This window comes from Neovison vison, chromosome 2, assembly GCF_020171115.1.
Source record: "Neovison vison isolate M4711 chromosome 2, ASM_NN_V1, whole genome shotgun sequence".
Lineage (NCBI taxonomy): Eukaryota > Metazoa > Chordata > Mammalia > Carnivora > Mustelidae > Neogale > Neogale vison.
The window spans coordinates 117,996,916-118,141,094 of NC_058092.1; positions in this window are offsets into that span (position 1 = coordinate 117,996,916).

A 144,179-nucleotide genomic window follows, 5' to 3' on the forward strand; every position below is an offset into this window, starting at 1 on the left:
CTGCAGAACGCGCGCTAGCCCTACCACAAAGCTTGAGATGCGCGTGCACGTCGCTCCAGCTCTCCTGGGTTTCTAAGGCCCTGGGGCGCTTCTAGACCCGGGCCATTGTTTCAAAGTCTAAGCCTCGCGCCCGCGAAACTCTTCCCCGGACAGAGGCGCGCAAAAGCCCAGCCTGCGGCTTACGGACCAGCGCCCCGTTCTCAGTGCCCCAGACGCGCGCCCGACCCACAGCCGCCTCTGAAAAGAGGTGCGCGCAAGCCGGGCACTCCCAGCCCCGGCCAGCGGCAAAATCTCAGTGTGCGATCGCTGCTTGGAACCTCTCTGGCGGTCAGGAGCTCCCAGACAGCCGCCACTGCCTTGGCTTTGGGGACGAGCAAAAGATCCTGCGCCCCCAGGGTCTGCAACTTGGAACCTGCACTGCCAGCATCCAAGGGGGAATTTATTCAGCTTCTGCACCCAGACTGAGGCTTCTGAGACGGAGATCAGGAAGTGTTCCAGGGTGCACCTTGACTGCACCAGAGTTGATACATCCAGCTACATCTGTTCAGTCTTCTCCCACCAAAATGACTAGGAGGAGGAATGCCCAACAGAAGAAAAATACAGAGGATGGACCTTCCGCAACAGAGCTAACGGCTGTCAACATAGACAATATGTCGGAAAGAGAATTCAGGCTAACAATTATCCAGGCAATAGCTAGGTTGGAGAAAGCCATGGATGACCAAACAGAATTGATTAGAGCCGAACTGAAAGCGACCAGACAGGATGTTCACAATGTTAGGGCGGAGCTTAAAGCTACCAGGGAGGAGGTCCACAATGCTCTCAATGAGTTCCAATCCAATCTAAACTCTCTCAAAGCTAGGGTAACTGAGACAGAAGATAGAATTAGTGATCTGGAAGACAAACAGATAGAGAGAAAGGATCAGGAGGAAGCCTGGAACAAACAGCTTAGATCCCACGAAAGCAGAATTAGGGAAATAAGTGATGCCATGAAGCGTTCCAACGTCAGAATTATTGGAATTCCTGAAGGGGAGGAGAAAGAAAGAAGTCTAGAAGATGTCGTGGAACAAGTCCTTCATGAAAACTTTCCGAATCTCGCGAATGAAACCAGCGTTCATGTACTAGAGGCTGAACGGTCTCCACCCAAGATTATACACTCCAAAAAAACATCACGACACCTGATAGTCAAATTGAGAAATTATAATTGTAGGTATAATCTCTTGAAAGCTGCCAGGGCAAAGAGGCTCCTTACTTACAGAGGGAAGCCCATCAGAATAACGTCAGACCTGTCCACAGAGACCTGGCAAGCCAGAAGAGGCTGGCAAGATATATTCAGGGCACTAAATGAGAAGAACATGCAGCCAAGAATACTTTATCCAGCAAGACTGACATTCAAAATGGATGGAGAGATAAAGAGTTTCCAAGACCGGCAAGACTTAAAAGACTATGCAACCACCAAGCCGATACTGCAGGAAATATTAAGGGGGGTTCTATAAAAGAGGAAAAATCCCAAGAATAGCATTGAACAGAAATATAGAGACAGTCTACAGAAAGAAAGACTTCAAAGGTAACTCGATGTCAATAAAAACGTATCTATCAATAATCACTCTCAATGTGAATGGCCTCAATGCACCCATAAAACGGCACAGGGTTGCAGATTGGATAAAACGACAGGACCCATCCATATGCTGTCTACAAGAGACCCATTTTGAACCTAAAGATACACGCAGACTGAAAGTGAAGGGGTGGAGAAGCATCTTTCATGCCAATGGGACTCAAAAGAAGGCTGGGGTAGCGATTCTCATATCAGATAAATTAGACTTCAAACTAAAGACTGTAGTCAGAGATACAGAAGGACACTACATAATCCTTAAAGGGACTATCCACCAAGATGATCTAACAATTGTAAATATCTATGCTCCCAATATGGGAGCAGCCAATTACTTAAGAAAACTGTTAATCAAGATAAAGAGTCATATTGATATGAATACACTAATCGTAGGTGATCTTAACACGCCTCTTTCAGAATTAGACAGATCATCGAAGCAGAAAATCAATAAAGAAACAAGAGCATTGAACGACACATTGGACCAGATGGACCTCATAGATATATACAGAACATTCCACCCTAAAACAGCAGAATACTCATTCTTCTCAAGTGCACACGGAACCTTCTCCAGAATAGACCACATACTGGGTCACAAATCAGGACTCAGCCGATACCAAAAGACTGAGATTATTCCCTGCATATTCTCAGATCACAATGCTTTGAAACTGGAGCTCAATCACAAGGAAAAGTTCCGAAGGAACTCAAACACCTGGAAGCTAAAGACCACCTTGCTTAAGAATGCTTGGATCAACCAGGAGATCAAAGAAGAACTGAAACAATTCATGGAAACCAATGAGAATGAAGACACTTCGGTCCAAAACCTATGGGATACAGCAAAGGCGGTCCTAAGGGGAAAATATATAGCCATCCAAGCCTTGCTCAAAAAAATTGAAAAATCCAGAAAACACCAGCTGTCTCTACACCTTAAAGAACTGGAGGATCAACAACAAATCAAACCAACTCCACACATAAGAAGGGAAATCATCAAGATTAGAGCTGAGATCAATGAGGGAGAAACCAGAGATACAGTAGAACGTATCAATGAAACTAGAAGCTGGTTTTTTGAAAGAATCAATAAGATCGATAAGCCACTGGCTACACTAATCCAAAAGAAAAGAGAGAAATCCCAAATTCATAAAATTATGAATGAAAGGGGAGAGATCACAACTAACACCAAGGAAGTAGAAGCAATCATCAGAAGTTACTACGAACAGTTATATGCCAATAAGCTTAGCAACCTTGATGAAATGGATGCATTCCTGGAAAAATATAAACTACCAAAATTGAACCAGGAAGAAATCAACAACCTGAATAGACCGATATCTAATAACGAGATTGAAGCAGTGATCAAAAATCTCCCAAAAAACAAGAGCCCAGGACCTGACGGATTCCCTGGGGAATTCTACCAAACCTTCCAAGAAGAAATAACACCTATTCTCCTGAAGCTGTTTCAAAAAATTGAAGCAGAAGGAAAACTTCCAGACTCTTTCTATGAAGCCAGCATTACCCTGATCCCCAAACCAGGCAAGGACCATACCAAAAAGGAGAATTTCAGACCAATATCACTGATGAATATGGATGCTAAGATTCTCAACAAGATCCTAGCCAACAGGATCCAACAACACATTAAAAAGATTATCCACCATGATCAGGTGGGATTCATCCCTGGGCTACAAGGATGGTTCAACATTCGTAAATCAATCAATGTGATACAACAAATTAATAGGAGAAGAGAGAAGAACCACATGGTCCTCTCAATTGATGCAGAAAAAGCATTTGACAAAATCCAACATCCGTTCCTGATTAAAACGCTTCAAAGTATAGGGATAGAGGGAACATTCCTGAACCTCATCAAATCTATCTATGAAAGACCCACAGCAAATATCATCCTCAATGGGAAAAAGCTTGCAGCCTTCCCGTTGAGATCAGGAACAAGACAAGGATGCCCACTTTCACCACTCTTGTTCAACATAGTATTAGAAGTCCTAGCAACAGCAATCAGACAACAGAGAGAAATAAAAGGTATCCAAATTGGTAATGAAGAAGTCAAACTCTCTCTCTTCGCAGATGACATGATTCTTTATATGGAAAACCCAAAAGACTCCACCCCCAAACTACTAGAACTCATACAGCAATTCAGCAGCGTGGCAGGATACAAAGTCAATGTGCAGAAATCAGTGGCTTTCTTATACACTAACAAGGAAAATACAGAAAGGGAAATTAGAGAATCGATTCCATTTACTATAGCACCAAGAACCATAAGATACCTGGGAATAAACCTAACTAAAGAGGTAAAGGATCTATACTTGAGGAACTATAGAACACTCATGAAAGAAATTGAAGAAGACACAAAAAGATGGAAGACCATTCCATGCTCTTGGATCGGAAGAATAAACATCGTTAAAATGTCTATACTGCCTAGAGCAATCTATACTTTTAATGCCATTCCGATCAAAATTCCACCGGCATTCTTCAAAGAGCTGGAGCAAATAATCCTAAAATTTGTATGGAATCAGAAGAGACCCCGAATCGCTAAGGAAACGTTGAAAAACAAAAATAAAGCTGGCGGCATCACCTTACCTGATTTCAAGCTTTATTACAAAGCTGTGATCACCAAGACAGCATGGTACTGGCATAAAAACAGACACATAGACCAGTGGAACAGAGTAGAGAGCCCTGATATGGACCCTCAACTCTATGGTCAATTAATCTTCGACAAAACAGGAAAAAATATACAGTGGAAAAAAGACAGTCTCTTCAATAAATGGTGCTGGGAAAACTGGACAGCTATATGTAGAAGAATGAAACTCGACCATTCTCTTACACCGTACACAAAGATCAACTCAAAATGGATAAAAGACCTCAACGTGAGACAGGAATCTATCAGAATCTTAGAGGAGAACATAGGCAGTAATCTCTTCGATATCAGCCACAGCAACTTCTTTCAAGATATGTCTCCAAAGGCAAAGGAAACAAAAGCGAAAATAGACTTCTGGGACTTCATCAAAATCAAAAGCTTCTGCACAGCAAAGGAAACAGTCAAAAAAACAAAGAGGCAACCCACGGAATGGGAGAAGATATTTGCAAATGACAGTACAGACAAAAGGTTGATATCCAGGATCTATAATGAACTCCTCAAACTCAACCCACACGAAACAGACAAACACATCAAAAAATGGGCAGAAGATATGAACAGACACTTCTCCAATCAAGAAATACAAATGGCTATCAGACACATGAAAAAATGCTCATCATCATTAGCCCTCAGGGAGATTCAAATTAAAACCACATTGAGATATCACCTTACACCAGTTAGAATGGCCAAAATTAACAAAACAGGAAACAACATGTGTTGGAGAGGATGTGGAGAAAGGGGAACCCTCTTACACTGTTGGTGGGAATGCAAGTTGGTGCAGCCTCTTTGGAGAACAGTGTGGAGATTCCTCAAGAAATTAAAAATAGAGCTTCCCTACGACCCTGCAATTGCACTCCTGGGTATTTACCCCAAAGATACAGATGTCGTGAAAAGAAGGGCCATCTGTACCCCAATGTTTATAGCAGCAATGGCCACAGTCGCCAAACTATGGAAAGAACCAAGATGCCCTTCAACGGATGAATGGATAAGGAAGATGTGGTCCATATACACTATGGAGTATTATGCCTCCATCAGAAAGGACGAATATCCAACTTTTGTAGCAACATGGACGGGACTGGAAGAGATTATGCTGAGTGAAATCAGTCAAGCAGAGAGAGTCAATTATCATATGGTTTCACTCATTTGTGGAGCATAACCAATAGCATGGAGGACAAGGGGCGTTAGAGAGTAGTAGGGAATTTGGGTAAATTGGAAGGGGAGGTGAACCATGAGAGACTATGGACTCTGAAAAACAGTCTGAGGGGTTTGAAGTGGCGGGGGGGTGGGAGGTTGGGGTACCAGGTGGTGGGTATTATAGAGGGCACAGCTTGCATGGAGCACTGGGTGTGGTGAAAAAATAATGAATACTGTTTTTCTGAAAATAAATAAATTGGGAAAAAAAAAAAGAGGGCTTACGGAACACTAGGGTGAGAATGGAATTGTAAACCCAAGCTACTTTTAAATTTAGTGCCAAGCAAAAGGCAATTCCAGTGTGTAGCGGCTGATTTGAATATCTAGCACTTGAGTAAGTGCAGATGTCAGTTGTTTGCTCACGCTGGAGTTTATGTCTATGATGACCAAAAAATGGAGGGGTGGCCTCATGAGACCATGGAGGATTACCCACGCCTGGGCTTGTCAGATACTCCATACAGCAAGGTTTCCTTTTACTATACAGGGGAGTCTGGTTTGTTTGCTCTAGTGTTCCCCTTGTGGAAAGTTGCTATCAAAGCACTCCCGCAGGATGCCTGGAAAGTACACCTACATTGGTCATAGAAGCTGAAACATGGCAGTTTTGTTCTGGAGGCTCTGGGGCGAAGTACCAAGGACTTGAGGTGTCATGGAGTCTCATGAAGATGGGTCACAATGCTGGTTTCTTGTCAGGGAGATCATAGAATATGCTGGTTACCAAGGGTCATGCAGGATTCATCTACCCTGAGGGTTTGACACAGGTCCAAGAGCTCGGCTTCTTCTGGGGACAGGAGATGTTCTGTTGTGTGACTCAGGGACCATGTTGTATCATAAGTTGATATTCCAGCACAAGCCTCTGAGTACAGATACCTGAAATCATAATCTAGTGTTCCAATGAAGTCCTAGGGGCATGTCAGTTTCAATCTTCTGTCTCAGGACCATTGACTTGGCTATCAGCCTGGATGTAGGTGATAGGGTGTGTCAGACTGAGCATTTGCGTCCAGAGCGGCCTCCAGTATTGGGGTGGGCTCAGGGGCCTTGCAGGTTTCTCCTAATCTAGAGGGTTTAAGCAACAGTGACAGGTAAAGTTTCCTTGGGGAAGATAGGCACACTTTCGTGGTGTGGCTCCAGATATTACAACCTGGAGGGCATGTGAGCCATGGTTTTGGAAGGGAAAACTGCAAACACAAACTCGGGTTAGGGTTAGTGGCATGTGATCACAGGCCCAATGCATAGGCATGGAGGGCAGCTCATCAGGAACTGTTAATTGGGTGACTCAAAGGCAGTAGCACAGGCTTTTGTATCCAGATTGTGTGTCCAGGATGGCCTCAGAATGGAGGTGTGGTCTCATGGGTACATGGGAGATTTTTCCCCTCTAAGCATCCTTGCGGCTCCCAATAGTTGCTGGCTTTATTGGGGAAGGAAAGAGTGCTGTTTTCCATCTTTGGGGTGCCCCAAAATAGGGATCCGAGAGATGGGCTCTGGGACTGGTCCCCTGGAAAATCCCACCAAGTGTTAAGATTTGGGCCTGGGGTTTAGGAAGATTGCATGCAGTATCCTGGAGGTGCAACTGAGAGTGCTTGCTTGAAAGCATGCTCAGGCTGCGGGTCACAATTCCTGCTTGTGCCCAGGGTGGCCCTAATGAGTGGGTGTGGTCTCATGGGCCAAGCAGCTGGCTCCCACTTTGAGGGTTGGACTCCCATCCCAACAGACAGGATTACTGCCATGGGGAAAGAGGAGTTCTCTATTGTGCTTCAGGTTCCCCCATTAACAGGGATTCCAGCAAAGCTCTGGGGACAGATGCCTGAACACCAAGGATGGGTAGATGACGGACATGTTTCATGGCCGGTCTCACATGGTGGATATGGGCCCCGATCGCTGGGTGGCTGACACTAGGTCTTGGCTCAGGCTCTGTCAGACACAGCACTAGTGCCCAGGGCAGCCTATAAATCAGGGTTTCCTTGAGGACTGAGCAGATTAATCCTCATGTGGGCTTTCTGGGAAGACTCACCAGGCCCTTCTTGTTTCTATGGGTAAGGCAGAATGCTGCGTTTGGCTCCAGAATACCCCATCAACAGGGCTTGAGGACCAGGAAGCTGAGGATGGAATTGTAAACCCAAGCTATGGTTAAATTCAGAGTCAAGCAAAAGGCACTTCCAGTGTGCAGTGGTTGAATCAAATATCCAGCACCTGAGTAAGGGTTGATATCATATGTTTGTTCATGCTGGAGTTTGTGTCTTTGATGACCGAGAAATGGAGGGGTGGCATCAAGAGGCCATGGAGGATTTCCCACCCTGAGACTTGTGAGATGCTCCAAACAGGTTTCCTTCTACCGGACAGGGGGAGCTGGTTTGTTTGCTCCAGGGTCCCACATGTGGAAAGATTGGATAGCATAGCTCTCCCACATGGATGCCTAGAAAGCACACCTCCACTGACCATTGCAGCTGAGGAACATGGCAGGTTCATTCTGGTGGCTCTGGGGCGAAGTATCAAGGCCTTGAGTTGATATGGAGTCTCATGAAGATGGGTCACAATGCTTGTTTGTTAACAGGGAGATCATAGAATATGCTAGTTGATAAGGGGTCATGCAGGATGCATCTACCCTGAGGGTTTGACACAGGTCCACGAGCACGGCTTCCTTCTAGGGCCTGGACATGTTCTGTTCTGTGGCTCAGGGACCACATGTTCTATCATAAGTTGGTATTCCAGAACAGGCCTCTGAGGACGGATACCTGAAAACCTAATTCAGTGTTCCAGTGAAGTCCTCTGGGCCTGTCAGGTTCAATCTTCTGACTCAGGACCATTGACTTGGGTGTCAGCCTGAATGGAGGTGATCAGGTTGTTTCAGACTGCACATTTGAGTCCAGAGCAGCCTCAATATTGGGATGCACTCGGGGGCCTTGTAGGTTTCTCCTAATCTAGAGGTTTTGGGCAACAGTGATGGGCACAGTTTCCTTGAGTATGGCAGTCACAGTCCTTTGTTGTGGCTCCAGATACCACAACCTTGAGGTCATGTGAAGCATGGTTTTGGGAGGGAAGTCTGCAAACACAAACTTGGGTTAGGGTTAGTGGCGAGGTGATTGCAGGCCCAATGCATAGACCTGGAAGGCGGCTCCTCAGGAACTGTAAATCAGATGACTGGAAGGTGGTAGCACAGGCTGTTGTTTCTGGATTGTGTGTCCAGGATGGCCTCGGAATGCAGGTGTGGTTTCATGGGTCCATGGCAGATTTTACCTCTCTAAGTTTCCTGGGGGCTCCCAATAGTTTGGTGGCTTTCTTGGGGAAGAGAAGAGTGCTGTTTTCCAAATTACGGATGCCCCAAAATAGGGATTCCAGAGAAGGGCTCTGGGTCTAGGCCACTGGAAAATCCCACCAAGTGTTAGGATTTGGGCATAGGGGCATACCAGGCCTGCAATGCAGGGTCCTGAAGGTTCAACTGAGAGTGTTTGTTTGAAAGCGTGCTCAGGCTGAGGGTCACCATGTCTGCTTGTGTCCAGGTGGTTCTCATGAGTGTGTGTGGTCTTCTTGTCCATGGAGCTGGCTCCCACTTTCAAGGTTGGAAACCCATACTAACAGCTAGGATCCCTGCCATGGAGAAGGAGGAGTTCTCTACTGTGCTTCAGGTTCCTTCATTGGCAGGGATTCCAGCAAAGGTCTGGGGACAGATGCCTGAATAGCAAGGATGGGTAGAGATTACAGACTTGGGCCATGGCCAGTCTCACATGCTGGATATGGGCCCTGATCTTTTGGTGGCTGACACTAGGTTTTGGCTAGGCTCTGGAAGACACAGCACTATGCCTAGGCAAGCCTATAAATTGGGGTTCCCTCGAGCGCCGAGCAGATTGATCCTCATGTGGAGTTTCTGGGCAGACTCACCAGGCCCTTTTTCTTTCTATTGGGAAGGCAGAATGTTGCGTTGTTGCTCTAGAGTTCCCTCTGTAGAGGGCTTGCGGACCAGGAGGGTGAGGATGGAATCGTAAACACAAGCTACAGTTCAATTCAAGGTTAAGCGGAAGGCAGTTCCAATGTGTAGTGCCTTATTCGAGATATCCAGCACCTGAGTAAGGGTGTATGTCAGATGTTTGCTCATGCTAGGGTTTGTGTCTATGTTGACTGACAAATGGAGCGGTGGTGTCAAGAGTCCATGGAGTATTTCCCTAACTGGGACTTGTGAGATGTTCCAAACAACAAGGTTTCCGTCTTCCTGACAGGGGAATTCTGGTTTGTTTGTTCCATGGTACCCCATGTGGAAAGTTTGGGTATCAGAGCACTATTCATGGATTCCTGGAAAGCACACCTCCATTGACCATTGCAGCTCAGGAACATGGAAGGTTCATTCTGCTGGCTCTGGGGCGAAGTACCAAGGCCATGAGTTGACATGGAGTCTCATGATGATGGGTCACAATGCTGGTTTGTTACCAGGGAGATCTTAGAATGTTTTAGTGGCTAAGGGGCTGTGGCTAAAGTGGCTAAGTGGCTGGTGACTAAGGTGGCTAAGGTGCTAAGGGGCTAAGGGGCAGGATTCATATACCCTGAGGGTTGGACACAGGTCCAAGAGCATGGCTTCTGGCTGGGGACAGAAGATTTTCTGTTGTGGGGCTCAGGGACCATATGATGTATCATAAGTTTGTATTCCAGAAGAGGCCTCTGAGGAAAGAAGCCTGAAAAGCTAATCTAGGCTTCCAGTGAGGTCCTAGGGTCATGTCTGGTTCAATCATCTGACTCAGGACCATTGACTAGGGTGTCTGCCTGAATGGAAGTGAACAAGGTGTTTCAGACTGCATTTGCATCCAGCGTGGCCTCCATAATTGAGTTGGGGTGAGGAGCCTTGCAGGTTTCTCCTAATCAGGAGAGTTTGGGCAACTGTGATGGGCCGAATTTCCTTGGGGACGGCATGCACAGTCCTGTGGTGTAACTCCAGGGGCCCCATCCTGGAGGGCATGTGAGCCATGGTTTTGGGAGAGAAATCTGCAAGCACAAACTCAGGATAGGGTTAGTGGCAAGGTATTCGCAGGCCCAATGCATAGACCTGGAAGGCAGCATGTCAGGAACTGTAAATCAGGTGACTCGAAGGCAGTAGCACAGGCTCTTGCATGTGGATTGTGTATCCACAATGGCCTCAGAATGTAGGTGTGGACTCATGAGTACATGGGAGATTTTTCCTCTCAAGGATCCTGAGGTTCCTGATAGTTTGGTGGCTTTCTCAGGGAAGAATAGAGTGCTGTTTTCCATCTTAGGGGTGCCCTGAAACAGGGATTCCAGTGTCGGGCTCTTGGTATGGGCACATGGAAAATACCACCAAAGGTTGGGATTTGGGCCTAGGGGCGTACCAGGCCTGCAATGTGGGATCCTGGAGGTGCAACTGAGAGCGTTTGTTTGAAAGCATGCAAAGGTGGAGGGTCATAATGCCTGCTTGTGCCAAGGGCGGCCCTCATGAGTAGGCGTGGTCTTCTTGGCCATGCAGCTGGCTCCCACTCTGAGGTTTGGACACCCACCCTAACATCCAGGTTTCCTGCCATGGGAAGGAGGAGTTCTCTATTGTGCTTCAGGTTCCCCCATTAGCTGGGATTTGAGCAAAGGTCTGGAGACAGATGCCTGAATACCAAGGATTGGTAGAGATGATGGCCCTGGGCCATGGCCAATCTCACATGCTGGATATGTGACCCACCCACTGGGTGGCTGACACAAGGTCGGGGACCAGGCTCGGGAGACATGGCACTAGTGGCTACGGCAGCCTATAAATTGGGGTTACCTCGAGGACCGAGTAGACTGATCCTATGTGGAGTTTCTGGGCAGAATCACAAGGCCCTTCTTCTTTCTATGGGGAAGGCAGAATGTTGCATTATGGCTCCAGAATGCACTATCAAGAGGACTTGCAGACCAGGAGGTTGAGGATGTAATTGTAAACACAAGCTATGGTTAAATTCAGTGCCAAGTGAAAGGCATTTCCAGTGTGCAGCGGCTGATTGGAATATCCAGCACCTGAGTAAGGGCGGAGGTCAGATGTTTGCTCACATTGGAGTTTATGTCTATGATGACCAACAAATGGAGGGGTGGTGTAAGAGGCCATGGAGGATTTCCCATGGTGGAGCTTGTGAGATGCTCCACACAGCAAAGTTACCTTCTATCAGACAGGGGGAGTCTGTTTGTTTGCTCCAGGGTTCCCCATGTGGATAGTTTGGGTATCAGAGCACTCACGCATGGATGCCTATAAAGGACACATCTATCGACCATTGTACTGAGAAACATAGCAGGTTCGTCTTGTTGCTCTGAGTAAAAGTACCAGTTCCTTGAGTTCACATGAATTTCATGATGATGGGTCACAATGCTGGTTTGTTACCAGGATGATCTTAGAATATGCTGATGGCTAAGGGCCTGTGCAGGATTCATATACCCTGAGGGTTTGACTCATGTTCAAGAGCACGGCTTCAGTCTGGGGCAGGAGTTGTTCAGTTGTGGGGCTCAGGGACCACATGGTTTAACATAAGTTGGTATTCAAGAACAGGCCTCTGAGAACAGAAGCCTGAAAACCTAATCTACAGTTCGAAATAGGTCTTAAGGGCATGTTCAATCTTCTGACTCAGGACAATTGACTTGGATGTCTGCCTGGATGAAGGTGATCAGGGTGCTTTGACTGCTCATCTGCATCCAGAGCAGCCTCCATATTTGGGTGGGCTCAGGGACTTACAGTTTTCTCCTAATCTGGAGGGTTTGGGCAACTCTGACAGGCACAGTTTCCTTGGGGATGGCAGTCACAGTCCTGTGGTGTGGTTCCAGAGGCCGCATCCTGGAGGGCATGTGAACCATGGTTTTGGGAGAGAAGTCTGCAAACACAAACTCGGGTTACGGTTAGAGGTGAGGTTATCGCAGGCCCAATGCATAGACCTGAGGGAAGCTCATCAGGAACTGTAAATCAGGTGACTCGAAGTCAGTAGCACAAACTAGAGTATCTGGATTTTGTTTCCATGATGGGCTTGGAATGCAGGTGTGGTCTCATGGCTTAATGGGACATTTTTCCTCTCAAAGTTGCTGACTGCTCCCAATAGTTTGGTGGCTTTCTCGGGGAAGGGAAGAGTGCTGTTTTCCAACTTAGGGGTGCCCCAAAACAGGGATTCCAGAGATGGGCTCTGGGTCTGGGCGCCTGAAAAACCCCACCAAGTGTTAGGATTTGGACCTAGGGGCATACCAGTGCTGTAATGCATTATCCTAAAGGTGCACCTGAGAGAGTTTATTTGAAAGCATGCTCAGGCTGAGGGTCACAATACCTGCTTGTACCCAGGGTGGCCCTCATAAGTGGGTGTAGTCTCATTGGCCTTGCATCTGGCTTCCACTCTGAGGTTTGGACTACCATCCCAACAGGTTTCCTGCCATTGGGAAGGAGGAATTCTCTACTGAGCTTCAGGTTCCCCCATTGGTAGGGATTCCAGCAAAGGTGTAGGAGACAGATACCTGAATACCAAGGATGGGTTGAAATGACAGCCCTGGGCCATGGCCAGTCTCACATGTTGGATATGGGCCCTGCCCACTGGGTGGTTACCATGAGGTCGGGGCCCAGGCTCTGAAAGACACAGCACTAGTGCCATGGCAGCCTATAAATCGGGGTTCCCTCGAGGTCTGAGCAGATTGATCCCCATGTGTTGTTTCTGGAAGTACTCACCAGGCCATTATTCTTTCTATAGGGAAGGCAGAATGTTGCATTGTGGCTCCAGAATTCCCTATCGGGAGGGCTTCCCGACCTAGAGGGTGAGGATGGAATTGTAAACCCAAGCTCCTTTTCAATTCAGTGAGAAACAAAAGGCAGTTCCAGTGTACAGCAGCTTATTTGAATATCCAGCATCTGAGTAAGGGCGGATGTCAGATGTTTGCTCACGCTGGAGTTTGTGTCTATGATGACTAACAAATCGAGTGGTGTCATCAAGAGGCCATGGAGGATTTCCCACGTTGGGACTTCTTAGATGCTCCAAATAGCAAGGTTTCCTTCTAACAGACAGGGGGAGTCTGGTTTGTTTACTCCAGGGTTCCCCATGTTGAAAGTTTGGGTATCAGAGCACTCCCACATGGATGCCTGGAAAGCACACCGCCATTGAACATTGCAGCTGAGGAACATGGCAGATTCGTTCTGGTGGCTCTTGGGCAAAGTACCAAGTCCTTGAGTTGACATGGAGTCTCATGGAGATGGAGAACAATGCTGGTTTGTTACCAGTGAGATCTTAGAATGTGCTGGTGGCTATGCGGCCCTGTAGGATTCATGTACCCTGAGCATTTAACACAGGTAGAAGAGCATGGGTTCCATCTGGGGACAGGAGATGTTCTGTTGTGTGGCTGATGGACCATATGGTGTATTATAAGTTTGTATTCTAGAACAGGCCTCTGACGACAGATGCCTGAAAACCTAATCTAGGGGTCCAGTGAAGTCCTAGGGGCATTTCAGGTTCAATCTTCTGACTCAGGACCATTGATTTGGTGTCTGCCTGGATTCGGGTAATCAGGGTGTTTCAGACTGTGTATTTTCATCCATAGCCATCTCCAGTATTGGGGTGGTCTCAGGGGCCTTGCAGGTTTCTCCTAATCTGGGGGGTTTGGGCAACTGTGACAGGCACAGTTTCCTTGGGGATGGTAAGCACAGACCTGTTTTGAGGCTCCAGTGACCCCATACTGGAAGGCATGTGAGCAATGGTTTTGGGAGAGAAGTCTGCAAACACAAACTCGGGTTAGGGTTAGAGGTAAGGTTATCGCCGGCCCAATGTGTAGACCTGGAGGGCCGCTCATCAGGAACTTTAAATCAGTTGACTTGAAGGTGGTAGCACAGGCTTTTGTATCTGGATTGTGTGTCCAGGATGGCCTCAGAATGGGATCTCATGAGTCCATGGGAAATTTTTCCTATCTAGGGATCCTGGCGGCTCCCCAGACTTTGGTGGCTTCTTCGGGGAAGGGAAGATTGCTGTTTTCTACCATAGGGGTTCCCCAAAACAGGGATTGCAGAGAGGGGCTGTAGATCTAGGCACCTGGAAAATCCCACCAAGTGTTAGGATTTGGGCCTAGGGGCATACCAGGTATGCAATACGGGATCATGGAGGTGCAACTGAGAAAGTTTGGTTGAAAGCATGCTCAGGGTGAGGGTCACAATGCCTTCTTGTGCCCAGGGTGGCCCTCATGAGTGGGCGTGGTCTCATTGGCCATGCAGCTGGCTCCCACTGTGAGAGTTGGACACCCATCCTAACAGAGTGGATTCCTGCCATGGGGAAGGAGGAGTTCTCTATTTTGCTTCAGGCTCCCCCATTGGCAGGGATTCCAGCATAGGTCTGGAGACAGATGCCTGAATACCAAGGATGGGTAGAGATGAGGGTCCTGGGTCCTGGCCGGTATCACATGCTGGATATGGGACCCGCCCTCTGGGTAGCTGAAACGAGGTCCAGGCTCAGGCTCTGTTAGACACAGCACTAGTGGCCAGGGCAGCCTATAAATCGGGGTTCCTTGGAGGGCTGAGTAGAATGACTTTCATGAGGAGTTTCTGGGCAGAATCAATATGCCCTTCTTTCTATGGAGAAGGCAGAATGCTGTGTTGTGTCTCCAGTATTCCTTATCAAGAGGGATTGCAGACTAGTAGGGTGAGGATGGAATTGTAAACCCAAGCTATGGTTAAATTCAGTGCCAAGCCAAAGGCAGTTCCAGTGTGCAGCGGCTGATTCGAATATCCACCCCCTGAGTAAAGACAGATGTCAGATGTTTGCTCACACTGGAGTTTGTGTCTGTGATGACCAACAAATGGAGGGGTGGCGTCAAAAGCCATGGAGCATTTCCCACACTGAGGCTTGTGAGATGCTCCAAACAGCAAGGTTTCCTATTATTGGACAGGCGGAGCCTGGTTTGTTTTTTCCAGGGTCCCCCAAGTGGAAAGTTTGTGTAGCAGAGCACTCCCACGTGGATGCCTAGATGCATACCTCCATTGACCATTGCCGCTGAGGAACATGACAGGTTCATTCTGGTGGCTCTGGTGTGAAGTAACAAGGCCTTGAGTTAACATGGAATCTATTGCAGATGGGTCACATGCTGGATTGTTACCAGGGAGATCTTAGCATGTGCTGGCAGCTAAGGTGCGCAGCAGGATTCTCCTAACCTGAGGGTTTGCCACAGGAAGAAGAGCACGATTTCCTTCTGGGGACACGAGATGTTCTGTTGTGTGGCTCAGGGACCACATGCTATATCATAAATTGTTATTCCAGAAGAGGATCCTGAGGACAGATGCCTTAAAACCTAATCTAGAGTTCCAGTGAGGTCCTAGGGGCATGTCAGGTTCAATATTCTGACCCAGGACAATAGACTTGGCTGTCTCCTGTATGTAGGTGATCAGAACGTTTCAGACTGTGCATTTGTGTGCAGAGGGGCCCTCAATATTGGGGTGGGCTCAGGGGCCTTGCAGGTTTCTCCTGATTTGAAAGGTTTGGGCAACTGTGACGGGCACAGTTTCCTTGGGGATGGCAGCCACAGTCCTGTGGTGTGGATCCAGAGACCACATCCTAGAGGGCCTGTGAGCCATGGTTTTGGTAGAGAAGTCTGCAACACAAATTCGGGTTAGGATTAGTGGCGAGGTTATAGCAGGCCCAATGCATAGACCTGGAGGGCAGCTCGTCATGAAATGTAATTAGGGTGACTGGAAGGCGGTAGCACAGGCTTTTCTCTCTGGATTGTCAGTCCAGGATGGCCTCAGAATGCAGGTGTGGTCTCATGGGTCCATGGGAGATTTTTCCTCTCTAAGGACTTTGGAGGCTCCCCATAGTTTTATGGCTTTTTCTGAGAAGGAAAGCATGCTGTTTTCCACCTTAGTGGTGCCTCAAAACAGGGATTCCAGAGACGGGATCTGGGTCTGGGCGCCTGGAAATTCCCTCCAAAATTTTGAATTTGAGCCTAGGGGCATACCAGTCCTGCAATGCGGGATCCTGGTGGTTCCACTGAGAGGGCTTGTTTGAAAGCATGCTCAGCCTGAGTTGCACAATGCCTGTTGTGCACAGTGCGGCCTTCAGGTGTGGGCGTTGTCTCATCGGCCATGCAGCTGCCTTCCACTTTAAGAGTTGGACACCCATCCCAACAGCCAGGTTTCCGGCCATGGGGAAGGAGGAATTCTCTATTGTGCTTTCGGTTCCCTCATTAGCAGGGATTCCAGCAAAGGTCTTGGTACAGATTCCTGAATACCAAGGATGGGTAGAGATGAGGACTTGGCCCATGGCCGGTCTCACATGCTCTAAATGGGGCCCACTCTGGGTGGCTGACAGTAGGTCTGGGCTCAGTCTCTGTCATACACAGCACAAGAGGCCAGGGCAACCAATAAATCGGGGTCCCCTCGAGACTGATTCTTATGTGGGGTTTCTGAGCAGACTCACCAGGCACTTCTTTCTATGGATAAAGCAGAATGCTGCGTTGTGGCTTCAGAAATCTTAATCAAGAAGGCTTAGTTCCCAGTAGGGTGAGGATGGAATTGTAAACACAAAATACAGTTCAATTAAGTGCTAGGCTGAAGGCATTTCCTATGTGCAGCAGCTGATTTGAGATATCCAGGATCTGAGTAAGGGCGGATTTCAGATGTTTTCTCACACTGGAGTTTGTGTCTGTGATGACTGCCAAATTGATGGGTGGCATCATGTGGCCATGGAGGATTTCCTATGCTGCTGCTTGTGAGATGCTCCAAACAGGAAGGTTTCTTTCTACTCGACAGGTGGAGCCTGGTTTGTTTGCTCCAGGAACCCCCATGACAGTTTGTGTAGCAGAGCTCTCCCACATGGATGCCTAGAAAGCACACCTCCATTGACCATTTCAGCTGAGGAACATCACAGATTTGTTCTGGTGGCCTTGGGGCTAAGTATCAAGGCATGGAGTAGACATGGAATCTATTGCAGATGGGTCACAATGCTGGATTATTACCAGGGAGTTCTTAGAATGTGCTGGAGTCTAAGGTGTTTGGCAGGATTCTCCTACCCTGAGGGTTTGGCACAGGTCGAAGAGTAGGTTTCCTTCTGGGGACAAGAGATGTTCTGTTGTGTGGCTCAGGGACCACCTGTTGTATCATAGGTTGGTATTCCAGAACAGGTCACTGAGGAATGATACCTGAAAACCCAATCTAGGGTTCCAATGAGATCCTAGGGGCATGTCAGGTTCAGTCTACTGACTCAGGACCACTGACTTGGCTGTCTCCTGGATGTAGATGATCAGGGAGTTTCGGATGGGGCATTTACATGCAGAAGGGCCACCAATATCGGGGTGGGCTCTGGGACCTTGTGGGTTTCTCCAAATTTGAAAAGTTTGCACAACTGTGACAGACACACTTTCCTTGGGGATGACAGGCACAGTCCTGTGGTGGACTCCAGAGACACCATCCTGGAAGGCATGTAAGCCATGGTTTTGGAGAGTAGTCTGCAAACACAAACTTGGGTTAGGGCTAGTGGCAAGGTGATAGCAGACCCAACGTGTAGACCTGGAGTGCAGCTCATCAGGAACTGTAATTAGGGTGACTGGAAGGCAGTAGCACAGGCTTTTCTCTCTGGATTGTGTGTCCAGGATGGCCTCGGAATGCAGGTGTGGTCTCATGGATCCAAGGGAGATTTTTCCTCTTTAAGGATCCTGGGGGATCCCCAGAGTTTGGTGGCTTTTGGGGGAAGGGAAGTGTGCTGTTTTCCATCTTATGGGTGCCCCAAAACAGGGATTCTAGGGACTGGCTCTGGTTCTGGGCCCCTGGAAAATCCCACGATTTGTTAGGATTTGGGCCTAGGTGCGTACCAGGCCTGCAATGCGGGATTCTGGTGGTGCCACTGAGAGGGTTTTTTAAAAGCATGTGCAGGCTGAGGGTCACAATGCCTGTTTGTGCCCAGGGCAGCCCTCAGTCCTGGGCATAGTCTCAATGTCCATGAAGCTTGCTCCCCCTTTGAGGGTTGGAAAACCATCAGAACAGCCAGGTTTCCTTCCATGTGGAAGGAGGAGTATTCTTTTATTTTTTTAAATATTTTTTATTTATTTATTTGACAGACAGAGATCACAAGTAGGCAGAGAGGCAGGCAGAGAGAGAGAGGAAAGCAGGCTCTCCGCTCAGCAGTGAGCCCAATGCGGGACTCAATCCCAGGACCCTGGGATCATGACCTGAGCCGAAGGCAGCGGTTTAACCCACTGAGCCCCCCAGGCGCCCCGAAGGAGGAGTATTCTATTCTGCTTTAGGTTCCCCAATTGATAGGAATTCCTGCAATGGTCTGGGGACAGGTGCCTGAATACCAAGCATGTGTAGAGCTGACAAACGTGGGTCATGGCCGGGCTCACATGCTGGATATGGGGCCCACTCTCTTTATGGCTCACACTAGTTCTGGGCTCAGGCGCTGTCAGACACAGCTTTAGTGTCCAGGGAAGCCTATAAATCAGGTACTTTCGAGGGCCGAACAGATAGATCCTCAAGTGGTGTACCTGGGTAGACTTACCAGGCACTTCATTTTACTATGGGGAAGGCAGAATGGTGGGTTGTGGCTCCAGAATTCCCTTTCAAAAGGGCTTGAGGGCCAGTATGGTGAGGATGAAATGGTAAACACAAGCTAGGGTTGAATTCAGTGCCAAGCAGAAGGAAGTTCCAATGTGCAGTGGCTTATTCGAGATATCCAGCACCTGAGTTAGGGTGGCTGTCAGATGTTTGCTCACACTGGAATTTATGTCTATGATGACCGACAAATGGAGGGGTGTCATCAAGAGTCCATGGAGGATTTCCCAAACTGACGCTTTTGAGATGCTCCTAACAGAGAGGTCTCCTTCTACTGGACAGGTGGAGCCTGGTTTGTTTGCTCCAGTGTCCCCCATGTGGAAAGTTTGGGTAGATGAGCTCTCCCGCATGGATGCCTGGAAAGCACACCTCCATTGACCATTGCAGCTATGGGACATGGCAGGTTCGTTCTGGTGGCTCTGGTGTGAAGTACCAAGGCCTTGAGTTGGCATGGTATATCTTGCAGATGGGTCACAATGCTTGTTTGTTACCAGGGAGATCTTAGATTGTGCTGGTGGCTAAAGTTCTGTGCAGGATTCTCCAAACCTGAAGGTTTGGCACACGTAAAAGAGCATGGTTTCCTTCTGGGTACAGGAGATGTTCTTTTGTGTGACTCAGGGACCACATGTTGTGTATCATAAATTGGTAATCCAGAACAGGCCCCTGAGGATAGATGCCTGAAAACCTAATCTAGGGCTCCAATGAGGTCCTAGGGGCATATAAGGCTCAGTCTTCTGACTCAGGACCATTGACTTCGCTGTCTGCTTAGACGTACATGATCAGCTTGCTTTAGATTGCCTATTTGCATCTAGAGCAGCCGCCAATATTGGGGTTGACTCAGCGTCTTTGCAAGTTTCTCCTAATCTGGTAGGTTTCGGCAACTGTGACGGGCACAGTTTCTTGGGGATGGCAGGCACAGTCCTGTGGTGTGGCTCCAGAAATCTCACCCTTTAGGGCATGAGAGCTAGTTTTGGGAGATAAGTCTGCAAACATGAATTCTGGTCAGGGTTAGTGGTGAGGTGATCACAGGCCCAATGCATAGACCTGGAGGGCAGCTCATAAGGAACTGTAATTAGGGTGACAGGATGGCAGTAGCACATGCTTTTCTATCTGGATTGTATATCCAGGATGGCCTCAGAATGCAGGTGTGGTCTCATGTGTCCATGGGAGAATTTTCCTGTCTAATGATCCTGGCAGTTCCCAATAGTTTGAATGCTATTGCAGGGAAGGGAAGAGTGCTTTCTTCCATCTTAGTGGTGCCCCAAAACAGGGATTCCAGATACAGGCACTGTGTCTGGGCTTATGCAAAATCCCACCAACGGTTAGGATTTGGGGCTAGGGGCATACCAGCCTGCAATGCGGGATCCTTGTGGTGAAAATGAGGGGACTGTTTGAGAGCATGCACAGGGTGAAGGACACAATGCCTGTTTGTGCCCAGAGCGGCCCTCAGGAGAGGGCATTGAATCATTGGCCATGCAGCTGGCTCCCTCTCTGAAAGTTAAATTCAGGGCCAAGCAGAAGAAAGTTCCAGTGTACAGCGGCTGAATCAAGCTATCCAGCAGCTTAGTAAAGGCGGATATCAGATGTTTGCTCACACTGCAGTTTGTGTCTATGATGACCAACAAATGGAGGGATGGCACAAGAGGCCATGGAGGATTTCCCACGCTGTGACTTTTAAGATGCTCCAAACAGCAAGGCTTCTTTCTACTGTACAGGGGGATTCTTGTTTGTTTGCTCCAGGGCCCCCCATATGGAAAGTTTGGGTAGCAGAGATCTCCCGCATGGATGCCCCCAAAGCACACCTCATTGGTCCCTTGCAGCTGAGGAACATGGCAGGTTCATTCTGGTGGCTCTGGGGCTAAGTTCTGAGTGGCCTGAGTTGACATGGAGCTTCATGCTTTTGGATCACAATGCTGGTTGGTATCCAATGGGACGTTGGGATGTTGTAGTGATCAGGGGGCCATTCAGGATTCTCCTACACTGAGTCTTGGACACAGCTATCAAGATCAATGTATCCTTTTAGGGGCAGGAGGGGTTCAGTTGTGTGGCTCAGGGACCACATGTTGGAATATATGTTGGTATTGGAGAACAGGCCTCTGGGGACACGCACCTGAAAAACTAAGCTAGGGTATCAATGAAGGCCTAGAGGCATGTCAGGTTCAATCTTCTGATTCAGGGCCTTTGATTTGGAGGTCTGCCTGGAGGCAAGTGCTCATCGCGTGTCAGAATGCGCATTTGGGTCCAGTGCGTTCTTCGAAATTGAGGTGGGCTCAGGGGCTTTGTACTTTGCTCCTAATCTTCAGGGTTTTGGCAGCAGTGAAGAGCAGAGTTTCCTTCCAGACGGGAGGCACAGTCATCCAGTGTGGCTCCAGAGGCCACATACTGGAGGGCATGTGAGCCAGCACTTTGGGGAGAGAAATATACAAAAGCAAACTAGGGTTAAGGTGAGGGCTGAGGTAATCACAGGACTGATGTGCAGGCCCCGAGTGCAGCTCATATTGTACTGAAATTAAGGTGTCTTGGAGGCGATAGCACAGGCTTTTCTGTCGGGATTGTGTGTCCAGGATGGTCGCAAATTGTAGGGGTGGCTTCATGAAGCCATGGGATTTTCTTCGTCTCTGGGGATACTGCCCAGTTCCCAGGTGATTGATGTCTCTGGGAGAAGGTACAAATGCTATTTTCAGTCTCAGGGGACCCCCAAAAGAGGGATTCCAGAGACAGGTTCTTGGTCTGAGCTCCAATAAAACACAAACGAGAGTGAGCATTTGGCCCTAGAGACCTAGCAGGCCTGATCTATGGGCTCCTGGTCCTGCTATTGAAGGGGTTTGTTTGAAAGCAGGCTCACGCTGAGTATCAAGATGCCTGTTTGTGCCCAGGGCGCTCCTATCAGTGTCTGTGATCTCAGGGGTCAGGTAGTTGGTTCCAACTCTGAGGGTTGGACACCCATCACAACAGTCAGGTATCCTGTCATCGGGAATGAGAGTACTCTTGTGCTTCAGGTTCCCCCATAGGCAGGGAGCTATGGTCTGGGGACAGATGCCAAATACCCTGGTTGAATAGACATGACGGCTTTCAGCCGCAGCAGTTCCCACCTGAAGGATATGGGACCCACTGTCTGTGTGGCAGTCTGGAGGTCGTGGCTCAGGCTGTGTCAGACAGAGCCTGAGTGCCCATGGCAGACTTTGATATTAGTGTGCCGCTGATGGCCATGCAGGTGGATCCTCATGTGGGGTTTCTGGGCAGACTCACCAGGCATGTCTTCTTTTTGTGGGGTAGGTAGAATGCTGTGTTTTGGTTCCAGAGTTCCCTATAAAGAGGGTTTTTGGACCAAGAGGGTGAGGTTGGAATTTAAAACACAAGCTACGTTAAATTCAGTGCCAAGAAGGAGGCAGTTGCAGTGTTTAGTGACTGATTCGAGATATCCAGCACCTGAGTTAGGGCAGAAGTCAGATGGTTGTTCACACTGGAGTTTGTGTCTACGAAGACAGGCAATTGGAGGGGTAACGTCATGAGGCCATGGAGGATTTCACATGCTGGGGCTTGTGAGATTCTCCAAACAGCAAGGTTTCTTTCTGCGGGATGGGGGAGTCTGGTTTGTTTGCTCCAGTGTCCCCCTTATGCAAAGTATGGGTAGCAGAGCTCTCCCAAATGGATGCCTGGAAAGCACACCTCCATGGTCCATTGCAGCTGAGGAACATGACTGTTACCATGTGGTGGCTCTGGTGCGAAGTTCTAAGTGGCCTGAGTTGACATGGTGTTTCATGCAGTTGAATCACAATGCTGTTTGTATCCAGTGAGACGTTAGAATGTTGGGGTGTTCAGGGGCCATGCAGGATTCTCCTACACTGATTCTTGGACACAGGTACCAAAAGCAGTGTATCCTTCTGGGGACAGGAGGGTTTCTGTTGTGTTGCTCAGGGACCACATGCTGGAATATAAGTTGTTATTGGAGAACAGGCCTCTGGGGACAGGTGCCTGACAATCTCAACAAGGGTATCGATGAAGTCTTAGTGGCATGCCAGGTTTAATCTTCTGACTCAGGGCCTTTCACTTGGATGTCAGCCTGAAGGCAGGTGCTCATTGTGTGTCAGAATGTGCATTTGGGTCCAGAGTGTTCTTCGAAATTGAGGTGAGCTCAGGGGCTTTGTACACTGCTCCTAATCTTCTGGGTTTGGGTAACAGTGAAGCCAGTTTCCTTTGGGAGGGTAGGCACACACATCCGGTATGGAAACTGAGGCCCCATCCTGGAGGGCATGTGGGCCAGGGCTTTGGGAAAAGAAATCTGCAAATGCGAACTAGGCTTAGGGTGAGGGCCAAGGTGATCACGGACCCAATATGGAGGCCCTGAGGGTAGCTAATAGAGTACTGAAATTAAGGTGTCATGGGGGCAGAAGCGGAGACTTTTTTTTTCCATTTATTTATTTTCAGAAAAACAGTATTCATTATTTTTTCACCACACCCAGTGCTCCATGCAAGCTGTGCCCTCTATAATACCCACCACCTGGTACCCCAACCTCCCATCCCCCCGCCACTTCAAACCCCTCAGATTGTTTTTTAGAGTCCATAGTCTCTCATGGTTCATATCCCCTTCCAATTTACCCAAAAGCACATATCCTCCCCAATGTCCATAACCCTACTTCCCTTCTCCCAACCCCCCTCCCCCGAGCAACCCACAGTTTGTTTCGTGAGATTAAGAGTCACTTATGGTTTGTCTCCCTCCCTATCCCATCTTGTTTCATGGATTCTTCTCCTACCCACTTAAGCCCCCATGTTGCATTACCACTCCCTCATATCAGGGAGATCATATGATAGTTATCTTTCTCCGCTTGACTTATTTCGCTAAGCATGATACGCTCTAGTTCCATCCATGTTGTCGCAAATGGCAAGATTTCGTTTCTTTTGATGGCTGCATAGTATTCCATTGCGTATATATACCACATCTTCTTGATCCATTCATCTGTTGATGGACATCTAGGTTCTTTCCATAGTTTGGCTATTGTGGACATTGCTGCTATAAACATTCGGGTGCAAGTGCCCCTTTGGATCACTACGTTTGTATCTTTAGGGTAAATTCCCAGTAGTGCAATTGCTGGGTCATAGGGCAGTTCTATTTTCAACATTTTGAGGAACCTCCATGCTGTTTTCCAGAGTGGTTGCACCAGCTTGCATTCCCACCAACAGTGTAGGAGGGTTCCCCTTTCTCCGCATCCTGGCCAGCATCTGTCATTTCCTGACTTGTTGATTTTAGCCATTCTGACTGGTGTGAGGTGATATCTCATTGTGGTTTTAATTTGTATTTCCCTGATGCCGAGTGATATGGAGCACTTTTTCATGTGTCTGTTGGCCATCTGGATGTCTTCTTTGCAGAAACGTCTGTTCATGTCCTCTGCCCATTTCTTGATTGGATTATTTGTTCTTTGGGTGTTGAGTTTGTTAAGTTCTTTATAGATTTTGGACACTAGTCCTTTATCTGATATGTCGTTTGCAAATATCTTCTCCCATTCTGTCAGTTGTCTTTTGGTTTTGTTAACTGTTTCCTTTGCTGTGCAAAAGCTTTTGATTTTGATGAAATCCCAAAAGTTCATTTTGCCCTTGCTTCCCTTGCCTTTGGTGATGTTCCTAGGAAGATGTTGCTACGGCTGAGGTCGAAGAGGTTGCTGCCTGTGTTCTCCTCAAGGATTTTGATGGATTCCTTTCTCACATTGAGGTCCTTCATCCATTTTGAAGCTATTTTTGTGTGTGGTGTAAGGAAATGGTCCGATTTCATTTTTCTGCACGTGGCTGTCCAATTTTCCCAACACCATTTATTGAAGAGGCTGTCTTTTTTCCATTGGACATTCTTTCCTGCTTTGTCGAAGATTAGTTGACCATAGAGTTGAGGGTCTATTTCTGGGCTCTCTATTCTGTTCCATTGGTCTATGTGTCTGTTTTTGTGCCAGTACCATGCTTTCTTGATGATGACAGCTTTGTAATAAAGCTTGAAGTCCGGAATTGTGATGCCACCAACTTTGGCTTTGTTATTCAATATCCCTTTGGCTATTCGAGGTCTTTTCTGGTTCCATATAAATTTTAAAATTATTTGTTCTGTTTCTTTGAAAAAGATGGATGGTACTTTGATAGGAATTGCATTAAATGTGTAGATTGCTTTAGGTAGCATAGACATTTTCACAATATTTATTCTTCCAATCCAGGAGCATGGAACATTTTTCCATTTCTTTGTGTCTTCCTCAATTTCTTTCATGAGTACTTTATAGTTTTCTGAGTATAGATTCTTAGCCTCTTTGGTTAGGTTTATTCCTAGGTATCTTATGGTTTGGGGTGCAATTGTAAATGGGATTGACTTCTTAATTTCTCTTTCTTCTGTCTTGTTGTTGGTGTAGAGAAATGCAACTGATTTCTGTGCATTGATCTTATATCCTGACACTTTACTGAATTGCTGTATAAGTTCTAGCAGTTTTGGAGTGGAGTCTTTGGGGTTTTCCACATAGAGTATCATATCATCTGCGAAGAGTGATAATTTGACTTCTTCTTTGCCGATTTGGATGCCTTTAATTTCCTTTTGTTGTCTGATTGCTGAGGCTAGGACTTCTAGTACTATGTTGAATAGCAGTGGTGATAATGGACATCCCTGCCGTGTTCCTGACCTTAGTGGAAAAGCTTTCAGTTTTTCTCCATTGAGAATGATATTTGCAGTGGGTTTTTCATACATGGCTTTGATGATATTGAGGTATGTGACCTCTATCCCTACACTTTGAAGGGTTTTGATCAGGAAGGGATGCTGTACTTTGTCAAATGCTTTTTCAGCATCTATTGAGAGTATCATATGGTTCTTGTTCTTTCTTTTATTGATGTGTTGTATCACATTGACTGATTTGCGGATGTTGAACCAACCTTGCAGCCCAGGGATAAATCCCACTTGGTCATGGTGTATAATCCTTTTAATGTACTGTGAATCCTATTGGCTAGTATTTTGGTGAGAATTTTTGCATCTGTGTTCATCAAGGATATTGGTCTATAGCTCTCTTTTTTGATGGGATCCTTGTCTGGTTTTGGGATCAAGGTGATGCTGGCCTCATAAAATGAGTTTGGGAGTTTTCCTTCCATTTCTATTTTTTGGAACAGTTTCAGGAGAATAGGAATTAGTTCTTCTTTAAATGTTTGGTAGAATTCCCCCGGGAAGCCATCTGGCCCTGGGCTTTAGTTTGTTTGGAGATTTTTAATGACTGTTTCAATCTCCTTACTGGTTATGGGTCTGTTCAGGCTTTCTATTTCTTCCTGGTTCAATTTTGGTAGTTTATATGTTTCTAGGAATGCATCCATTTCTTCCAGATTGTCAAATTTGTTGGCGTAGAGTTGCTCATAGTATGTTCTTAAAATAGTTTGTATTTCTTTGGTGTTAGTTGTGATCTCTCCTCTTTCATTCATGATTTTATTTATTTGGGTCCTTTCTCTTTTCTTTTTGATAAGTCTGGCCAAGGGTTTATCAATTTTATTAATTCTTTCAAAGAACCAGCTCCTAGTTGGTTGATTTGTTCTATTGTTTTTTTGGTTTCTATTTCATTGATTTCTGCTCTGATCTTTATGATTTCTCTTCTCCTGCTGGGCTTAGGGTTTCTTTCTTGTTCTTTCTCCAGCTCTTTTAGGTGTAGGGTTAGGTTGTGTACCTGAGACCTTTCTGTTTCTTGAGAAAAGCTTGTACTGCTATATATTTTCCTCTCAGGACTGCCTTTGTTGTGTCCCACAGATTTTGAACCGTTGTATTTTCATTATCATTTGTTTCCATGATTTTTTTCAATTCTTCTTTAATTTCCCGGTTTACCCATTCATTCTTTAGAAGGATGCTGTTTAGTCTCCATGTATTTGTGTTCTTTCCAAATTTCCTCTTGTGGTTGAGTTCTAGCTTCAGAGCATTGTGGTCTGAAAATATGCAGGGAATGATCCCAATCTTTTGATACCGGTTGAGTCCTGATTTAGGACCGAGGATGTGATCTATTCTGGAGAATGTTCCATGTGCACTAGAGAAGAATGTGTCTTCTGTTGCTTTGGGATGAAATGTTCTGAATATATCTGTGATGTCCATCTCATCCAGTGTATCATTTAAGGCCTTTATTTCCCTGTTGATCTTTTGCTTGGATGATCTGTCCTTTTCAGTGAGGGGAGTGTTAAAGTCTCCTACTATTATTGTATTATTTTTGATGTGTTTCTTTGATTTTGTTATTAATTGGTTTATATAGTTTGCTGCGCCCACGTTGGGGGCATAGATATTTAAAATTGTTAGATCTTCTTGTTGGACAGACCCTTTGAGTATGATATAGTGTCCTTCCTCATCTCTTATTATAATCTTTGGCTTAAAATCTAATTGATCTGATATAAGGATTGCCACTCCTGCTTTCTTATGATGTCCATTAGCATGGTAAATTCTTTTCCACCCCCTCACTTTAAGTCTGGAGGTGTCTTCGGGTTTAAAATGAGTTTCTTGGAGGCAACATATAGATGGGTTTTGTTTTTTTATCCATTCTGATACCCTGTGTCTTTTGATTGGGGCATTTAGCCCATTAACATTCAGGGTAACTATTGAGAGATATGATTTTTGTGCCATTGTATTGCCTGTAAGGTGACTGTTACTATATATTGTCTCTGTTCCTTTCTGATCTACCACTTGTAGGCTCTCTCTTTGCTTAGAGGACCCCTTTCAGTATTTCCTGTAGAGCTGGTTTGGTGTTTGCAAATTCTTTCAGTTTTTGTTTGTCCTGGAAGCTTTTAATCTCTCCTTCTATTTTCAACTATAGCCTAGCTGGATATAGTATTCTTGGCTGCATGTTTTTCTCGTTTAGTGCTCTGAAAATGTCATGCCAGCTCTTTCTGGCCTGCCAGGTCTCTGTGGATAAGTCAGCTGCCAATCGAATACTTTTACCATTGTATGTTACAGACTTCTTTTCCCGGGCTGCTTTCAGGATTTTCTCTTTGTCACTAAGGCTTGTAAATTTTACTATTAGGTGAGGGGTGTGGGCCTATTCTTATTGATTTTGAGGGGCGTTCTCTGAACCTCCTGAATTTTGATGCTCGTTCCCTTTGCCATATTGGGGAAATTCTCCCCAATAATTCTCTCCAGTATACCTTCTGCTCCCCTCTCTCTTTCTTCTTCTTCTGGAATCCCAATTATTCTAATGTTGTTTCGTCTTATGGTGTCACTTATCTCTCGAATTCTCCCCTCATGCTCCAGTAGCTGTTTGTCCCTCTTTTGCTCAGCTTCTTTATTCTCTGTCATTTGGTCTTCTATATCGCTAATTCTTTCTTCTGCCTCATTTATCCTAGCAGTGAGAGCCTCCATTTTTGATTGAACTTCATTAATAGCATTTTTGATTTCATCTTGGTTAGATTTTAGTTCTTTTATTTCTCAAGAAAGGGCTTTTATATCTCTGGAGAGGGTTTCTCTAATATCTTCCATGCCTTTTTCAAGCCCGGCTATAACCTTGAGAATTGTCATTTTGAACTCTAGATCTGACATATTAACAATGTCTGTATTGATTAGGTCCCTAGCCTTCGGTACTGCCTGTTGTTCTTTTTTTGTTGTGAATTTTTCCGCCTTGTCATTTTGTCCAGCTAAGAGTATATGAAGGAGCAAGTAAAATACTAAAAGGGTGGCAACAATCCCAGGAAAATATGCTTTAACCAAATCAGAAGAGATCCCAAATCGTGAGGGGGGATTTCTTCCCCCTCACGATTGGGTGAGGGATCTCATCTGATTGGGATCTCCTTTGATTGGGATCTCCCAATCTCTTCTGATTGGGATCTCTTCTGATTTGGGGATAAAAAGAGCTTCAAAAAGAAAGAAAGAAAAAAAAGAAAAAAAGAATTAAAAAAAGAGATTGAATTAAAAATTCAATCAAGAATTTAAAAAAGAATTAAAAAAAAGATTGAAGAGATTAGGATCTCTTCTGATTTGGGGATAAAAAGAGGTTCAAAAAGAAAGAAAGAAAAAAAAAGAAAAAAACAGAAAATGAATAAACAAAAGTATAAAAAAGAAAAATATATATATATTAGATAATCTAGTTAAAAAACGTTAAAAAAGAAAAGGTAAAAGTTATAAAAAATTTTAGCAGAAGAATAGTAAAAAAATGAAAAAGAAAAAAATTAAATGAACTGCAAGACTAAAAAATCACAGGCAGAAAGCCATGAGTTCCGTGGTTTGTTTTCTCCTCCTCTGGAATTCTGCTGCTCTCTCCTTGGTATTGAAACTGCACTCCTTGGTAGGTGAACTTGGTCTTGCCTGGATTTGTTGTTGATCTTCTGGGGGAGGGGCCTGGTGTAGTGATTCTCAAGTGTCTTTGCCCCAGGCGGAATTACACCGCCCTTACCAGGGGCCGGGCTGAGTGATCCGCTCGGCTTTGTTTCAGGAGCTTTTGTTCCCTGAGCGCTTTCCGTATAGTTCCGGAGGACGGGAATACAAATGGCGGCCTCCTGGTCTCCGGCCCAGAGGAGCCGAGAGCCCAGGGCCCTGCTCCCCTGTGCGCCCTCAGCGAACAGCTCCCAGTAACTCTCGTCTGCCTAACCTCTGGCCGCGCTCTGAGCTCACCGAGCTTGCGACCGGTTCAAGGCAACTCCGAGCTGTGAGCTTACTGTTGGCTCTGTCTCTGCAGCCGGCTTTCCCGTTCCAATATCCGCAAGCTCTGCAACACTCAGACACCCCCGATCCTTCTGTGACCCCACGGGACCTGAGGTCACGCCGACCCCGTGTGGGCTTCTCCCCGGTTTAGCCTCCGGAGCGATGTCCCTCAGCGGAACAGACTTTTAAAAGTCCTGATTTTGTGCTCCTTTGCTCCGCCGCTTGCCGGGAGCCGGCCCCTCCCCCCGGGGTCTATCTTCCCGTCGCTTTGGATTCACTTTTCTGCCAGTCCTACCTTTCAGTAAGGGGTTGTTTTTCTGTTTCTAGAATTGCTGTTCTTCTCTTCGATCTGCCGATGGATTTGCAGGTGTTTGCAATCTTGAGATAAGCTCTCTAGCTGATCTCCTGCTAGCTGAGGTAGTCTCAGCCTGCTACTTCTCCGCCATCTTGACTCCTCCTAGAAGCGGAGACTTTTCTGTTGGGATTGTGTGTCCAGCACAGTCACAAAAGGTAGGGGTGGCTTCATGAGGCCATGGGAGAATCTTCGTCTCTAGGGATTCTACCCAGATCCCAAATATTTCGTGTCTCTGGGAGAAGGGAAGACTGCTGTTTTCCCTCTCAGGGGACCCCCAAAGGAGTGATTAGAGATAGGTTCTTGTTCTGGGCTCCAGGAAAACATGAACGATGGTGAGCATTTGGCCCTAGTGACCTATAGGCCCGCTCTGCGGGCTCCTAGTCCAGATTCTGAGGGGGCTTGTTTGAAAGCAGGCTCACGCTGAGCATCAAAATGCCTGTTTGTGCCCAGGGCATCTCCCATGTGTGGCTGTGGTTTCATGCCCATGCAGCTGGTTCCCACTCTGAGGGTAAACACCTATCTCAACAGCCAGGTTTCCTGCCATGGGGAATGAGTACTCTTGTGCTTCAGGTTCACCCATAGGCAAGGATTTGAGCTACTGTCTGGGAAAGATGCCTGAATACCCATTTTTAGTAGAGATGATGGTTTCAAGTTATGGCATGTCTTACCTGCAGGATATGAGGCCCACTGTCTGCGTGTCTCTCTGGAGGTCGTGGCTCAGACTGTGTCAGACAGAGCCTGAGTGCCCATGGCGGCCTATGATATTAAGGTGCCGTCGAGGGCCAGGCAGGTGGATCCTCATGTGGGGTTTCTGTGTGACTCAATAGGCATGTCTTATTTCTGTGGGGTAGGCGGAATGCTGCGTTGTGGCTCCAAACTTCCCTATCATGAGGGTTTGGGGAGGAGGAGGGTGAGGATGGAATTGTAAACACAAGCTACATTCAATTCACTGTGAAGCAGCACTTCCAGTGTGCCGCGGCTGATGCGAGGTATCCAGCATCTGTGTAAGGGCGGATGTCAGATGCTTGCTCACACTGGAGTTTGTGTCTATGATGACCGACAAATGAAGGGGTGGCATCACGAGGCCATGGAGGATTTCCCATGCTGGGGCTTGTGAGATGCTCCGAATAGCAAGGTTTCCTTCTACTGGACAGGGGGATTCTCGTTTGTTTGCTCCAGTGTCCCCTATATGGGATGTTTCGGTGCAGAGCTCTCACACATGGATACCTGAAAAGCAAAACTCCATTGACCACTGCAGCCAAGGAACAGGGCAGTTTTGATCTGGTGGCTCTAGGGCAAAGTTCGATGCAGCCTGAGTTGATCTGGAGTTTCATGCTATTGGATCACAATGCTGGTTGGTATCCAAGGAGATGTTAGAATGTTGGGGTGTTCATGGGCCATGCAGGATTCTCCTACACTGAGTCTTGGACACAGATATCAAGAGCAAGGTATCCTTCTGGGGACAGGAGGGGTTCTGTTGTGTGGCTCAGGGACCACATGTTGGAATATAAGTTGGTATTGGAGAACAGGCCTCTGGGGACAGGCGCCTGAAAACCTAAGATAGGGTATCGATGAAGTCCTAGGGGCATGTCAGGTTCCGTCTTCTGACTTAGGGCCTTTGACTTGGATGTCTGCCTGGAGGAAGGTGCTCATTGTGTGTTGAAATGCACATTTGGGTCCAGAGTTTTCCTCGCAATTGAGGTGGGCTCAGGGGTTTTGTACATTGCTCCTTATCTTCAGGGTTTGGGCAACAGTGAAGGGCAGAGTTTCCTTCTGAAGCGTAGGCACAGACTTCTGGTTTGGCTCTAGAGGCCCCAAAGTGGAGGGTTTCTGGACCAGGGCTTTTGGGATTAATCAGCAAATGGGAACTAGAGTTAGGGTGAGGGCTGAGGTGATCACAGTCCCGATCCGTAGGCTTTTGGGCAGCTCATAGTGTACTGAAATTAAGGTGTCATGGAGGCGGTAACACAGGCTTTTCTGTCTGCATTGTTTGTTCCAGATGGTCGCAAAATACAGAGGTGGCTTAATGGGGCCATGGGAGATACTTCAGCTCTGGGGATTCTGCTCAGCTCCCAAGAGTTTGTTGTCTCTGGGAGAAGGGAAGACTGCTGTTTTCCATCTCAGGGGACCCCAAAAGAGGGATTCCAAAGGCATATTCTAGGTGTGGGCTCCTGGAAAACACCTACAAGGGTGAGTGTTTGGTCTTAGGGTGGCAGGCACACTCTGAGGGCTCCTGGTCCAGCTACCGAGGGGCTTTGTTTAAAGCAGCCTCACTCTGAGGGTAACAATGCCAGTTTGTTTCCAGAGTGGCTCCCATGAGTGGCCGTGGTCTCATGGGACATGCAGCTGATTCCCACTCTGAGGGTTGGACATGTATGTCAACAGCAAGGCTTCCTGTCATCTGGTAGGATTACTCTTGTGCTTCATGTACCTCTGTAGTCAGGGATTTGATCTACAATCTGGGAAGGATGTCTGAATATCCAGGTTGAGTAGAGATGACAGCTTTGGGCCATGACAAGTCCAACCTGCAGGATATGGGCCCACTATCTGCATGGCTGTCTTTAGGTGGTGGCTCAGGCTGTGTCAGACAGAGTCTTAGTGCCCATCTCAACAGCCAGGTTTCCTGCCACTGGGAATAAGGAGCACTCTTGTGCTTCAGGTTTCCCCATAGGCAGGGATTTGATCTACAGTTGGGGAAAGATGGCTGAATACCCTGATTGAGTAGAGATGACAGCTTCAGGCCACAGCAGACCCCACCTGCAGGATATGGGGGTCCCATTTTCTGTGTGGCTACGTGGAGGTCGTGGTTCCAGCTGTGTCAGACAGAGCCTGAGAGCCCATGGAGTCCTAAGATATTAAGGTGCCATTGAGGGCCATGTAGGTGGATCCTCATGTGGGGGTTCTGGGAAGACACAGCAGGCACTTCTTCTTTCTATGGGATAGGCAGAATGCTGTGTTGTGGCTCCAGAATTCCCTATCAAGGGTGCTTGTGGACCAGTAGGGTGAGGATGGAATTGTAAACACAAGCTATGGTTCAATTCAGTGCCAAGCGAAAGGCACTTCCAGTGTGCAGCAGCTGATTCGAGACATCTAGCACCTGAGTAAGGGCAGATGTCAGATATTTGCTCATACTGGTGTTTGTGTCTAGGATGACGGACAAATGGTAGGTTTGCGTCAAGAGGCCATGGAGCATTTCACACGCTGCAGCTTGTGAATTGCTCCAAACAGCAAGGTTTCTTTCTACTGGACAGGGGGCATCTGTTGCTCCAGTGTCCCCCATACGGAAAGGTTGGGTAGCAGAGCTCTCCCTTATGGAAGTCTGGAAACCACTACTCCATTGCCCACTGCAGCTCAGGAACATTGCAGGTTCGATCTGGTTGTTCTGGGGCGAGATTCCAAAGGGGCTGAGTTGACATAGAGTTTGATGCTGTTCAATCTCAATGCTGGTTTGTATCCAGGGAGACACTGAAATGTTGGGATGGTCAGGGACTATGCAGGAGTCTAATAGACTGATTCTTGGACACAGCTACTGAGAGCAAGGTATCCTTCTGGGGACAGGAGGAGTTCTGTTGTGTGTCTCAGAGACCACATGTTGGAATATAAGACAGAATGTGAGAACAGGCCTCTCGGGTCATGCGCCTGAAAACTTATGCTAGGGCATCGATGAAGTCCTAAGAGCATGTCATGTTAAATCTTCTGACTCAGGGCCTTTGTCTTGGATGTCTGCCTAGAGGCAGGTGCTCACTGCTTGTCACAATGCATGTCACAATGTACACTAGATGTCTCTGGGGGAAGGGAAGACTGCTGTTTTTCATCTCAATGGACCCCCAAAAGAGGGATTCCTGGGACAGTTTCTGGGTCTAGGCAACTGAAAAACACCAACGAGGGTGAGGATTTACCCCTAGGGACCTGGAAGGTCCGCTCTGTGGGCTCCTGATCCAGCTACCGTGGGGGTCTGTTTGGAAGCAGGTTAACGCTGAGGGTCCCAATGTCTGTTTGTGCCCAGGTTGGCTCCTATGTGTGGATGTGGTCTCATTTCCATACAGCTGGTTCCCACTCTGAAGGTTGAACTCCCATCTCTCCAGCCAGATTTCCTGTCATCGAGAAGGAGGGGTACCCATGTTCTTCAGTTTACTGCATAGGCAGGTATTTGAGCTATGGGCTGGGCACAGAGGCCTGAGTATCCAGGTTGAGTAGAGATGACTGCTTTGGACTACAACAAGTCCCAACTGCAGGACATGGGGTCCACTGTCTGGATGGCTGACTGGAGATTGTGGCTCAGGCTGTGTCAGTCAGAGCCTTAGTTCCCATGGTAGGCTAAGATATTAGGGTGTGGTTGAGGGACCTGCAGGTGGATCCTCATGGGGGTTTCTGGGCAGACTCACCAGGTAATTCTTCTTTCTATGGGGCAGGCAGAATGCTGTGTTGTAGCTCCAGAATTCCCTATCAAGAGGGTTTGTGGACCAGGAGGATGAGGATTGAATGGTAAACACACGCTATTCTTAAATTCAGTACCAAGCAGAAAGCAGTTCCAGGGTGCAGTGGCTGATTGGAGATATCCAACACCTGAATAAGGGTGGATGTCAGATGTTTGCTCATACAGGAGTTTGTGTTTAGCGTGGGAAATCCTCCATGGCCTCTTGGAGCCACCCCTCCATTTGTCAGTCATCATAGACACAAACTACAGCGTGAGCAAATATCTGACATCCGCCCTTACTTGGCTGCTGGATATCTCAATTAAGCCGCTCCACATTGGAACTGCTTTCCACTTGGGACTGAATTGAACCATAGCTTGTGTTTACAAATCCATCCTCAACCTGCTAGTCCGCAAGCCCTCATGATAGGGAATTCTGGAGCCACAACAGTGCATTCTGACTTCCCCATAGAAAGAAGAGGTGCCTGGTGAGTCTGCCCAGAAACCCCATATGAGGATAAATATGCTTGGCCCTCAAGGGAACCCGATTTATAGACTGCCCTGGCCACTAGTGCTGTGTCTGAGAGAGCATGATCCCCGACACGGACGTAGTGTCAGGCACCAAGAGAGTGGGCCTCATTACCTGCATGTGAGACCGGCCATGGCCCAAGTCCATCATCCCTACACATCCTTGGTATTCAGGCTCCTTTCCCCAGATCTTTGCTGGAAACCCTGCCAATGGGGATACCTGAAGCACAATAGAGAAATCCTCTTTTCATGGCAGGAATCCTGGCTGTTGCGATGGGTGTCCAGCCCTCAAAGTGGGAGCCAGCTATATGGCCAATGAGACCATGCTGAGTCCTGAGCGCCCCCCTGGGCACAAACAGGCATTGTGACACTCAGCCTGAGCATGATTTCAAACAAGCCCTCTCATTTGCACCACTAGGATCCTGAATTGCAGGCCTGGAATGCCCCAAATCCTAACACTTGGTGGGATTTTCCAGGTGCCCAGACCCAGAGCCCATCTCTGGAATCCATGTTTTGGGGTATGCCTAAGGGGGAAAACAGCACTCTTCCCTGTTTTGGGGCACCCCTAAGATGGAAAAGAGCACTCTTTTCTTCTCTGAAAAAGCCACCAATCTATGGAGAGCAACCAGGATCCTTAGAGAGGAAAAGTCTCCCATTGAACCATGAGACCACACCTACATTCCGAGCCCATCCTGGACACACAATCCAGATAGAAAAACCTGTGCTACCAGCTTCCAGTCACCCTAATTACAGTTCCTGACGTGCTGCCATCTAGGTCTATGCATTGGACCTGCAATCACCTCGCCACTAACCCTAACCCAAATTTGAGTTTGCAGACTTCCCTCCCAAAACCATGGCTCTCATGCCCTCCAGGATGGGGTCTTTGGAGACTCACCACAGTACTGTGCCTGCCATCCCCAAAGAAACTGTGCCCATCACTGTTGCCCAAAGCCTCCAGATGAGGAGAAACTTGCAAGTCCCCTGAGCCCACCCCAATACTGGAAGTGGCTCTGGATGAAAATGCACAGTCTAAAACACACTGATCACCTACATCCAGACAGAAACCCAAGTCAATGATCCTTAGGATATTGGACTTAGGACATCATTGGAACCCTAGATTAGTTTTCAAGTATCTCTCCTCAGAGGCTTGTTCTGGAATACAAGTTAGGATACAACATATGTACCCTGAGCCACAAAACAGAACATCTACTCTCCCAAGAAGGAAACTGTGCATATCGACCTGTGCCAAACCCTCAGGATAGGAGAATCCTTCATGGCCCCTTAGCCACCAGCACATTCTAAGACCTCCATGGTAACAAACCAGTGTTGGGACACCTCTGCAAGAGATTCCAAGTCAATTCAAGGCCTTGGTACTTGGCCCCAGAACCACCAAAACGAGCCTGTCATCTTCCTCAGCTGCAATGGTGATTGGACGTGTGCTTTCCAGTCATCCATGCGGGAGGGCTCTGCTACCCAAACTTTCCACACGGGGGACCCTGGAAGAAAGAACCAGACTCCTCCAGTCCATTAGAAGGAAACCTTGTTGTTTGGAGCATCTCACAATCCTAAGCATTGGTAATCCTCCATGGCCTCTTGAAGCCACCCTTCCATTTGTCGATAATCATAGACACAAACTCCAGTGTTAGCAAACATGTGACATTTACCCTTACTTAGGTGCTGGATATCTCGTATAAACCGCTGCACATTGGAACTGCCTTCCGCTTGGCACTCAATTTAAGTGTAACTGGTGTTTTCAATTGTATTCTCACCCTACTTGTCCCCAAGGCCTCTTGATAGGGAATTCTGGAGCCACAATGCAGCATTCTGCCTGCTGCATAAAAAAAGAAGTGCTTGGTGAGTCTGCACAGAAACCCCACATAAGGATCAATCTGCTCCACCCTCAAGAGAACCCCAATTTATAGGCTGCCCTGGCCACTAGTGTTGGGTCTGACAGAGCCTGATCCCAGACCTTGTGTCAGCCACCCAAAGAGCGGGGCCCATATCCAGTATGTGAGATGGGCCATGGACCAGGGACATCATCTCTATCCATCTTTATTATTCAGGCATCTGTCCCAATACCTTTGCTGGTATCCCTCCCAATGGGGGAACATGAAGCCCAAGAGAGAACTCCTTCTTCCCTATGGCTGGAAAACTGGCCATTGGAATGGATGGGTGTCTATCCCTCTGGGTGGGAGCCAGAACATGGGCAATGAGACCATGCCCACTACTGGGGGCCGCCCTGGGCAAAAACAGGCTTTGTGACCCTCAGCCTGAGCATGCGTTCAAACAAGCCCTCTCAGTTGCACCACGAGGATCCCGCATTGCAGGCCTGGAACGCCTTTAGGCACACATCCTAGCACTTGGTGGGATTTACAAGGCGCCCAGACCCAGAGCCCGTCTCTGGAATCCCTGTTTTGGGGCACCCCTAAGATGGAAAATAGCACTCTACCCATTCCAAAAAAGCCATCAAACTTGGGAGCTGCCAGTATCCTTAGAAAGGAAAAATAGGGGAGGAGTCAAGATGGCGGAGAAGTAGCAGGCTGAGACTACCTCAGCTAGCAGGAGATCAGCTAGAGAGCTTATCTAAAGATTGCAAACACCTGCAAATCCATCGGCAGATCGAAGAGAAGAACAGCAATTCTAGAAACAGAAAAACAACCACTTTATGAAAGATAGGACCTGCGGAGAAGTGAATCCAAAGCGATGGGAAGATAGACCCCGGGGGGAGGGGCCGGCTCCCGGCAAGCGGCGGAGCAACGGAGAAAAAAATCAGGACTTTTAAAAGTGTGTTCCGCTGAGGGACATCGCTCCGGAGGCTAAACCGGGGTGAAGCCCACACGGGGTCGGCGTGACCTCAGGTCCCGCGGGGTCACAGAAGGATCGGGGGTGTCTGAGTGTCGCAGGGCTTGCGGATATTGGAACGGGAAAGCCGGCTGCAGAGACAGAGCCAACAGTAAGCTCGCAGCTCGGAGTTGCCTTGAACCGGTCGCAAGCTCGGTGAGCTCGGAGCGCGGCCGGAGGTTAGGCAGACGCGAGTTACTAGGAGCTGTTTCCTGAGGGCGCACAGGGGAACAGGGCCCCGGGCTCTCGGCTCCTCCAGGCCGGAGACCAGGAGGCCGCCATTTGTATTCCCATCCTCCGGAACTCTACGGAAAGCGCTCAGGGAACAAAAGCTCCTGAAAGCAAAGGCGAGCAGATCACTCAGCCCGGCCCCTGGTAAGGGCGGTGTAATTCCGCCTGGGGCAAAGACACTTGAGAATCACTACACCAGGCCCCTCCCCCAGAAGATCAACAAGAAATCCAGGCAAGACCAAGTTCACCTACCAAGGAGTGCAGTTTCAGTACCAAGGAGAGAGCAGCAGAATTCCAGAGGAGGAGAAAACAAACCACGGAACTCATGGCTTTCTGCCTGTGATTTTTTAGTCTTGCAGTTCATTTAATTTTTTTCTTTTTCATTTTTTTTCTATTCTTCTGCTAAAATTTTTTATAACTTTTACCTTTTCTTTTTTAACGTTTTTTAACTAGATTATCTAATATATATTTCTTTTTTATACTTTTCTTTATTCATTTTCTTTTTTTAATTCTTTTTTTTCTTTCTTTCTTTTTGAACCTCTTTTTATCCCCAAATCAGAAGAGATCCTAATCTCTTCAATCTTTTTTATTCTTAATTCTTTTTTAAATTCTTGATTGAATTTTTAATTCAATATCTTTTTTTTAATTCTTTGTTTCTTTTATTTCTTTGTTTGTTTTTGAACCTCTTTTTATCCCCAAATCAGAAGAGATCCCAATCAGAAGAGATTGGGAGATCCCAATCAGAAGAGATTGGGAGATCCCAATCAAAGGAGATCCCAATCAGAGGAGATCCCTCACCCAATCGTGAGGGGGAAGAAATCCCCCCTCACGATTTGGGATCTCTTCTGATTTGGTTAAAGCATATTTTCCTGGGATTGTTGCCACCCTTTTAGTATTTTACTTGCTCCTTCATATACTCTTAGCTGGACAAAATGACAAGGCGGAAAAATTCACAACAAAAAAAAGAACAAGAGGCAGTACCGAAGGCTAGGGACCTAATCAATACAGACATTGTTAATATGTCAGATCTAGAGTTCAAAATGACAATTCTCAAGGTTATAGCCGGGCTTGAAAAAGGCATGGAAGATATTAGAGAAACCCTCTCCAGAGATATAAAAGCCCTTTCTTGAGAAATAAAAGAACTAAAATCTAACCAAGATGAAATCAAAAATGCTATTAATGAAGTTCAATCAAAAATGGAGGCTCTCACTGCTAGGATAAATGAGGCAGAAGAAAGAATTAGCGATATAGAAGACCAAATGACAGAGAATAAAGAAGCTGAGCAAAAGAGGGACAAACAGCTACTGGAGCATGAGGGGAGAATTCGAGAGATAAGTGACACCATAAGATGAAACAACATTAGAATAATTGGGATTCCAGAAGAAGAAGAAAGAGAGAGGGGAGCAGAAGGTATACTGGAGAGAATTATTGGGGAGAATTTCCCCAATATGGCAAAGGGAACGAGCATCAAAATTCAGGAGGTTCAGAGAACGCCCCTCAAAATCAATAAGAATAGGCCAACACCCCGTCACCTAATAGTAAGATTTACAAGCCTTAGTGACAAAGAGAAAATCCTGAAAGCAGCCCGGGAAAAGAAGTTTGTAACATACAATGGTAAAAGTATTCGATTGGCAGCTGACTTATCCACAGAGACCTGGCAGGCCAGAAAGAGCTGGCATGACATTTTCAGAGCACTAAACGAGAAAAACATGCAGCCAAGAATACTATATCCAGCTAGGCTATCGTTGAAAATAGAAGGAGAGATTAAAAGCTTCCAGGACAAATAAAAACTGAAAGAATTTGCAAACACCAAACCAGCTCTACAGGAAATACTGAAAGGGGTCCTCTAAGCAAAGAGAGAGCCTACTAGTGGTAGATCAGAAAGGAACAGAGACAATATATAGTAACAGTCACCTTACAGGCAATACAATGGCACAAAAATCATATCTCTCAATAGTTACCCTGAATGTTAATGGGCTAAATGCCCCAATCAAAAGACACAGGGTATCAGAATGGATAAAAAAACAAAACCCATCTATATGTTGCCTCCAAGAAACTCATTTTAAACCCGAAGACACCTCCAGACTTAAAGTGAGGGGGTGGAAAAGAATTTACCATGCTAATGGACATCAGAGAAAAACAGGAGTGGCAATCCTTATATCAGATCAATTAGATTTTAAGCCAAAGACTATAATAAGAGATGAGGAAGGACACTATATCATACTCAAAGGGTCTGTCCAACAAGAAGATCTAACAATTTTAAATATCTATGCCCCCAACGTGGGCGCAGCAAACTATATAAACCAATTAATAACAAAATCAAAGAAACACATCAAAAATAATACAATAATAGTAGGAGACTTTAACACTCCCCTCACTGAAATGGACAGATCATCCAAGCAAAAGATCAACAGGGAAATAAAGGCCTTAAATGATACACTGGATGAGATGGACATCACAGATATATTCAGAACATTTCATCCCAAAGCAACAGAAGACACATTCTTCTCTAGTGCACATGGAACATTCTCCAGAATAGATCACATCCTCGGTCCTAAATCAGGACTCAACCAGTATCAAAAGATTGGGATCATTCCCTGCATATTTTCAGACCACAATGCTCTGAAGCTAGAACTCAACTACAAGAGGAAATTTCGAAAGAACACAAATACATGGAGACTAAACAGCATCCTTCTAAAGAATGAATGGGTCAACCGGGATATTAAAGAAGAATTGAAAAAAATCATGGAAACAAATGATAATGAAAACACAACGGTTCAAAATCTGTGGGACACAGCAAAGGTAGTCCTGAGAGGAAAATATATAGCGGTAAAAGCTTTTCTCAAGAAACAAGAAAGGTCTCAGGTACACAACCTAACCCTACACCTAAAGGAGCTGGAGAAAGAACAAGAAAGAAACCCTAAGCCCAGCAGGAGAAGAGAAATCATAAAGATCAGAGCAGAAATCAATGAAATAGAAACCAAAAAAACAATAGAACAAATCAACCAAACTAGGAGCTGGTTCTTTGAAAGAATTAATAAAATTCATAAACCCCTGGCCAGACTTATCAAAAAGAAAAGAGAAAGGACCCAAATAAATAAAATCATGAATGAAAGAGGAGAGATCACAACTAACACCAAAGAAATACAAACTATTATAAGAACATACTATGAGCAACTCTACGCCAACAAATTTGACAATCTGGAAGAAATGGATGCATTCCTAGAAACATATAAACTACCAAAATTGAACCAGGAAGAAATAGAAAGCCTGAACAGACCCATAACCAGTAAGGAGATTGAAACAGTCATTAAAAATCTCCAAACAAACAAAAGCCCAGGGCCAGATGGCTTCCCGGGGGAATTCTACCAAACATTTAAAGAAGAACTAGTTCATATTCTCCTGAAACTGTTCCAAAAAATAGAAATGGAAGGAAAACTCCCAAACTCATTTTATGAGGCCAGCATCACCTTGATCCCAAAACCAGACAAGGATCCCATCAAAAAAGAGAGCTATAGACCAATATCCTTGATGAACACAGATGCAAAAATTCTCACCAAAATACTAGCCAATAGGATTCAACAGTACATTAAAAGGATTGTTCACCACGACCAAGTGGGATTTATCCCAGGGCTTCAAGGTTGGTTCAACATCCGCAAATCAGTCAATGTGATACAACACATCAATAAAAGAAAGAACAAGAACCATATGATACTCTCAATAGATGCTGAAAAAGCATTTGACAAAGTACAGCATCCCTTCCTGATCAAAACCCTTCAAAGTGTAGGGATAGAGGGCACATACCTCAATATCATCAAAGCCATCTATGAAAAACCCACTGCAAATATCATTCTCAATGGAGAAAAACTGAAAGCTTTTCCACTAAGGTCAGGAACACGGCAGGGATGTCCATTATCACCATTGCTATTCAACATAGTACTAGAAGTCCTAGCCTCAGCAATCAGACAACAAAAGGAAATTAAAGGCATCCAAATCGGCAAAGAAGAAGTCAAATTATCACTCTTCGCAGATGATATGATACTCTATGTGGAAAACCCCAAAGACTCCACTCCAAAACTGCTAGAACTTATACAGGAATTCAGTAAAGTGTCAGGATATAAGATCAATGCACAGAAATCAGTTGCATTTCTCTACACCAACAACAAGACAGAAGAAAGAGAAATTAAGGAGTCAATCCCATTTACAATTGCACCCCAAACCATAAGATACCTAGGAATAAACCTAACCAAAGAGGCTAAGAATCTATACTCAGAAAACTATAAAGTACTCATGAAAGAAATTGAGGAAGACACAAAGAAATGGAAAAATGTCCCATGCTCCTGGATTGGAAGAATAAATATTGTGAAAATGTCTATGCTACCTAAAGCAATCTACACATTTAATGCAATTCCTATCAAAGTACCATCCATCTTTTTCAAAGAAACAGAACAAATAATTTTAAAATTTATATGGAACCAGAAAAGACCTCGAATAGCCAAAGGGATATTGAAAAACAAAGCCAAAGTTGGTGGCATCACAATTCCGGACTTCAAGCTTTATTACAAAGCTGTCATCATCAAGACAGCATGGTACTGGCACAAAAACAGACACATAGACCAATGGAACAGAATAGAGAGCCCAGAAATAGACCCTCAACTCTATGGTCAACTAATCTTCGACAAAGCAGGAAAGAATGTCCAATGGAAAAAAGACAGCCTCTTCAATAAATGGTGTTGGGAAAATTGGACAGCCACGTGCAGAAAAATGAAATTGGACCATTTCCTTACACCACACACAAAAATAGATTCAAAATGGATTAAGGACCTCAATGTGAGAAACGAATCCATCAAAATCCTTGAGGAGAACACAGGCAGCAACCTCTTCGACCTCAGCCGCAGCAACATCTTCCTAGGAACGTCGCCAAAGGCAAGGGAAGCAAGGGCAAAATGAACTTTTGGGATTTCATCAAAATCAAAAGCTTTAGCACAGCAAAGGAAACAGTTAACAAAACCAAAAGACAACTGACAGAATGGGAGAAGATATTTGCAAACGACATATCAGATAAAGGACTAGTGTCCAAAATCTATAAAGAACTTAACAAACTCAACACCCAAAGAACAAATAATCCAATCAAGAAATGGGCAGAGGACATGAACAGACGTTTCTGCAAAGAAGACATCCAGATGGCCAACAGACACATGAAAAAGTGCTCCATATCACTCGGCATCAGGGAAATACAAATCAAAACCACAATGAGATATCACCTCACACCAGTCAGAATGGCTAAAATCAACAAGTCAGGAAATGACAGATGCTGGTGAGGATGCGGAGAAAAGGGAACCCTCCTACACTGTTGGTGGGAATGCAAGCTGGTGCAACCACTCTGGAAAACAGCATGGAGGTTCCTCAAAATGTTGAAAATAGAACTGCCCTATGACCCAGCAATTGCACTACTGGGAATTTACCCTAAAGATACAAACGTAGTGATCCAAAGGGGCACGTGCACCCGAATGTTTATAGCAGCAATGTCCACAATAGCCAAACTATGGAAAGAACCTAGATGTCCATCAACAGATGAATGGATCAAGAAGATGTGGTATATATACACAATGGAATACTATGCAGCCATCAAAAGAAACAAAATCTGGCTATTTGCGACAACATGGATGGAACTAGAGCGTATCATGCTTAGCGAAATAAGTCAAGCAGAAAAAGACAACTATCATATGATCTCCCTCATATTAGGGAGTGGTGATGCAACATGGGGGCTTAAGTGGGTAGGAGAAGAATCCATGAAACAAGATGGGATAGGGAGGGAGACAAACCATAAGTGACTCTTAATCTCACGAAACAAACTGTGGGTTGCTGGGGGGAGGGGGGTTGGGAGAAGGGGGGTAGGGTTATGGACATTGTGGAGGGTATGTGCTTTTGGGTAAATTGGAAGGGGAGATGAATCATGAGAGACTATGGACTCTAAAAAACAATCTGAGGGGTTTGAAGTGGCGGGGGGATGGGAGGTTGGGGTACCAGGTGGTGGGTATTATAGAGGGCACAGCTTGCATGGAGCACTGGGTGTGGTGAAAAAATAATGAATACTGTTTTTCTGAAAATAAATAAATTGGAAAAAAAAAGAAAGGAAAAATATCCCATGGACCCATGAGACCACACCTGCTTTTCGAGGCCATCCTGGGCATACAATCCAGATATAAAATCCTGTGCTTCTGCCTTCGAGTCACTCAAATTACTGTTCCTGAGGAGCAGCCTTCCAGATCTACAAATTGCCCTGTGACAACATCGCCACTAACCCTAACCTGAGTGTGTGTTTGCAGACTTCTCTCCCAAAACCATGACTCACATGCCCTCCAGAATGGGTTCTCTGAGGCCACACCACAGGACTGTGTCTACCATCCCCAAAGAAATTTTGCCCATCACAATTGCCAAAACCCTCCAGATTAGGAGAAATCCACAAAGCACCTGAGCCCACCAGAATATTGGAGGCTGCTCTGGATGCAAATGCACAGTCTGAAACACCCTGATCACCTACATCCAGGCAGAAACCCAAGTCAACTGTCCTGAGTGTGAAGATTGAAACTGTCATGCCCCTACGACCTCATTGGAACACTAGATTAGGTTGTCAGGCATCTGTCCTCAGAGGCCTGTTCTGGAATACAAACTTATGATACAACATGTGGTCCCTGAGCCACACAACACTACATCTCCTGTCCCCAGAAGGAAACCGTGTCCTTCGACATGTGTTAAACCCTCAGGGTAGGAGAATCCTTCATGGCACCTTAGCCACCAACACATTCTAAGATCTACCTGGTAACAAACCAGCATTGTTACCAATCTGAAAGAGATTCCAGGACAATTCAAGGTATTGGTACATCGCCCCAGAGCCACCCTAATGAACCTGCCATGTTCCTCAGCTGCAATGGTCAATGGAGGTGTGCTTTCCAGGCATCCATGCAGAAGAGCTCTGCTACCCATACTTTTCACATGGGCGACCCTGGAACAAAAAACCAGACTCCACCTGTCCAGTAGAAAAAAACAATCTTGCTGTTTGGAGCATCTCACAGACATCAGCGTGGGGAATCCTCCATGGCCTCTTGACGCCACCTCTCAATTTGTCTGTCATCATAGACACAAACTCCAGTGGGAGCAAACATCATTCTTCCGCCCTTATTCAGGTGCTGGATATCTCTTTCGTTGGCCATCATAGATACAAACTCCATCGTGAGAAGACATCTGACCTCACCCATACTCAGGTGCTGGAGATCTCGAAGAAACCACTGCACATTGGAACGGTCATGTGCTCGGCACTGAGCTTAAATGTAGCTTGAATATTCAGACTTCTGTCATCACACTCCTCGACTGCAAGCCCTCCATGTTGGGAAATTGGGAGCCACAATGCAGCCTTCTGCCTGCCCACCAGAAAGAAGAAGTGCCCTATGGGCCTGCGCAGAAAACCCACATGAGGATCCACCTGCACGGCCCTCTATGGTACCCCAATATCATAGGCCACCCTGTGCACTAATGCTCTGTCTGACACAGCCTGATCCCCGACCTCCTGGCAGCCACACAGGTAGCGGACCCCATATCCTACAGATATGACTTGCCTTGACCTGAGTCTTTCATCTCAAAGCAACCTGGGTATTCAGGTACCTGTTCCAAAACATAGCTCAAATTCCTGTTCATGGGGGAACCTGAATTACAAAAGAGTACTCTTCCTTCCCCATGGCAGGAGAACTAAATGTTGAGATGGTTGTCCAACCCTCAGATTGGGATCCAGGTGCATGGAACAAGAGACAGCGCCCACTCAGGATGGGCATCTGGGCACAAACAGGCATGTGACCCTCATCCTGAGAACCATTTCCAACAAGTCCCTGCGGGAGCTGCACCAAGACCCCCAGAGCGGGGCTGTCAGGCCCCTAGGCCCAAATCCTAAGCCTTGGTGGTGTTACCCAGGCACCAGGACACAGAACCTATCTCTGGAATCCATGTTTTGACAGGAACCCTGACACGGTAAAACGCAGTCTCCCCTTCCCCCAGTAAGACACCAAACTCTTGGGTGCCGGGAAGAATATCCAGATAAGAAGAAACTCCCATGGCCACATGAGGACACCCCTCCATTTTGTGGCCATCCTAGACACAATCCAGACAGAAAAGATTGTGCTCCTGCCTCCCAGCCACCCGAATTTCAAATCCCGAGGAGCTGCCCTCAGAGTCTGCAGATCGGGCCTGCCATCACCTTCCCCCTAACTTTTACCCGGTTTTGTGTCTGAAGATTCTGGTCCCAGATCCCTGAACTTCATGCCCTCCAGGATGGGGCCTCCCGAACCATAGCACATCACTGGGCCTGCTGTCCAAAGGAAACTGTTCCCATCTCAGTTGCCCAAACCCTCCAGAGTAGGAGAAACATGCAAAGACCCTGAGCCCACCCCAATTTCATAGGTTGCTCTTGAAAGAAATGTACAACTGACACAGCCTCAGCACCTAACCCCAGGAAAACACGCAGGTCAATGGCCCTGAATCTGAAGATTGAACACGCCAGAACCCTAGCTAAGATTTTCAGGCCTCTGTCCCCAGAGGCCTGTTCTGGAAAACAACATATGGTCCAACATGTGGTGCGAGAGTCATACAAGAGAACACCACCTGTCCCGAGAAGGAAATCTGGCTCCTGGGAATGGGGTCTAACCCTCAGGTAGGAGAATCCTGCCTGGCCCTGGGGCCACCACCTTATTTTAAGTTCTCCCTGGACACCAAGCAGCATTGGAAACCGTTAGACTGAGAACTTCCGTCAACGCAGATCACTTGGAACGTGGAATAAGAGCCAGCGAATCAAGCCTTGTTCCTCGGCTGCAAGGGTAACCTGAGGTGGGCTTCCCAGGCCTCCTTTCAGAGAGCTCTGCTATCAAATCTAAGTGGACTACACCTGTCGCGCAGTAGGACACCTTGCTGTTTGGATCATCTCACAAGCTCGGGAAACCCTCCAAGGCTTCTTGAGGCCACCCCACTATTCCTTGGCCATCATGGATACAAGCTACAGCGTGAGGAGACATCTGAACCTCATGCATACTCTGGTGCTGGAGATCTCGAAACAACCACTGCACATTGGAAGGGTCATGTGCTCGGCACTGAACTTAACCATATCTTGTGTTTTCAGACTTCTGTCCTCACACTTCTCACCGGCAAGCCCTCCATATTGGGAATTCTGGAGCCACAACGCAGCCTTCTGTCTGCCCACCAGAATAAAGAAGTGCCCTATGGGTCTGCACAGAAACCCCACATGAGGATCCAGCTGCACCGCTCTCAATGGCACCCAATTATCATAGGCCGCCCTCTGCATGGATGCTCTGTCTGACACAGCTTGAGCCCCGATTTCCTGTCAGCCACCCAGACAGCAGGCCCCATATGCTGCAGGTGGGTCCTGCCTTGGCCCAAGGCTGTCATCGCAAACCAACCTGGGTATTCAGGTACCTGTCCCATTACTTAACTCAAATTCCTGCCCATGGGGGACCCTGGAGCACAAATGAGTACTACTCCTTCCCCATGGCAAGAAAAGTGAATATTGAGATGACAGTCCAACCCCCAGAGTGGGAGCCAGGTGCATAGCCCATGAGACCATGCCCACTCATGATGGGCAGTTGGGCACAAACCGGCATTGTGACCCTCAGCCTAAGACCCCTTTCCAACAAGCCCCCTCGTGAGTTGGACCAGGAGCCAACAGAGTGGGCCTGTCATGCTCCTAGATGCAGATAACAGGCCCCATATCCTCCATGTGTGACCTGCATTGACCTCAGTCCTCCATCTCGAACCAACCTGGGTATTCAGGTACCTGTCCCAGACTTAGCTCAAATTCCTGCCCTGGGGGACTGTGAAGCACAAAAGAGTGAGTACTCCTCCTTCCCCATGGCAGGAAAACTAAATGTTGAGATTGTTGTCTAACCCTCATATTGGGATCCAGGTGCATGGAACAAGAGACAATGCCTACTCAGAATGGAAATCTTGGCACAAACAGGCATTGTGACCCTCAGCCTGTGTCCCCTTTCCAACAAGTCCCCTCGGAAGCTGGACCAGGAGCCTGCAGAGCAGGCCTGTCATGCCCCTAGGCCCAAACCTAAGCCTTGTTTGGGTTATCCATGTGTCTGGACCCAGAACCCATCTCTGGAATCCCTGTTTGGACAGGACCCCTGAGAAGGAAAACAGTGTTTCCTCTTCACCAGAAAGACATCAAACTCTTGGGTGCCAGGCAGAATCCCCAAATAGGAAGAATATCCCATGGACCCATGAGGCTACCTCTCCATTCCGTAGCCATCCTAGACAAACAATCCAGACAGAAAATCCTGTGCTCCTGACTCCTAGCCACCCGAATTTCCAATCCCCAGGAGCTGCCCTCAGGGTCTGCAGATCGGAATGCCATCACCTCGCCCCTAATTCTTACCCAAGTTAGTGACTGAAGACATTGGTCCCAAAGCCCTGACACACATGCACTCCATGATGGCTCCTCCAGAACCACACCACAACACTGGGCCTGCTCTCTGGGGAAAGTCAGGCCATCTGAGTTGCCTAAATCCTCCAGAATAGGAGAAACATGCAAGGCCCTAGAGCCCACCCCAATTTCATAGGCCACTCTGGAAAAAAGCACAGTCTGACACAGCCTCAGCACCATCCTCCAGGAAGACACGCAGGTCAATGGTCCTGAGTCCAAAGATTGAACCTGCCATGCCCCTAGGACCTCATTGGAACCCTAGCTTTGGTTTTCAGGCCTCTGTCCCCACAGGACTGTTCTGGAAAACCAACATATGGTCCAACCTGTTGGCCGTGAGCCATACAAGAGAAACCCACCTGTCCTGAGCAGGAAACATGGCTCCTGGGAACGAAGTCTAACCCCACATGGCCCCAAGGCCACCACCACTTTGTAAGGTCTCCCTGGACATGAAGCAGCATTGTGACGTGTTAAACTAAGACCTACCATCACGCAGATCTCCTGGTACTTGGAAGAAAGCCAGTGGATCAATCCTGCCCTGTTGCTCGGCTGCAATGGTATTGTGAGGAAAGCTTCCCAGGCCTCCATTCACAGAGCTCTGCTATCGAATCTTTCCATATGGGGGACCCAGGAGCCCTCGAAGTGGACTTACCCTGTCCCGCAGTAGGACACCTTGCTGTTTGAAGAAGCTTACAAGCTCCAGCTTGGGAAAACCTCCAAGGTACTTGAGGCCACCCCACCATTCATTGACCATCATGGATACAAACTCCAGCGTGACCAGACATCTGACCCTCACAGAAAGTCAGGTGCTGGAGATCTTGAAACAGCCACTGCACATTGAAACGGCCATGTGCTCAGCACCGGGCTTAACCGTAGTTTGTGTTTTCAGACTTCTGTCCTCACACTTTTCGCCTGCAAGCCCTCCATATTGGGAATTCTGGAGCCACAATGCAGCCTCCTGCCTGCCCACCAGAATAAAGAAGTGCCCTATGGGTCTGCAAAGAAACCCCACATGAGGATCCAACTGCACATTTCTCAACGACACCCCATTATCATAGGCCTCCCTCTGCAAGAATGCTCTGTCTGACACAACTTGAGCCCCGACCTCCTGTCAGCCACCCAGACAGTGAGCCCCATATTCTGCAGGTGGGTCCTGCCTTGGCCCGAGGACATCATCTCGAAGCAATCTAGGTATTCAAGTGCCTGTCCCAGAACTTAGCTCAAATTCCTGCCCATGGGGGACCCTGAAGCACAAAAGAGTACTCCTCATTCCCCATGATAGGAAAACAGAATGTTGAGATGGCTGTCCCACCCTCAGAGTTGGAGCCAGTTGCATGGCCCATGAGACCACGCCCAGTCAGGATGGGCAGCTGGGCACAAACAGGCATTGCGATCCTTAGCCTAAGAACCTCTTCAAACAAGCCCACTTGGATAATGGACCAGAAGCCCATGGAGCGGGCCTCTCTTGCCCCTAGGCCCAAATCATAAGCCTTGGTTGGGTTATCCAGTCACCAGGACCAAGAACACATCTCTGGAATCCCTGTATGGATGGAACCCCTGAGACAGAAAACAGTGTTTTCCTCTTCCCCAGAAAAACATCAAAATCTTGGGTGCCAGGGAAATCCCCAGTTAGGAAGAATAACCCATGGACCCATGAGGACACCCCTCAATTCCGTGGCCATCCTAGACACAATTCATATAGAAAAGCATATGTTCCTGCCTCCCAGCCGCCTGAATTTCCAATACCGAGGAGCTACCCTCAGGGTCTGCAGATAGGACCTGCCATCACATCTCCCCTAACTCTTACCCGAGTTTGTGTCTGAAGACTTTGGTCCCAAAGCCCTCACCAACATTCCCTCCAGGATGGGTCCGCCAAAACCACAGAACATCAGTGGGCCTGCTTCCTAAGGGAATTGTGCACGTCTCAGTTGCCCAAACCCTCCACATTAGGAGAAACCTACAAGGCCACTGAGCCCACCCCAATTTCATAGGCCACCCTGGAGAAAATGAACAGTCTGACACAGCCTCAGCACCTACCTCCAGGAAGACATGCAGGTCAATGGCCCTGAGTTCAAAGATTGAACCTGCTCTGCCCCTAGGACGTCATTGGAACCCTAGCTTAGGTTTTCAGGCCTCTGTCCCCAGAAGCCTGTTCTGGAAAACCAACATAGGGTCCTATCCCGAAAAGGAAAGCCGGCTCCTGGGAACCAGGTCTAACCCTCAGGTAGGAGAATCCTGCGTGGCCCCAGAGCCACTGTCACATTCTAAGGTCTCCCTGGAAACCAGGCAGCATTGGGAACCGTTAGACTGAGAACATCCATCAAGGCAGATCACTTGGAACTTGGAATCAGAGCCAGGGAATCAAGCCTGCCCTGTTCATCAGATAAAATAGTAATGCGAGGTGGGCTTCCCAGGCCTCCATTCAGAGAACTCTGCTATTGAATCTTTCCATATGGGGGACCCTGGAGCCCTCTAAGTGGACTAACACTGTCCCGCACAAGGACACCTTGTTGTTTGGAGGAGCTCACAAGCTCCGGCTTGGTAAAACCTCCAAGGCTTCTCGAGGCCACCCCACCATTCATTAACCATCATGGATACAAACTCCAGCGTGAGCAGACATCTGACCCTAGTGGATACTCAGGTGCTGGAGATCTCGAAACAACCGCTGGACATTAAAACGGCCATGTGCTCGGCACTGAGCTTAACCATAGCTTGTGTTTTCAGACTTCTGTCCTCACACTTCTTGCCTGAAAGCCCTCCATATTGGAAATTTTGGAGCCACAACGCAGCCTTCTGCCTGCCCACCAGAATAAATAAGTGCCCTATGGGTCTGCGCAAAAACCCCACATGAGGATCCACCAGCACGGCCCACCATGGCTCCCAATATCATAGGCCACCCTGTGCACTAATGCTCCATCTGATACAACCCGAGCCCCAACCTCCTGGCAGCCACCCAGAAAATGGGCCCCATATCCTGCAGGTGTGAACTGCCTTGAACTGAGTCCTTCATCTAGAACCAATCCCTAACACCTGCCCTCAGGGTCTGCAGATCGGGAATGCCATCACCTAGCCCCTAAATCTTACATGAGTTAGTGACTGAAGACTTTGGTCCCAAAGCCCTGACGCACATGCACTCCACAATGTTTCCTCCAGAAACACACCACACCACTGGGCCTGCTCTCTGTAGGAAAGTCTTCCCGTCTCAGTTGCCTAAACCCTCCAGATTAGGAGAAACCTACAAGGCCCCTGAGCCCACCCCAATTTCATAGGGCTCTCTGGAGAAAATGTACAGTCTGACTCAGCCTCAGCACCATTCTCCTCGGAAGACACACAGGTCAATGGTCCTGAGTCCAAAGATTGAACCTGCCATGCCCCTAGAACGTCATCGGAACCCTAGCTTAGATTTTCAGTCCTCTGTCCCCAGGGGCCTGTTCTGGAAAACCAACATATGGTCCAACCTGTTGGCCGTGAGCCATACAAGAGAACCCCACCTGTCCCCAGAAGGGAATCTGGCTCCTGGGAACTGAGTCTAACCCTGCATGGCCCCTGGGTCATGGCCACATCGTAAGGTCTCCCTGGACATGAAGCAGCATTGTGACGCGTTAGACTAAGAACTACCATCATGCAGATCTCCTGGTACTTGGAAGAAAGCCAGCGGATCAAGCCTGTCCTGTTGCTCGGCTGCAATGGTAATGCAAGGAAAGCTTCCCAGGCCTCCATTCACAGAGGTCTGCTATCGAATCTTTCCATATGGGGGACCCTGGAGCCCTCAATGTGGACTTACCCTGTCCCACAGTAGGACACCTTGCTGTTTGGAGCAGCTCACAAGCTCCAGCTTGGGAAAACCTCCAAGGCTACTTGAGGCCACCCAACCATTCATTGACCATCATGGATACAATCTCCAGCGTGAGCAGACATCTGACCCTTGCACATACTCAGGCGCTGTAGATCTCGTAACAACTGCTGCACATTTGAACGGCCATGGGTTCTACACTGAACTTAACTGATCCTTGTGTTTTCAGACTTATGACCTCACATTCCTCGCCTGAAAGCCCTCCATATTGGGAAATCTGGAGCAACAATGCAGCCTATTGCCTGCCCACCAGAATGAAGAAGTGCCCCATGTGTCTTCGCAGAAACCCCACATGAGGATCCACTTGCACGGCCCTCAACGTCACCCCAAAATCGTAGGCCACCCTGTGCACTAATGCTCTGTCTGACACAGATCGAGCCCTGACCTCCTGTCAGCCACCCAGATAGTGGGCCCCATATCCTGCAGGTATGTCCTCCCTTGGCCCGAGGACATCGTCTCGAAGCAACCTGGGTATTCAAGTGCCTGTCCCAGAACTTGGGTCAAATTCCTGCCCATGGGGGACCTTGAAGCACAAAAGAATACTCCTCATTCTCCATGGCAGGAAAACAGAATGTTGAGATGGCTGTCCCACCCTCAGAGTGGGAGGCAGGTACATGGCCCATGAGACCACGCCCAGTCAGGATAGGCGGCTGGGCACAAACAGGCATTGTGACCCTTAGCCTGAGAACCTCTTCAAACAAGCCCACTCGGGTACTGAACCAGGAGCCCACGGAGCGGGCCTCTCATGCCCCTAGACACAAATCATAAGCCTTGGTTGTGTTATCCAGTCACCTGGACCCAGAACACATCTCTGTAATCCCTTTTTGGACAGTACCCCTGAGCAAGAACACAGCGATTTCCTCTTCCCAAAAAAGATATCAAAATCTTGGATGCCGGGCAGAATCCCCAGAGTGGAACAATATCCCATGTACCCATGAGGCCACCCCTCCATTCCATAACATCCTAGACACACAATGCATACAGAAAAGCCTGTACTCCTGCCTCCCAGCCACGCAAATTTCAAATTCCGAGGAGCTGCCCTCAGGGTCTGCAGATAGGGCCTGCCATCACATCTCCCCTAACTCTTACCCGAGTTTGTGTCTGAAGACTTTCGTCCCAAAGCCCTCACCCACATGCCCTCCAGGATAGGTCTGCCAAAACCACAGAACATCAGTGGGCCTGCTCCCCGAGGAAATTGTGCCCATCTCAGTTGCCCAAACCTTCCACATTAGGAGAAACCTGCAAGGCCACTGAGCCCACCCCAATTTCATACGCCGCTCTGGAGAAAATGAACAGTCTGACACAACCTCAGCACCTACCTCCAGGAAGACACACAGGTCAGTTGCTCAGAGTAAGAAGATTGAACCTTCCATGTACCTAGGACCTCATTGGAACCCTAGCTTAAGTTTTCAGGCCTCTGTCCCCAGAGGCCTGTTCTGGAAAACCAACATATGGTTCAATATGTGGTGCGTGAGCCATACAAGAGAACCCCACCTGTTCCGAGAAGGAAACGCGGCACCTGGGAACTGGGTCTACCCTCAGGTAGGAGAATCCTGCATGGCCCCAGAGCCATCGCCACATTCTATGATCTCCCTGGACACCAGGAATCATTGTGAACCATGAGACTGAGAACTTCCATCAAGGCAGATCACTTGGAACTTGGAATCAGAGCCAGGGAATCATGCCTGCCCTGTTCTTCGGATAAAATGGTATTGCGAGGTGGGCTTCCCAGGCCTCCATTCAGAGAGTTCTGCTATCGAATCTTTCCATATGGGGGACCCTGGAGCCCTGTAAGCGGACTTTTCCTGTCCCACAGTAGGACACCTTGTAGTTTGGAGGAGCTCACAAGCTCCAGATTGGGAAAACCTCCAAGGCTTCTCGAGGCCACCCCACCATTCATTGACCATCATGGATACAAACTCCAGCATGAGCAGACATCTGACCCTCGTGGATACTCAGGTGCTGGAGATCTCGAAACAACCACTGCACATCTGAACAGTCCTTTTGTTTCTCGCTAATATTGTTTACTTTACATTCTTTTTTTTATAAGACATATTGCTAAAGCTTAGTGATTATATTGATCTTAGTAATTAGCATTTGGTGTCATTAATTTTACTGGTTGTCTTTCTGTTTTCAAGTTTATTGCATCTACGTTTGCTTATTACAACTTCCTTTTGTTTGACCTGAGTTTCAGTTGCTCTTCTCATTCTGGTTTTTTTATTTGTTTGTTTAGATTTTATTTATTTATTTGACAGAGTTCACAAGTAGTCTGAGAAGCAGGCAGAGAGAGAGTAAGGGAAGCAGACTCCCTGCTGAGCACAGAGACTGATGCAGGGCTTAATCCCAGGACTGTGGAATCACCTCAGCCGAAGGCAGAGACTTTAACCCACTGAACCACTCAGACGTCCCCACATTCTAGTTTCTTTTTTTTTTCTGTTTTATTTATTTATTTTTTTGAGTTGTAAAAGTTCTTGAATTCGGTCCAATCTCCAATCTCTGTTTTATTTATTTCTTTTTAATTTATTTTTTATTTTCAGCATAACAGTATTCATTATTTTTGCACCACACCCAGTGCTCCATGCAATCTGTGACCTCTATAATACCCACCACATGGTACCCTGACCTCCCACCACCCACACCTTCAAAACCCTGATTGTTCTTCAGAGTCCATAGTCTCTCATGGTTCACCTCCCCTTCCAATTTCCCCCAACTCTCGTTCTCCCCATGTCCTCCATGATATTTGTTATGCTCAACAAATAAGTGAAACCATACGATAATTGACTCTTTCTGCTTGACTGATTTCACTCAGCATAATCTCTTCCAGTCCCGTCCATGTTGCTACAAAAATTGGATATTCATCCTTTCTGATGGAAGCATAATATTCCATAGTGTGTATGGACTACATCTTCCTTATCCATTCGTCCGTTTAAGGGCATCTTGGTTCTTTCCACAGCTTGGCGACCGTGGCCATTGCTGCTATAAACATTGGGAAACAGATGGCCCTTCTTTTCACAACATCTGTATCTTTCTGGTAAATACCCAGTAGTGCAAAGGCAGGGTCATAGGGAAGTTCTATTTTTAATTTCTTGAGGAATCTCCACACTGTTCTCCAAAGAGGCTGCACCAACTTGCATTCCCACCAACAGTGTAAGAGGGTTCCCCTTTCTCCACATCCCCTCCAACACTTGTTGTTTCCTGTCTTGTTAATTTTGGCCATTCTAACTGGTGTAAGGTGATATCTCAATGTACTTTTAATTTGAAGCTCCCTGATGGCTAGTGATGATGAATATTTTTTCATGTGTCTGATAGCTATTTGTAGGTCTTCATTGGAGAAGTGTCTGTCCATATCTTCTGTCCATTTTTTGATATGATTGTCTGTTTTGTGTGTGTTGAGTTTGAGGGGTTTATTATAGATCCTGAATATCAACCTTTTGTCTGTACTGTCATTTGCAAATATCTTCTCCCATTTCGTGGGTTGCCTTTTTGTTTTCTTGACTGTTTCCTTGGCTGTGCAGAAGCTTTTGATTTTGATGAAGTCCCAAAAGTTCATCTTCACTTTTGTTTAAAAATAAAAGAGAGAGAGACAGGAAAGAAAGGGAAGATGAAAAAGAAGGTTCAGCCCAGATGGGACCCAATGTAAGATTTATGAAGTAGACAAACAAAAACAGACAAACAAAAAGACTGATATAAGTATATGACAAGAGAAAAAAAATATATATATATGCAAATAAAGGAAGAACCTCGTCAAAAAGAACCCCAAGTGTAAGATTTATATGCTATCAGGACAAACACAAAAACACAGAAACACTTGTGGAAGAAAAAGACGGGAGAGTGGTTATAAATTCTCAGTGTGTGTGAGGAAGGTTGTTTTGATTCTTCCTGGATGTATCTTGGTATCTTTCTTTAAGGACTCAACTTTCCTAAGATAAAGGGGGATTAAAAATTAGTTTACCCATAGGGGAAGTATTGATTGGGGAAAGGGGATTACTTTGACGTTTAACTCTATATGAATATTAGAAAATAAAAATAAAAAGGAATAAACTAGACCAAACTAAACTAAAATTTAAAAAATAGAAGGAATTCAAAAAATAGAAATGCAAAAGGAAAACATAGGTGTATGTATCAAAAAGTTCAGGTTAGAAGGTTATTACAGAATTTGATGTACTGGACAGCTCGCTGTGATGGTTATTAGGTTAAAAAATTACCTATATATAAAATGAACCAGAATAGTGGGAATGAGTGAAAAATAAAAGTTTTCCTATGAAGTAGTGGTTGTTCTCTTGTAGTCCTTTTTTTTTTCCTCTTTTTTTTTTCTTTCTTGGTTTGTTTTCTGGGGGAGGGGCCTGCCATGTGGATTTTCAGTCAATGATGTTCCCCGACTTAAGTCCTCCTGCCACCCTCAGGGGGGTGGGCTCTGAGGAAACTGTTTTTTTTTTTTTTTTCAGGCTTTTGTTCTCTGGCGGTTTTTATGTTTGTTCACTTTTTTTTCTCACTTTGACCGCTTTTGATGGTTTTTATAGTTTTAGAGGAAAACAAACCGCACCCTGATCTCCCTCTCTGAGAGAAGCCTCAGTCTGGCTGCATAGCCTAAATAAGTTCCCCCTTGACTGCTGGCAGAGCAGGTTCCAAGTCGCGGTCTCTGGGGATGCAGGATCTTTTGCTTATACCCAAACCCAAGGCAGTGGCGGCTGTGAGGGCGGCTCCAGACCACCAGAGAGGTTCCAAGCAGCGATCGCACCTTGAGATTTTCCTGCTGGCCCGGGCTGGGAGTGCCTGGTCTTTCTGGGTCTAAGAGCGCTGAGCTTGTGCGCACCAATTTCAGGGGAGGCTGAGGTTCCTGCGCGGGTCTCAGTCTCTGAGAACGGGGTGCAGGTCCAAGAGCACCAGGCTGGGCCTTTGCACACCTCTCTGGGGAAAGAGTTTGGTGCAGGCTCTGAAACAATGATGCGTATCAAAGGGCACCAGCTGGGCCTTTATACCTCTCTCAGAGGAGTATCTCAGGCTGTATAGCAGGGCTCGCAGGTTCTGTTACCTGGTGTGGCTCCCATCCCCTCACAGAAAATGGACCCCACGTGTTCTCAGGGGCACTGGCAGCTTAGGGACCAAGAGCTGGTTTCTCAGCTGCACTCTCTCTGCCTCAGTGCCAGGGGAGGCTGTCCTGGGACTGGGGACTTAAGCCCCTGTCCCTAGCCATCCCGATTCCCACAATTCTCCCCCCCAGATCCTTTGCTCTTTTGGAGTGCTTTCAACCAGTCTTCAAGTTAATGCTGGTCCCCAGAGGCAGGGCATCTAGCTCGTATTGGAGTATTACTTTCCAACTGGTCGCCTCTGGTGGCCTCCTCCCCCTTTTGTTTATCTTCCGATATCAGTCACCGTTCCCACTCCACTTTACCTGCCCACTGGAGTCTTCTACCCCTGTAGAAATCCAGACGTGTATAATTCTGATCTCAGGCTGATTTCATGGGTGATTGGAGTTCTTTGGTAGGTAATCAGCTCACTTTGGGGTGCAAATTGAAAAGGTGCCTCCTCCTACTTCCCCACAATCTAGTCCCCCTCTTACTTAGTTCCTTTTCAATGGCATATTGAGGTCTTATTAGGTACATTCAGAGTTTGGCACAGCCATTTACTTCTACAGCATTTCCATCTCGGAGACATCTGTGCTACTAACACTCATTCTTCATTCCCACATCACAGTCCCTGCAACCACTGCTCTTCTCTCTATCTCTGGTACTTTACTTCGTCTTGGATTTTCATGTGCCTGGAATCCTACAATGTGGTCTTCTGTGTCTGTCTGCAGAACATAAGAGTGATTCACATTTTTAATTGTTTTATACAAATAATGTTTTATTACAAAGTACAAAGATCATAGGAAGCACCAAAATGAACTATTTTTATTATCTGTGATAGGGTTTCCTTTTATAAGGATGCCTTAAAAAGCAGAAACCACAAGAGAAATGTCTGGTTCTATGAGACACCTTTAATTTTTCATTTTCCTGTGTCGTCTACATTTTAACTATTCTAATAGGCATACTATAAAATATTAAAATCATATCTTAAATATTCTCATTTTTTGCTAACAAGATAGGTAATAAAGTAAATATTTATTTAGGTTTTATCCAGACTATGTTTATGTAGTAAATAATGATTTAAATATGAAAAAAGAAGCAAATTTCTTCTACCAGTAATTAACCGCCCATAACACACGATGTCCTTCTCCCCTGCCTTTCCCTCTAAGTTTAGTGTGTGTATGTGTGTGTGTGTGTGTGTGTGTGTGTGTGAAAGAGAGAGAGAGTGTGTGTGACAGAGAGAGACAGAGTGGGGCCCTGAAGGTTCCAGGACTGCACTTTTATTCAACCTGATGTACCCACAGTGGACAGGCACTGTCTCTGCTGTCCCTTTGGACATTCTCAGTGACAGTACTCAGCAGCACCATCTGATAAACAACTAAGGCGTTTCCATTTATTTGATTCTAATAATGAAGTGATCATCATGTCTGTGCCATGAATCTCTTTCTCTACAGATGATTCCTATAAACACCAATACTAGAACACAATTTAACCACATTTTGGGGGAACCTGCTGCTGGTTCCTCTATGCTTTATTAAGGAGAAACATTGTTTGGAAAGGAGGGATCCTGGGCTCTATAGATGAGACCTGGAATCATGAGGAGGACAAGACAGCAGTGATGTCATCAGGGTCTTTGGAGTGACCATAGAGCATGGCAGAGCCTGCCCACAAACCCCCTCATATGTCCTCTCCCACAAGCTTCCCTGCCTTGTGTCCTGGAACAAACAAATGCCCTGTCTGGTGACACGCTCAAGCCACTTCAGCCCCTCATGCTCCTTAACTCAGATGTTAACTAGAGCAACCAGACCTCACTCCAGGCCAGCAGAGGGGTGAAGGCCTGGCCACTCCTCAAGCTTTCTCCCTTGAAGAGGAACCTCTAAGGACAGTGCAGGTCATTGGGTTACAGAAAAGTGTTCATCCAGATGTAGTTTTAGTGGCAACAGAAAGAACCACTTGAACTTGTGTGAGCAAGAGACTCTTTACAAAGCACAGTGGCTGCTCATGGAAGCTGCAGCATGGACAGAGCCTCAACCAGGGTCTTTGACACTGGACATAGCTCATCCACACATGCTCTAGCAGTGACCACCTGACACTGCCAACCCAAACCATGGTATTCCTCCAGTTAAGCTTGTCTGTGAGGGGGAGTTGGGCTTCCTGCTGAGATCCCTGTCCTCTCCCAAAGACGGGTAAGAGGGAGTCCACTTGATCTGATGTTTTCATAGAGGTCATTGTCAGTAATTCTGGTCTTCTCTGCCACAACATGGAGATAACCAGGCACAGGAGATATCCTCAGAGAGAGGTCATTTGGGACTCTCCCTGCAGGAAGTGAGAGAAGCACCAGTTATTGGGACTCAGTGAGGAAGGAGAGCTCTGAGCACTAAGGGAAGGGCTGCCATGGGCCAGGTGCTGCCATATTGGTCCATGGCACAGGCTTTGTGCTGGCTTATAGGGAGTGGTCAGGCTTTCTCCTACCAATTGGTCCACCAAAAAACAAAGTTTCATGCATAAAATACTTTTAACTCCAACCACAAAAGGCAGTGGGACCCAGACTTCCAATGAAGCCTAAGATTCTTTGTACCAAAGATTACACAGTGGGTAAAAAGTGGGACAGGCTAATGGAACTGTGGGCAGCTACGTTCCCTGCCTTGGGGAGAATGAGCCCATCAAGAGGCACCCCAATATTTGTTTCAAAAACAGGTGGAAGTTCAGGGGGCTCCAGATTGCCAGTCTCTAGAGTGAGGATTCTCCATGTCCAGGACAGAAGCTCTTGGTGACATTATGTCCCAGGACTGGCCTGGGTCTGATGGATGAGCCCCAGAGTTTTGGAATCCCATACTGGAGAAGGGGAAATGAAGGATTTCTGGAAAGAAAACTGAGTCAGGGAAGCCTGGATTGTCAGGCTGAAGGGACATAGTAAGGCAAAGGCCCAGATCCCATGAAAGCAATGTGCTTACTGTGGGCTAATTTTAGCAGGTAAAGCTAAAGATACTTTTTAGAGCATGAATTACGTCAGTCAATCCCCCTAACATTTCCATGTGGAAGGTAGAAATGCTGCTTCTGTTTGATGAAGAAAGAAACCATGAAACTGTGCTAATTTTAGCAGGGAAAGCTAAGGATACTTTTTAGGGCATGAATTACGTCAGTCAATCCCCCTAAAAATTCCATGTGGAAGGTAGAAATGCTGCTTCTGTTTTATGAAGAAGGAAACCAAGGCTTTAAGAAACTGCACCTTTCCGTGATCCACACTGAATCATAGGCAGGATTTGAACCCAGGGCTTGCCAGCTTTGGGGCCCAACCTCACAAGAAGGTTGCATCCAGATGTTTCAGAAGAGACTTCTCAACTAGGAGGATACATGAGCCTTTGTAACCAGGGATAAACCACCTTACCCAGACAAAGGCTGGCTGTTAGTTGCAGAGTCCTCAATGCCAAGGCAGAGCATCATCAGAAAGCAGACCCAGGACAAGCCCCAGTCAGAGGTGGCACCACTGCCCCTTGAATTCAGTGAGGTCTGCAGGCCTTAGGGCTGGATGTGGAGCTTTCTGCACCTCTGAGTTTCAAGAGTGAGCCATGTGGATTTAACACAGAGTCCAATGGCAGAGAGATAGCAGTTGTATCGTCCTCAGCCTCTTTGTGGCTGGGTGACCCCAAGCAGGGCTCTGAAGCTACAGACCCCATCCTTAAATTGGAGAACGTAATGGGTACTGCTAAGTGGGATGTAGAAAGAAATGACTTGTGCAGTTACTGCCTGGTGCCTGGGAGCACGTGTGGAGTCCAGAGGAAAGGCATTCATGTCAGTGCCCAATTTACCCATGTACCTGCTCTTCCACTTGTTGATTCTGGTGTCATCCTTAAGAAAGAGAAGCCAAAGCTAAGGTCAGGGAAGATTTCTTCTTTGGCTTTCTTCTCTGAGGTTTATAGTTTTGGCTCTTGAATTCAGAACTGTGACCCATTTGAGGTTCATTTTCTGTCTTTCTGAAGGGAGGGTCCACGGACATTCATTCAATCATTTATAATTTTATGTATTGGTAGTTGTAAGAATGAATAGGGAGTTGTCAATATATCCACAAGAATATGTAGAATAATATGTATACTTTCCTTGAAGAAATTCGCTGAGATTGTGAAGGAAGTCCAAAAGGAGGTTAACTTGTATCTTCTGAGGAGGTGGAGCAGTGTCCTTGTCCTTGTTAAGAGCACAAAGAGCCCTCTGGTGGCCACAGGAGACATTGCAGGAGTTCCCGTATCTGTCTGCAAAACCAGTCACAGTTAATGTTGGGCATCTTCAAGGATTCACAGAGAGATCAAAAGAGTTCCATAAAATTCAACTTTTTGGAGTGTGTCTTCTAGGAAATTTGTGGAAAATAGGCTTTTCCCCAAATGCACTATTTCTAGAAATACTTTCTGAGTAACTGAGCAGGCCCTGGGTTCCAGGATAGAATTCTCCAGGGAGACTGGTGGATGCTTCCCAGGAGGCACAGGATGTACAGTGGGATTGTGTGGGAATTAACTGGTCCACACCACAGCTCTGTATATCTGGTTGAAAGAGAGAAGTAAAAGAAAACAAGTCATATTTATGGATTCCTTTGCTTACACTAACCATAAAACATTTTAGACAATTTAAAAACTATCACTCAGTGTAACTGTATCTTCTTTTCCCAGTTAGAAGACATCAACTTATATTCCCAGATTATTTTTTACTTATTTGGAGAATATGGTGTCATATATTGATCCCTTAATGACCCTACAAAAATCCTTGTAGAACTAACACATGGATTATGTCCTAAACTTAAGGACACAGATTCTATATACAAAAATGAGTTTCATCTTTACACACGAATAACATGCTATCAAAGACAGAAATTAATAAACTAATTTTTAATTCATAATCACTCAAAAAGAATAAAATACATAGGAATTATTTTCACCTAGAGGTGAAAGACCTGCATACTGAAAACTTAAATCATTAATGAAAAAATTTGAAGAAGACAGAATTAAGTCTGGAGACACCCCATGCTAATGGAGCCCTAGAATATATGTAATGCAAAGGTCCACACCACATAAAGCAATCTAAATATTCAGTGCAAACCCCATCAAGATCTAATGGCATTTTTAGAAATAAAACCAAAGGAGGTTGTAATCCTACAAAGTGAATAATACCACAGAAGACTCTGAATAGCTAAAGCCATCTGGAGAAAAAACAAACCTGGATGCATCATGCTTTCTGAGTTCAAAATGTATTACAAAGTTGTAGAAATGGAAATCATATGGTATCGACCTACAGACAGACACAGAGATCAATGGAACAGAGCAGAAAACCAAGGGGGAAAAATCACACATATGTAGTCAATTGATTTACAACAAAAGCTCCAAGAATATAAATTAGGGAAGCAACAGTCTCCAGAGTAAGTGCTTTGGGAACCCTGGGCAACCTCAAGGAAAGCAATGGGACTGAATATCTCTCCCACCCGATCCACAAAAACGAAATCACAGTGTGGCAAGGACCACAACAAAACAGCTACAATAAAATACCTAGTTGGAAATTGGGCAGAATGTTATTAACACACCTGCCTTTTTATAATAAGCTCCATGACCAAAATTTGAACTCTAGATTCTGAGATCTAGAGTCAGATGCTGTGCTTACTGAGTCAGTCAAGAACCCATTAAAACTATGTGGCACAGAGATGTCAGAAGATATCTGTTCATTCATTCCCTTAACACATTTTTTGGAAGAATGTTTCTTGAGTTCCTTCCTGACACCGAGTTTTGGATTTGACATCAGAAGCAAAGGCTACAATGAAAATTAAACAACTGGGACTTCATCAAACTAAAAGCCTTCTGTATAGCAAAGGAAATCTCCAGTCAACAACATATTGAACAGACAACATACTGAAGAGGAGAAAATATTTGAAAACTACCTAACTGATAAATGTCTTATACCCAAAATATTGAATAACTCATACAACTCAATAGAACAAAAAGAGTTAGCAGTTACAAGAACAGCAGAGTTCAGACTAGATATTTTTTCAAAGAAAACAAACAGATGGCCAACAAATACGTGAAAAGATATTCACCACCACTTATCACCAGGGAAATGCAAATCAGAGCCCAAAATGATGTCACCTGTCAGAATGACTAGTATCGATAAGACCAAACAAGAATTTTGGCCAAAATGTGGAGGAAAGGGAACTGTGCCCTACTGGTGGTAATGTCAATGGGCTCTGTTGGTAGGACTGTAAATGGATGCAGCCACTATGGAAAACAGTGTCAAGTTTCCTCAAAAAATTCAACATAGGGGCACCCGGATAACACAATCAGAAGAGTGAGTGACTTTTGATCTTGGGGTCATGAGGTTGAGCCCCACATTGGGGATAAACAGTATTTAAAAAATGGATATAGAACAGGGGCGACTGGGTGGCTCAGTGGGTTAAGCCTCTGCCTTCATTTCAGGTCATGATCTCAGGGTCCTGGTTTCGAGCCTCGCATTGGGCTCTCTGCTCAGCGGGGAGCTTGCTTCCCCTTCTTTCTCTGCCTGCCTCTCTGCCTACCTGTGATCTCTCTCTCTCTCTCTCTCTCTGCCAAATAAATAAATAAAATCTTTAAAACAATTGGATATAGAACAAACATATCATCCAACAGTTCTCCTCTTATGTATTAGAATAAAGCCAAGTCTTCTCTCTTCTATAGTGAAGATGTATAGGGGTGCCTAGGTGGCTCAGTTATTACACATCTACCTTTGGCTCAGGTTATGATCTCAGGGTCCTGGGATTGAGCCCCACATTGCACACCCCACTCAATGGAGAGTCTGCTTCTTCCTCTCTCAGTTCCCTGCTTGTGCACTCTCTCTCTCTCTCTCTCTCTCTCTCTCTCTCTATATATATATATATATATATATATATATATATATCTGTGTGTGTGTGTCTGTGTGTTTGTGTGTGTGTCCGCTCTGCTAATAAATAAATACAATCTTAAAAAATAACTAAAATAAAATGAAGGTGTATAGTTTGATGTGCCCTGCTGTTTCATTCCAGCACTGAGAGTGTCTGCTTCTCTGAAGTAGACTGTGAAGGGTCCTGGCCAACAATCTAAGGTTTAGAGTCTCAGGTCAACTGCCCTGCAGAGCTCTACTCAAATCCTGAGAGGTTAGCTCTCAGTCTATTCCCCTTGTACCCACAGCTCTGTCTTCCCCAATCTGTCCCGACCCAGCCCGCCACCACCTAGGAACTTGACATAGCTTGTGGTTTGGCTGACCAAGGGATTGCTGACTCAGCACTGGGCCCAGAGCTATGTCCTGATATGTCCCCTAAACACTTGCCTGGGTCACAGGAACCTACTAACTACTTAACAGAATGCTCGCAGAAGCACAAGCACACAACCTGTATACTTGCACATCAGGGAGCATCTCCCAGTCATTGCAGTCCCACTGTACCCAACAAGCCATCAGGTGTTCTGTGAAAATTCCTTCCACTCTTGTCCCTCAAACAGTTGAGACTCTCAGCAGCAGGTGATAACAGGTTAAGTCACATGCACATGATCACCAAAATCTTTCTGGCTATAAGTCTTCTGCTACTCATACAGATATTTCCTTCACAGCTCAGCAGTAACTGGATGTAAGGATACCCTACTGAGTCTTCTGATCTTAAAACCTTAGACCTTTCTTCTATCCGATCATCTGATGTGCCTTGTGTCTTCCTTATTCCTTCAGAAATCTTGTCTTCCTAATGTCTAAACATCAGCTCTGAGTGCTGCATTCACCCATGGAATCCACCAGGTAACTCTCTTGATCCTTAGAGCATCCCTGTTGATGACGTGGGGACAATAATCTGGAGTTTATCGATTTCTAGGTGTTTCTAGAGTAAAAAAGTGACATATATCAGTCCAGCTGTCTCAGATTTTGTTTTGTGGAGGGAAACATTGACACTGACAAGGCAAACAAAATCCATTCAAATGCAACATATTTCATATATATACATGATCAAAAAGGAAACTTCAATCCATACTTTGTTTCATATTATATTTATATTTATCCAAAATAATGACTTAAGTTTGTTTCCTTTAAAAGGTCCACATAACACAGCAAGAGGCTATTTTAAGTGGTCACTTCGAACAGAACCCTAAGTGGTGCTTTTCTTCTCCCATCACTGAGCTTTCTTTTCTCCAACATGGAACACATAACCCATTCTTTATACCTCTTCGGAAGAATGACAGGTTCCCATCTTAATGCTCAATCCCTGAAGAACACCTTTTGTTTCTTTTTTTTCTTTTTAACTTTATTTCTTTGTTTTTTGTTTCTTTTTTTTGTTTTGATTTTTGTTTGTTTTTTTGGGTAGTGTCTTCTGGGAATCACACAGAAACCATGGCTGTCCCATGTGAAGACGACAGATTATCCTCAAGGGAACTGAATTTCAACATTTCATAACATTATCTGAGGTGAAATGTTAGATTCCAATAGGGGAAGTTTGGAGTGAATTTTCCCCAATTCCTTCCAGAGGTAGGTTTGGGATGTGACTGCCCCAGGGCTTGAATGCAACAGCAAGAAGCACTGCTCCAGAACTTCAGACTTTGAGGACTGTGGGAGAATTAACTCTGCAACTCCCTGTAATCAAAGGAGTTTGGGAATGAGGGAAGCAGAAACAGTGAAGCATCAGTGTGGGAAATACCTAGTGGATGCTAAAAGTACATAAATGCTGAGCAAAGAATGGGCCTGATGTCCTGCACCTGACATGTGTCCCCCAAAGGGGGTTAGAGCAAGGACTAAAGCCACAGTTGATGCCAAACTCAGAGTAGAAATTTACAGTCCCTTCCAGGCAGTAGATGTGGGAGAAAGTGTGCGGACATTGAAAGCAAGACACCATAACTGCAGTGCCCCGTTTCTCATATGCTGTCCATGTGCCTATGTAGTCTTAAAGTCTCTGTTCCCTCACATAGCACACAAAGACAAGGATGATGCCTTTTCTTTCCTTATGCTTCATCAAATGCCATGAGAGAAATCTAAAGCCTGCTCAGAGGTGACGTTTATTGTTAGATGAAGTTATTACTGACTCAGTAACAAAGATTCTGAAGTATGGTTTTTGTTCACTTACAACCCTGTGAACATGTTTTTCAGGGGTGATGACATTTCTTCCCATGTATATTCACGTACCACTTAGTGTACAACAAACACCTGAGTCCCAAGCAGCACAAGGCTTCCCTCAAGAGAAGGCACAGGGTCCACGTGGATGCTCATGACTAACAATCCTTGTCTTGACCTATGGGCATTGCCTATAGGACTGTCCTTCAGAGAAGTACAGTCATCGTGAGTTGAAAATTTGCCATACTAGCCTTTGTAGGAACTTTCACAGTGATGACACCTTGCCAATGCTTAAGGGGATCTTTAGATAAATAGAAAACAGAAGGAAAATAAGTAGAAAAAGAGATAAATAGAAAGAGAATAAAAACTTTCAGTCTCTTTCTATGAAGCCAGCATTACCTTGGTCGTCACACAGGGAAAGAGCCCACCAAAAAGGAAAATTTTAGGCGAATATCCCTGACGGATATGGACAACACAATCTCAACAAGATCCTAGATAATAGGATCTAACAGCACATTAAAAAGATTATCCTCCATGATCTGGTAGGATTGATCTCTGGGAGGCAAGGGTTCAATATTCACAATATTAAATTCAGTGGTTCAATATTCACAAGTCAATCTATGTGATAGAACAAATCAATAAGAGAAGAGAGAACCACGTGGTCCTCTCAACTGATGCAGAAAAAGTATTTATAGAAATATAGCATCTGTTCCTGTTTAAAACACTTCAAAGTAAAGGGATAGAGGGAACATTTCTCAACTCCGTAAAATCTATCTATGAAAAACCTACAGTGAATATGATTCTCAATGGTGAAAAGCCTTCCCCTTGAGATAAGGAACATGAGAAATATGCCCAGTATCAGCACTGTTCTTCAACATAGTACTAGAAGTCCTAGAAACAACAATCAGACAACAAAAATAAATAAAATTTACTCAATGTGGGAAAGAAAAAGTCAAACTCTCTTCACAGATGACACAAATAATACTTTATATGGAAAACCCAAAAGACTCCACCCCCAAACTGCTATAACTCATATAACAATTCAGTAATGTGGCAGGATATAAAATCAATGCCCAGAAACCATGAAAATATAGAAAGGGAAATTAAAGAATTTATTCCATTTACTATAGAACCAAGAACCACAAAATACCTTGGAATAAACCTAACAAAAGAGGTAAAGGGTTTATACTTAAGGAAATAACACTGAGGAAAGAAATTGAAAAAGAGGGAGGAGTCAAGATGGCGGAGAAGTAGCAGGCTGAGACTACCTCAGCTAGCAGGAGATCAGCTAGAGAGCTTATCTAAAGATTGCAAACACCTGCAAATCCATCGGCAGATCGAGGAGAAGAAGAACAGCAATTCTAGAAACAGAAATACAACCACATTCTGAAAGGTAGGACTGGCGGAGAAGTGAATCCAAAGCGACGGGAAGATAGACCCCGGGGGGAGGGGCCGGCTCCCGGCAAGCAGCGGAACAACGGAGCACAAAATCAGGACTTTTAAAAGTCTGTTCCGCTGAGGGACATCGCTCCGGAGGCTAAACCGGGGCGAAGCCCACACAGGGTCGGCGTGACCTCAGGTCCTGCGGGGTCACAGAAGGATCGGGGGTGTCCGAGTGTCGCAGAGCTTGCGGATATTGGAACGGGAAAGCCAGCTGCAGAGACAGAGCCAACAGTAAGCTCGCAGCTCGGAGTTGCCTTGAACCGGTCGCAAGCTCGGTGAGCTCGAAGCGCGGCCGGAGGTCGGGCAGACGCGAGTTGCTGGGAGCTGTTCGCTGAGGGCGCACAGGGTAGCGGGGCCCCGGGCTCTCGGCTCCTCCGGGCCGGAGACCAGGAGGCCGCCATTTGTATTCCCATCCTCCGGAACTCTACGGAAAGCGCTCAGGGAACAAAAGCTCCTGAAAGCAAAGCCGAGCAGATCACTCAGCCCGGCCCCTGGTAAGGGCGGTGTAATTCCGCCTGGGGCAAAGAAACTTGAGAATCACTACACCAGGCCCCTCCCCCAGAAGATCAACAAGAAATCCGGCCAAGACCAAGTTCACCTACCAAGGAGTGCAGTTTCAATACCAAGGAGAGAGCAGCAGAATTCCAGAGGAGGAGAAAACAAACCACGGAACTCATGGCTTTCTGCCTGTGATTTTTCAGTCTTCAATTAATTTAATTTTTTTCTTTTTCATTTTTTTTCTCTTCTTCTGCTAAAATTTTATATAACTTTTACCCTTTTCTCTTTTAAAGTTTTTTAACTAGATTATCTAATATATATATTTTTCTTTTTTATACTTTTGTTTATTCATTTTCTTTTTTTTCAATTCTTTTTTTTCTTTTTTTTCTTTCTTTCTTTTTGAACCTTTTTTTATCCCCAAATCAGAAGAGATCCTAATCTCTTCAATCATTTTTTTCTTAATTCTTTTTTAAATTCTTGATTGAATTTTTAACTCAATCTCTTTTTTTAATTCTTTTTTTCTTTTTTTTTCGTTCTTTCTTTTTGAACCTCTTTTTATCCCCAAACCAGAAGAGATCCCAATCAGAAGAGATTGGGAGATCCCAATCAAAGGAGATCCCAATCAGAGGAGATCCCTCAACCAATCGTGAGGGGGGAGCAATCCCCCCTCACGATTTGGGATCTCTTCTGATTTGGTTAAAGCATATTTTCCTGGGATTGTTGCCACCCATTTAGTATTTTACTTGCTCCTTCATATACTCTTAGCTGGACAAAATGACAAGGCGGAAAAATTCACAACAAAAAAAGAACAAGAGGCAGTACTGAAGGCTAGGGACCTAATCAATACAGACATTGGTAATATGTCAGATCTAGAGTTCAAAATGACAATTCTCAAGGTTATAGACGGGCTTGAAAAAGGCATGGAAGATATTAGAGAAACCCTCTCCAGAGATATAAAAGCCCTTTCTGGAGAAATAAAAGAACTAAAATCTAACCAAGTTGAAATCAAAAAAGCTATTAATGAAGTTCAATCAAAAATGGAGGCTCTCACTGCTAGGATAAATGAGGCAGAAGAAAGAATTAGCGATATAGAAGACCAAATGACAGAGAATAAAGAAGCTGAGCAAAAGAGGGACAAACAGCTACTGGAGCATGAGGGGAGAATTCGAGAGATAAGTGACACCATAAGACGGAACAACATTAGAATAATTGGGATTCCAGAAGAAGAAGAAAGAGAGAGGGGAGCAGAAGGTATACTGGAGAGAATTATTGGGGAGAATTTCCCCAATATGGCAAAGGGAACGAGTATCAAAATTCAGGAGGTTCAGAGAACGCCCCTCAAAATCAATAAGAATAGTCCCACACCCCGTCACCTAATAGTAAAATTTACAAGCCTTAGTGACAAAGAGAAAATCCTGAAAGCAGCCCGGGAAAAGAAGTCTGTAACATACAATGGTAAAAGTATTCGATTGGCAGCTGACTTATCCACAGAGACCTGGCAGGCCAGAAAGAGCTGGCATGACATTTTCAGAGCACTAAACGAGAAAAACATGCAGCCAAGAATACTATATCCAGCTAGGCTATCATTGAAATAGAAGGAGAGATTAAAAGCTTCCAGGACAAACAAAACCTGAAAGAATTTGCAAACACCAAACCAGCTCTACAGGAAATACTGAAAGGGGTCCTCTAAGCAAAGAGAGAGCCTACAAGTGGTAGATCAGAAAGGAACAGAGACAATATACAGTAACAGTCACCTTACAGGCAATACAATGGCACTAAAATCATATCTCTCAATAGTTACCCTGAATGTTAATGGGCTAAATGCCCCAATCAAAAGACACAGGGTATCAGAATGGATAAAAAAACAAAACCCATCTATATGTTGCCTCCAAGAAACTCATTTTAAACCCGAAGACACCTCCAGACTTAAAGTGAGGGGGTGGAAAAGAATTTACCATGCTAATGGACATCAGAAAAAAGCAGGAGTGGCAATCCTTATATCAGATCAATTAGATTTTAAGCCAAAGACTATAATAAGAGATGAGGAAGGACACTATATCATACTCAAAGGGTCTGTCCAACAAGAAGATCTAACAATTTTAAATATCTATGCCCCCAACGTGGGCGCAGCAAACTATATAAACCAATTAATAACAAAATCAAAGAAACACATCAATAATAATACAATAATAGTAGAGGACTTTAACACTCCCCTCACTGAAATGGACAGATCATCCAAGCAAAAGATCAACAGGGAAATAAAGGCCTTAAATGATACACTGGATGAGATGGACATCACAGATATATTCAGAACATTTCATCCCAAAGCAACAGAATACACATTCTTCTCTAGTGCACATGGAACATTCTCCAGAATAGATCACATCCTCGGTCCTAAATCAGGACTCAACCGGTATCAAAAGATTGGGATCATTCCCTGCATATTTTCAGACCACAATGCTCTGAAGCTAGAACTCAACCACAAGAGGAAGTTTGGAAAGAACACAAATACATGGAGACTAAACAGCATCCTTCTAAAGAATGAATGGGTCAACCGGGAAATTAAAGAAGAATTGAAAAAAATCATGGAAACAAATGATAATGAAAATACAACGGTTCAAAATCTGTGGGACACAACAAAGGCAGTCCTGAGAGGAAAATATATAGCGGTACAAGCTTTTCTCAAGAAACAAGAAAGGTCTCAGGTACACAACCTAACCCTACACCTAAAGGAGCTGGAGAAAGAACAAGAAAGAAACCCTAAGCCCAGCAGGAGAAGAGAAATCATAAAGATCAGAGCAGAAATCAATGAAATAGAAACCAAAAAAACAATAGAACAAATCAACCAAACTAGGAGCTGGTTCTTTGAAAGAATTAATAAAATTCATAAACCCTTGGCCAGACTAATCAAAAAGAAAAGAGAAAGGACCCAAATAAATAAAATCATGAATGAAAGAGGAGAGATCACAACTAACACCAAAGAAATACAAACTATTATAAGAACATACTATGAGCAACTCTACGCCAACAAATTTGACAATCTGGAAGAAATGGATGCATTCCTAGAAACATATAAACTACCAAAATTGAACCAGGAAGAAATAGAAAGCCTGAACAGACCCATAACCAGTAAGGAGATTGAAACAGTCATTAAAAATCTCCAAACAAATAAAAGCCCAGGGCCAGATGGCTTCCCGGGGGAATTCTACCAAACATTTAAAGAGGAACTAATTCCTATTCTCCTGAAACTGTTCCAAAAAATAGAAATGGAAGGAAAACTCCCAAACTCATTTTATGAGGCCAGCATCACCTTGATCCCAAAACCAGACAAGGATCCCATCCAAAAAGAGAGCTATAGACCAATATCCTTGATGAACACAGATGCAAAAATTCTCACCAAAATACTAGCCAATAGGATTCAACAGTACATTAAAAGGATTATTCACCACGACCAAGTGGGATTTATTCCAGGGCTGCAAGGTTGGTTCAACATCCGCAAATCAGTCAATGTGATACAACACATCAATAAAAGAAAGAACAAGAACCATATGATACTCTCAATAGATGCTGAAAAAGCATTTGACAAAGTACAGCATCCCTTCCTGATCAAAACCCTTCAAAGTGTAGGGATAGAGGGCACATACCTCAATATCATCAAAGCCATCTATGAAAAACCCACTGCAAATATCATTCTCAATGGAGAAAAACTGAAAGCTTTTCCACTAAGGTCAGGAACACGGCAGGGATGTCCATTATCACCACTGCTATTCAACATAGTACTGGAAGTCCTAGCCTCAGCAATCAGACAACAAAAGGAAATTAAAGGCATCCAAATCGGCAAAGAAGAAGTCAAATTATCACTCTTCGCAGATGATGTGATACTCTATGTGGAAAACCCAAAAGACTCCACTCCAAAACTGCTAGAACTTGTACAGGAATTCAGTAAAGTGTCAGGATATAAGATCAATGCACAGAAATCAGTTGCACTTCTCTACACCAACAACAAGACAGAAGAAAGAGAAATTAAGGAGTCAATCCCATTTACAATTGCACCCCAAACCATAAGATACCTAGGAATAAACCTAACCAAAGAGGCTAAGAATCTATACTCAGAAAACTATAAAGTACTCATGAAAGAAATTGAGGAAGACACAAAGAAATGGAAAAATGTTCCATGCTCCTGGATTGGAAGAATAAATATTGTGAAAATGTCTATGCTACCTAAAGCAATCTAAACATTTTGCAATTCCTATCAAAGTACCATCCATCTTTTTCAAAGAAATGGAACAAATAATTTTAAAATTTATATGGAACCAGAAAAGACCTCGAATAGCCAAAGGGATATTGAAAAACAAAGCCAAAGTTGGTGGCATCACAATTCCGGACTTCAAGCTTTATTACAAAGCTGTCATCATCAAGACAGCATGGTACTGGCACAAAAACAGACACATAGACCAATGGATCAGAATACAGAGCCCAGAAATAGACCCTCAACTCTATGGTCAACTAATCTTCGACAAAGCAGGAAAGAATGTCCAATGGAAAAAAGAAAGCCTCTTCAATAAATGGTGTTGGGAAAATTGGACAGCCACGTGCAGAAAAATGAAATAGGAACATTTCCTTACACCACACACAAAAATAGATTCAAAATGTATTAAGGACCTCAATGTGAGAAAGGAATCCATCAAAATCCTTGAGGAGAACACAGGCAGCAACCTCTTCGACCTCAGCCGCAGCAACATCTTCCTAGGAACATCGCCAAAGGCAAGGGAAGCAAGGGCAAAAATGAACTTTTGGGATTTCATCAAGATCAAAAGCTTTTGCACAGCAAAGGAAACAGTGAACAAAACCAAAAGACAACTGACAGAATGGGAGAAGATATTTGCAAACGACATATCAGATAAAGGACTAGTGTCCAAAATCTATAAAGAACTTAACAAACTCAAAACCCAAAGAACAAATAATCCAATCAAGAAATGGGCAGAGGACATGAACAGACGTTTCTGCAAAGAAGACATCCAGATGGCCAACAGACACATGAAAAAGTGCTCCATATCACTCGGCATCAGGGAAATACAAATCAAAACCACAATGAGATATCACCTCACACCAGTCAGAATGGCTAAAATCAACAAGTCAGGAAATGACAGATGCTGGCGAGGATGCGGAGAAAGGGGAACCCTCCTACACTGTTGGTGGGAATGCAAGCTGGTGCAACCACTCTGGAAAACAGCATGGAGGTTCCTCAAAATGTTGAAAATAGAACTGCCCTATGACCCAGCAATTGCACTACTGGAAATTTACCCTAAAGATACAAACGTAGTGATCCAAAGGGGCACGTGCACCCGAATGTTTATAGCAGCAATGTCCACAATAGCCAAACTATGGAAAGAACCTAGATGTCCATCAACAGATCAATGGATCAAGAAGATGTGGTATATATACACAATGGAATACTATGCAGCCATCAAAAGAAACGAAATCTTGCCATTTGCGACAACATGGATGGAACTAGAGCGTATCATGCTTAGCGAAATAAGTCAAGTGGAGAAAGACAACTATCATATGATCTCCCTGATATGAGGAAGTGGTGATGCAACATGGGGGCTTACGTGGGTAGGAGAAGAATCCATGAAACAAGATGGGATAGGGAGGGAGACAAACCATAACTGACTCTTAATCTCACGAAACAAACTGTGGGTTGCTGGGGGGAAGGGGGTTGGGAGAAGGGGGGAAGGTTATGGACATTGGGGAGGGTATGTGCTTTTGGGTAAATTGGAAGGGGAGATGAACCATGAGAGACTATGGACTCTGAAAAACAGTCTCAGGGGTTTGAAGTGGCGGGGGGGTGGGTGGTTGGGGTACCAGGTGGTGGGTATTCTAGAGGGCACAGCTTGCATGGAGCACTGGGTGTGGTGAAAAAATAATGAATACTGTTTTTCTGAAAATAAATAAAATGGAAAAAAAAAGAAATTGAAAAAGAAACAAAAAATGGAAAAACATTCCATGCTCATTGATCAGAAGAATAAACATTGTTAAAATGTCTGTACTGCCCAGAGCAATCTATACTTCAATTCCACCCTGTTCAAAATTCCACTAGCATTTTTCACAGTGCTGGAACAAACAATCCTAAAATTTGTAAGGAAGCAGAGAAGACCCCAAATTGCTAAGAAATTTTCAAAAGATAAACAAAACTGGGGGAATCATGTTGCCTGATTTCAAGCTTTACTACAAAGCTGTGGTCACCAATACAGCATATTATTGGCCAAAAATCAGACACATAGACAAATGGACGAGAGAGGAGAATCCAGATATGTACCCAAACCTCTATGGTCAAATAATCTTTGACAAAACAGGAAAAAATATCCAGTGGAAAAAAAACCAGTCTCTTCAAAATTTGGTGCTGGGAAAATTGGACAGTTATATATAGAAGAATGGAGCTTGACCATCCTCCTATACCATAAACAAAGCTAAACTCAAAATGAGGCATGATTCCATCAGAATCCTAGAGGAGAACATAGGCAGTAACCTCTTCAACATTGGCTACAGCAACTTCTTTCAAGATGTGTCTCCAAGGGCAAAGGAAACAAAAGTGAAAGTGAACTTTTGGGACTTTATCAAGATCAAAATCTTAGCAAAGGAACCAGTCAATAAATCAAAAATACAACATACAGCATGGGAGAAGTCATTCAGAAATGACATTAGAGACAAGGGGCTGTTGTCCAATAGATACCACCTTACACCAGCTAGAATGGCCAAATTTAACAGGAGAGAAAACAAAAACTGTTGTGTAGGATATGGAGAAAGGGGAAACCTTTTACACTTTTGGTGGGAATGCAAGCTGGTGCAGCCACTTTGGAAAACTGTGTGGAGATGTCTTAATAAAGTAAAAACAGAGCTTCCTTATGACCCTGCAATTGCACTACTGGGTATTTACCCAAAAGCTACAGATGTAGTGAACAGAAGGGCCATCTATAAACCAATGTTCACAGCAGCAATGGCCACAGTAACCAAACTGGAAAGAGCCAAGAAGCTCTTTAACAGACAATGGATAAAGATGATATGGTTCATATGTACAATGGAATATTATGCAGCCATCAGAAGAGATGAATACCAAACTTTTGTATCAACATGGAGGACTGGAGGAGATTGTGCTGAGAGAAATATGTCAAACAGAGAATGACAATTATTATATGGCTTCACATACTTGTGGTTCATAGAAAATTACATTGAGGACATTAGTAGAAGGAAAGGAAAAGTTAATTGGGTAAAATTGTAAGAGAAAATGAAGCATGAGAGAAAGACTGGCTTTGACAAACAAACTGAGGGTTTTGGAGGGGATGGGATGGGGCATAAGTGAGTCTAGTGGTGGGTATTAAGGAGGGCATGTATATCATGGAGCACTGGGTATGATGTATAAATAATTAATTTTGGAACTCAGAAAAAAATTAATTTAATTTAAAAAATCATTTATTTACTTATAGAAATCTTAATAAAATATGAAGAATGAATAATACATTTTATTTAAAACATAATAATGATGCTATTTTATATCTTTATGAGATTTAAAGCAAAGCATCAATGACCTACATTCTCCTACTGGTAAAAATTACCTCATTTATTACTTTTATAAAAATAAGCTTCCTAGATTTCTACTCTACTGAAAAATTACTTCAGATTTCATTCACCAGTATAGGGGTATATTTACAAGGAGAGTAGTAGATTGTTTATGAAAAGACTTTCCATTGTAGCTTTTTTCTATATTGTCCTTTTACCACAGGGATCTAGGAGACAAGACACTGAGAACCCAGAGTGATTCTAATCGGTTCTCAGATGTTAGTCAAAATGAAATCTTATATATCCTCTTTCAGAGCATAGGGAGGTCACTCACTTCATAAAACATACCTGAATAATATAACTTTAAAATATTTTTCAAGGAGGGGGGGAGGAGTCAAGATGGCGGAGAAGTAGCAGGCTGAGACTAACTCAGCTAGCAGGAGATCAGCTAGAGAGCTTATTTAAAGATTGCAAACACCTGCAAATCCAACGGCAGATTGAAGAGAAGAAGAACAGCAATTCTAGAAACAGGAAAAACAACCACTTTCTGAAAGGTAGGACTGGCGGAGAAGTGAATCCAAAGCGACGGGAAGATAGACCCCAGGGAGAGGGGCCGGCTCCCGGCAAGCGGCGGAGCAACGGAGCACAAAATCAGGACTTTTAAAAGTCTGTTCCACTGAGGGACATCGCTCCGGAGGCTAAACCGGGGTGAAGCCCAAACGGGGTCGGCGTGACCTCAGGTCCCGCGGGGTCACAGAAGGATCGGGGGTGTCTGAGTGTCACAGAGCTTGCAGATAATGGAACGGGAAAGCCGGCTGCAGAGACAGAGCCAACAGTAAGCTCGCAGCTCAGTGTTGCCTTGAACCGGTCGCAGGCTCGGTTAGCTCAGAGCGCGGCCGGAGGTTAGGCAGACGCGAGTTACTAGGAGCTGTTCGCTGAGGGCGCACAGGGGAGCGGGGCCCTGGGCTCTCGGCTCCTCCGGGCCGGAGACCAGGAGGCCGCCATTTGTATTCCCGTCCTCCAGAACTCTACGGAAAGTGCTCAGGGAACAAAAGCTCCTGAAAGCAAAGCCGAGCAGATCACTCAGCCCGGCCCCTGGTAAGGGCGGTGTAATTCCGCCTGGGGCAAAGACACTTGAGAATCACTACAACAGGCCCCTCCCCCAGAAGATCAACAACAAATCCAGGCAAGACCAAGTTCACCTACCAAGGAGTGCAGTTTCAATACCAAGGAGAGAGCAGAAGAATTCCAGAGGAGGAGAAAACAAACCATGGAACTCATGGCTTTCTGCCTGTGATTTTTTAGTCTTGCAGTTAATTTAATTTTTTTCTTTTTAATTTTTTTCTCTTCTTCTGCTAAAATTTATTATAACTTTTACCCTTTTCTTTTTTAACGTTTTTTAACTAGATTATCTTATATATATTTTTTTATTTTTTATACTTTTCTTTATTCATTTTCTTTTTTTAATTCTTTTTTTTTCTTTCTTTATTTTTGAAATTCTTTTTATCCCCAAATCAGAAGAGATCCTAATCTCTTCAATCTTTTTTTTTCTTAATTCTTTTTTAAATTCTTGATTGAATTTTTAATTCTTTTTTTCTTTTTTTTTCTTTCTTTCTTTTTGAACCTCTTTTTATCTCCAAAACAGAAGAGATCCCAATCAGAAGAGATTGGGAGATCCCAATCAAAGGAGATCCCTCACCCAATCGTGAGGGGGGAGAAATCCCCCCTCACGATTTGGGATCTCTTCTGATTTGGTTAAAGCATATTTTCCTGGGATTGTTGCCACCCTTTTAGTATTTTAATTGCTCCTTCATATACTCTTAGCTGGAAAAAATGACAAGGTGGAAAAATTCACAACAAAAAAAGAACAAGAGGCAGTACCGAAGGCTAGGGACCTAATCAATACAGACATTGTAATATGTCAGATCTAGAGTTCAAAATGACAATTCTCAAGGTTATAGCCGGGCTTGAAAAAGGCATGGGAGATATTAGAGAAACCCTCTCCAGAGATATAAAAGCCCTTTCTGGAGAAATAAAAGAACTAAAATCTAACCAAGTTGAAATCAAAAAAGCTATTAATGAAGTTCAATCAAAAATGGAGGCTCTCACTGCTAGGATAAATGAGGCAGAAGAAAGAATTAGTGATCTAGAAGACCAAATGACAGAGAATAAAGAAGCTGAGCAAAAGAGGGACAAACAGCTACTGGAGCATGAGGGGAGAATTCGAGAGATAAGTGACACCATAAGACGAAACAACATTAGAATAATTGGGATTCCAGAAGAAGAAGAAAGAGAGAGGGGAGCAGAAGGTATACTGGAGAGAATTATTGGGGAGAATTTCCCCAATATGGCAAAGGGAACGAGCATCAAAATTCAGGAGGTTCAGAGAACGCCCCTCAAAATCAATAAGAATAGGCCCACACCCCGTCACCTAATAGTAAAATTTACAAGCCTTAGTGACAAAGAGAAAATCCTGAAAGCAGCCCGGGAAAAGAAGTCTGTAACATACAATGGTAAAAGTATTCGATTGGCAGCTGACTTATCCACAGAGACCTGGCAGGCCAGAAAGAGCTGGCATGATATTTTCAGAGCACTAAACGAGAAAAACATGCAGCCAAGAATACTATATCCAGCTAGGCTATCATTGAAATAGAAGGAGAGATTAAAAGCTTCCAGGACAAACAAAACCTGAAAGAATTTGCAAACACCAAACCAGCTCTACAGGAAATACTGAAAGGGGTCCTCTAAGCAAAGAGAGAGCCTACAAGTGGTAGATCAGAAAGGAACAGAGACAATATACAGTAACAGTCACCTTACAGGCAATACAATGGCACAAAAATCATATCTCTCAATAGTCACCCTGAATGTTAATGGGCTAAATGCCCCAATCAAAAGACACAGGGTATCAGAATGGATAAAAAAACAAACCCATCTATATGTTGCCCCCAAGAAACTCATTTTAAACCCGAACACACCTCCAGACTTAAAGTGAGGGGGTGGAAAGAATTTACCATGCTAATGGACATCAGAAAAAAGCAGGAGTGGCAATCCTTTTATCAGATCAATTAGATTTTAAGCCAAAGACTATAATAAGAGATGAGGAAGGACACTATATCATACTCAAAGGGTCTGTCCAACAAGAAGATCTAACAATTTTAAATATCTATGCCCCCAACGTGGGTGCAGCAAACTATATAAACCAATTAATAACAAAATCAAAGAAACACATCAACAATAATACAATAATAGTAGGGGATTTTAACACTCCCCTCACTGAAATGGACAGATCATCCAAGCAAAAGATCAACAGGGAAATAAAGGCCTTAAATGATACACTGGATGAGATGGACATCACAGATATATTCAGAACATTTCATCCCAAAGCAACAGAATACACATTCTTCTCTAGTGCACATGGAACATTCTCCAGAATAGATCACATCCTCGGTCCTAAATCAGGACTCAACCGGTATCAAAAGATTGGGATCATTCCCTGCATATTTTCAGACCACAATGCTCTGAAGCTAGAACTCAACCACAAGAGGAAGTTTGGAAAGAACACAAATACATGGAGACTAAACAGCATCCTTCTAAAGAATGAATGGGTCAACCGGGAAATTAAAGAAGAATTGAAAAAAATCATGGAAACAAATGATAACGAAAATACAACGGTTCAAAATCTGTGGGACACAACAAAGGCAGTCCTGAGAGGAAAATATATAGCAGTACAAGCTTTTCTCAAGAAACAGAAAGGTCTCAGGTACACAACCTAACCCTACACCTAAAAGAGCTGGAGAAAGAACAAGAAAGAAGCCCTAAGCCCAGCAGGAGAAGAGAAATCATAAAGATCAGAGCAGAAATCAATGAAATAGAAACCAAAAAAACAATAGAACAAATCAACCAAACTAGGAGCTGGTTCTTTGAAAGAATTAATAAAATTGATAACCCCCTGGCCAGACTTATCAAAAAGAAAAGAGAAAGGACCCAAATAAATGAAATCATGAATGAAAGAGGAGAGATCACAACTAACACCAAAGAAATACAAACTATATAAGAACATACTATGAGCAACTCTACGCCAACAAATTTGACAATCTGGAAGAAATGGATGCATTCCTAGAAACATATAAACTACCAAAATTGAACCAGGAAGAAATAGAAAGCCTGAACAGACCCATAACCAGTAAGGAGATTGAAACAGTCATTAACAATCTCCAAACAAACAAAAGCCCAGGGCCAGATGGCTTCCCGGGGGAATTCTACCAAACATTTAAAGAAGAACTAATTCCTATTCTTCTGAAACTGTTCCAAAAAATAGAAATGGAAGGAAAACTCCCAAACTCATTTTATGAGGCCAGCATCACCTTGATCCCAAAACCAGACAAGGATCCCATCAAAAAAGAGAGCTATAGACCAATATCCTTGATAAACACAGATGCAAAAATTCTCACCAAAATACTAGCCAATAGGATTCAACAGTACATTAAAAGGATTATTCACCACGACCAAGTGGGATTTATCCCAGGGCTGCAAGGTTGGTTCAACATCCGCAAATCAGTCAATGTGATACAACACATCAATAAAAGAAAGAACAAGAACCATATGATACTCTCAATAGATGCTGAAAAAGCATTTGACAAAGTACAGCATCCCTTCCTGATCAAAACCCTTCAAAGTGTAGGGATAGAGGGCACATACCTCAATATCATCAAAGCCATCTATGAAAAACCCACTGCAAATATCATTCTCAATGGAGAAAAACTGAAAGCTTTTCCACTAAGGTCAGGAACACGGCAGGGATGTCCATTATCACCACTGCTATTCAACATAGTACTAGAAGTCCTAGCCTCAGCAATCAGACAACAAAAGGAAATTAAAGGCATCCAAATCGGCAAAGAAGAAGTCAAATTATCACTCTTCACAGATGATATGATACTCTATGTGGAAAACCCCAAAGACTCCACTCCAAAACTGCTATAACTTATACAGGAATTCAGTAAAGTGTCAGGATATAAGATCAATGCACAGAAATCAGTTGCATTTCTCTACACCAACAACAAGACAGAAGAAAGAGAAATTAAGGAGTCAATCCCATATACAATTGCACCCCAAACCATAAGATACCTAGGAATAAACCTAACCAAAGAGGCTAAGAATCTATACTCAGAAAACTATAAAGTACTCATGAAAGAAATTGAGGAAGACACAAAGAAATGGAAAAATGTTCCATGCTCCTGGATTGGAAGAATAAATATTGTGAAAATGTCTATGCTACCTAAAGCAATCTACGCATTTAATGCAATTCCTATCAAAGTACCATCCATCTTTTTCAAAGAAATGGAACGAATAATTTTAAAATTTATATGGAACCAGAAAAGACCTCGAATAGCCAAAGGGATATTGAAAAACAAAGCCAAAGTTGGTGGCATCACAATTCCGGACTTCAAGCTTTATTACAAAGCTGTCATCATCAAGACAGCATGGTACTGGCACAAAAACAGACACATAGACCAATGGATCAGAATACAGAGCCCAGAAATAGACCCTCAACTCTATGGTCAACTAATCTTCGACAAAGCAGGAAAGAATGTCCAATGGAAAAAAGAAAGCCTCTTCAATAAATGGTGTTGGGAAAATTGGACAGCCACGTGCAGAAAAATGAAATAGGAACATTTCCTTACACCACACACAAAAATAGATTCAAAATGTATTAAGGACCTCAATGTGAGAAAGGAATCCATCAAAATCCTTGAGGAGAACACAGGCAGCAACCTCTTCGACCTCAGCCGCAGCAACATCTTCCTAGGAACATCGCCAAAGGCAAGGGAAGCAAGGGCAAAAATGAACTTTTGGGATTTCATCAAGATCAAAAGCTTTTGCACAGCAAAGGAAACAGTGAACAAAACCAAAAGACAACTGACAGAATGGGAGAAGATATTTGCAAACGACATATCAGATAAAGGACTAGTGTCCAAAATCTATAAAGAACTTAACAAACTCAAAACCCAAAGAACAAATAATCCAATCAAGAAATGGGCAGAGGACATGAACAGACGTTTCTGCAAAGAAGACATCCAGATGGCCAACAGACACATGAAAAAGTGCTCCATATCACTCGGCATCAGGGAAATACAAATCAAAACCACAATGAGATATCACCTCACACCAGTCAGAATGGCTAAAATCAACAAGTCAGGAAATGACAGATGCTGGCGAGGATGCGGAGAAAGGGGAACCCTCCTACACTGTTGGTGGGAATGCAAGCTGGTGCAACCACTCTGGAAAACAGCATGGAGGTTCCTCAAAATGTTGAAAATAGAACTGCCCTATGACCCAGCAATTGCACTACTGGAAATTTACCCTAAAGATACAAACGTAGTGATCCAAAGGGGCACGTGCACCCGAATGTTTATAGCAGCAATGTCCACAATAGCCAAACTATGGAAAGAACCTAGATGTCCATCAACAGATCAATGGATCAAGAAGATGTGGTATATATACACAATGGAATACTATGCAGCCATCAAAAGAAACGAAATCTTGCCATTTGCGACAACATGGATGGAACTAGAGCGTATCATGCTTAGCGAAATAAGTCAAGTGGAGAAAGACAACTATCATATGATCTCCCTGTTATGAGGGAGTGGTGATGCAACATGGGGGCTTACGTGGGTAGGAGAAGAATCCATGAAACAAGATGGGATGGGGAGGGAGACAAACCATAAGTGACTCTTAATCTCACGAAACAAACTGTGGTTTGCTGGGGGGAGGGGGGTTGGGAGAAGGGGGGTAGGGTTATGGACATTGGGGAGGGTATGTGCTTTTGGGTAAATTGGAAGGGGAGATGAACCATGAGAGACTATGGACTCTGAAAAACAATCTGAGGGTTTTGAAGTGGCGGGGGGTGGGAGGTTGGGGTACCAGGTGGTGGGTATTATAGAGGGCACAGCTTGCATGGAGCACTGGGTGTGGTGAAAAAATAATGAATACTGTTTTTCTGAAAATAAATAAATTGGAAAAAAAATATTTTTCAAGGACACCTGAGTGGCTCAGTCATTAAGTGTCTGCCTTTGGCTCAGGTCGTGATCCCAAGGTCCTGGGATCAAGCCCCACATCGGGCTCCCTGTTCAGTGGGAAAGCTTGCTTCTCCCTCTCCCACTCCTGCTTATATTCTCTCTATTGTTTTCTCCCTCTCCCAAGTAAATAAATTATGCATATATCTATATAGATATTACATAAATATACATTTTAATTTTGCAAAGTGACACTGTTCCAAAAAAATTTCAGGGATCAGTCAAATTTAAAACAATGTCAAATAGAGCTTCCATATGACCCTGCAATTGCACTATCGGGTATTTATGCCAAATATATAGATGTAGTGAAAAGAAGGGCCGTCTATACCCCAATGTTCATAGCAAAAATGGCCGTAGTCACCAAAATGTGGAAAGAGCCAAGATGCCCTTCAATGGTTGAATGGATGAGGAATATGTGGTCCATATACACTATGGAGTATTATGTCTCCATCAGAAAGGGTGAATACCCAACCAACATGGACAGGACTGGAAGAGATTATGCTGACTGAAATAAATCAAGCAGAGAGAGTCAATTATCATATGGTTTCACTTATTTGTGGAACATAAGGGATAACATGGAGGACATGGAGAGATGGAGAGGAGAAGGGAGTTGGGGGAGATTGGAGAGGGAGATGAACGATGAGAGACTGTGGACACTGAAAATCAATCTGAGGGTTTGGAGGAGTGGGGATGGGACATTGGGTGAGACTGATGGTGGGTATTATGGAAGGCATCTATTGCATGGAGTATGGGTTTTATGCATATACAATAAATTATGGAACACTGAAAAGTAATTTTAAAAAGTTTTTAAAGATATGAGACTCTATCTGAGGACTGTGCCTGGGCAAAACCAGAGGAAGGATCCCTGGAGGTGAACAGGGGCTCCAGGCCCACTCAGATATCTGTAATGGACTGGGTTGGACCCTTTCATTCAGGAAGCATTCAGGAAGTCCCAGTCATCACAGGCAATCCTGTAGGAGCTGACTGTGGACCCTGAAGAGAGTAGGCGACACCCCAGGGCTCCAGACTAGCTAGGAGACAAACAGTAACACTGGAAACGATGAGAGGTATCATCCACAAAACATTTTATGTGATGACCCCTGGCTTCCACTAGGTATGGATGTATTTTCTCCAGCTATGATACGATCAGCAGAGCCCAGTAGCAGTGAAATATGTGAGTGAGCTTTGGCTGATACATGAGGCCTTCTCTCACCACCAGGGAAGTCAGGGAACTGTGAGTTGAACGGACACGTGGACCCTTATCCCACACATCTGTGATTCCTCCTTAAGGGTGAAGGTCTGAGAGTTCCTTCTGTAGAAAGTAAGGGGCCCTGTGGAACTCTGGAAGTGGGAACATTTGCAGAGCAGAGGGGGCTGGAGGACAGAATTAGCCCTTAAGGGCGTCATCCACCCCCCAGCCCTGTCCCAGCCCTGACTCTACACCAATCCAGGGTTGCAGAAGAGAGGCTGTAGGAACCATCATACTTAGCAATCTGTTGGAACCTGGACACTGGGTGTTCAGAAGACCCAGTAAGAGGTCAGGGACAAGACATTCTACACCCTGTGGGAGAAGAGTGTCAGTGAAAGGAGACACACTCATGAAAACTAGTGAAAGAAGCAGCACAAGGACAGAGGAGGTAACATTTGAGGTATGGGAAGGGTCCTGGAAAGGCCTAGCTAGAGATAGCCCCTTACTTCGCCCCTTGGTTGGATCTTCACAGTACAGTGGCATGTGCAGCGAGGGTAATTAAGAGGCCAGACACAACCCCTTCCTAGGCATATGCAGTTGAATTATGTGGCAAGTGGACAAGGAGAAAGATTGAAGAGTGTGTACAGCTCTCCAGGAAGGACTGTGACTAGACCTGTCTCAGGCAGGACTGCCAGATCACAGGTGGACAATGATGAGGACTGGTCTCTGGCAGGAGCTGGAAGCCCAGGGACCCAGGTTCCCACTGGGCTTCCCTGGTGTATTGGTTTGGGAGGGAGCTCTGTCTTCTGACTCCTCTGCCTAACTGTCTCTTCCCAGAGCCATATCTTAGATCTTGAACACATGGCTAGAACAATAGCCTGAGGGTTTTGTCCAGCCCCCAGAATTTCCTAGCCTGAATATGCTGCTGTCATGCCTGGGACTTAATACGTCAGGCTCAGATTTGGAGGACCATGCCCAGCTTCTGCTCTCACACTGGCAACAGCTTGTGCCCACAGAGACAGAGTCTGTGAGTGAGAAGAGCTGGGTTGACTGATGTGGGCATGTGGAGGGGGATGAGAGGGCCATACTAACCAAGCCTAGAGTACACTTGAGCTGAGGGGACTGAGTAGTCTCAGATCCCTTTCCCCATTGTCTTTAGTCAGGGAGATCTCCCAGGTATTGGTTCTTGGACACAGTAGACATTGAGTGCTGGGAAAAGTTTCCTTTATTTTGAAGGGACATGGGAAGTCAATCATGCTGGCATTTTCTCTTCAAGGACCTACAGCACTAGGCCCAGAAAAAGATCCTGTACCACCTCAGGAACTTGCCCAACTCCTACTGTGGTTCCCACTGTATCTTCGGACACAAAGCTGGCCCACCCCATCCCTGGTGCTGGAGCTCACCCCTCAGCAAGGGCAGTGGTGCCAATTGCCCTGTTGGGGCCAGTGCAGGTGGTAGTCAGGGTTCTAATTCAGTCTCCTGAGATGGAGGAACTCTCAGGCCATTCACCTGACCTGATGGTACAGCAGGATTCTGCCCATGCTACTTTTTGGTTCCTGAGGGGCTCTAGTCAGCACTTGTCTCAGTGGAATAACCAGGCTCAGCCACCAAGCAGAAGTTCACGCTGCCTGTAAACCCAAAGATAGGGTTCCTTGCCCTCTTTGTAATTTCTGTGTTTTGTATACACTTGTAAAATGGCTTAATAGATTTTTTTTCATTAAATAAAGTATTATTAGATTTTACTTAAAGTTTACTCTGATCCTCTTCAATGGTATATTGAGGTGCCTTTAAGTGCATTAGGAGTGTTGCACAACTAAATACTTGTAGAACATTTCCATCACAGAGAAACCTGGGCTATTTATCACACACTATTCATTACTGTGCCCCAGTCCCTGCAACCACTGCTCTTCACTCTGTCTCTGGTACTATACCTCGTCTGGGATTTTTCATGTGTCTTGAGTCCTACAATATGACCTTCTTTGTCTGGCTACAGAATATAATAAAAATACATAATTTTTCATTGTTTTATAAAGTAACATTTTATTACAAACGAATGTTCTTGAAAGAACTGACATCATGGGAAACCCCAAAATAAGCTACTCTCATTATCTGGGGTTGTGTTCCCTTTCATAAGCATATCCTGAATAGCAGAAATGGGGGCGAAATCTGGGTCCATAATACACCTTTAAATTCTTTCATTATCCTGCATAGACTATGTTTAAATTATTCCAGTGGGTAATTTATTAAAAAAATCAAAATCACATATTGAATATTTCCATTTATTACTAACAAGTCAGGTAAGAGAGTAAACAGTTCTTTAGTTTTAAGCCAGAAGGTGTTTAAGAAATAAAATAATGACTTAAATATGACAAGAAGAAGACAAGTTCCTTCTCCAAGAAATAATCCCTCTTAATGGATTTTGTCCCAATTCCAATGATTTTGCTTTGGGTTGTGTGTGAATGTGTGTGTGTGTGTGTGTGTGTGTGTGTTACACTTTTGGGGGAAGGTAGTGAGTTTTTGGGCTGGGCTTTTCTTCTACCTGAAGTCCCCACAGTGGACAGGCACTGTCGCTGCTGTCCTCTTGGGCATTCTCAGTGACAGCACTCAAAGACCCATCATTGAACAACTGAGCCATTTCCAACTATTTGACTCTCATCATTCAAGTGCTAAATACATCTGTGCCACAAATCTGTTTTTTTCCTGTCTGATTCCTACAAAATTCACTACTTGAATACTTTAATTCAGGGACATTTCCCTTGTACTGATGGTGTCAGAAGTGCTTGACAATCAAAGGAGTGATGAGACCCTTGGTGGAGGGAATCCGGGCTTCTGAAAAACCACATAAAGAAGCCCAGTCTCCAATTTGAAGATCCACTCAGCACTGTCATGTGACGAAATCTATGGCAAAATGCCACCATAATTAGGGGAGTTATTTGGTAATTCAGCATAAAGGAATATAACTAGAACATGTTGAAATCAGCAATCTAATGTCCATAGTTATTTCAGCCTAGAACCTAGAGAAAATGGCCAAAGAAGCACCTGGCTTCCTCAGTCAGTAGTGCACAAGGTACTTGATCTCAGAGTCATGAGTTTGAGCCCCACATGGAACACAGTGTTGATGTAGGAAGAAAAAAAAAAAAACAGGACTTGACCTAATTCAACTGGGCTTGGACAATAGAGCTGGTCAAGGGTGGGCTGGATCCTCTCTCCTGTTCATTCGGCCACTGGGACCTGAGAACTCAGGTGGTGCCAGTCCTTATCAGGCAAACAGTTCCTCCCTCTAAGAGCTCAGGGTTTATAGGGGTAGATATATAAACATAAACTGAAATGTTGAATGAAAGGAGCCTTTGCTCCATGAGACAAGTGTAAGTGAGTCAACTGGGTCCTAAACTCCACCAGGGAAGGGATCTGACAAGGCTATACTGAGATGACATTGAGAATTCCTGTAGCAGGAAAAGAAGACAGCCCTGAACGTATCTTACTGTATTTATCGCGGCAGAGGATACCATGGTGCAGAGGATTGCATGCAGAATATGTTCCTGGAGTGGGGGTTAGAAAGGAGGCCAGGGTGCTAGAGAGGAGGATGCTGAAGAGGGGAGCAGAGGAAAGGGGGGAGGACCATGGTCTGGGGCAACTGGACACTATCAGTACCCTGCTCCTAGTGCTGTGTGACCACATTACCCAACACTCATTGCCTTACCAACAAACACTATCTCACATTCTCTGAGGAGTCATTAAGTACAGAAATCTAGGGGTGCTTACCTAGGGGCTCCTGACAGAGCACCACAGTACTTTGGGGCTGTTGAAAACATCATTGTAGGACCTGCTTCATTGAGAATCTGAGTTCACGTAGGGATGTTAGCAAGATTCAGTCCATCTCAAAAGGCCTGAGTTATTCTGTCTCTTGTTGGTCCTCCTTGCTAGGTCCTGGGCCCATTTGTGTGAGTTAAGGTTCAGCATAGGGACTTGTACTCCAGGGTGAGGATATGAGAAAGAACAAGGGCCATAGGCAGTACATAAGTGGGCAATGAGTTTTTAGGGCAAATACAAACTCATGTTAGGGTTAGGGGCGAGTTGAGGGCAGACACGATCTTCACACCCAGAGGGCAGCCCCTCGGGATTTGAAATTATGCTGACTGGGAGGCGGTACTGCAGGCTTTTCTGTCTGGATTGTGTGTCTCAGACGGCCAAGGAATGTAGGGGTGCCTCATGGGGCCATGGGAGATTCTGGTTCTGTGGGTATTCTGCCACCTCCCAAGAGTTTGGTATCTTTCTGAGGTAAGGGAACAGTGCTGTTTTCTGTCTCAGAGGTCCCACCCAAACAGGGATTGCAGAGATGGGTTCTGGGTATGGGTGACTGGAGAAAGGGAACGAGGCTTAGGATTTGACCCTAGTGGCATTGCAGGCCTGATATTCAGGCTCCTGGGCCACCTACTGTGAGGGCTTTCTTGAAAGTGGGCCCAAGTTGAGGGTCAAAATGCCTGTTTGTGGCCAGGGCAGCCCACATGGGTGAGCATGGTCCCATGGTCCCTGTAGCTGGCCCCTAATATGAGGGTTGGCCTCCATCCACACAGCAAGGTTTCCTACCATGGGGAAGGAGGAGGATCCTTTTGTGCTTCAGCTTCCCCAATAGGCCGGGGTTTGAGCTAAGGTTTGTGGACAGATGCCTGAGGATCCAGGTTGGATAGAGATGATGGGCTCGGTCCATGGCAGGTCCCACGTGTAGGATATGGGGCCCGCTATGTGGGTCGCTGAAAGGAGGTCGGGACTCAGGTTGTGTCTGAGGAGCATTAGTGCCTAAGGCGGCCTCTGATATTGGGATGCCCTCGAGGGCCATGCAGGCTGATCTTCAGGAGGGGTCTCTGGGCAGACCCATTGGGCACTTCTTCTTTCTGGTGGGCAGGCAGAAGCCTGCTTTGGGTCTCCAGAATTGCCAGTCTGGATCGCTTGCCGGCCATGACTGTGAGGACTGAAGTCTGAAAACATAAGCTTCAGTTAAGTTCTGTGCTGAGTGCATGGCAGTTCCAATCTGCAGCGGCTGATCTGAGATCTCAGCATCTGAGGAAGGGCGAGTGTCAGACATTCACTCATGCTGAAGTTTGTGTCCATAATGCTTGAGTAATGGAAATGTGGTCTTATTAAGCCATAGAGGTTTTCCCATGCTGGGTATCTTGAGTTCCTCCAAACAGCTAGGTTTTCATGGCAGGACAGGAGGAGCCCTGTTTGATGGCTCCATGTTAACACACATGGAATGATTGAATATCAAAACTCAAGGCATGGATGCTTGGAAATCCCATCTCAGGCTATCATTGCAGCCAAGGACCAGGGAGGTTCGATCTGGTGGCTCAGGGGCGAAGTAACAAGGGGGATAAATTGACATGGAGTCTCGTGCTGACGGGTCACAATGCTGGTTTATGTCCACAGAGACCATGCAATGTGTTGGTAGCTCAGGGGCCATGCAGGATTATCCTTCCCTGAGAGTTGGACTCAGCTCCCAAGAGCAAGGCTCCCTTCTGGGTACAGGAGGGGTTCTGTTGTGTGTTTCAGGGACCATATGTTGGACCATATGTTGGTATTCCCGAACAGGCTTCTAGGCCAGATACTTGAAAACCTAAGCTAGGGTTCCCATTAGGTCCTAGGCCATGTCAAGTTCAATCTTCTGTCTTTAGAGACATTGACCTGTGTGTCTGCCTGGAGGTAGGTGCTCAGGGTTTGTCTGGATTGTTGTCCAGAATGACCTACGAAATTGGGGTGGGCAGAGGGCCTCTAGGTTTCTCCTAATCAGGAGGGGTTGGGCAACTGTGACAGGCAGGGTTTCCCTTGGGAGGGCTGGTACAGACCTGGCGTGTGACTCCATGGCCCCACCCTAGAGGGAGTGTGGGCCAGCACTTTGGGTAATGAAGTCTGTAATCTCTAAGTTGATTTGGGGTTAAGGCCAAGTTGATGGAAGGACTGATTTGCAGCCCCTGAGGGGAACTCCTAGGATCTGAAAATCGGGCAGCTTGGAGGCAGTAGATCAGGCTTTTGTCTCTGGACTGTGTATCTAGGATGGCCCCTGAATGTACTGGTGGCGTCGTGGGTCCATGGAAGATTCTCCCACTCTGGTGAATCAGCCTGGCTCCCAATCGTTTGGTGTCATTCTGGGGCAAGGAAGAGTCCTGCTTTCCATTTCAGGGGTATCCCAGAACAGGGAATCCAGAGATGTGCACTGGGTCATGGCGGCTGGAAAACAACATGGAGGTTATGTTTTGGGCATTGGGGTGTGGCAGGCTCAATATGCGGGCTCACGGGCCAGGTACGGAGCAGCCTTGTTTGAAAGCCGGTTCAGGCTGAGGGTCTCATTGTGTGCTTGTGCCCAGGGAGGCCCCTGTGAGTGGGCATGGTCTCATGGGCCATGCAGCAGGCTCCCATTCTGAAGGCTTGACACCCATCCCAAACGCAAGGTTTCCTTCAATGTGGGAGAGTAGTACTTTTTTGGGCTTCAGGTGGGCCCATAGGCAGGGATTTGAGCTAAGGCCTGCAGATAGATGCCGGAATACCCATGTTGGGAAGAGATGATGACCTCGGGCCATGGCAGGTCCCACCTGCAGGATATGGGGCCTGCTATCTGGGTGGCTGACAGGAGGTCGGGGCTCAGCCTGTATCAGACAGAGCATTAGTGCACAGGGCGGACTCTCATATTGGGATGCCCTTGAGGGCCATGCAAGTTGATCCTCATGTGCTGTTTCTGGGCAAACCCATAGGGCACTTCTCTGTGGTGGGCAGGTAGAAGGTTGCCTTGTGGCTTCAGAATTGCCAGTCTGGAGGGCTTGTGGACCAGGAGTGCGAGGACTGAAGTCTGGAAACACAAGCTAGGGTTTGGTGCAGAGTCTAGGGAATGGCAGTTCCAATGTGATAATCTCCATTGGAAGATTCAAGATCTTCAGCACCTGAGTAAGGGCAAGTGTCAGATAGCCGCTCATGCTGGAGTTTGTTTCCATGATGGCCAAATAATGCAGGGGTGGCCTCATGAGGCCATTGGGGTTATCATATGCTGGGGCTTGTGAGCTGCTCCAAACAGCCATGTTTCCTTCTGCAGAACAGCAAGGGTCCAGTTTGATGACTGCAGGGTCCCCTGCATAGAAAGGTTTGATAGCAGAGTTCTCCACATGGATGTCTGGAAAGTTAACCTCGCATTAACGTTGCAGGCGAGGAACACGGCAGGTCTGATCTGCTGGCTCTGGGGCGAAGTGCCCAGGGCCTGAGTTGACAGGGAGTCTCAGGCTGATGGGCCACAATGCTGGTTTGTTTCCGGGGAGACCTTAGAATGTAGCGGGGACTCAGGGCCATGCAGGATTCTCCTATTCTGGGTGTTGGACACAGCTCCCAAGAGCCATGTTTCTTTCTGGGGACAGGAGGGTTTCTGATCTGTGACTCAGGGGCCGCATGTTGGACCCTATGTTGGTATTCCAGAATAGGTCTCTGAGGACTGAAATCCCCAGCTAGAGTGCCGTTGAGGTTCAAGGGCCACGTCAGGTTCATTCTCTTGGATCAGGGCCGTTGACCTGGGTGTCTGCCTGGAATTAGATACCCATGGTGTGTCGGACTGCTCGATTTTGTAAAGAGTGGCCTATGAAATTGGGGTTGGCTCAGGGGCATTGAAGGTCTCTCCTAATCTGAAGAGTATGAGCATATGTGATGGGCAGAGTTGTTTTGTTGTTGTTGTTGTTGTTGTTGTTTGTTTGTTTGTTTGTTTGTTTTTGTTAGGGCAGGCACAGTCCTGTGGTGTGGCTCCAGAGGCCCCATCCTGGAATGCATGTGGGCCAGGGATTTGGACACAAAACTCTGCAAATACAAAGTCACGTTAGGGTTAGGGGCGAGATGATGGCAGGTCTGATCTGCACACCCAGATGGCAGCCCCTCGGGATTTGAAATTAGGGCGACTGGAGGTGGTAGTGCAGGCTTTTCTGTCTGGACTGTGTGTCTCAGTCGGCCAAGGAAAGTAGGGGTGGCCTCATAGGGCCATGGGAGATTCTGGTTCTGTGGGTATTCTGCCCGTCTCCCAAGAGTTTGGTGTCTTTCTAAGGTAAGAGAAGAGTGCTGTTTTTCGTCTCAAGGGTCCTGCCCAAACAGGGATTCCAGAGATGGGTTCTGGGTATGGGCCACTGGAGAACGGGACCAAGGCTTAGGATTTGGGCCTAGGGGCATTGCAGGCTCGATGTGTGGGATCCTGTTCCAGCTACTGTGAGGGCTTACTTGAAAGCGGGCTCAAGTTGAGGGTCACAATACCTGTTTGTGTCCAGGGCAGCCCTCATGGATGGGCGTGGTCTCATCATCCCTGTCCTGGCCCCTACTCTGAGCATTGGACCCCCATTTGCACAACGTTTCCTGCCATGGGGAAGGAGGGGGACTCTTTTGTTCTTCAGCTTCCCTGATAGGCTGGGGTTTGAGCTTAGGTCTGCGGACAGATGCTTGAAGATCCAGGTTGGATAAAGATTATGGTCTCGGGCCATGGCAGGTCCCACCTGCAGGATATGGGGCCCGCTATGTGGGTTGCTGAAAGGAGGTTGGTGCTCAGGTTGTGTCTGACAGGGCATTAGTGCCTAGGGCGGCACTGATATTGGGATGACCTCGAGGGCCATGCAGACTGATCCTCAGGAGGGGTCTCTGGGCAGACCCATTGGGCACTTATTCTTTCTGGTGGGCAGGCAGAAACCTGCTTTTGGTCTCCCAAATTCCCAATCTAGAGGGCTTTCAGGCCATGCGTGTGAGGACTGAAGTCTGAAAACACAAGCTATGTTTAAGTTCAGTGCTGAGTGCATGGCAGTTCCAATGTGCAGCGGCTGATTCGTGTTTTCCAGCACCTGAGGAAGGGTGAATGTCAGACATTCCTCATGCTGAAGTTTGTGTCCATGATGCCCGAGTAATGGAAGTGTGGTCTCATTAGGCCCTAGAGGTTTTCCCATGCTGGGGCTCGTGAGCTCCTCCAAACAGTTAGGTTTCCATGGGAAGGACAGGAAGAGTCCTGTTTGATGGCTCCATGTTAACCCACATGGAATGATTGAATATCTGAGCTCAAGGCATGGATGCCTGGAAATCTCATCTCAGGATATCATTGCAGCCAAGGACCAGGGAGGTTCGATCTGGTGGCTCAGGGGCGAAGTACCAAGGGGGCTGAATTGACATGAAGTTTCATGCTGATGGGTCACAATGCTGATTTGTTTCCAGGGAGACCATGCAATGTGCCACTAGCTCAGGGGCCATGCAGGATTCTCCTTTCCTGAGAGTTGGACTCAGCTCCCAAGAGCAAGGATTCCTTCTGGGGACAAGAGGGGTTCTGTTGTGTGTCTCAGGGACCCCATGTTGGATCATATGTTGGTATTCCCAAACAGGCTTCTGGGCCAGAAGCCTGAAAACCTACGCTAGGGTTCCTTTTAGGTCCTAGGCCATGTCAGGTTAAACCTTCTGTCTCTAGAGACATTGACCTGTGTGTCTTCATGGAGGTAGTTGCTCAGGGTATGTCTGTATTATTGTCCAGAGCGACCTACGAAATTGTTGTGGGCTTAGCGCCTGCAGGTTTCTCCTAATCAGGAGGGGTTGGGCAACTGTGACAGGCAGGGTTTCCCTTGGGAGGGCTGGTACAGACTTGGCCTGTGACTCCACGGCCCCACCCTAGAGGGCGTGTGGGCAAAGCTTTGGGTAATGACTTCTGCAATCTCTAAGTTGTTTTGGGGTTAAGGCCGAGTTGATGGCAGGACTGATTTTTTTGTCAAGGATAGCCTTGGATTGTAATTTTGGCCTCATGGGCCATGGACGATTCTTCTTTCTGGGGATTTGGTCTGGCTCCCAATGGTTTGGGGTCGTACTGTGGGAAGGGTGGAGTCTTGTTTTCTGTCTCAGGTGTCCCTCCAAAAATAGGAATTCCAGTGTAGAGCCCTGAGTATGGGTTCTTGGAAAATCTTACCTTGGGTAAAGATTGGGCCCTCGGGGCATGGCAAGACCAATATGTGAGCTCTTGGTCCACCCTCTGAGAGGACTTCTTGGAAAATGGGGCTAATGCTGAGGTTCCCAATGCATATTTGTGCCCATGGCAGTCTTCAAGCGTGTGCCTAGTCTCATGGGCCACAGAGGTTTCTCCTACTCTGGAGTTTTGGGGCAACTGTGATGGACAGATTTTACTTCAATATGTCACGCACAGTCCTGGAGTGTGGCGTCAGAGGCCCCATCCTAGAGGGCATGTGGGACAGGATTTGGGGACAGAAGACTGCATAACCTAGCTTTGGTGTGCAGGCATCTCTCCTCAGAGGCCTGGTTTTGAATACTAGCATATGGGGGTTTCCCGAGGCACAAAACAGAACACCTCCAATTTCCACATTGGAAGCATGCTATTTGGAGCTGTGTTAAAGAATTGGGGTAGGAGAATTTTGCAGGGATCCTGGGCCACCGCTACATTTCAAGGTCTCCATGGACACAAACCTGCGTGATGACCCATCCTCATGAGAGTCCTTTTCAACTCACCCGCCCTGGGTAGCTTGCCCTAGAACCAAAATATCAAACCTGCCACTTCCCTAGGAGCCATTGGGAATGTGAGGTGGGATACCAGGCATCCATCTTTAGATCCCTGCTCTCCATTCTTTCCTTGTGGGACATCCCTGAGCCATCCAACAGGACTACCCTGTCCCGTAGAAGGAAATCTTATGGTTTGGGGTAGCTCACAATTTCCAGAGTGAGAAAACCTCCATGGCCTCTTGAGGACCCCACTTCGTGAAGGGGCCATCATGGACACAAACTCCAGCCTGAGCCAACGTCTGATACTTGCCCTGACTTCAGATTTAGAAGATCTCGATTCAGCCTCTGCAGTGTGGGCCTCCCATGACCCTGGAAAAACCTAACCCTAGTTTGTGTATTCAGACTTCTGTCCTAACTCTCCTGGCCCAGAAAACCTCCAGATTGGGACTTCTGGAAGCACAACGAAGTACTCTGCCTGCCCACTGGAAGAGAAAAGTGCTATATGGTGCTTCCCAAAAACCCCTAATGAGGATAAACATGCACGGTCCTCAACCACACCCCAATTTCATAGGATGCCCTGTGCACTAATGCTCTGTCTGACACAGCCTGAGCCTAGACCTCCCATCAGACCCCGAGACAGCTGGCTGCATATCCAGCACATCAGACCTGCCATGGCCTTAGGCCACCATCTCTTCCCAACTTGGATTTTCAGACCTCTTAAACTAGAACTTATCTCAAATCTCGGCACCAGGGGGAACCTGATGCACAAAGGAGAACTCCTTTTTCTTGTTGGGATGGTTTCAGACCTTCAGAGTAGAATACATCTGCATGGCCTATGATACCACGCCCATTCTTGAGGGTCGATTTTGGCACAAAAGTGCGTTGTGACCCTCAGTGTGAGCCCCATTTTCAAATAAGCTCCCTCAGTGGCTAGACCAAGAGACCTCATATCAGACTTGCCATACCCCTAGGGCCCAATCTTAACCAAAGGTCAGGTTTACCAGTCGCCCATCCCCAGGGCTCTGCTCTGGTATCCCTCTTCTGGAGGCACAACTGACAGAAAACTGGACTCCTCCCTTCCCACAATATGATCCCATGCTCCTGGGAGCCGGGCCAAACCCCCAGAGAGGGAGAATCGTCCATGGCCCATGAAGCCACCCCTACATTCCACAGCCATCCTTGACACAAAATCCAGAGACAGAAGCTGCAGCTACCATCTCACACTCACCTTTATTTAATATCCAAAGGAGCTCCTCTCCCGTTCTGTAGATCAGGCCTACCATACCCTTGGGCCCACACTTAAAGCGAGTTTGTATTTTCAGGCTTTATGTCCACAGTCCTGGCTCACACATTTTTCAGGCAGGGGTCCCTGGAGCCACACTGCAGGACTGTGCCTGCCCTCTTGTAGGAAACTGTCCACTCCATGGGCCACAAACCTACAGATGAGGAGAAACCTACATGGCCCCCGAGGCCATACCAATAGTGTAGTCAACCCTGGAAAAAGAGGCACATTCTGACACCACCTGAGCAGCTACCTCCACTCAGACATGCAGACAGATGTCCCCAGAGACAGAAGATTGAACCGGACATGTGCTGAGGCCCTATCTGAACCCAAGTTTGGTTTCCAGGCATCACTCCTCAGAGGCCTGATTTTGAATACCAGCATATGGGGGTTTCCTGAGGCACAAAACATAACACCTCTTGCCTCCACATAGAAATCATGCTATTTGGAGCTCTCTCAAGCCCTCGGGGTAGGAGAAATTTGCAGGGAACCTGAGCCACCGCCTCATTACAAGGTCTCCATGGATACAATCCCACATTAAGACCCATACTCATGTGAGTCCTTTTCAACTCAGCCCCCTGGGTAGCTCATTCCAAAGCCAAAATTTTGAACCTGCTTTGTGCCTAGGAGCCAATGGGCATGCAAAGTGGGGTTTCCAGACATCAATCTTTAGAGACCTGCTCTTGAATCTTTCTGTATGGGGCATCCTTGAGCCATCCAACAGGACTTGCCTGTCCCACAGAAGGAAACCATGCAGTTTGGAGCAGCTCCCAACCCCCAGAGTAGGAAAGTCTCCATGACCTCATGAGATACCCCTTCAGGAAGCAGCCATTTGGACGCAAGCTCCAGGCTGAGCCAACGTCTGATACTCACCTTACTTAAAATGAAGGAGATCTCAATTTATCCTGTGCAGATTGGGCCTGCCGTGTCCTTGGTCCAAAACCTAACCCAGGTTTCTGTTTTCAGACATCAGTCCTCACACTCCTGACCCACAAGCACTCCAGATTGGGAACTCTGGAGCTACAACGGAGCACTCTGCCTGCCCACTCAAAGGAAAAAAGTGACCTATGGGCTTCCCAGAAGCCCCAAATGAGGATCAACCTGTACAGCCCTTGACTGCACCCCAATTTCATAGACTGAGCTGTGCACTAATGCTCTGTCTGACAGAGACTGAGCTGAGAACTCTCATCAGACACTCAGACAGCTGGCCCCATATCCATCACATCAGACCTGCCCTATCCTTAGGCCATCATCTCTTCCCAACCTGAGGTTTTAGTCCTCTGAACCTAGACCTTTCTCAAATCCCTGTACTGGGGGAAATCTGATGCACAAAGCAGAACTCCTCCTTCCCCATGGCAGGAAACTTTGCAGTTAGGTTGTCAAGCCTTCAAAGTAGGAGAAACATGCATGGCCCATGAGGCCACGCCCATGCTTGAGGGCAGCCTTGGGCACACACATGCATCGTGATCCTCAGTTTGAGCCCCGTTTTCAAATAAGTCCTTTCAGTGGCCAGACAAAGAGCCCACATATTGGGCTTGCCACGCCCCTAGGCCTCAATGCTAACCAAAGGTCGAGTTTCCCAGTCGCCCATACCCAGGTCTCTGCTCTGGAATCCCTCTTATGCAGGCACACCTGAGCCAGAAAACTGGACTCCTCCCTTGCCACAATATGATCCAATGCTCCTGGGAGCCAGGCCAAATCCCCAAAGAGGGAGAATCGTCCATGGCCCATGAGGCCACCCCTACATTCCACAGCAATCCTTGACACAAAATCCAAAGATAAAAGAATTAGTGGGGCATAATGGCCTACTTAATCAAAGGAAGCCATTTTGTGGTTGATGCAGTAAAGTTAGATTGACCCTATACAGTAAACTTAGATTGACCCTGCCCTCCCAGAGGATCTTACTTGTGAAACCTAGATACAAGGGTGGGTCAGGCCAAGGTAAGACATCCAATCAGAGGGGTGTGCATATATCTACTAGGGTAAATTGAAATTTAATTGGCTGCCCATTTGTAACCTAGCAGATTTTTGTGTGTGTGGCAGACCTAGCATGACTGTGCAGTTTTCTCTGTGTATTGCAAACTCATTGGCCACCTGTGTATAGCCCGGCTAAACTACCTCTATAAAATTAAGTCTGTGAGGCTGGGAGGGGTTGCCTCTTTGCAAGAGATGGCCCTGACGGGTCAGTTTGATTCTCGATGCTTGGCGCGAAATAAAGCTTTGCTTGACCTTCACTTTGTATCTGTCTCGCTCCTTTGATTACGGACCCTAACACTGGAGGCTCGCCCACGATCAAACGATGAGAAAGGATCCAGCATCAGAATTTCTGAGAAAAGCCTCCAGAGATAAGATCACGGGATCCTGTCTGTCTGGTTGCAGAGATCCAGGATATGCCCACTGGGGAGAAGGTGGACACAGCCATGATCCACAGGGCTGGAGTGGAGGCAGGGGATGCCCCATCCTTCTTTTGGGACCTGCCAGGGGGTTCGAGTCTCCCTAGCAGGTCAGGGGGCCTTCCAGGAGATTCAAGTCCCCATGGGCATTCAGGGGATTGCCAGGGGGTTCAAGTCTCCCTGGGTGGTCAGGAGGCTGAGAAAACCCCTACTAGCAGATAGTTGCAGGAGACCGAGAAAATATCCACCAGCCACTGGGTCTGGTTGTCTTTGTCGTGTCTTTTGTCGCCTGTTGTGATGCTCATCCCTAGGGAACCAAGAAAATTCCCACAGGCAATCATCTCTAGGGGGCTGAGAAAACCCCCTACCAGTGTCAGGCTTTGCATGAGGGCTGCTGGGTCTGCTGTTCTTTTGTCCTGTTTTGTTGTTGTAGTTGTTGTTGTTGCTGTTATTGTCTGTTGTGTTTGAAGGAATGGGGCAAGCAGAGAGTAAGGGGACTCTGACTTTCATCTCTCTGTTCCTCATAATAGATGTGGGGTTTCTCCCTCACTCATTTTGTTTGTTAAAGGCTATGCCTGGAGCCAACTGGGGTTATTCTAACTTGAGACAGAGACTTTAAGGAATATTCCCAAGCAGCTGCCAAAACTCCCTTTGTCTCGGGGTATTCCTTGCCTTTTCTACCTGACGTGGACTGCCTAGCCATCCCTCTTGCTGGCGGGAGAGCATAGAGTCTGAAGTGGAGATGGTTATTTGTCTGTCTCAAGGTTTTAATGGGTAATTGTTAAAGTGGCTTTCAAAGTATTTGGTAACCTGAAACTGTGAAGGGTTGCTTGACTGACAAATGGAATGAAATTTCTTGGACATCTAGGTATTAAGCAAATGGGATAAAATTCTAAACCATTGGTAGCTGGAACTGGGTTTTTGCTTTAATCTGCTGGTGAACATGTTTTGTGATTAACTGATTCATAAATTTGCCTTCGAAGAATTCTCTTGTAAAATGAATTCGACTTAAAGGAAATTCATATGGAAAGACTTTCAGGACAAATACATATCATTGATATGTTGAAATCCTGAAACTAAAATGGGTAAGAATTTCCAGAAGTAAAAGCTGCATTCGGACTAAACCAGAATTAGTAACATGGGACTAGGTGAACTGAAAGATTGTAATGTCATATCTCTTGAAGTTTTGTTTTGTTTTAAACATTAATGGTTCTATAATGTTTGCTCTTCCAGAGAAGGGAAACTTTTTCTTAAGTTATCTGTAACTGGAAGAGATGGAAAAGTAGTCATTTGTAAACAAATCAAGGTAATCAACTCTTTCTCTCTATCTGAACCCTCTAAAACCAAAAGGTCTCAGCAAATATTCCTTCTTCCATGGCAATCAGTCATTTGAGTAAGTGCAATAAGAATCTGTTCTCCTTGTAACAGGACACCATTGGAAACACTGTTTATTTTATCAAAGCTTTGACTGTAAAGTCATATCTGAAAAGACTCAGATATGACTAGACAGCTTTAAGTAACTAACTTTGACTTTATAAAACCTGGAACCATAAAGTCCCTTAAAACTGTTGGCCTCATACCTTCCTTACGGAGTTGTCAGCAGCCTCACCAGGTGAGTAAAAGATGCTATTTCCTGGCAGGTGCAGGAACCTCCGGATACTTTGGGGACCTTAGGAAGAGGAATTCGCCCAAATCGACAGATATTGCAGGCATGACTGATGGCAAGTACATAGCTTGGCTTTTGGCCTGGAGAGCCTACTCTAAGTTCAACCTAGAGATTCCTTATGAGAAGTTCCAGCAAAGCCGATTCTAAAACATTTATATGATCACTCACTCTTCTTGCTGAGCTTATGTACATAATTAGGCCAAGTTTTTTTTTTTTTTAAACTGGACTTGTTTTTCAAATAAATTAGTTCTGATTTGGCTACCTCTGGAAACAAGGGTTATTTTAGACAGAACAATCATGTTTATTAACACTCCTTTATGGATGTTAAATTTTAGATTTTATGGTCTTTAAAAGTTTGTTTACCTAAGCTAGACAACTTGAGGTAAACTTAAGGGATATTTTACAATAGCTTGTTTAGATCATCTTTCTTTGCCAGTCAGTCAGCCCCAGATATAGGAAACTTCAGAAAATTGAAGGATTTGAAGGGAAGAATCTGACTGAGTAAGTGGGAATAGCAGGAAAGGTGTTTAACAACAGGGATGCACAGGAAAAAACGTTTTTGCATTACATGAGGCAGGTAGGGGATGGTAAAAGGAAGGAAAAGCCTAAACACAGAGAATGCAGGTGGGAAGACTTAGATTCAGATCAGGGCACTTACTGTAAAAAAAAAAAAAAAAAGGACATTGGGCCAGGGAGTGCCCTGAAAGAGGATGGCCATGCTGGCCTCCAGAGACAGAAGGGACCATGGTTTGGAGCCCCTCCCTGAACCTCGGGTAAAATTGATGTGGAGGGATATCAATTGAAACCTATAGGAAAACTACCTGGAGAGGAAGTCTGGCTATGAGGGGCAAATGGTATAGAAAAACATAAATGGACAGCAGTGCATATGTTTGTGGCAGAAGTAGGTGAATATCTTCTTTATGAGCCAGTCTCAGAACCAGAGGAGACAAGAGAAGGGAGCCCTCTCCAAACCCTAAAGTTCGAGTTTCCTGAAGTTTTGGCAGAAGGGAAGCCCCCTGGCTTGGCCAAGGGACAGCCTTCAGTGGTGGTACAACTAAAAGTTATGGCTATGGCTGTTCACATCCGTCAGTACTCCCTCTCTCGGGAAGCAAAGGAAAGGATCAGAAAGCACATTAACCGCCTCTGAGGCGACGAGATCCTAGTTCCTTGCAAATCTCCATGGGACGCACCTTTGCTGCCTGTCAAAAAGGCAGAGACTGGGGAATACTGACCCATTCAGGACTTGCAGGAAGTTAATAAATGGGCTGAAGATGCCCACCTAATGGGGCCTAAACCCTATGCTCTCCTCTCTTTCCTGGGCCCCAGTACCGTGTATACCACCTTAGATATCATGGATGCATTTTTCTGCATATCTTTAGGAAGGGAGTCTCAGCCCCTTTATGCTTTTGAGTGGTCCAACCCACAGGAAGGATTCCAAGACTAGCTCTCCTGGACAAGACATCCCCAAGGGTTTAAGAATTCACCCACTATCTTTAACAAGGCTCTATATGATTATTTGCATGAGTACACAACCTCCAACCCAGGATTCACTCTGTCACAGTATGTTCATGACTTGCTAATAGCCGCTGACAACTATCAGTCATGTTCGTTGGGACGAGAGCTCTCTTACAGACTCTGCAGGGAAAAAAAGGGTATCGGGTGTCATCAAAGAGAGAAAAGCTCTGCCAGAGCCATGCAATCTAGGCTTTGATCTCCACTAGGGAGTTTCTTGGGACAATGGGATACTATAGGCTGTGGATACCATGGTTTGCAGAGATTTCCTGACCTCTCTATGAACTGGCAAAAGGGGAGCTCACTATGATAAAGTGGACAGTTGAGGCAGAAGGAGCATTTGGGGAATTACAAACAGCCTTACTGAGTGCCCCAGCATTGGTCATCCCAGATGTTACCAAGTCTTTCCACTTGTATGTAGAAGAAAAAGTTGGAGTGGTGAAAGGAGTTTTGAATCAGACTCTGGGGCCTTGGCAAAGGCCAGTAGAATATCTTAGCAAGAACCTAGATCCAGTAGTGACTGGGTTCCCTCTGTGACTCTGCATAATTTCTGCCACAGCCCTCCTAGTCAAGGATGCACGTAAATTGAATTTTTGTCAAAATCTCATCTTGACCATCACCCACGCTATTGAGGGCCTTCTCTTGACTCCACCAGACTGGTGGATGATGAACGCCTGAGTGACAGGGAATCAGGCCCTCTTCCTCAACAAACCAAGAGTGACCTTCTGGTCTGTGGTGGTGCTAAATCCAACCATGCTGCTGCCAGAGGAGCAGCTGACCACTCACATGACTGTGGGACGGTCTTAACCCAAGTCACAGGAGTAAGGCCAGACCTCACAGACATTCCCCATCCAGGTGTGGTGATGACTCTGTTCACAGATGGGAGTAGCTACATGGTCAATGGAAAGAGGTATGCAGGGACTGTGGTGGTTTCCCCTGAGCAGAAACTCTGTACAGCAGCCGTGCCACAAGGAACATCGACACTAAAAGAGGAGCTGATTGCACTCACCAAGGTACTCCAGATGGCCAAAGGTAAAACCCCCAACATCTATACAGACAGCAGGTACGATTTTGCTACTCTCCATATATATGGGGCTATTTATAAAGAAAGGGACCTATTAGCAGCAGAAGGAAAAGAAATTAAAAGCAGAGGAGAAATATTGGCTCTCCTTCAGGCTATTTGGGACCCAGAAAGGGTGGCTGTTATGCATTGCCCAGGACACCAAAAGGGGACTGATCTGATTTTAAAAGGAAACCAATTGATAGCTCACGCAACAAAGCAAGCATCCCGAAAAACAGTACAAGAGCTTGTTACACTCCCGCCTTCAGCCCTACCAGAAAAAACAAAAAACAAAAAACAAAAAACAAAAAACAAAACAACGGACTATTCAGAGGAATATTTAGTGTTTACAAAAATGGGCTAAATTAGACCATGAAGGGGATTGGGCTAAGACTAAAACAGGAACGTCAATTCTTCCTCAGAGATTAGGTAAGAAGTTAGTATACCAGATACATCAGGGTATTCATTTTGGGACACAAAAACTCAAGGAACTTATAGGCAAGCAGTTCCAAGTTTTAAATTAGGGTACATGGTTCAGGATATAGTTGATAGATGTACTCTATGACAGGCAGTTAATGTGGGAGGAACTAGAGTGGGAAGAGGGAAAAGAGAATGAGGTAAGGAACCAGGAATTTATTGGGAAATAGAATTTACAGAAATGAAACCCGGAAAATATGGGCACAAGTATATGTTAGTTTTTGTAGATACCTTTTCAGGCTGGGTAGAGGCTTTTTACACCAAATATGAGATGGTAGGAGTGGTAGCCAAAAAGCTGTTAGAAGAGATAATTCCAAGGTTTGGAATCTGACCCCGATCGGGTCAGACAACGGCCCTGCATTTGTGAGTTCAGTCTCACAGACATTGGCCAAGGCCATGGACACTAATTGGAAACTACCTTGTACCTAACAGCCCCAGAGTTCCGGACAAGTAGAGAGAATGAACCGGACTCTTAAAGAGCCCTTGACAAAGCTAATTCTGGAGACTGGTGGTGGATGGGTGGATCTCCTTCCTTTCTTTCTCCTCAGGGCATGATGTGCACCCTACATAAACAACGTAACATCATTTGAAATAATGTTCAGGAGACCCCCTCCTCCTTGCTCTGCCCTTGCCTACAAGAGGTTGCCCTGGCAGAAATGACTGATCAGTCTGTACTCCAGTCACTTCAGGCATTACAGACTGTCTTAAAAAGAACCCACACAGGGATCCGAACTCCCCACACTGAGACAGAGATGGAGGTAGAACCTCATCCTTACCAACCCGAGGTCTTGGTTTGGATACAACACCATCAAGTGGGAAACTTGGAGCCTGGCTGGAAGGGACCATTTACTGTCATCCTGACCACCCCCATGGCAATAAAAGTAGAAAGCATCAGAGCCTGCATTCACGCGGGTCACGTCAAACAAGCCAAGGATGAGGACAAGGAAGTCCCCCAGAGATGGAAGCCACAGCCAATGGACCCTGCTGACCATGGACTAAAGCTAAGACTCAAAAGACTATGAGTTCATTGTTGCTCCTATTGTTACCTGTTTATGTAAAGTATAAGTGGGAAATTAGACGAACAGAATTAAGAAAAATGGAAAAGATTACACAAAGTCGTAAATGGCTAACTCATCAGCCGACTGCGCATTAAAGTCATTTGAATAAAAGAACATTAGAGCAATAAAACGTTAGTATTACATGCTCAATATAACATAGAACTGGCTGAAAAGTCAAGGATTTGACTAATCTCCAAAGAAAAGGGGGGAATGTAAGGGCCTACTTAATCAGAGGGAGCTGTTTTTTTGTTTATGCAGTAAACTTAGATTGACCCTATGCAGTAAACTTAGATTGGCCCTGCCCCTCCCCGAGGAACTTACATGCAAAGCCTAGATACAAAGGCAGGTCAGGCCAGGTGAAGATATCCAATCAATGGGGTGCGCATATATCTACTAGGGTAAATTGAAATTCAGTTGGGTGACCATGTGTAACCTAGCAGATTTTGTGTGTGTGGCAGACCTAGCATGACTGTGCAATTTTCTTTAAGTATTGAAAGCTCATTGGCCACCTGTGTATAGCCCAGCTAAACGACTTCTATAAAAGTAAGTCTGTGAGGCTGTGAGGGGTCATCTCTTTGAAAGAGACAGCCCTGACCAGTCAGTTTGATTCTCGATGCTCAGGGAGAAATAAAGCTTTGCTTGACCTTTGCTTTGTATCAGTCTCTCTCCTTTGATTATGGACTCTAACAGCGACCACCTCACACTCGCCCTTATTTGACATTCAAAGGAGCTTTCCTCCCGTCTGTAGTTCGGGCCTACCATACCCTTGGTCCCAAACATATGGCGAGTTTTTGTTTTCAGACTTCTGTCCCCACAGACCTGGCCCACAAACCCTCTGGGCTGGGGCCTCTGTGGACACACCACTGGACTGTGCCCACCCACTCAAAGGAAACTGTGCCCATTCCATTGGCCACAAACCTACAGATGAGGAGAAGCCTACATGGCCCCCGAGGCCATCCCAATAGTGTAGTCTGCCCTGGACAAAAAGATGCATTCTGACACAACCTAAGTAACTACGTCCACTCAGACATGCAGACAGATATCCCCAGACACAGAAGATTGAACTGGACATGCTGTGAGGCCCTAATCTGAACCCAACTTTGGTTTCCAGGCTTCGTTCCTCAGAGGACTGATTTAGAGTACCAGCATATGGGGGTTTCCTGAGGCACAAAACAGAATAATTCTCATCTCCACATGGGAAGCTTGCTCTTTGGATCTGTGTTAAACCCTCCAAGTAGAAGAATCCTGCAGGGCCCCTGAGCCACTGCCACATTCCAAGTTCTCCATGGACACAAACCCACATGATGACCCATCCTCAGGAGAGTCCATGTCAACTCAGCCGCTTGGGTAGCTAGCCCCAGAGCCAGCAGATCAAATCGGCCTTTTCCCTAGGAGCCAATGGGAATGTGAGATAGGGTTTCCAGGCATCCGTCCTTAGAACCCTGCTCTCAAATCTTTCTTTGCGAGGCATCCTTGAGCCATCCACCAGGACTCGCCTGACTCGCAGAAGGAAACCTTGCATTTTGAAGCAGCTCACAATCCCCAGAGTGGGAAAGCCTCTATGGTCTCATGAGGCCCCACTTTCATGAAGGGGCCATCATGGACACAAACTCCAGCCTGTGCCAATATCTTATACTCTCCCTTACTTCAGATGCAGGAGATCTCGACTCAGCCTCTGCAGAGTGGGCCTGCTGCCCCCTAAGCCCAAATCCTAACCCTAGCTAGTGTTTTCAGACTTATGTCCTCACACTCCTGGCCCACAAGCCCTCCACATTGGGAATTCTGGAGCCACAATGCAGCACTCTGCCTGCCCACCAGAAGGAAAAAAATGCCCTATGGGGTTGCCCAGAAAACCCAAATAATGTTCAAACTGCACAGCCCTCAACTACTCCCCAATGTCAGAGGCTGCCTTGTGCACTAATGTTCTGTCTGACAAAACCTGAGGCCAAACCTCCCATGAGACTCCAATACAGCTGGCCACACATGCAGAACAACAGATTGACCATGGCCTTAGGCCGTTATCTTCCCAACCAGGGTTTACAAGTACGAAGTGAAATGAGTTGACATGGAGTCTCATGCTGATGGATCACAATGTGGTTTGTGTTCAAGGAGAACTTAGAATGTGGTGGTGCCCAGGTCCCCTGCAGGATTCTCCTACCCTGAGTGTTGGCACAGCTCCCAAGTGCAAGGTTTCCTTCTGGGGACAGGGTGTGTTCTGTAATGTGGCTCAGGGACCACATGTTGGACCAAATGTTGGTATTCCATTACAGGCCTCAAGCGACATATGTCTGAAGACCTACACTAGGGTTTGATGAGGTCCTAGGGACATGTCAGGTTCAAACTTCTGTCTCTAGGGACACTGACCTGGATGTCAGCCTGGAGGCAGGAGCTCAGGGTGTGTCTGGATTTTTGTCCAGAGTGGCCTACAAAATTGGGGTGGCCCCAGGGGCCTTGCAGGTTTCTCCTAATCATGAAGGTTTGGGCAGCTGTGATAAGCAGAGTTTCCATTAGAAGGGCAGGCCGAGTCCTGTGGTGTGGCTGTGAAGGCCCCATTATGGAGGGCATGTGAGCCATGGGACAGAAGTGTGCAAACAGAAATTCAGTTTAGGGTTAGGGCTGAGGTTATGGTACGTCCGATCTGCAGGCCCTGAGGGAAGCTCCTCAGGAACTAAATTAGGGTTAGTGGGAGGCGGTAGCTCAGGCTTTTTTCTCTGGAGTGTGTGACTAGGATGGCCGCAGATTGGAGGAGTGGCCTCGTGGGGCTATGGAACATTTTCCCTCTATGGGGATTCTGCTCCACTCTCAATGGTTTGGTGTCATTTTGGGGGAAGGGAAGAGTCCTGTTTTCTGCCTCAGGGTTCCCTGGAAACAGGGATCCAGAGAAAAGCTCTTGGTCTGGGCACCTGGGACACCCCACTGAGGGTTAGAATTTGGGTTGAGGGGCATGGCACCATGGCCCGGTATGCAGGCTCCTGGTCCAGGTACCAGGAGGCTTGTTTGAAAACAGGATCAGACTGATGGTCACAAGTCGTGTTTGCGCCAGGGACTCCCTCATGAGTAGGCGTGGTCTCGTGGGCCATGCAGGTGGCTCCCACTCTGAGGGTTGGACAACCATACCAACAGCAGGGTTTCTGGTCATGGGGAAGGAGTAGTACTCTTCTTTGTGCATCAGGTTCTCCCATAGGCATGAATTTGAGCTAAGGCCTGGGGACAGATGCTCAAATACCCAGGTTGGGTAGAGATGATGACTATGGGCCTGGCAGGTCCCATCTTCTGGATATGCATCCAGGTATCTGAGTGGCTGAGAGGAGGTCAGGGCTCAGGCTGTGTCAGAGGGAACATTAGGGCACAACACAGACTAGGATATTGGAGTGCCCTCCTGGGCCGTGAAGGTTGATCCTCACATTGGGCTTCTGAGCAGACCCAGGGGGCATATCTTCTCTCTTGTTGGAAGACAGAATGCTGCCTTGTGGTTCCCAAATTGCAGATATGGAGGGCTTTGGGGCCCAGAGTGTGAGGACTGAAGTCTGAAAACACAGACTAGGGTTAGATTCAGGGCCATGGGCATGGCCGTTCCAAATCCCAGTGTCTGATTCGAGATCTCCAGCACCTGAGTAAGGGCGAGTGTCAAACGTCCGCTCATGCTGGAGTTTCTGTTCATGATGCCCGACTCATGGAGGTGTAGCCAAGGAGGCCATAGAGGTTTTCTTATGCAGGGGCTTGAGAGCTGCTCCAAACAGCAAGGTTTCCATGTACGGGACAGAGGGAGTCCTCTTTGATGGCTCCATGTTAACCCATATGGAAAGATTGGATAGCAGAGCTCTACGAATTGATGCTGGAAAGCTCACATCAGGTTCTCTTTGCAGTTGAGGAACATGGCAGGTTTGATCTGGTGTGTCTGGGGAGAAGTTCCATGGGGGCTGAGTTGATATGGAATTTCATGCTGATGGGTCACAATGCTGGCATGTGTCCAGGGAGACCTTGGAATGTGGGCATGGCTCAGGGGCCATGCATGGTTCTCCTACTCTGAGGGTTAGACACAGCTCCCAAGAGCAAGGTTTCCTCTTGGGTACTGGAGTTGTGTTATTTTGCGGCTCAGGGACGACACGTTGGACCATCTGTTCTTATTCAAGAACAGGCCTCTGGCGAAAGATGCTTGAAACCCTACTCTAGGGTACCGATTAGGTCCTAGGCGATGCCTGGTTCAATCTTCTGTGTCTACGGACATTGATCTGCATGTCTGTCTGGAGTAGGTGCTCAGGGTGTGTCTGGATTTTTCTCTGGAGTGGTCTTCGAAATTGGGGTGGACTCAGGGGCCTTGCAGGTTTCTCCTAATAAGGATCATTTGGGCAGCTGTGACATGCAGAGTTTCCTTCTGGAGGGCAGGCACAGTCCTGTGGTGTGGCTCTGGAGGCCCTATCCGAGAGCACATGTGGGCCAGGACTTTGGGGACAGAAGTCTGCCAACACAAAGTCAGGTTATGGTTAGGGCCGAGGTGATGGCAGGCCAGATCTGCAGCCTCTAGTGGAGCTCCTCGGAATCTGAAATTAGGGTGAATGGGAGGCGATAGCTCAGGCTTTGTCTCTGGATGGTGTGTCTAGGATGGTCGCGGAATGGAGGGGTGGCCCAGTGGGGCCATGGGAGATTCTCCCTCTCTGGGGATTCTCCCTGGCTCCCAATGTTTGCTGTCATTCTCGGGGGAGGGAAGAGTCCTTTTTTCTGTCTCAAGAGTCCCCCAAGACAGGGATTCCAGAGATGGGCTCTGGGTCTGGGCGCATGGAAAGCCCCACTTAGGGTTAGGATTTGGGACTAGGGGCATGGCACCAGGGCCCAGTTTGCAGGCTCCTGGTCCAGCTCTAGATGGGGCTTGTTTGAAAACAGGCTCAGGCTGAGGGTTACAATGTGTGTTTGTGCCCTAGGCAGTCCTCATGAGTGGGCGTGGTTTCATGGGCCATGCAGCTGACTCCCATTCTGAGGTTTGGACACCCATACCAATAGCAAGTTTTCTGGCCATGGGGAAGAAAGAATACTCTTTAGTGCATCAGGTTCCCCCACAGGCAGGGATTTGAACTAAGGCCTGGGGACAGATGCCCAAATACCCAGGTTGGGTAGAGATGAGGGCCATGGGCCAGATCATGTCCCATCTGCTGGATATTCATTCAGCTATCTAAGAGGCTGACAGGGGGTTGTGGCTCAGGCTGTGTCATACAGTGCATTAGTGCACAGAGCGTCCTAGGATCTTTGGGTGCTCTAGCGGGCCATGCAAGTTGATCCTCACATGGGATTTCTGGAAAGACCCATAGGGCACTTCTCTCTGGTGTGCAGGCAGAATGCTCCTTTGTGGATCTCTGCTTCCCGATATGGAGGGCTTTGGGCCAGGAGTGTGAGGATGGAAGTCAGAAAACACAATCTATGGTTAGGTTTCAGGCCAAGGGCATGGCAGGCCCACTCTGCAGAGGCGGAATGGAGAACTCTTGCATCTGAAGTAAGGGCTAGTATCAGACTTTGGCTCATGCTGGAATTTTTGTCCATGCTGGACCATTAATGAAGGGGGAGTCTCATGAGGCAATAGAGGTTTTACAAAGCTTGGGCTTATGAGCTGTTCCCAACCGCAAGATTTTCTTCTGTGCAACAGGTGTGTCCTGTTCGTTGGCTCAAGGATGCCCCACACAGAAAGATCCGAGGGCAGGGCTCTAAGGACACATGCCTGGAAACCCCAGCTTGCATTCCCATGGGCACCTAGGTACAAGGCAGTTTCAATCTCCTTGCTATGGGGCAAGTTTCCCAGAGGCCTGATTTGAAATGGACTGTCATGAGGATGGGTCATAATGTGGGTTTGTGTCCATGGTGATCATGGAATATGGCAGTGACTCAGGGACCCTGAAATATTCTCCAACCTGGATGGTTTTACACAGCTCCAAATAGCAAGGTTCCCATGTGAAGAGGAGAGGTGTTTTGTTTTGTACCTCAGGAAACCCCCATATGCTAGTATTCGAAACCAGGCCTCTGAGGAGACATGACTGGAAACCTAAGCTAGGGTTCATAATAAGGTTAGGGGCATGTCCGGTTCAATCTTCTGTCTCTCGGGACATCTGTCTGCATGCCTGAGTGGAGTTAGTTGCCCAGGTAGTGTCAGAATGGGCCTTTTTGTCCAGGGCGAACTCTGCTAATGGGATTGCCTCAGAGGCCTTGGAGGTCTTTTATTTTTTTTTTCCAATTTATTTATTTTCAGAAAAACAGTTCATTATTTTTTCACCACACCCAGTGCTCCAGCAGCCTTGCCCTCTATAATACCCACTACCTGGTCCCCAACCTCCCACACCCCTGTGACTTCAAACCCCTCAGATAGTTTTTCAGAGTCCATAGTCTCTCATGGTTCACCTCCCCTTCCAATTTACGCAAAAGTACATACCCTCCCCAATGTCCATAACCCTACTCCCCTTCTCCCAACCCCCCTCCCCCCAGCAAACCACAGTTTGTTTCGTGAGATTAAGAGTCACTTATGGTTTGTCTCCCTCCCCATCCCATCTTGTTTCATGGATTCTTCTCCTACCCACTTAAGCCCCATGTTGCATCACCACTCCCTCATAACAGGGAGATCATATGACAGTTGTCTTTCTCCACTTGACTTATTTCGCTAAGCATGATACGCTCCAGTTCCATCCATGTTGTCGCAAAAGGCAAGATTTCATTTCTTTTGATGGCTGCATAGTATTCCATTGTGTATATATACCACATCTTCTTTATCCATTATCTGTTCATGGACACCTAGGTTCTTTCCATAGTTTGGCTATTGTGGACATTGCTGCTATAAACATTCGGGTGCACGTGCCCCTTTGGATCACTACGTTTGTATCTTTAGGGTAAATTCCCAGTAATGCAATTGCTGGGTCATAGGGCAGTTCTATTTTCAACATTTTGAGGAACCTCCATGCTTTTTTCCAGAGGGGTTGCACAGGCTTGCATTCCCACCAACAGTGTAGGAGGAGGGTTCCCCTTTCCCCACATCCTCGCCAGCATCTGTCATTTCCTGACTTGTTGATTTTAACCATTCTGACTGGTGTGAGGTGATATCTCATTGTGGTTTTGATTTGTATTTCCCTGATGCCGAGTGATATGGAGCAATTTTTCATGTGTCTGTTGGCCATCTGGATGTCTTCTTTGCAGAAACGTCTGTTCATGTCCTCTGTCCATATCTTGATTGGATTAATTGTTCTTTGGGTGTTGAGTTTGTTAAGTTCTTTATAGATTTTGGACACTAGTCCTTTATCTGATATGTCGTTTGCAAATATCTTCTCCCATTCTGTCAGTTGTCTTTTGATTTTGTTAACTGTTTCCTTTGCTGTGCAAAAGCTTTTGATTTTGATGAAATCCCAAAAGTTCATTTTTGCCCTTGCTTCCCTTGCCTTTGGCGATGTTCCTAGGAAGATGTTGCTGCAGCTGAGGTCGAAGAGGTTGCTGCCTGTGTTCTCCTCAAGGATTTTGATGGATTCCTTTCTCACATTGAGGTCCTTAATCCATTTTGAGTCTATTTTTGTGTGTGGTGTAAGGAAATGGTCCAATTTCATTATTCTGCACGTGGCTGTCCAATTTTCCCAACACCATTTATTGAAGAGGCTGTCTTTTTTCCATTGGACATTCTTCCCTGCTTTGTCAAAGATTAGTTGACCATAGAGTTGAGGGTCTATTTCTGGGCTCTCTATTCTGTTCCATTGATCTATGTGTCTGTTTTTGTGCCAGTACCATGCTGTCTTGATGATGACAGCTTTGTAATAGAGCTTGAAGTCCGGAATTGTGATGCCACCAACTTTGGCTTTGTTTTTCAATATCCCTTTGGCTATTCGAGGTCTTTTCTGGTTCCATATAAATTTTAAAATTATTTGTCCCATTTCTTTGAAAAAGATGGATGGTACTTTGATAGGAATTGCATTAAACGTATAGATTGCTTAAGGTAGCATAGATATTTTCACAATATTTATTCTTCCAATCCAGAAGCATGGAACATTTTTCCATTTCTTTGTGTCTTCCTCAATTTCTTTCATGAGTACTTTATAGTTTTCTGAGTATAGATTCTTAGCCTCTTTGGTTAGGTTTATTCCTAGGTATCTTATGGTTTGGGGTGCAATTGTATATGGGATTGACTCCTTAATTTCTCTTTCTTCTGTCTTGTTGTTGGTGTAGAGAAATGCAACTGATTTCTGTGCATTGATCTTATATCCTGACACTTTACTGAATTCCTGTACAAGTTCTAGCAGTTTTGGAGTGGAGTCTTTTGGGTTTTCCACATAGAGTATCATATCATCTGCGAAGAGTGATAATTTGACTTCTTCTTTGCCGATTTGGATGCCTTTAATTTCCTTTTGTTGTCTGATTTCTGAGGCTAGGACTTCCAGTACTATGTTGAATAGCAGTGGTGATAATGGACATCCCTGCCGTGTTCCTGACCTTAGTGGAAAAGCTTTCAGTTTTTCTCCATTGAGAATGATATTTGCAGTGGGTTTTTCATAGATAGCTTTGATGATATTGAGGTATGTGCTCTCTATCCCTACACTCTGAAGAGTTTTGATCAGGAAGGAATGCTGTACTTTGTCAAATGCTTTTTCAGCATTTATTGAAAGTATCATATGGGTCTTGTTCTCTCTTTTATTAATGTGTTGAATCACATTGACTGATTTGCGGATGTTGAACCAAACTTGCAGCCCTGGGATAAATCCCACTTGGTCGTGGTGAATAATCCTTTTAATGTACTGTTGAATCTTATTGGCTAGTATTTTGGTGAGAATTTTTGCATCTGTGTTCATCAAGGATATTGGTCTATAGCTCTCCTTTTTGATGGGATCCTTGTCTGGTTTTGGGATCAAGGTGATGCTGGCCTCATAAAATGAGTTTTGAGTTTTCCTTCCATTTCTATTTTTTGGAACAGTTTCAGGAGAATAGGAATTAGTTCTTCTATAAATGTTTGGTAGAATTCCCCCTGGGAAGCCATCTGGCCCTGGGCTTTTGTTTGTTTGGAGATTTTTAATGACTGTTTCAATCTCCTTACTGGTTATGGGTCTGTTCAGGCTTTCTATTTCTTTCTGGTTCAATTTTGGTAGTTTATATGTTTCTAGGAATGCATCCATTTCTTCCAGATTGTCAAGTTTGTTGGCGTAGAGTTGCTCATAGTATGTTCTTATAATAGTTTGTATTTCTTTGGTGTTAGTTGTGATCTCTCCTCTTTCATTCATGATTTTATTTTTTTGGGTCCTTTCTCTTTTCGTTTTGATAAGTCTGGCCAGAGGGTTATTAATTTTATTAATTTTTTCATAGAACCAGCTCCTAGTTTCGTTGACTTGTTCTATTGTTTTTTTGGTTTCTATTTCATTGATTTCTGCTCTGATCTTTATGATTTCTCTTCTCCTGCTGGGCTTAGGGTTTCTTTCTTGTTCTTTCTCCAGCTCCTTTAGGTGTAGGGTTAGGTTGTGTACCTGAGACCTTTCTTGTTTCTTGATAAAAGCTTGTACTGCTATATATTTTCCTCTCAGGACTGCCTTTGTTGTGTCCCACAGATTTTGAACCGTTGTATTATCATTATCTTTTGTTTCCATGATTTTTTTTCAATTCTTCTTTAATTTCCCAGTTGACCCATTCATTCTTTAGAAGGATGCTGTTTAGTCTCCATGTATTTGGATTCTTTCCAAACTTCCTCTTGTGGTTGAGTTCTAGTTTCAGAGCATTGTGGTCTGAAAATATGCAGGGAATGATCCCAATCTTTTGATACCGGTTGAGTCCTGATTTAAGACTGAGGATGTGATCTATTCTGGAGAATGTTCCATGTGCACTAGAGAAGAATGTGTATTCTGTTCCTTTGGGATGAAATGTTCTGAATATATCTGTGATGTCCATCTCATCCAGTATATCATTTAAGGCCTTTATTTCCCTGTTGATCTTTTGCTTGGATGACCTGTCCATTTCAGTGAAGGGAGCGTTAAAGTCCCCTACTATTATTGTATTATTGTTGATGTGTTTCTTTGATTTTGTTATTAATTGGTTTATATAATTGGCTGCTCCCACGTTGGGGCATAGATATTTAAAATTGTTAGATCTTCTAGTTGGAGAGACCCTTTGAGTATGATATAGTGTCCTTCCTCATCTCTTATTATAGTCTTTGGCTTAAAATCTAATTGATCTGATATAAGGATTGCCACTCCTGCTTTCTTATGATGTCCATTAGCATGGTAAATTCTTTTCCACCCCCTCACTTTAAATCTGGAGGTGTCTTTGGGCTTAAAATGAGTTGCTTGGAGGCAACATATAGATGGGTTTTGTTTTTTTATTCATTCTGATACCCTGTGCGTTTTGATTGGGGCATTTAGCCCATTAACATTAAGGGTAACTATTGAGAGATATGATTTAGTGCCATTGTATTGCCTGTAAGGTGACTGTTACTGTATATTGTCTCTGTTCCTTTCTAATCTACCACTTGTAGGCTCTCTCTTTGCTTAGAGGACCCCTTTCAGTATTTCCTGTAGAGCTGGTTTAAAGTTTGCAAATTCTTTCAGGTTTTGTTTGTCCTGGATGCCTTTAATCTCTCCTTCTATTTTCAATGATAGCCTAGGTGGATATAGTATTATTGGCTCCATGTTTTTCTCGTTTAGTGCTCTGAAAATATCATGCCAGCTCTTTCTGGCCTGCCAGGTCTCTGTGGATAAGTCAGCTGCCAATCGAATACTTTTACCATTGTATGTTACAGACTTCTTTTCCCGGGCTGCTTTCAGGATTTTCTCTTTGTCACTAAGGCTTGTAAATTTTACTATTAGGTGACGGGGTGTGGGCCTATTCTTATTGATTTTGAGGGGCGTTCTCTGAACCTCCTGAATTTTGATGCTCGTTCCCTTTGCCATATTGGGGAAATTCTCCCCAATAATTCTCTCCAGTATACCTTCTGCTCCCCTCTCTCTTTCTTCTTCTTCTGGAATCCCAATTATTCTAATGTTGTTTCGTCTTATGGTGTCACTTATCTCTCGAATTCTCCCCTCATGCTCCAGTAGCTGTTTGTCCCTCTTTTGCTCAGCTTCTTTATTCTCTGTCATTTGGTCTTCTATATCGCTAATTCTTTCTTCTGCCTCATTTATCCTAGCAGTGAGAGCCTCCATTTTTTATTAAACCTCATTAATAGCTTTTTTGATTTCAACTTGGTTAGATTTTAGTTATTTTATTTCTACAGAAAGGGCTTTTATATCTCTGGAGAGGGTTTCTCTAATATCTTCCATGCCTTTTTCAAGCCGGGCTAGAACCTTGAGAATTGTCATTTTGAACTCTAGATCTGACATATTACCAATGTCTGTACTGATTAGGTCCCTAGCCTTCGGTACTGCCTCTTGTTCTTTTTTTGTTGTGAATTTTTCCACCTTGTCATTTTGTCCAGCTAAGAGTATATGAAGGAGCAATTAAAATACTAAAAGGGTGACAACAATCCCAGGAAAATATGCTTTAACCAAATCAGAAGAGATCCCAAATCGTGAGGGGGGATTTCTCCCCCTTCACGATTGGGTGAGGGATCTCTTCTTATTGGGAGCTCTTCTGATTGGGTCTCCCAATCTCTTCTGATTGGGATCTCTTCTGATTTGGGGATAAAAAGAGGTTCAAAAAGAAAAAAAGAAAAAAAAAGAATTAAAAAAAGAGATTGAATTAAAAATTCAATCAAGATTTAAAAAAAGGATTAAAGAAAGAGATTTAAGTGATTGGGATCTCTTCTGATTTGGGGATAAAAAGAGGTTCAAAAATAAAGAAAGAAAAAAAGAAAAAAAAGAATTAAAAAAAAAGAAAACGAATAAAGAAAAGTATAAAAATGCAAATATATATATATATTAGATAAACTAGTTAAAAAACGTTAAAAAAGAAAAGGGTAAAAGTTAAAAAAATTTTAGCTGAAGAAGAGAAAAAAATGAAAAAGAAAAAAATTAAATTAACTGCCAGACTAAAAAATCACAGGCAGAAAGCCATGAGTTCCGTGGGTTTTTTATCATCCTCTGGAATTCTGCTGTTCTCTTTGATATTGAAACTGTACTCCTTGGTAGGTGAACTTGTTCTTGCCTGGATTTCTTGTTGATCTTCTGGGGGAGAGGCCTGTTGTAGTGATTCTCAAGTGTCTTTGCCCCAGGCGGAATTGCACCGCCCTTACCAGGGGCCTGGCTGAGTGATCCGTTCGGCTTTGCTTTCAGCAGCTTTTGTTCCCTGAGCGCTTTCCGTAGATTTCTGGAGGACGGGAATACAAATGGCGGCCTCCTGGTCTCCGGCCCGGAGGAGCCGAGAGCTCTGGGCCCCTCTTCCCAGTGCGCCCTCAGCGAACAGCTCCTAGTAACTCCCGTCTGCCTAACCTCTGGCCGCGCTCTGAGCTCACCGAGCCTGCGACCGGTTCAAGGCAACACTGAGCTGTGAGCTTACTGTCGGCTCTGTCTCTGTAGCCGGCTTTCCCGTTCCAATATCCGCAAGCTCTGCAACACTCAGACACCCCCGATCCTTCTGTGACCCTGCGAGACCTGAGGCCACACCGACCCCGTGTGGGGTTTGCTCCGGTTTAGCCTCTGGAGCGATGTCCCTCAGCAGAACAGTCTTTTAAAAGTCCTGATTTTGTGCTCCGTTGCTCCGCCGCTTGCCGGGAGCCGGCCCCTCCCCCTGTGGTCTAACTTCCCGTCGCTTTGGATTCACTTCTCCGCCAGTCCTACCTTTCAGAAAGTGGTTGTTTTTCTGTTTCTAGAATTGCTGTTCTTCTTCTCTTCGATCTGCCGATGGATTTGCAGGTGTTTTCAATCTTTAGATAAGATCTATAACTCTCTAGCTGATCTCTCGCTAGCTGAAATAGTCTCAGCCTGCTACTTCTCCACCATCTTGACTCCTCCCCTGGAGGTTTCTTTTAATCTGTAGGGTTGTGGCCAGTGAAATGGGAACAGTTTTGTTCCAGAAGGCAGGCACAGTCCAGCGGTGTGGCTCCAGAGGTCCCAGCCTGGATAGTGTGTGGCCCAGGGTTGTGGGAACAGATGTCTGAAAACACAAACTCAGCTTAGGTTTTGGCCAGAGGGTAGGGAAGGCCCAACCTACAGACAAAAGCGGCGTTCCCCTGGATATGAAATAAGGAGGAGTGTGAGGCGGAAGCTCAGGCTTTTGTCTCTGGATTTTGTATCAGGGATGGCTGTGGAATGTACGGGTGGCCTCATGGGCCATGGACGATTCTCCTTCTCACGGGATTTGGCCCAGTTCCCAAGAGATTGGGGACATTCTGTGGGAAGGGTGTATTCCTGTTTTTGGTCTCAGGCATCCCTCAAAAAGAGGGATTCTGAAGCAGAGTCCAGAGTATGGGTGACTGGAAAACCCAAGCTTTGGTTAAGATTGGGGCCTAGGGGCAGGGAAAGCACAATATGCCATAGGTCCAGCCACTGAGAGGCCTTATTTGAAAACGGGGCTCAAGCTGATGATCGCAATGTATGTTTGTGCCCAAGGCGGCCCTCAACATGGGCATGGCCTCATGGGCCATGCAGGTTTATCCTACTCTGAGTTTTTGATTTTGACATCCATCAGCATCCTAACAGCTAGGTTTCTTGCCATGGGGAACAAGGAGTTCTGTTTGGTGCATCAGGTTCCCCCTGGAGCAGGTATTTCAGATAAGGTCTAGATTGAGATGTCTGAAAACCCAGGTTGAGTAAATATGATGGCCTTGGGCCATGGCGAGTCCAATCTGCTGGAAATGGGACCAGCTGCCTGGGTTTCTGACAGGAGGTCTGGGCTCAAGCTATGTCAGACAGAGCATTAGTGCCCAGGGAAGGCAATGAAATTGGGGTGCAGTCAAGGTCGTGCAGGTTGATCCTCATATGGGGTTTCTGGGCAACCATAAAGGTCACTTTATTCTTCTGGTCTGCAGACAAAGTGCTGCATTATGGCTGCAGAATGCCCAATCTGCAGGGCTTCTGTGCCAGGAGTGTGAGGACGGAAGTCTAAAATCACAAGCTAGTGTTAGGTTTCGGATCGAGGGCTCAGAAGGCCCACTCTTCAGAGGCTGAATTGAGATCTCCAGTTTCTGAAGTAAGAGCCAGATTCGTATGTTACCTCAGCCTGGAGTTTGCATCCATGATGGCCCATTAATGAATTGAGGCCCTCATGAGGCCATGGAGTATTTCCCAAACTGGGGTTGTGACCTGCTCGAAAGCACAAGGTTTGATTCTGCAGGACAGGCAAGTCCCATTGGGTGGCTCAAAAATGTCCCATACGGAAACATTTGAGAGCAGGACTCTATAGATGGATGCCTGGAAAACTCACCTTGCATTACCATGGGCTCCTATGGACAACACATGTTCGATCTGCTGGCTCTTGGGTGAGATACCCAGGGGGTTGGGTTGAAATGGACTGTTATGAGGATGGGTCATATCGTGGGTTTGTTTAAACGGAGAGCTTGGTGTCGTGGCTGGCACAACAAATCGACCAGGAAACGTGAGGGTAAGAGGATGGTGAAAAGAAATTAAGAGACAAAGAAATGGGGGCAGGAGGGACAATGAGGATGATGTGCAACAGTGTCAATTTTATTCCACATCTTACAAGCATTTATAAGGCAGACCACAATAAAAAGAGTAATACATCAGTATTTAGTCAGATGACCACAAGTTTCTATAACAAGTTTACATTAACTACAAGCAAACCTCGTGATGCCAGGTAGTTTCGACTAATGCCATTAGCAGAACAATCAACCAGGGAGTGGGTTATGGGAGGTACAGGAACAACAAGGACCAACTAAGAATTCATGACCTTGACCACATTGTTCCCTTCCATAGGGAGAGCATGTGGGAAGTCATGTAGGCAAGCACACGACACATAGCACAGACCCTTCATCAGTGCTACTCAAACTTTCTTGTTCATAACCCTTTTTTAAGGTATTTGGACTTAAAGGGAGACACAAGTCAGGGCCTGATTTGGCCCTCGGCTCCAACCATGCCATGGCCTCCAACACCTTGGAAGGTGGTGGTGGCTCAGGGGCCTGAAAGAGTCTCCTACCCAGAGGATTGTACACAGCTCCAAATAGCAAGGTTCCAATGTGGAGACGAGAGGTGTTCTGTTTTGTTTCTCAGAAACCCCCATATGCTGGTATTTGAAACCAGGCCTCTGAGGTGAGATGCCTGGAAACCTAAGCTAGGATTCAGATGAGGGCCTAGGGTTATGTCTCGATCAATCTTCTCTCTCTGAGGACATCTGTCTGCATGTCTGAGTGGAGGTAGTTGCTCAGGTTGTGTCAGAAAGCGTGCTTTGGTCCAGGGCGGACAACGCTATTAGGAGGGCCTGGGGGAGTCTTGTATGTTTCTCCTAATCTGCAGGATTGTGTCAAATGGAATTGGGAGAGCTTCCTTCGAGAGGGCAGGCACAGTCCTGCGGTGTGGCTCCAGAGGCCCCAGTCTGGAGGGTGTGTGGGCTAAGGCTGTGGGGACAGAAGCCTGACAACACAAACTTGGCTTGTGTTTTGGGCTGAGGGTATGGCAGGCCTGATGGACAGACCATTTGGGAAGCTCCGCTGGATAAGAAATCAGGGCGACTATGAGGAAGTAGCTCAGGCTTTGTCTCTAGATTTTGTGTTAAGGAGGGTCATGGAATGTAGGGGTGGCCTCATGGGCCATTGATGATTCCCCTGCTCTGGGGATTTGTCCTGGCTCCCAAAGTTTTGGGGTCATTCTGTGGTTAGGGAGGAGCGTTGTTTTCTGTCTCAGATGTCCCTCAAAAAGAGGGCTTCCAGAGCAGGGCCCTGGATACAGGCGATTCAAAAACCTGACCTTTGGTTAGGATTGGGGCCTAGGGGCATGGCAAGCCCCTATGCCATGGGTCCCACCACTGAGAGAACTTACATTAAAATGGGGCTCACGCTGAGTGTCACAATGCCTGTTTGTGCCCAAGGCAGCCCTCAAGCATGGGCGTAGCCTCATGGGCCACGCATTGAGCGTTTGACTTTGACACCCATCAGCATCCCAACAGCAAGTGTTCTTGCCATAAGGAAGAAGGAGGTCCATTTGTTGCTTCAGGTTACCCAAGGTGCAATGATTTGAGATAAGGTCTTGGTTCAGATGCCTGAAAACCCAGGCTTGGAAGAGATGACAGCTATGAGCCATGGCAGGTTTGATCTGCTGGATATGTGGCCAGCTGTCTGGGTGTCTGACAGGAGATCTGGGCTCAGGCTTTGTCAGGCAGAGCATTAGTGCATGGGGCAGCCTATAAATTTGGGGTGTGGTTGAGGCCATGCAGGTTGATCCTCATTTGGGGATTCTGGGAAGCCCCATAGGGCAATTTATTCTTCTGGTACTCATGCAGAGTGCTGTGTTTTGGCACCAGAATTCACCATGTGGATGTCTTGTGGGCCTGGAGTGTGAGTATGGAAGTATGAAAAGACAAGCTAGGGTTAGGTTTCTGGCTGAGGGCTCAGAAGGCCCACTATTCAGAGGCTGAATTGAGATCTCCAGAATCTGAAATAAGGGAAAGATTCAGATGATGGCTAAGCCTGGAGTTTTTGCCCATGATGGTCCCTTAATGAATGGGTGGCCTCATAAAGCCATGGAGGTTTTCCCACTCTATGGATTGTGAGCTGCTCCAAAGCACAAGGTTTGCTTCTGTGGGACAGCCGAGTCCTTTTGGATAGCTCAAGGATGCCCCATATGGAGAGATTCAAGAGCAGGGCTCTAAGGATGGATGTTTGGAAACCCCACCTCACATTCCCATGGGCTCCTAGGGACAAGGCAGGTTCTCTCTGCTGGACCTGGGGCGAGCTATCCTGGGGTCTGCATTGAAATGGATTGTCATGAGGTTGGGTCATAAGGTGGGTTTTTGTAAATGGAGACCTTGGAATGTGGTGGTGGCTCAGGGGCCTGAAAGATTCTCCTACCCAGAGGATTGTACACAGCTCCAAATAGCAAGGTTCCCATGTGAAGACAAGAGGTGTTCTGTTTGGTGCCTCAGAAACCCCCATATGCTGGTATTCAAAACCAGGCCTCTGAGGTGAGATGCCTGGAAATCAAAGCTAGGGTTCAGAAGAGGGTCTAGGGGCATGTCTGGTTCAATCTTCTGTGTCTGGGGACATCTGTCTGCATGTCAGAGTGGAGGTAGTTGCTCAGGTTGTGTCAGAAAGCATGTTTTGGTCCAGGGCAGACTATGCTATTGGGAGTGCCTGGGGGCCTTGTAGGTTCCTCCTAATCTCTAGCATTGTGTCAAATGGAATTGGGACAGTTTCCTTCAAGAGCACAGGCACAGTCATGCGGTGTGGATCCAGAGGCCCCTGACTGGAGGTTGTGTGGGCCAGGGATATGGAGACAGAAGTCTAACAGCACAAACTTGGCTTATATTTCAGGCCAAGTGTATGACAGCCCCGATCTACAGACCATGAGGGGGGCTCCTCTGTATATGAAATAAGGGCGACTACGAGGTGAGAGCTCAGGCTTTTGTCTCTGGATTTTGTGTCAACCATAGCCGTGGAATATAGGGGTGCCCTCATGGGCCATGGATGATTCTCCCTCTCTAGGGATTTGGCCTGTCTCCCTATAGATTGGGGTCATTCTGTGGGAAGGGATGATTCCTGTTTTCTGTCTCAGGTGTCCCTCAAAATGAGGGATTCCAGAGTAGAGCCCAGCATTCGGGCGACTGGAAAACCCGAGCTTAGTTTAGGATTGGGGTCTAGGGGCATGAGAAGCACAATATGCCATGGGTTCAGCCACTGAGAGGACTTATTCGAAAACGAGTCTCACACTGAGGGTCACAATGTGTGTTTGTACCCAAGGCAGCCCTCAAGCATGGGCATGGCCTCATGGGCCACACAAGTTTATCCTACTCTGAGCCTTTGACTTTGACACCCATCAGCATCCCAACAGCAAGAATTCTTGCCATGGGGAAAAAGGAGTTCTGTTTGTTGCATCAGGTTCCCCCATGTGCAAGGATTTGAGATAAGGTCTTGGTTCAGATGCCTGAAATCCCAGGTTGTGAAGAGATGACGACCTAAGGCCATGGCGGGTCCGATCGGCTGGATATGTGGCCAGCTGTCTGGGTGTCTGAAGGGAGGTCTGGGCTCAGCTATATCAGACAGAGAATTAGTGCACAGGGTGGCCTATGAAATTGGGGTGCAGTCGAGGCCATGGAGGTTGATACTCATTTGGTGTTTCTGGGAAGCCCCATAGGAACTTTTTTCTTCTGGTGCACAGACAGAGTGCTGCATTGTGGCTGCAGAATGCCCAATCTGGAGGGCTTGTGGGCCAGGAGTGTAAGGACGGAGGTCTGAAAACACAACCTGGGCTGACAGCTCAGAAAGCCCACTCTGCATAGGCTGAACTGAGATCTCCAGCATCTGAAAGAAGGGTGATTGAGATGTTGGCTAAGGCTGGAGTTTGTGTCCATGATGTCCCCTTTATGAATGGGTGGCTTCATGATGCCATGGAGGCTTTCCCACTCTGAGGTTTGTGAGCTGCTCCAAAGCACAAGGTTTGCTTCTGCGGGACAGGCGAGTCCTGTTGATGGCTAGAGGATTCCCCATAAGGAAAGATTTGAGAGCAGGGCTCTAAGGATAGATAACTGGCTACCCCACCTTGCATTCCCATGGACTCCTGGGGACAAGGCGGGTTCGATCTGCTGGTTCTGGGCTGAGCTACCCAGGGTCTGCCTTGAAATGGACTGTCATGTGGATGGGTCATAATGTGGGTTTGTATAAATGGAGACCTTGGAATGTGGTGGTGGCTCAGGGGCCCTGAAAGATTCTCCTACCCAGAGGTTTTTCTGTAGCTCCCAATAACAAGTGTCCCATGCAGAGATGAGGGGTGTTCTGTTTGCTGCCTCAGAAAACCCCCATATTCTGGTATTCAAAAGCAGACCTCTGAGTAGAGTTGCCCGGAAACCTAAGCTAGGGTTCAGATGAGGGCCTAGGGGTATGTCTGGTTCAATCTTCTGTGTCCGGGGACATCTGTCTGTGTGTCTGAGTGGAGGTAGTCTCTCAGTTTGTGTCATAAATACCTTTTTGTCCATGGTGGACTACACAATTGGGATGGCCTCAAAGGTCTTGTAGGTTTCTCCTAATCTGTAGGGCTGCGGCAAATGGAGTAGACATAGTATCCTTTTAGAGGGCAGGCACAGTCCTGCAGTGTGGCACCAGAGGCCCCATCCTGGAGGGTGTGTGGGTCAGGGATGTGGGGACAGAAATCTGAAAATACAAACTTGGCTTAGGTCTCGGGCTGAGGGCAATGCAGGCTTGATCTACAGACCGTTAGGGGGGCCTCTCGGGATATGAAGTAAGGGCAAGGGTAAGGCGGTAGTTCAGGCTATTTTTCTGGATATTGTGTCAAGGATGGCCGTGGAATGTAGGGGTGGCCTCATGAGCCATGGATGATTCTCTATCTCTGGGGATTTGGCCTGGCTCTCAGTCATCTGAGGTCATTTTGTGGGAAGGGAGGAGTCTTGTTCTCTGTCTCAACAGTCCCTCCAAAAGAAGGATTCCAGAGGAGAGTCCCAGGTATGGATGACCAGAAAACCCCACCTTTGATTAGGACTGGGGCCTAGGGGCATGGCGAGCCTGATATGTGGGGTCTTGGTCCATCTACTGAAAGACCTCGTCTGAAACCGGGGCTCAGGCTGAAGGTCCCAATGCATGTTTGTGCTCAATGTAGCCCTCAAAAATGGGTGTATCCTCATGGGCCATGCAGGTTTATCCTTCTCTGAGGGTTTGACTTGGATCCCCATCCAAACAGCAAGGTTTCTTGCTATGGGGAAGGAGGAGTTCTGTTCTGTGAATCAGGTTCCCCCATATGCAGGGATTTGAGAGAAGGTATAGAGATAGAGTCCTGAAAACCCAGATTGGGAAGAGATGATTGCAGAAGGCCATGACGGGTCCAATCTGCTTTATATGCGGCCAGCTGTCTGGGTGTCTGATGCGATGTCTGGGGTCAGGATGTGTCCGACAGAGCATTAGTAAACAGGGCAGCCTAGAAAATTGGGGTGCGGTCGAGGGCCGTGCAGTTTGATCCTCATTTGGGATTTCTGGGCAGCCCCATAGGGCACTTTTTCCTTCTGGTGCACAGGCAGAGTGCCACATTGTGGCTCCAGAATTCCCAATGTGAAGCACTTCTGGGCCAGTAGTGTGAGGATGGAAGTCTGAAAACACAAGCTAGGGTTGTGTTTGAGGCTGAGGGCAGAACAGGCCCACTCTGCATAGGCTGAATTGAGATCTCCAGCATCTGAAGTAAAGGTGAATATCAGACCTTGGATCAGGCTGGAGTTTTCGACCATGATGGCTCCTGAATGGAAGGGTGTCCTTAGGAGGCCATGGAGCTTTTCCCACTCTGGGGCTTGTGGGCTGCTCCAAACTACAAGATTTCCTTCTGTGGGAAAGGCGAGTCTTGTTGGATGGCTCAAGGCTGCCCCATACAGAAAAATTCAAGAGCAGGGCTCTAAGGATGGGTGCCTGGAAACTCCACTCCACATTCCCTTTGGCTCCTAGGGACAAGGCAGATTTGATCTCCTGGCTCTGGGTTGAGCTACCCAGGAGGCTGAGTTGAAATGGACTCTCATGCTGATGGGTCATAATGCGGTTTTGTGTCCATGAAGACCCCGGAATATGGTGGTGACTCAGGGACCCTGCAGGATTCTCCTACCTGGAGGGTTTTCCACAGCTCCCAATAGTAAGTTTACCATGTAGAGATGAGATGCGTTCTCTTTTTGGCCTCAGGAAAGCCCCACAGGCTGATATTCAAAACCAAGCCTCTGAGGAGAGATGCCAGGAAACCAAAGCTAGGGTTCAGATTGGGCCCTGGGGCATGTCTAGTTCAATCTTCTATCCATGGGGCCATCTGTCTGCATGTCTGATTGGAAGTAACTGCTAAAGTTGTGTCAGAAATGCCTTTTTGTCCTGGGTTGACTACGCATTTTGTATGGCCTCGTGGCCTCGTGTCCTTGTAGGTTTCTCCTAATTTGTAAGCTTGTGGCCAATGGAATGGGCCCAGTTTCCTTGGAGAGGGCAGGCACCATCCTGCACTGTGGCTCCAGGGGCCCCATCCTCCAGGGTATGTGGGCCAGGGCTGTGGGGACAGAAATCTGAAAGCACAAACTTGGCTTAGGTCTTGGGCCGAGACCTACAGGCCCAATCTACAGACATTGAGGGGACGTCTTCAGGATATGAAATGATGGCAAGGGTGAAGCTGTAGCTCAGGCTTTTGTCTCTGGATTTTGTGTCAAGGATGGGTGAGGAATGTAAAGGTGGCCTCATGGGCCATGGATGATTCACCCTCTCTGGGAGTTTGGCCTGGCTCCCAATCATCTGGGGTCATTGTGTGGGAAGAGAGGAGTCCTGTTTTCTGTCTCTGAGGTCCCTCCAAAAGATGGATTCCAGAGCAGAGGACCAGGTAAGGGTGACAGGAAAACACCACATGTGCTTAGGATTTGGGCTTAGGGGCATGGCAAGCCCGATATGTGGGATTTTTGTCCAGCTACTGAATGGCCTCATTTGAAACGGGGCTCAGGCTGAGGGTATCAATGCATGTTTGTGCCCATATTGACCCTCAAGCTTGGGCATGGCTTCATGGGTCATATAGTGTTCTCTAACTCAGGGTTTGACTTTGACCCCCATCCCAACAGCAAGGTTTTTTGTTTTGTTTTGTTTTGTTTTCCATGGCAAGGAATTCTGTTTTGTGCATCAGTTTCCCCCATATGCCAGGATTTGAAAGAAGGTCTAGGGACAGAGGCCTGAAAACCCAGGTTAGGAAGATATGATGGTGGAGGGCCATGGTGGGTCCAATCTGCTGCATATGTGGCCAGCTGTCCAGTGTCTGACAGGACATCTGGGCTCGGGTTGTGTCAGACAGAGCATTAGTGCACAGGGTGGCTTAGGAAATTGGGGTGTGGTCGAGGGCCATGTGGGTGGATCCTCATTTGGGGTTTCTGGGTAGCCCCATAGGGCACTCTTCTCTTCTGATGCACAGGCAGAGTGCTGTGTGGTGGCTCCAGAATCCCCAATGTGAGAGTATCTCACAGTGAGGATAGGAGACCTGTGAGGGGGATGGTGGTGAGCCCAGGCCTGGTTTTGTGGGCATGACAGCAGGGCATGTGAAGTGGGCAGGGCTGCATAGCCAGCGGAACAGCAGTGTCTGGACCTGGGGCAGCAGCTCATCAGCAGTGAATTGGCGGTAAAGGACACAGGAACAGAGATGTGGAGGGGGTAAGTGTTCTTGGGGACACTTCGAAGGAGGGGCATACAGCCCAGCCAGGTAGCAGCAGAGGGCAGCACAGCAGGGCAGCAGCAAGAGGGCAGATAGTGGGAAGTAGTTTCATTGGGTCACAGTCACAGTGGAAGTGCAGTGAGGTGGCTTTAGCATTGGTGGGGCACAGTGGGTCAGCAGCAGAGTGGGGGGTGAAGCAGGACAGTATTGGAGTGGGGGTTAATTGTGGGGGATTCACAGGACCAGCAGGGCGGTGGCCTCATGGTATTGGGTCATGGCACTGGTAGCAGGGCAACCGAGGAAGGGGTGTTGGCCTTGGAAACCCTGACAGCAGCACCAGGCCAGCGAGTGGTGAGGTGGGGATAGGGTTCAGGGGCAGGGTGGCAAGAAGGGGCAATGTGTGGAGTAGCTATAGGAAGGCTGCAGTGGCGCTGGGCAGATGTGCAGCAGGATAGCAGGTCCTTGGGTTGTGGTAGCTTTGGGAGGCAGGGTGTGGCAGTGGGAATCAAGGGCCACTCAGTGAGGCAATGGGGCAGTCATGGCATGGCCGTGGGGCTGCCCAGGCGGGAGGAGGTGGCAACCAGGTGATGACCCTATGGTCGGGGGGCGGGACCCGTGGGGGAGGGAGCAGGGGTTACCAGTGCCAGGTGAGGGGACAACCAGTTGGTAGTGGCACAAGGAGCGGTGGTGGCCCGTGGTGGGGGAGCCATGAGACAGCCAAGTGGGGCAGCTGTGCAGCAACTGTTGGGGGGGTGGGCGAAATCTAGACAGCAGCAACCCAGAGTGGGGGTGGGACCAGCCACGAGGCAGTGGCTCAGCAGCAGCAGAGGCAGGGCAGGTGTGGTGGGTGGGTCCACAGTGCACGTCACGGGGGCGTGGCAGCAACAGTTAGGAGGGCATGGTGGGCGGGCCCACAGTGCACTTCAAGGGGGCAGGGCATCCGCAGTTAGGAGGGCGTGGTAGGCAGGCCCACAGTGCACATCAAGGGGGCAGGGCAGCGAAGCACAGCAGAGGCTGAGGGCACAGGCCAGCCCCAGATCCGGGGCAGCTGAGGTAAGGGAGACAGTGTGAGGGGCACAGCAGGGTAGCAGGTGGTAGTAATGTGGTGGAATAGGATAGGATAATTAGGATAATACGATAATTAGGGTGGAACTAGCACAGTAATATGCCTGGCAGCAGGGAGGCAATGGAGCAGGGAGAAGGGGAAGCCCTTAGGCCACTGTGGCCTGTGGGGGAAGGCGGGACCAGCAGGGTGTCAGCAGGGCATCAACGTTATGGTGTGGTAGGCAGGGCTAAATGGACCCACGGAGTTGGCTGCCAGGTAATCACACTCAGGGGGCCTGGACCGGGGAGGGGGGCGCGGGAGGGTTCAGGGAACAATGGTCACCAGAGGCAGGGGGAGGAGGCAACCAGGCAGTAGTGGCATAGGGATGGGTGGCAGGCCGTGGGGTTGGAACCGTGTGACACCCGAGTGGGACAGCCATGTGGCACCTGTGGGGGATGGGAGGAATCTAGGTAGCAGCAGAGGGGGTGGGGGGGTAAAGCAGCCGCAGGCAGCTGTGCAGCAGCAGTTAGGACAGTGTGGTGGGCGGGCCCATGGTTCACGTCAAGGGGGCAGGGTGGCAACTGTTAGGGGGGCATGGTGGGCGTTCCCTTGGTGCACGTCATGTGGGCGGGACAGCAGCATCGTGGTGGGCGGTCCATGTTGCACGTCAAGGGGGTGAGGCAGCAACATTTAGGTGGGCATGGTGGGCAGGCCCATCGTACACATCAAGGGGGTGGAGCGGCAACATTTAGGTGGGCATGGTGGGCGGGCCCATCTTATATGTCAAGGGGGCGGAGCAGCAACAATTATGAGGCCATGGTGGGTGGGCCCACAGTGCACATCAAGGGGGCGGGGCAGCAAAGCACAGCAAGTGTTGGGGGCATAGGGCAACAGTGGAGCTGCAGCGGCAGTGGTAAAGGAGGTCATGCACGGGGGGGGTGGTACAGCAGGGTGGCAGCAGCGTGATGGGGGCAGGGGTTTCGGGCATGTGAAGCAGTATTATGCCTGGCAGTGGGGAGGCAACGGAGCATGGGGAAGGGGAAGCATCTAGGCAGCCATGGCGGGTGGAGGGGAGGGACCAACCTTGGCATCAGCAGGGCGTCCGTGTTATAGTGTGGTAGCTCAGGCTGCGAAGCAATGGCCTGGCTTTGCTGGACTTGGTGCATGTCTACAGGGCGGCACCACTGATAGCAGAAGCAGCGGGGACAGGCAATGTGGTTGTAAGTGGGGGCACTGTGGACGGGGTTGCAGCGTGGCGGGAGCGGCTCATGTCGTGGCGGCAGCCTGGTGGTTCCAGTGTGGGGAAGGTGGAGTAGGACTCGTGGGGTGGCAGCAGCATGGCAAACAGGGGTAGGAAATCAGGAAGTCTCCGGAGTGGGGGACAGGGGTAGCACTAGATGGTAGTTGCAGGGAGGGGTGGCTAGAACAGCACGGGGGCAGTGTGCAGGTGGGGCAGGCATGCAAGCCAACAGGGCAGGGCTGCATAAGGCTAGACTATGAAGACCAGCAGCAACGGGACACAGGACAGCAGCAGGACATAGGGCTAGAGTGGGACACAGGGCCGCAGCAGATCAGAAGCAGGGTGGTGGTAAGGGGGCAATGACAGTGAAGGCATGGGTTTGGTAGTGGGGGTGTGGGACACCCGGCAGGGTAGAGGTGCGGGGAGAGCACAGAGGGGTGGTGGCAGCAATGTGTTGGGGCAGCAGGACAGTAATGACCATAGTAGTGGGCGTGGTGGGACAGCACGGCTACACAGGTTCATGCGGTGTGGCAGGCGGGTGGTCGCGTGGGGAGAAGGGGGGATGGAACCAACTGGGAGGCAGTGGCACAGGAACTGCACAGGAAGGGAATGAAGGGCGGGGTAGGCCTTTAATGCCTGTCAGTGGGGGCTGGACTGTGAAGGTCAGCAGTGGCCTGGGGCACAGAGCAGAAGTTTAGCTGCAGCAGTGGTAGTAAGGTGGACAGTATGAAGGGTGTGCTGAAGACCCCATGGTCACAAGGCGAGGGCACCCAGGTGGTAGCAGCATTGGGAGAAGGTTGGGATGAGGGTGGCGGCAGCAGCAAGTCAACAGGGAGGGAATCTGGAGGGACTGGAGCAGGAGTGGGGGGCCAACAGGTGGTAGCAATTTGGGGGTGTTTAGTGGGACCAGCAGGGCAAGAGCATGAGGTTAATAACTGTGTGGGCAAAGCAGGGTCTCTTGCACAGTAGCAGCAGCAAGGGGACAGTATGCAGTGAAGAAATGATGGGGGGAGGTGGCAGTGACTTGAGGAAGGCAGTAACTTGAGGAAGTGCCATGAGACGGCAGCAGATGGGGAGGTAGAGCAGGGAGGCAAAGTGGGGAGGGATTGGACTGGATGTGGTTTGAAGGGACCAGCGGGGCAGAAGCTACACGACAATGATGCGGCATGGCTTGGGGGCAGGGCGGGGTGGTGGAGATGGGCAGGAGCAGCAGGGTGACCATGGTAGCAGTGGTGGTGCTATTGGAAACACAGGCACCAGGCCAGTAGAACTGGAGGGTGGCGCAGCAGGGTGGCAGAGTCCTGGGGGGTGTACAAGGGAGTGGTAGCTGCACTGGGGATGGCAGAACAGGGAATCAGTTGCAAGGGGCATAGCAGTAGGGCAGCTATGGCGAGGGTTAGCAGTTGTGGGACAAAGGGTCACTGCTGTGGAGAGGCAGAATGGAGGGTTTCAGTGATGGTTGCAGCGGCCTGTCAGGAATGGGGGTGGATGGGACAGCGGTGGGTATGTGGGGTGCAACAGGGTGGCAAAGGGGGAATGGCACATGGGGGTGGCAGTGTTACAGGGTGTGGGGACCAGCCAGGGGGCAGAAGCACAGGCAGGGAGGGTAGTGATTTGGTAGCAGCGCTATCAAATGCTTTTTCTGCATATGTTGAGATGGTCCTGTGGTGTTGATCTTTTGTTTTGTGAATGCGGCACATTAGTTTGTTTTATGGATGTTGAACCACTTTTGCATCCTGAAAAAAATCTTACTGGATCATACCTCTTCCTGTATTGTAGAATTCGATTTGCTGATATTGGGGTGAGGATTTTTATGTCTATGTTCATCACAGATACTAGTCTATCATTTTCATGGGGTCCCTGGAGAGATTTGGATAAGGGCCATGCTGGCCTCAAATAATGAGGTGGGGATCATTCCTTCCTCTTGCTTTTCTGGCAGAGTTTGAGAAAGATTGGTATTCATTTTTTTTCCTCCCCTGTGGATGATTCGTTTAATTCACCTGTAAAACCATGGGGTCCTGGACTTTTGTTTGTTGGAAGTGTTCGATTTCTTATTTAATCTGCCTACTGGTCATTGGTCTGTTCAAAATTTCTATTTCTTCAGGATTCAGTCTTGGCCGGTTTTATGTTTCTGGGAATGTATCCTTTTCTTTTGGATTATCCAGCTTGTTGGGGTGTAATTGTTCATAGTGCTATCTTTTTTTTTTTAAGATTTTACTTATTTATTTGACAGACGGAGATCACAAGCAGGCAGAGAGGCAGGCAGAGAGAGAAAGAGAGGAGGAAGCAGGCTCCCCACTGAGCAAAGAGCTTAATGTGGGGCTCGTTCCCAGGACTCTGGGATCATGACCTGAGCGAAGGCAGAGGCTTTAACCCACTGAGCCACCCAGGTGCGCCTCATAGTACATTGTTATGAGCCTTTGCACATCTACGGCATCAGGGAACATCTTTTTCATTTCTGATGATGAGTCCTCTTTCTTTTTCTTGATTTTGAGTCTGGCTGAGACTCTGTCAGCTTTGCTCTTTTCAAAGAACCAGCTCTTTTTTTGATCTGTTGTTGTTCTTATTCTTGTTGTTGTTGTTGTTGTTTGTGTCTTTATGTTGTCTTTTTAGTCTGCATTTCATTTATTTCAGCTCTGATGTGTTCCTTTCTTCTACTAACTTTGGATTTTATTTGTTTTGTTTCTGTTTCCTTGAGGTATCAAGTTAGGTTGTTTATTTGAGGTGTTTCTTGTTTCTTCATTAGGCCTTTGTCAGTATAAACTTTCTTCTTAGAACCACATTTTTTAAAATTTAACTCTAAGGGGTGCCTCTGTGGCTCAGTCTGTTGGGGGTTGGCTTTGGCTCAAGTCATGAATTTATGGTCCTGGAATTTAGCCTTGCATCAGCTACCTGGTCAGCACGGGGAGCCATTCTCTCCCTCTTCTACTGCCTGCTCCTCCTTCCACTTTGCTCAGTCTCTCTCTCTCTCTCTCTCTCTCTCTCTCTCTCTCTCTCCCCCTCCCTCCTTCTGTGTCAAATAAATAAATGACAGCTTTAAACAAATAAAGTGAGCTCTATGCCCAGTGTGGGGTTGAAACTCAAAACCACAAAATCAGGAGTCACAGAGCTCCACCGACTAATCCGGTGCCCTATTTTAGAACCTGTTTTACTGCATTCCATAACTTTTGTTTGATTTTATTATTTTTTCATTTGCCTCAAAGTATTTCTGTGATCCTATTTCAGTTTGTCCATGAACCCACTTGGTTGTTCAGTAGCATGTTGTTTAGTCTCTGTGTCTATGAATTTCCAGTTTTCTTCTTGTAATTGAAATCTAGTTCTATACCACTGTGTTTGGAAAAGATAGTCGATTTCATTTCACTCATCACTTGGGAAGATTCTAGGATTCTGGAGTTTATTGACTTGTCTTGTGGCCTCACATATGACCTATGGTGGAGAATATTCTAGGTACACTTGATAGGAATGTATTCCATGTTCTGCTTTTGGATGGAGGGTTCTTTATGTATCTGCCAAGTCCATCTGAGTAATGGGTTGTCCGAGGCTGATGTTTCCTTTGTGATCTTCTGTCTGGATGGTGTATCATTGAGAGAAGTGTGAGTTATTAAAGTTTCCTATGGTATTGGTGCTGATTGCTTCTCTTAGGTTTGTTCATATATGCTCTACATATTTAGTTGCTCCACTGCTGGGTGGGTAAATATTTATGAATGTTGCATCGTCTTACTGCATTGATTCCATTATCAGTTTCTAGTGTCCTTCATTGGCTCTTGTTACAGCGTTTGGATTTTTTTTCTTTTTTCTCCTCCATTGGACTGAAAATCAGAAGATCATCTGTTAGCTCTGCAGCCATGAACAAAGCACATCCCTGCTCTAAGCCTGGTTTTCTTTTGTTTTTCTATATAAATAAACACAATAAATTCTTCTCCCAGGACCATATCCTGACTGCAATAAGAGAATGTGTATAAAAGTGCTTTGTAACCTAGGAGATACTTCCCAATTATGGAAATGGTTATGCAACCACCAAATGTCCAGGATAAGATTTTCTAAGACATATTTATTAATTGTAGCGACTGAAAGTGAGTGGGGAGGGTCAGAAGGAGGGAGGGAATCCTCCAGCAGTGTTGCAACTGAGTGTGGAGTCTGGTGTGGGGATGTCTCCCAGGAGCTTGAGATCTTGATTTGAGCCAAAGTCAAGAGTCAGCTGCTTAACTTACTGTACCACCCAGGAACCCCCAGAATAAGATTTTTTTGAACATTTTTAAAAATATTTTATTTATTTATTTGATAGACAGAGATCACAAGTAGGCAGAGAGGCAGGCAGAGAGAGAGGAAGAAGAAGGCTCCCCACTGAGCAGAGAGCCTGATGCGGGGCTCAATCCCAGGACCCTGGAATCATGACCTGAGCCGAAGGCAGAGGCTTAACCCACTGAGCCACCCAGGCACCCCTTTAAAAAAGTTTTTAAGGGCTTATTCTCATAGGTATTATTTTAAGTTACCTCTATTTCATTCAATTCTAAAAACTACTCTTAAGTTTAAAACAGAAGCTATTCTGAAAGCAAATATATATAATAACCTCAGAGGTGGGGAAAAATGTGGAAAAGGGGTTAAATAGGGTTACCATGGTGGTTCAGTCATTGATGTTTATGCCTTTGGCTCAGGACATAATCCCAGGTTCCTGGGATCGAACCCCAGGTCAGGCTCCCTGCTTAGTGGGGAGTCTTCTTCTCTCTCTCCCTATGTCCCTCCTCCTGCTTATGCCCCCCCTTTATCTGTCTCTCAAATAAATAATTAAATTAAAATGGTAAGTTATTTGCTCAGTGTCATAATAAATATTAGAACTAGATACAATCCTGTGTGTGTGATCCTGAAGAAATGTTTTTAACATTTACCAAAAAACACCTAGATCTCAAAATACCATAGATTAAATTAGTTTCCCCTTTCTCCATACATTGTGTATTGGCAGATGCTAAAATTCCAGGACCTGGCTGCCTTGGTCAGTGGAGTGTGTGACTCTTGATCTCTGGGTTATGAGTTTGAACCATGTTGGAGGTACAGATTATTTAATTGAAAAAAATGTTATAGTTGGGCTTGTTTTCTTTTATTCATTTTGACCCCTTCACCCATTTCTCCCACCTCCAACCCCGAACATCTACCACCTCCCATCTGTTCTGTCTGAGCTCATATTTTTGTTTTTGTTTTATTTGTTTTAAGGTTCTACATGTAAGTGATTTCTAGTATTTGTCTTTCTGTCTGGCCTGTTTTACTTAGTATAATGCCTTCAAGGGCGACCATGTTATAAATCAAAAGATTTCATCCCTTATTATGGCTGAGTAGGATTCCACTGTGTTTATCGACCACATGTTTTTTATTCATTCATCCACTGATTGCATTTGAATTGTTTCTTTATTTTCACTGTTATAAATAATCCTGCAGTGTACACAGGGGTGAATATACCTTTGTGAGTTAGTGTTTTCATTCCCTTCAGATAAATACTCAGAAAGGGAATTGCTGGCTCCTTTGGTTGCTCTATTTTTCCTTTTTTTGAGGATCTTCTGACTGTTTTCCATAGTGGCCACACCATTTATACTTCCAGTAATGGTGCACTAGAGTTTTCCTCTACTTCACATCTTCACCAAAATTTGCTATTACTTGTGTTTTTGATAATGACCCTTCTGACAGGTGTGAAGTGGTGCCTCATTCTGGTTTGATTGCATTTTTCTGATGATTAATGATGTTGAGCACCTTTCATGTTCGTGTAGACCATCTGTATGTCTTCTTTAGGACATATTTGGATCTGCTCCCGTTACATTAGATTACTTGTGGAGTTTTGTTGGTCTTGGTGCTTTTATGTGTTTTGTTTTGTTTTGCTTTGTTTTGCTGTTGACTTGCATAAGTTCTTTGTATTTTGAATATTAACCCCTTACTGGATATATAATTTACAAATGTTTTACCTTAGGTTACCGTTTTATTTTGTTGATGGTTTCCATTGTTGTTTGGACATTTTATAGTTTGATGTAGGCTCACACTGCTTCTTTGTTTGTTTTTACTTTGGTATCCGCTTAAAAGCACCACTACCAAGACCTATGTCAAGGACCTTTCCAAACCCTGTGTTTTCTGCTACAGGTTTTTTAGTTCCAGGACTGATATTCAATTGTTTGACCCATTTTGAGTTAATTTTTGTGTAAGTTGTAAGAGAATGGTGCAGGTTTTTTTTTTCCTTTTGCATGTGGCTTTCCAGTGTTCCCAGCAACACTGATGAAAAAGATTGTTTTTCCCCCTCGTTTATTCTTGGCTCCTTTGTCATAAGGTACTGGAACTTAGATGTGTGTGTTTACTTCTGGGCTCTCTCCTGTCTTCTGGTGATGTGTGTGTCTGTTGTTATGACAATGCTAGATTGTTTTGATTACTTTATATTTGTCATTAGTCTGAAATGAGCAAGCAAGATGCCTTTAGTGTGGTGGTTCTTTCTCTAGATTGCTCTGGTATTCAGAGTCTTTTGTGGCATCATACAAATTTTTAGATCCTTTGTTCTCTTACTGTGAAAAATGTACTTAGAATTTTGGTAGAAATTACAATGAAACTATAGATGGTTTAGGGAAGTATGGACATTTAACCACTATTAATTCTTCTTGCCCATGAATATACAGTGTCTTTCAGTTTCTGTGTGTTGCCTCAAGTTTATTTTTTTACCATCTTGTAGTTTTCATTATACAAGATTTTATCTTTTGGTGAAGTTTATTCTTGGGTATTTTATTCTTTTTGATGCAACTTCAGGTGGGATGATCTTCCTAATATTTTTTTCTAATAATTCGTTATTAGCATATAGAAATGCACAGGTTTTGGGGAAGTGATATTGTGTCCTGTCCCTTTACGGAATTTAGTCACAGTTTGAACAATTTCTCCCTGGCTTTTTTGAGGTTTTCCTTATATTCTTTTTTTTTATTTTTTTAAATTTTATTTAATTATTTTTTTCCAATTTATTTATTTTCAGAAAAACTGTATTCATTATTTTTTCACCACACCCAGTGCTCCATGCAAGCCGTGCCCTCTATAATACCCACCACCTGGTACCCCAACCTCCCACACCCCCACCACTTCAAACCCCTCAGACTGTTTTTCAGAGTCCATAGTCTCTCATGGTTCACCTCCCCTTCCAATTTACCCAAATTCCCTACTCCTCTCTAACGCCCCTTGTCCTCCATGCTATTTGTTATGCTCCACAAATAAGTGAAACTATATGATAATTGACTCTCTCTGCTTTCCTTATATTCTATATCATCTGCAAATAGTGACCATTTTACTTCTTTCTTTCCAGTTTTGATGCCTTCTCATTATATTCTTGCATAATTGTTCTGCCTTGGATTTTCAGTATTGTGTTCAGCAAAAGTGGCAAGGAAAGATCAGCAATATTCCTAACCTAGGTGATCGTAGAGGAAATAGTAACAGCTAAAACTTTACTATAGGATGTGATGTAATCTGTGCGGTTGTCATATCTTTTTTAAAATATTTTTTAAAAATGTATTTACAGAGAGAGAGATCACAAGTAGGCAGAGAGAGAAGGAATAAGGCTCCCTGCTGAGCAGGGAGCCCAATGCAGGGCTCGATCCCAAGACCCTGGGATAATGACCTGAGCTTAAGGAAGAGGCTTTAACCCAGGTGCCCCATATATGGCCTTTTTGGTGTTGAGATATGTTCCTGGTCTATGCACTCTGGTGAGAATTTTGATTGCAAACAGATATTAAAGTTTGTCAAATGCTTCCCTGCATCTCAAGATGATCACATCATTTGTATTCTTTATTTAGATAATGTGCTATATCACTTTGATCGATGTGCACCTGTAAACCATCATTGCTTTCCTGCAAAATCCCACTTGATTGTAGTATATGATCCTCTCAACATATTGGAGAACATGGGTTGCTAGTGTTTTGTTGAACATTTTTGCATTTATGGTCATCAGGAATATTGGACTATAAGATTCTTTTCTTGGGGTGTCCTCCTTTCTTCTTGTATTAGGGTAATTTTGACCTCAGCAAATGAGTTTAGAAGCTTTCTCTTCTGCTTTTAGGAAAAGTAGGCAAATGGCTGGTATAATCCTTCCCTGAATGGTAGAAATTACCACGAAAGGCATCTTCTGTTGGAACTTGTTTTTTTTTTTTTTTGTGGGGGGAGGTTTTAAATTGCTGATATTATGAGTACTGGTGTTTGATGTAAGTATTGAATCACTAAAGTTGAAACAGTTTCACCATCTTGGTGGTGGGATGGATGAAGGGGAATGAGAGTCATGGGGGCCCAGCACTCAGTGGCTCCATCTGCCACTGCGGCTGTGCCATTCCTCTCAGATGCTGGCAGAGGATGAAGAAGGTGGTGGAAACATGGCAGAGTGGTGGTGGTGGTCGGGTGGCAGGAATGTGGGTTCTGAGTGGGGTGACGAGACTGATGTGTGGACCTCCTGTCCCACACAAAAGGTATCAGATCATCTACTGCATGGCCAACATCAACTCCAGCGTGTTCACCACAGTGGAGATGGGTGCCATGGTGAGGCAATTCACGGTCACTTAGCTGGCTCCAGAGTCAGCATACATCTTCAGCCTGATGAGCAATATAAGGCAGGTCTGGGGGAGCCCCTAGAGGCCACCATCATCACCACTGAGAAGTGAGGTAAGGCCAGAGGCCCAAGGACACTGTTCTGGTGACAAGCGGAGGACAGCTGGGCCAAATTGGGAGCCACAGACTTGCTGGGTCCATGGCTTCCTGGGACAGGGCTTGTAGGGTAGTTGGTTTTCACAGCCTGATATTTACCAGAAGGGTATGAATGTCCCTGGAGGAGAGGATGTGTAACTGGATCAGGGTGTCTCTGAGTCACCACATTGGAGGGAGGCTCCCTGAAGCCAGGTTCTTTTTTTTCTGATATTCAAAACCACATGACTAGCTTATCCAGGGGTTCCAAAACACGTTTCCTACCAAGCAGTCCTAGGGAGATGTGTCTTCATGGATGCCGCTTCTGTTCCAAGCACTGGTGAGGTGCTTCTTGTTCATTGTCTTAGTTTATCCTCACCAAATCCTGGGGTACAAAGTGCTGTGAGGCCCAGTTCTACAGAAGACATAGGGCACACACAGATTCAGTCATTTGCCTGGGACACAGCTGTTGAGGTAGTGATGTGTTCACCCTCCAGAGACACTGGGATCCCTGTTTCCACAGCATTAAGCTTTGGGTTCCCATCTCAGTGAGCCCCATATGCCCTCCAACCTCCTTCTGGGATCTGCCTCAGTGGGCTGCCTTCCCAGGGCCACCCCAAATCCTCTAGGCCCTTTTTATGCCACCTGACCTTGGAAGGACCACAGGGGTTTCAGCTTAGGTCTGAGACAGAACCAAACAGGGACGATCTGGAAAGCAGAGAAGCCACTGAACCCCCACTATGAGGCTGCCAGGAGCTTAGGTGGCTTTCAGTGCAGCATGGTGTTTGCCAGTTTCTGTGCTATAACTAGCCTGCATGCATAGTTACCTTAGAGTTCTGGCTTCAGAATGTGTGGCTCAGTGACTGCATCCCTTTTCTCTCCACATCCAGGGAGCAGGCTGTGCTTTGGCCCTGCTGATGTCACAGGGTAGCACACGGGTAGTAGCTTGACACGGCCTATTCCAGGAGTGGTGTTGAGGGGAACATATGGCTCATTTACCTCCTGTGCTCTTGAATGGAGAACCCCATCTGTGCCCCAGAGGTATCTCCCTGCACATTGGAGCAAAATCTAAAAAACAAAATTAAAGGATCCAGGATATATTTGGGCCCATTTACCTCCAGAGGTACTCCTGGTCTGTGGCTTGCTCATCAATGTCAGAGCAGGGGTCTTGCTGGAGCACAGGTAGGCTGACAGCCAGGCCAACTGCAGGGTACTGGAAATGTTGTCACCCTGGGAGAAACCCATTTGCTCACTACTCAAGTGTTATTTGTGCTGTTGTGCTGAATCCTCCTCTGACCCACCTGCGTACCATGAGAGGCTGAGTGAAATGTAATGCCTAGAGTGTAGATTGTGTTGGCCTCTCTATACATCTATCCCTAGGTGTTCTTTAGTCTGTGGGTAGGGGTTTTGGGGGCATGTATTTGGGGCTGACGTGCCTTGCTTCAGAGGTGTCCCTTGAGGTTGAGCAGGAAGGCAGGGGCTACAGTCCTATCCGGCACGTGGGCCCACATTGGTCACCATGGTGTTTGGGTTGAAGGGAGCACAGGGCCGCCAGCTGGAGTCGGTGGCTCCTCAACTACATGTTGAAGGCCTGCACCCAGGGCTCCGGACACCGGAGCAGAGCCAGAGTCAAAGGGCCCTGCCAGATGCTCTTAGGAAAGTACTGGAGAAGGAAGGGAGGCAGGCAGGCATAGGCAACTGAATCAGCCAGCCAGATCACCAGGAGGCTGAAGCCCGGCTCTGTGCTCTGTGCCACATTGGAGGGTTGTCATGTCTGAGGACAGAAAGCACAAAGCATGAAGTCTGCCATCACCAAAACCCTAAGTAGATGGTGTGGTGTGGAGCACACTCTGGCACCTGGGTGCAGTGGTCGTGTCTCCTCATCCAGTCTCCTTTCAAATGCCTAGGTCAGCACCTGGGTGTTGGACAGAGGGCAGCTATCTAGGGCACGGGAGTTCTTTCTGAGGAGGCTGGCAGTTGGAATACTGCCCTGTGGCTGGGATAGGCAGTGGGGACAGAGACCAAAATATCCTGCTAAGAACTAAGGCTCAGGCTCTGTGCAGGGAATTCTTGGAAGCTCCACAGAAGAAGGACCTCATCTGCATGTCCCTGCAGCTGTGCTCCCCCTGCACAAACCTTGGATGGGTGCAAGGAGGGAGAAAGGGTATGAAGTATATTTGCTCCTTCCACCCCTTTGCGGGTTACCTTCTTCCAAAGAAATCCATCGAGAAAATGGAACACAGAGGCCAAGTGGCTTGTTGGACACCAGGAGAGGGTGTGCTGTGCAACCAGGGGAGAAAGGGCTAGACCGGCATGACCATGGTGGATGAAAAGGGGGCACTGAACAGGTTTGTGGGCCTTGGGCAAGGCGATGAGCTGTGGGGCTTTCCCATCATCTGGGAAGCCTCCATGAACACTGTTGCAAATCCTTTACTACCCCTCTGGTTTTCTCCTTGGAAGAAAATTGTAAAAGCAGAACACTTAGCTCAGAATACATGAGTGTGTTTGGTTTGGAGACACGGAAACTCATTGACCTGCCATGCCCTAGGGACTAGGATGCAGATCTTTTGGCCTCTCTGCTTCCATGCTGACATCTTGCCTTTTATATTTGGTGAAAATATATCTCATTAAGCATGTGTACACAGGCCTTTCATCCCTACTCTTCCATTAAATGCCTGTGACTATACACAGTGATGTGTCTCATGGAATCTTAGTGTTCAATCATGAAAATTCTCAAACTCAACTGGGTACGGATTTGCAGAACTCATGGAAAAGCTGCATTCAAACTGAACAAGATTTAATAAGTGAGGAATGAGTTGAGGAATATGAGTCTACCTTTGTGACTATTGTTTGAATCATTGCTTGTTCTTTAATGTTTCATCTTCCAGGTTGAGGGAAACTGTATCTGAAAATATCCATGATCTTCAGAAACGTGATGAAATATTTCTGTGTGAACAAATGGGATCATTTAACTTCTCTCCCTCACTGAACCCTCCATCATTCAGAAAATCTCAGGGAGAATTCTTTCTTCCAAGGTATTTAGAATTATTGCTGTAAGTTCAGCACAAGTTCCTTTTTTTGTAACAGGACACGGTTGGGAACCAAGGGGTTGAGTGAAATGTCCAATTTGAGAGTAACATGTATAGACTCAGATAATGAGCCAAACGGAATTGATTAGGGCATAACGGAAAGCCACCAGGGATGAGGTTCAAATGCTCTCAATGAGTTCCAATCTAATCTAAATTCTCTAAAAGCTAGGCTAACTGAGACAGAAGATAGAATTAGTGATCTGGAAGACAAACAGTTAGAGAGAAAAGATCAGGAGGAAGCCTGGAACAAACAGCATAGGCGCCTCAAAAACAGAATCAGGGAAATAAATAATGCCATGAACTTTCCAACATCAGAATTATTGGAATACCTGAAGGGGAGGAGAAAGAAATAAGTCTAGAACATATAGTGGAACAAGGTCTTCATGAAAATTTTCCCAATCTCACGAATGGAACCAGCTTTAATGTACTAGAGGCAGAATGGTCTCCCCCCAAGATTATAGATTCCAAAAAAAAATCAAGGTAACTGATAGTAAAATTCAGGGATTATAATTGTAGATACAATCTCTTGAAAGCCGCTAGGACAAAAAGGCTCCTTAAGTACAGAGGAAAGCCCATCAGATAATATCAGTCCTGTCCATGGAGACCTGGCAAGCCACAAAATGGCAGGCAAGATATATTCAGGGCACTAAATGAGAAGAACATGCATCCGAGAATACTTTATCCAGCAAGACTGACATTCAAAATGGATGGAGAGATAAAGAGTTTCCAAGACCAGCAAGGCTTAAAAGACTATGCAACCACCAAGCCGACACTGCGGGAAATATTAAGGGGGGTAATATAAAAGAGGAAAAATCCTAAGAATAACATTGAACAGAAATATAGAGACAATCTACAGAAATAAAAACTGCAAAGGTAACCCGATATCAATAAAAAGGTATCTATCAATCATTACACTCAATGTGACTGGCATAAATGTGCCCATAAAATGACACAGGGTTGCAGATTGGATAAAACGACAGGACCCATCCATATGTTGCTACAGGAGACCCATTTTGAACCTAAAGATACACCCAGACTGAAAGTGAAGGGATGGAGAAGGATCTCTCATGACAATTGGCCTCAAAAGAAAGGTAGCAATTATTATATCAGATAAATTAGATTTTTTCTCCAATTTATTTATTTTCAGAAAGACAGTATTCATTATTTTTTCACCACACCCAGTGCTCCATGCAAGCTGTGCCCTCTATAATACCCACCACCTGGTACCCCAACCTCCCACCCTCCCGCCACTTCAAACCCCTCAGATTGTTTTTCAGAGTCCATAGTCTCTCATGGTTCATCTCCCCTTCCAATTTACCCAAAAGCACATACCCTCCCCAATGTCCATAACCCTACCCCCATTCTCCCAACCCCCCTCCCCACAGCAAACCACAGTTTGTTTCGTGAGATTAAGAGTCACTTATGGTTTGTCTCCCTCCCCATCCCATCTTGTTTCATGGATTCTTCTCCTACCCACTTAAGCCCCCATGTTGCATCACCACTCCCTCATAACAGGGAGATCATATGATAGTTGTCTTTCTCCGCTTGACTTATTTCGCTAAGCATGATACGCTCTAGTTCCATCCATGTTGTTGCAAATGGCAAGATTTCGTTTCTTTTGATGGCTGCATAGTATTCCATTGTGTATATATACCACATCTTCTTGATCCATTCATCTGTTGATGGACATCTAGGTTCTTTCCATAGTTTGGCTATTGTGGACATTGCTGCTATAAACATTCGGGTGCACGTGCCCCTTTGGATCACTACATTTGTATCTTTAGGGTAAATTCCCAGTAGTGCAATTGCTGGGTCATAGGGCAGTTCTATTTTCAACATTTTGAGGAATCTCCATGCTGTTTTCCAGAGTGGTTGCACCAGCTTGCATTCCCACCAACAGTGTAGGAGGGTTCCCCTTTCCCCGCATCCTCGCCAGCATCTGTCATTTCCTGACTTGTTGATTTTAGCCATTCTGAAGGTGTGAGGTGATATCTCATTGTGGTTTTGATATGTATTTCCCTGATGCCGAGTATATGGAGCACTTTTTCATGTGTCTGTTGGCCATCTGGATGTCTTCTTTGCAGAAACGTCTGTTCATGTCCTCTGCCCATGTCTTGATTGGATTAATTGTTCTTTGGGTGTTGAGTTTGCTAAGTTCTTTATAGATTTTGGACACTAGTCCTTTATCTGATATGTCTTTTGCAAATATCTTCTCCCATTCTGTCAGTTGTCTTTTGGTTTTGTTAACTGTTTCCTTTGCTGTGGCAAAAGCTTTTGATCTTGATGAAATCCCAAAAGTTCATTTTTGCCTTTGCTTCCCTTGCCTTTGGCGATGTTCCTAGGAAGATGTTGCTGCAGCTGAGGTCGAAGAGGTTGCTGCCTGTTTTCTCCTCAAGGATTTTGATGGATTCCTTTCTCACATTGAGGTCCTTAATCCATTTTGAATCTATTTTTGTGTGTGGTGTAAGGAAATGGTCCAATTTCATTTTTCTGCACGTGGCTGTCCAATTTTCCCAACACCATTTATTGAAGAGGCTGTCTTTTTTCCATTGGACATTCTTTCCTGCTTTGTCGAAGATTAGTTGGCCATAGAGTTGAGGGTCTATTTCTGGGCTCTCTATTTTGTTCCATTGGTCTATGTGTTTGTTTTTGTGCCAGTACCATGCTGTCTTGATGACGACAGCTTTGTAATAAAGCTTGAAGTCCGGAATTGTGATGCCACCAACTTTGGCTTTCTTTTTCAATATCCCTTTGGCTATTCGAGGTCTTTTCTGGTTCCATATAAATTGTAAAATTATTTGTTCCATTTCTTTGAAAAAGATGGATGATACTTTGATAGGAATTGCATTAAATGTGTAGATTGCTTTAGGTAGCATAGATATTTTCACAATATTTATTCTTCCAATCCAGGAGCATGGGACATTTTTCCATTTCTTTGTGTCTTCCTCAATTTCTTTCATGAGTACTTTATAGTTTTCTGAGTATAGATTCTTAGCCTCTTTGGTTAGGTTTATTCCTAGGTATCTTATGGTTTGGGGTGCAATTGTAAATGGGATTGACTCCTTAATTTCTCTTTCTTCTGTCTTGTTGTTGGTGTAGAGAAATGCAACTGATTTCTGTGCATTGATCTTATATCCTGACACTTTACTGAATTCCTGTATAAGTTATAGCAGTTTTGGAGTGGAGTCTTTGGGGTTTTCCACATAGAGTATCATATCATCTGCGAAGAGTGATAATTTGACTTCTTCTTTGCCGATTTGGATGCCTTTAATTTCCTTTTGTTGTCTGATTGCTGAGGCTAGGACTTCCAGTACTATGTTGAATAGCAGTGGTGATAATGGACATCCCTGCCGTGTTCCTGACCTTAGTGGAAAAGCTTTCAGTTTTTCTCCATTGAGAATGATATTTGCAGTGGGTTTTTCATAGATGGCTTTGATGATATTGAGGTATGTGCCCTCTATCCCTACACTTTGAAGGGTTTTGATCAGGAAGGGATGCTGTACTTTGTCAAATGCTTTTTCAGCATCTATTGAGAGTATCATATGGTTCTTGTTCTTTCTTTTATTGATGTGTTGTATCACATTGACTGATTTGCGGATGTTGAACCAACCTTGCAGCCCTGGGATAAATCCCACTTGGTCGTGGTGAATAATCCTTTTAATGTACTGTTGAATCCTATTGGCTAGTATTTTGGTGAGAATTTTTGCATCTGTGTTCATCAAGGATATTGGTCTATAGCTCTCTTTTTGGATGGGATCCTTGTCTGGTTTTGGGATCAAGGTGATGCTGGCCTCATAAAATGAGTTTGGGAGTTTTCCTTCCATTTCTATTTTTTGGAACAGTTTCAGGAGAATAGGAATTAGT